Below are 140,592 nucleotides of genomic sequence, written 5' to 3'. Positions count from 1 at the left end.
TTGAAAATAGAAGCAAACAGACAGAGTTTTATTTCCAGCATCACAGGTTCTGCAGTTATTTCGAGACATGATGTGATGTCAATGAAGGGTGTGATGCTCCACATGCAGATGTGGAGTCATGTGACTAACGTTGGGCTTCTAACCACCAAACAAGGCCGAATGTGACAAGTCAGCACAAAGACAGGGGCAAAGGTGCAGCTGCACCAGCTGGAGGTTAATAAAACATGAGAGATGGTAATGGACCTGAGGAGGTCCAGCGCCTTCCTCCCAGTTCTGAGTTTGCACGTGACCCGAGGAGTCTGGCTCTAAAACAGTAACATTGTGCCCCGATGGGGGAAAGAGTCCGGATGAATTCAAAGACGATCAGACCTGAAATATAAATAAACTGCGTCAATGTGACAGCGTGAGCTAAAAACAGACTCCAAACACTCTGAAGATAAAACTGAAACCCGTCGATTGTTCCCAAAATAAAACACAGTATTCAAAGCCACTGTTCGCTTATTTGCAACGCCTCACAACCCGCCATTGGACGGACACACAGAACGACGAGGCAGCTGTGTGATCCGGACCCGTCCAACGCCAGGCTGATCTCAGTGGAAACTGACTAACTGCTTCGGGTTCAGGTTCTGCTGCTTCTCACAGGATGGAACTGGATCTGGTCACACAAATCAGCTGATCATAAGATGACGTTCTCCCCACATTATAGCTGTGAAGCCATTTGTGACAGGACGCATCCTTCTGCTTCGCAGGTTCCTTTGGGCTGGAAGTCCAGTATCAACAAAAACCAGCTGTTACGCTGCAGCGAATCCATCACTGTTTGTTCCGGCCTCGGGGAGTTCACACCCATCGCCCTCTCGCCGCTATTTACATCTCCATCTTCCCTCGTCGGCCTCGTTGTCGCTGGGAGGAAGCTCACGTTGTCTCACAGCGTCTCTGATGCATTTTTTTGTTCATTTTGCATAATCCACGTTTCAGGGTTTATTTTTACCTCACACACGTGACAGAAACGATGTTTGTGTGTGTTTAAATATCACATGACTGTGGTAAATGTTTCAGAGGAGAGACAGGAGGATACAGAGGAAGCACAGGACAGGAAAAAGCTGAAGGATGGCAATAAAAGAATGAAAGAACGGTGAAAGAAAGACGAGATGAACCAAACCAGAGAGGAAAGAAGATAAGGAAGAAGGACGAATAGAAGAAACACAACGAGAAGCGAGGAGGAATGACAGGAAGGAGGAGGCTGCACTCAGACGCTGAGAGGAAATAATTGATGAGAGAAAAGTTTCTCCTCCTTCACTTTGCACTCGCTCTCGTTCTATCTGCTTATCGCTCGGTCAGACAGAGCAGCTGCAGCAATTAGGGTCAGAAGAGAAGGAAAGAAGGAAGAGAGAGCCGCAAGGAAAGGAAAGCAGGCGTGAAGCATCCTCATCTAAACAAAGGCATGCATGAGAAACAAGAGACAGACGTGAAGCTCAAACACAGAAGCAAGGAGAGAAGTGGTCTGTCTGACCGCGTTATGATGTCATGACAATGCTCTGATGTCACAAAGTGGTAAAAGTTAAGATCATCAATGATGTCATACTGTACGAAGACATTAATCCAGAACAGGATTTTGACGACTGGTCTGACTTTCGGAATCGTTGGACCAGGTTCAGTCGATGGAAGCTTGTAGATCTCAGATCTCAGCATTAACACAAACCCATAAACTCTGGCTGGTAGTCTCAGCTGGGACGGAGGCTCCACAGCCTCCAGCTATTTATATCGGAGCAGGACGTTCCCTGTGGAGACGCTTCCGAACAGGAGAAGCTTCTTGAGTCACTCTGCAGGACTGAGCTGAACCCAGGACAGAACAAAACGTTTCGTTGACTCGATCTGTCCTTTAAACCGGGTCAGTGTCTGATGGTTCTTTGTCTAATATGACTGGTTGCTGTGATGTGGTGGATGTGGTGAGTTAACCAGGACCAATGGCTGCTGGTTAATAGTTTGGCCTGGTCGCTCAGTAGGCACAGGATTGACCCGGGAAGCAGAATGTGGCACTGACTACTAGCTCCCTGGGCACCAAACGCAGAGGTTCATTTCCCCAATGTGGGATCAATGAGGTTCAATAATTATTATTGGTTTCTGTTTCAGACCCAAGTCACATCAAAGCTGCTGATTTCACACCACCTCTGACCTTCAGCGTTGGCTGCAGGCGCCGCTCACATCCTACGGTGCTGTAATGTCTCATTAGCATACTGATATTCATTAGCACGTTGCGTAACGGCGGCTGAGCTAAATGTCGTTACACACTGTGACCTGTTATATAAGTCACCTCTGGAGCCTTTTCATAGAACCTTTCAGAAAGTTCAGTCCTGACGATACAGGTGATGAAGAGAGAGGAAAGGTCACATTATGGTGCTTTACCGAAGGCAAAGATCAGAGTGAGGAGCAGAGAGATCAGCTGAACCCGAGCTGAAGCACCAGCACCGCCTCATCCACATCAACAGGCTTCTACAAGTAGGGGCGCCGCTGGCAATTATGGGCCCTGTGCGGTCGGGTTCTACGCTTTATTAATAGTGCTGACCGGAACCTTCTACACTTCCTGGATGGTGGAGTTGGTCAGAGTGTGAAGTTGGTCCTATAAAAGTTGTGGGTTCAAAGCTAGTTATGAGGTAAAATTCTTATTTGTTTTGACAATAACGTATCAGTATAAGTCAAAATCACAGTAATTTTATTTTAATAATGAAAAACATGAGAGTGCGTGAGAGCTCCGTACTTGGATCTTGAAAAGGGGTTGGAGTGAGCGCTCTTACCGCTCTCGTCAAATATCACATCTTGGACGTCTTTTCCCGTTTGTAAACGAGCTTCAGCGGTGAGAAGGAAAAACGGCAGCAGCTCACGTTCTACAGGGTGAAATAAGCATTTCATTGTGTAGCAGCACATAGTGCACGCGCTGCCGGTAGAGTCTCAGCTATGAAGGTAGCGCTAACATTATACTGCAAGGAAGAATAAACAATGAAAGTTACTGTGGCCCTTTTCTGCTTCGGTAAACTTTTCTTTTCGGTTCTGATGGACAGGTTTATGCTTCGTTGACGATCTGACCGTCTGACTCAGTAGAGTCTATAGGATCCAGACGGAACCATCCATTAAATGGGAGATGCAGAAATAAGCTGTAATTTAGTCGTATTTGCAATTCTTTCGTAGATAAATCCTTGAAATCTCACATATTACTGATAATAATGTTTTCATTAATGAAGCTGGGCGGCACGGTGGGTAGCACGGGTAGCACTGTCGCCTCACAGCAAGAAGGTTCTGGGTTCGATTCCCGGAGGCGGCCCTGGTGCCTTTCTGTGTGGAGTTTGCACGTTCTCCCCGTGTTTGCGTGGGTTCTCTCCGGGTTCTCCGGCTTCCTCCCACAGTCCAAAGACGTGCGTTAGGTTGATTGGCTTCTCTCCATTGCCCGTAGGTGTGAGTGTGTGAGTGAATGGTTGTCTGTCTATGTGTTGCCCTGCGATGGACTGGCGACCTGTCCAGGGTGGACCCTGCCTCTCGCCCGCAGCCAGCTGGGATAGGCTCCAGTACCCCCGTGACCCCGCACTAGGGAGTAAGCGGTTAAGAAAATGGATGGATTAATAAAGCTGGTCTCTGTGGCCCCCCCCACCAAGGCCCCGCTGCCTACAAGCTAAGTCACCACACACAGCTCAGGGCACCGGTTCAGTGCGTTGCCTGAGGGCACGTTGGCAGTAAAACAAATCTGCAGCTTATTTATGTCTTTAATGGATGTGACTGCGGCTGCCTTCACGCAGCCTCTGGCCTCATTATTCAGAACCACTGCTCTGGAGTCCCTATGGGACCACGTTCATCCCTCTTTACGTCCCCACACTCTCATTCAACACGGACAGAAAGTCAACATCTCTGAAGTCAAACAAAAAGCTTGTTCGGTCAAGGAGCCACCGACCGTCACGGTGCAGACGGGTCCACTGGGCTGACGGTACCAGGCTCCACAGCAGCTGGGCCAACCTGGTCTGAGGGTTGACTCGCTTTGACTCGCTGCTTTGTTGAGACTCCTAATAATAATATGTAGCAGGTCTCAGCATCTCACGTGGCACCACCGGCCATAAAACATCTCACTGAAACAGTCCCAGATTTCGTAAGCAGCGTTTAAGGGTCTTTAAGAGTCTTCAGACAGGAATGAAAGCGATGAGGTGAGGCTCTTCACAGCATCAGACCCGCTCTGCTTCTTTTGTATCGGCTCCCCTTTTAATACGCCTGCCATCTGGCACTCAGGACACTGAACTGTGTCTGACAGGCTCCGCCTGGGTCGCCCTGTTCTGCTCATCCCACCACAGAGCTGTGTTGCTTCCTGCAGGATGAACCTCAGCTCCTCATCTGAGGACTGTAGGAGGAAGTCTGTCAGAACCGAGCCACAGTCTTACTTCTGTCTGAGTCGTCTCTTGTCAGGTTTTCTGACCACATGGCCTCCAGCACATTTGCCCTCTACACATCAGAAGGTTCGATTCTGTCCGAGCACATTCTACTGTATGTTTCTGCTGCATCCGAACGTGTTGATCTGAATCACCTAAAGGTCGGATCTACTGACATGAAGGAAATGAAGGGTCGTGTTTTCCTCTGAGTGAGCTCCAGCAGGTTGTTCACTCACATATATTGCCTCTGAAGGAGCTGCAGCAGGTTTATGATTCCACCTCCACTTTATTTGCACAGTGATGAAACACAGGAGCAAAGCAATAAATGCAGCGTGATGAAAAACAAGACAATGAAACAAAGAAACAAATGAGCAGCTTAAAGGTGGAGGGATTCTGTATCATCCTGGACCCGAACACACCGTCCAAAAAAACTACTGGGCTGCTGTTCAAAAGAAATCAACCAAAGCCAAACAAACCCACATGAACAATGTGACGTTCTGCTGATCCACTGGTCCGAACCTGCAACGTCCTCAGCACATAATAAAATGGACTGCGACCAGTCCAGTCACACGTCTGTCCATGTACAGGAGGAAGCCTCCTCTGCAGAACAAGCCGGCGTCTCAATAATTCATGGCTTTTAAAAAAGGCTACTCAAAGCTGCATTATCACATGATGCAACTCTGAATTCAACAGCATCAAATCCACCCCACAATAAAGTCTATGTGGTGAAAACTGATCCACTCAACCAAAGTTCTAAACAGCAGCTTCTGAGATAAAAGAAAACCCATCAAATTCCCTGAAAAGTCCAGATATCTTTAGACTGATCATTCTGTTATTCCCCACAGTTACAGCTTCAGATGAGGCCAGAACAAACAGAGGGCACTGCTAAGTAGAAGCAGCGAGAGGCGGCGGTAAAAGCCTGGGTTGGGCTGAAGAATCCATTTACAGCCCGGCCTCTTCCTGATAACTAATGGACGGGTAGACGGAAATGCTGAACAACAGAAGGATGAGGATGTGGTGAAACTCACCGGGAGGCGTGAAGGCTCCAGTCCTGAGTGGACCGGGATATTGAGAAACCTGCCGACTGCCAGCTTCAAGCACCAGGACCCGATGCTCTGCACGTAGCAAAAACACAAGCAGGTCCAGAGCCCAGATGGTGCTTTTCCTTCACGTGGGACCAAGTGAAGTGAACAAAAACTAAGCTTCCACTTTCCCATTCACCCCCTTTGAACTGACATGTGGTTCATTCACAGACAGGCACACGTAGGAGCTGGATTCACTTCTGATGCTTCTGCAAGTCAGAAAATCAACACCAAGCTCACACAGACACACTCAGACCCACATCCACACGGCAGCAGGGAGCGAGTGGGCGGCAGCAGGGTGAAGACAACAACCGTGGCCGGGAAGCAGCGAGTAGGAAGCAGAGCGGGCGCACGCTAACAATAACACTCATACATACATGGTGATTACTACAAAGAACGCGCTTGTGTTGCCGTGGTGATGCCAACAGCTGCAGTGTCAGATATCACAGCACGAACCCGATGGCAACTCACCCCAGCGTTGTCATGGTGACGATGGTGTACCAGAAGGAGGCCGGGATGGAGGTGAAGGTGGAGCCCTTGGTGCCCTTCTCGGCGTAGAACATGACCGTTGCGAAGATGATGATGGCCATGGTGAGGGAGAAGAGCAGGAAGCCCAGCTCGGAGGCGCAGCTCTTCAGCGTGTAGCCCAAAATCCTCAAACCCTGCGAGTGACGTGAAAACTTGAAGATCCGGAAGACGCGGAACACCCGCAGGGTGACGAAGGCCCCGCTCACGTCCTCGTTCTCGGGCATCACCAGGCCGATGTAGTACGGCATGATGGCCACCACGTCGATCACGGACATCACTGAGCGCATGAACTTGCAGCGACTGGGCGCCGCGAACAGACGCATCAGGTACTCGAAGGTGAAGATGAGCACGCAGGCAGTGTCCATGCAGAAGAAGGCCAGCTGGTACTTCTCCCCACAGGGAAGGTCTTTGACCCGGCCTTTGGGCGGGCGGCACGGCACCGTCTCCACCACGTTGGCGATGACGGAGACGGCGATGAAGAAGCCGGTGACGTAGTAGAAGACCAGCGCCATGGTGGAGGTGTGGGGGTTCTCGAAGGCCCGCCACAGGCGCTCCCTGGAGGTGCTGTGAGGAGGCAGGGGGGCGTCCGTGGCCTCGTTGGCCTCCGTGTCCTCCGCCAGCCGCTCCTGGTTCTCTTTTTTCCGGTCGCGGTATTCCTTCAAGAAGAGAACGGCAAGTTAGCGACAGCTGCAACGCTAGCTCCCAGCGCTGCTACGACGCTCAGTCGGCCCGCCTCAGCTGCTCTTGAACGCAAAACTGAAAAAGGTCTGTGAAATTACTAGAGCGGTAAGAACAAACGTGTGTGGTGGGAAACTGCGGAGGACGTGTTATACAAGCTAAACGGAAAAAGAAATCAAAGAACGAATTTCTCACAGTGAATCAACATTGGTGAGTGAGATCGTTGCCAAATCTGAGCTAATTAGGAAGGATCTCTAGGATGAGTCAGTGGACAGGACAGTTATGAAGACGCCTCAGAGGACTGACGTGGTACAAAGAGCTGCTCGGAAGCTAATAATCGCTTTATGACCCAGACAGGAAGAGAACAGCAGCACGAACACCAGCCAGCATCAGGGAGACAGCAGGGGTTAAAGGTCAAAGAGTGCATGTGCAGCGCGTACAGCAGGTATTAGTACACACTTTAGTACTGGGCTTGAGTGGTTCCAGTGATGAAATGAAGCCTCGGAGCTTTACCTCCATGCAGCAGTCGCCGATGATCTCTGGCACGATGCCGTAGAAGGCCAGCTCCTCGTCGAAGGCCTGGATGCACTCGTGTCTGGGGTAGTGCAGCTTCCCGGTGCGGTAAAAGTTCAGAATGTGCCGGAACATTTCAGGGTCTCTGTCAAAGAAATATTCCTGTGTGTCTTCATTGTAGAAGAACTCCTTCTCTGAAGAGCCCAGCAGCGTGTCAGGGTACCGGTCCAGCGTGTTCTTCCACGTCTGCAAAGAGAAGGTTCCACACAGGTTCACATCGACCTTCCCTGACCTCCACTTCCACTAAGTCTTTTACAAAGCGTCCGGATTAAAAGATAATCCAGCAGCACAAAGTTACGCTTTAAGCAGCTTTTTAGGGAGAATCAGGGTCATGAGCAGGTCATCGGTGCTGAACTACACACCTTCCAGGAACGACGCTCACAACACTTGCGTTCAGGTTGGGTTTTAGGTTGTTGGACGAGACCCTGCGCTTGTGTTGATTGTGTTGATCAACAGGACACACGTGACCTGCACTTCTGACGGCAGCAGAGAGAAGCTAGAGCTAAAGGGGACGGGAGCAACAGAACCCGGTTTGGGACCTGACTACTAGTGGGTCCGGCCAGGTTCAAACGGGAACAGGAAGTGCGTTAAAAGTAAAGTGAACGTGGTCAGGTCGCCCTTGAAACGAGAACATGTGAGCACAAATAAATGCAGTTTCATCAGATCCTCGTCCTGCGGTGGAGAACAGCCTTAAAGCAGAACCTAGAGTCACCAAGCGCTGGAGCGCCACTAACTCGCAGTAACACAAAGCAAAGCTGTTTAACGGTTCACATTAAAAGCCGGCGTCCTCGTTTCTGTTTTACTGAACCTCAAGCTGCTGCGTTTACTTTAATAAATCAGGACACACAAAAAGTGTGTGGTTTTCTGCCACTACAGCAAAGTCTCCAATCCTGTTTTTATTTGTCCATTGTGTTGTTATTTCAGCTTGATTAAATGTACATTTACAGCGGTGCAGAGCTGGAGCAACGTAAATTATTAAATTAGCAGGGGCTGTGTTTGGCTTTTCCCACGCTGTTGGGTCTACTTTCATTCAGAGAGGCACTGAGACCCCGTCAGAACCAGCATGTAACCGCCGCCCCAGCAGGTCCAGTGTCTGCTGCCGCAGCGGTTCTGGACCTGCTGGGGAGCCTGTTGGAACGCGACCTCCCGTGACCCCTGTCTGTAGCAGGTTAACGTGTGGGGCTCACGCCCGTCGGAGGCACCCACCTGGAAGCGCACGCCGCTGACGTTGACGTACAGGATCTCGTCTGATCGGGACGAGTTGTCCACCGGAGGTTTGGGCATGGTCTTCTTGGCCAGCGGCAGCCAGCCCACCGCCGCCGCCCGGGCGAACGGCAGCCACGTCGCCACGCCAGCCGCCATGTTGGCTCAGAGTCACACAGAAGAAAGGGGTCGGAGGTCGGCGCCGCGGGGTCAGTGGGAGGTGGGGGAGGAAGGGGAGGCGGACGAGGCAGAGAGGTGTCAAGCCATGAAAAGGAGGCCGCGGGGGTCAGGTCCTACAGCTCAGCGGCCGCGGACGGGCCGCATCGCGCCTGCCTCGCTCCCAGCTCCCTCGGCCTCTCAACACTGATTTGTTGCAACACAGCAGCTTTTCAAATTCTTATTAAATTGCGATGACGGCCCCTGAAGTTGCCACATAGACAGAATCGCCAGTGTTGCTGTGGAGATTATGGATCTGCAGCCTCGCTCGTCCTCTCGTTCTCTTTCTGCTTCTGCTGTTTGTGTTTTTCATCCGAGTTGTGGCAGTGGTTCTAGCAGCGGTGGAGGCGTCAGCAGTCCTCACTCCATGTCCATGTACGGTCGTCCTGCCAGAACGCAAACACAGAGGAGAGACTATGAGACACAAACCAGGGGGAGGAAATGAAATTATGAAAGGAAAGAAGAGATGAAGACGCTGCTTCAGCAGAACAACCAGTAAAGAGAGAGAGAGAAACAAAGAAGAGGCCGCGCGGGTCGTGGTCGCGGATCCTGACCCACGTTACCGGTCCTGCTCAGATCACATGAACCAAGCGATTCTGGGCTGTGACGCTTCTATGGTCCGTGTTTGCTTCACCATCCGTCTGCCGTTTCAGTTCCGGCTGCATCACTGTCAAATACAAACCAAAGGCATGATGGGAAATATTTCCATGTGTCTTTGTCCAGTTGGTGAAGAAGCAGCCGGATGTATGTTGGAATAAGTGTGAGCTTCTGAGTTTGAAGTTTGCTTCAGTTCCTTTTCTTTTTTTTTTACATGAAAGCATTTCAAATTCTGACTTTTGTTCTTGGAGATTTTTCACGGATTATTAATTGTTGTTTTATTTCTGATCAATAAGTGGAGAAAGCAAAATGACAGCGGTTCTGCTCATCAGGCCTCAGAACCGACTGAAGTCACAACAGGTGGAGCTAAAGGAAGCATGTCCACATTCAGGACTGGATGTGGTCCAGTCACAGTGGACGGTGCCGAACCTTTACCAAACTAGTTCAGAAGCACAAGTCGACGGCAAAAGCGCTCTTCTGGGTTTAAGTCTGTTGACGTCCTGACCCCAATCGGCTGCAGAGGCCTTCGATGTCTGCTACAAACCCAGGAATCGGCAGCTTTCGTGTAGTTTATGTTTCCTGAGACCACGTTCATGCAGCGTCCGTCACGGCGCCACATGAACTAGCGACAGCATAATTGATGCTTCGCACAACGTGTGGATTAAAGTTTAAAAGAGATGAATATTGAATAAGAAGAGAAGAGTTTGTCTGAGGTGGGACCGCGCCGACACAAGCTGTGTGATTATTGATGAGCAGCAGCAAACACAACTTCATCACTAATTCATTCAGGATTATGTCAACCTCAGCACATTCATTCGCATTCTATTTTATTTAGTTTCATATTGACAAAGACATGGACCCGACTCCGTCGTCTTCTACTCTGTCTGTTCTTTCCATTTCTATCTGGACTTTCTTTCTTCACTCCGCTGTGACTTACTCTCTCTCCTCCGTCCCGTCCTGCTCGACTTCTCTCCTCTTATTCTATTCTCAGCTGTAGTCGTGTATCTGGAGCAGTTTTCATCCTACTTACCACAGGTCGAGGATGATGATGGTGATGAAGGTGAGAGAGAAGTGGAGGATGAAGAAGGCAAAAGCAGACTTTTCCAGGTGCTACAGCATTGAAGGAGGTGCAGAGTGTTTCATTGTCTTAGATCTGTCCTGCTCTGCTGCCGCGGCAACAGCCTCATCTCCTGTCATCCCTCCTCACTTGCTCTCTCACTTTCTGTAGCTCCACCTTCTACAATTCGCTTGCTCAACCCTCCCTCCTGTTTTCCTCTCTCTCTCTCTCTCTCTCTCTCTCTCTCTCTGTTCGCTGTCATTCCTCAACCTCCTCTGGTCTCTCCCTTCTTTGGCTCACTGGTGAGCTGATCAAGTATCATATTCACATAATGCAGCAGAGTGAGACATAGGAGAGAAAGGAGGCGTTGTAGCTGCCCTCTGTGTCTCTCTTTTTTTTTTTTTTTGTTCTGTCCAGCAGTTTAACAAGCAGCATATCTTACGCTGAATGCCATATTGTGATGGACCGCTTTGGTTTAACAAGAGGAGTATATCTAAAATATATATACTCTTCTTGATTCATGGTTTATTTAATGGTTTATTTAGCAAATCCCAAATACTGTATGTGTGATGTTGCTGTGTTGGTGGACAGGTTAAGTTTCTGCTTTAGGGTGTGTATGCAGGAGGGTGTGTGTTTGTGTGTGTGTGTGTGTGGGGGGGGGTAGGTTGATATTGGTAGTGATAAGTATCAGTAATACTTACAGTTGGATTTGGAAAGTGTCCCACTACAAGGTTAGTAAAGCTGTAGCTTAACATTATTCACCCAAAGGGTGAGGCAGGTTATGGTGCGTGAACAATGCCGCTTGTGGAAGCCAGGGTGATGTGAGGGGCTCGGCCACTACGCCCATCCAGCAAGCAGAGGAAGGAATCCCAGCAGCCAGGGAGCCCACACACCTTCAGTTCCAGGAGGCAGGTGTCACGACCCAAACCGCCCACACAGAGCCCCCCACAGACTGCAGCAGCCACAGAGACAGCACCGAGTGTGGGCCACCGGGGGTCAACGCTGTCCGCCCCATGAGAACCCCCCCAGAGTGGGACCCACCCCCAGTCCACCACCCAACACAAGCGGAGCGGGGCCGACCCACTGGCCCGACCATGTTCCCTGGCACCACAGCGGCCTGCAGCACAAGGCCAGCAATAGGTGGGGGTCAGCAGAAAAGAGACCACCCAGGCAGACGATCAACGTACCCCGGGCGGAAAACCGGACCCCCCACACTCCAACCGCACCACATGCACACACACACACACAAACACAGACGCATACACCCACCCACATGTACAACACACATCATCACATCACCAGGGTCCGCAGAGCCAGGTTCCCGACTGGCTCTGCTACCCATGCCACCGCCCCCCACAACCCCCAGCCAGGAAGAGACAGCCGAGACCCAGGGAGCGCAGTACTACTGCCCAGGCGCCACACGCAGCACAGCCAGAGCCGTCCTCACCCTTCTTTCACACTTACCCATTCTCTCGCTCATGCTCGCCCCGTGTACTGCTACACTCAAACCTACACACATACTCTGCGGTTGTGCATTGAGGGCCAACCTCCGCCCAGGGCCCAATGAAGGTTGTAGCCAGCTATGCAATATTCAATGTTTCCTATCAAGATATAATGATTATATATCTCCCTTCTGGATCTACAATGGTATCGTTATGCGTAAAGTTAATCTTTTTATTTATCAGGATGGCGACCCCTCTTTGTTTAGAATTGTAACCGGCTAAGTAAGCATGTGGGAACTCTGCTGATGCCAGAGTGTAATTTATAATTTTGGGAATATGAGTTTCCTGTAGTAAAACAATGTCTGCTTGTAGGGTTTTCAAATGTTTAAATATTTTAAATCGTTTCTCCTTCTTATTGATTCCACGTACATTCCAAGTGACAATCTTCAGTGGTGTCATATCTTACCTGACTGCTGTGGATCACTAGTCTTGTGTGTATGTAGTGTGACAGACTTTAGGTGTGTGGCTAACCTTAAGTACCTGTGTATTCTGAGTTGTGTGTTATCTATGTATGTGCACGTGTTTCCCCTGTGCAGTAGATGTTTGTGTGTGGCTGCTGGAGGGCTACATAGCTGGCTGACTACGTGGGAGAAGAACAGAGAAAAGAAGGATGTACACAGTGTGGAGTGAAAGTAGGTGAAGGAAAAAGAGTAAAGGGAAGGAAAATTAAAGTGAAAGGAAAGTGAGTGATTACGTATGGTGAGCGCTTTGCAAAGTGAGTGAGTGAGTGACATTAGAATGACAGTAAACATTTATATGAAACATCTGCGAGAGAACGAGTTTGAATACTGGATGTAAAGTTATAACACATAGTTGCATTGCATCTATTGTTTTTTTTAACAAACCTTATACATTAAACCATTGTTTTTACATACCACCTGCTAGTACAGCCACGGAGTTGCTTCCCGGTCCCGGTAGAGCTCTCCGTTGACGTACAGTTTGTCGACGATGACAGCCCTGCAGCCTTCTGCCATGAACCTCTTACGGATGGGGAACAGTCGGCGGCGGCGGTCGAGGATCTCCTTGGGGAACTGGTCGTTGACGCTGTAGTCGGTTCCCTTCAGCTGTCTGCCCCGGCTCTTAACCAGTTCCTTCTGCTTAAAGTCATGAAACTTGGCAACGATGGGTCGGGGGCGCTGGCCATCCGGTCGCCCTCGGTGTCTCTTAACGGGTGCAGTGAGTTGTTTGATGACGACACATCAGTAACAATCCCAGCATACACTTTGTGAGTCCTTTGGCACCAATAGCAATATAAAACTGTGACACTGTAACTTTAAACAAGAGTATCAAAATACAGATTACATTACATATAAAGCATAACAACAGTAACAAATGTAACAGAACTAAACAGGTGCCAAAGGTGCAAATGCTTTACGATAGCGCGGTAACAGTTGTTAATATAATGACCAGACAGCTGCTGCACAAACAGTATGACACCAAAACAAAACTTATGTAATGATAACTTTTTAATATTTGTCCATGAACATCTCCATGTGCATGATACTGACTTGACTCGACTTTACTGCCCTTAAGGGGGAACTCTTATATGCCAACGGTACAGACAAAACACACAGTAACAGTAATGATCATAACAGTCTGACAATGATAACGATGAAAAACAATAGGCAGCATCACAAACAAACACGATTCATCTGTGTCTATGGTTTAGTGTGGTGATAACGAGGGGCCCCTCAGAGCCTTGTATCTGCAGCCTGAGGGAAGTAGAGCTGGATGTTCATTGATTGAGTGTTTGGGATCCTGTTCTATTGATAGTGCAATGCGTTTAATAGCATTATTATTTAGTTCATCTAGGTTGTGTGTGGGGAGAAGATCCATTATTTTTGCTGCAATCCTGGTTACTTTTGTGAGTTTGTTCTGATTTTCACAGAGTAAGTTAAAAAAGCACTTTGAGCAATACATTAGAATTGGCTGAATAAGACTTTGACAGAGTAACAGTAGCAGATGGGGAGCTTAGGGATAATGTAGTCTTTGATGGCTGCTTTTCTCAATGTCAGTGACATGCTGATCAAACGTGTGTGTGATCTACTGTTACTCCTAAATATCTGTAATCCACACACAACCCTGTGCTGCTCTTGTATTGGTGGTAAGAGGAGGAGATGTAGTTGAGCTCATCCTGACCACTTGCTGCCTGTTGCTGAGGAAATTGTGTATGAGGTGAATCAGGCGGGTGGGAATATTGAGGCGATACAACTTCTTGATCATCAGGCGCCTCTGTAAGGAATTAAAGGCTGAACTGAAGTCCCCAAATTATATCCTGGCAGAATGTGCTGAAGGAGAAGATGCAGCAAGAAAGCTACAGCATCCTCTGTGCGTCTTCAAGCCCTGGAGGCAAATTGAAGGACATCCAGTGGTCAGTTGACAATTGTGTTCAACAGCAGGCATTTCATGATTATGGATGAGAGCAATGGGTCCATGGTGGTTCATGTCAGTGGGCTGTGGCATCTTGGGGACAGGGGTTATGGCAGCCATCTTCCTGATCGGGGGGGTGGTGGCAGTGAGGTAAGCTTCACAAAAAAGCGAGTGGAGAATAGGTGCCTTTTTAGTGCCTTCGCTGTGATGCCATCCGGACCAGGACTTTGCTTAGCCCACACCTGCTGAGCTGACGCCTGACGTCATCCATGGTGAAGGGGGGTCAGTCAGGGTCTGGTGGAGGGAGGGCCCTCAATAGTTTCTCCCAATCACTTGAGAAATCCACGTTGTCATAGCCAGTATAAAATGTATGGCGCTTCCTCACCAATAGTGCTGAATCTGTTAAGTCCAAAAGCCATGTGTGTTGGCTTTGGACTCACATCCCATTAATGTTCGTACTCTTGGATCTCATGTTCCAGTCTCTCCTTATATTGTAGTTTTGCCCTGAATACCATTTTTTACTCTTCTGTCTGCCAGTTTCAGTTTGATCCAATTCTTTTCCCTGTAAGCTTTGTGTTTTTCTCGAAATGATCCATGGTTTCGAATTTGGGAATGTCCTTATTGTTTTCACCGGCATGCACACACACACACACACACACACACACACACACACACACACACACACACACACACACACACACACACACACACACACACACACACACACACACAAATTACCAAATCACCCTGGAAGATGTCCCAATCAGTGCAGCCCAGGGATCCTTGGACGCAGGCGATGGCATCCTCCGAACACTGTTGGCTGCTGTGAGAGTGTGGACTATGTTGCTTCAGTTTTTGTCTGTACAGCGGAAGTAGAGAGATGACGTTATGGTAAGCGGCTAACAGTGATGAACAAACGGCACAAAATGCGTCCGTAATACTGCCATAAACACATGTCCAAAATGTTTCCCATCTAGTTGGGATTTCCAAATATTGTTGGAGTGATGGTAACACACAGTCCAGCTTGCAGTTGTTAAAATCCCCTAAAATAAACAATGGAGCACTAGGATACCTAGCTAGCATGTCGTTAGCATCCCTAGCTATCAGCTCAGCTGGAGTCAGCTGCTGGTGTTATACAGCAGCTAGGAGCAACGTAGACACAGCTGATCACAACAATAGGGAATTCACGCGGGAGATAGTAGGGCCGAAGGGACACCGTAAGATGATGATAAGATGATGATAAGATGATGGATGGCAGGGGAGGCTTAAATGAACCTTTCCTTATGCAGCTGCGAACTACAAACCGATGTAGTAGGAGCTCCTCGCGGCTGTAGGTAAGCGACTTGTTACCAGTAATAGACTGCACCGAGATCTGGAATCAACACCTGGAACTGATGACTGACTGTGGTGCTGCTCGAGCTAGAACCAGGGAGCTTGTTTCAGCACACAAAGATGATGGCAGTCAAAACATCAAATTGTGGTGCTGGTGGAGAGGGAGCAAGAGACAGAAGCTGATGCCCACTAGCCACAGGGTTGGTGGTTTAATTGCCAGCTCCTCAAGTCACTGCAGCAGTTTCCAGTAAACGTCAGAGGTTTGTATGGAAGGAAACTGTTTGTTGGGGATCGATCAGAGAGGAGACGCTGCCTCCCTGTGTAACCTCATTAATAATTGACTCTGGCCTGGTCAAGTGTGGGACGAGGTAGCAGGAGTGTGAAGGTTAGAAGAGCAAGGAGGAAGGAAACACTGTGAGATTCGTCTAGTTTATCACAACAAACAGCAGAACAAAGTTGATCTCATGTTCATTCAAAGCCACATCAGCAGCTCCACTGGTCCAGTACCAAGTTAAAAACTCATCTCGTCAGCAAACATTGCAGCTTCGCCCCCTGTTGATTCACCAGCTTCAATATCGTCTGGTCTGAAGTCTCCAGAGAGGAAATCTCATAAACTCTGAGTGTTGATGTACATAATGTAATGAAGGAATGTTATGAAGCTGCAGTGATGGTGCAAACATCACCTCTTACTGGATTATTTCCCTGTAACTGACTGATCTGACGTAGCTTCAGATGAGCCGATAATGAGCAGCGTCAACTCGGACAATTTCCTTGTCCAGCCCTGACAAGCTGATGGTTCTATCCACGGCTGGAGGAGTACAATGTCTCCTGCTGCTTAGGAGCAGTGACCTACAGTTTATCATTTACCGTTCATGCATCATAGATGAGACGCACACACAACACAACACTAATTCACAAAAAACCTCTGCACTTAAAAGCTAAACAGAGAATGGAACCGATACAAAATGTGACAGAGGAGGAAGACAAAGGATCCAAAAGGAGACGAGTCAGAGGAGGAGACGAGTCCAGGAGGAGAAGAGTCAGATGACAAGAGGAGCAGAGTCAGAGGAGGAGATGAGTCAGAGGACTAGAGGAGGAGAGTCAGAGGGGTCTGAGGATAGAGAAAGACGTGAGTGAGAGGACAAAAGGAGGAGCTGAGTCAGAGAGGGAGAGGACTCAGAGGATAGAGGAGATGAGTCAGAGAATAAAGGATGAAAGGAGGAGCAGAGTCAGAGGAGAAGAGTGAGAGGATACGGAAGGAGGCGAGTCAGAGAAGGAGACAAGTCAGAGGACGAAAGGAGATGACAAGTCAGAGGACAAGAGGAGGAGCCGTGTCAGAGGAGGAGACGAGTCAGAGGACAAGAGATAGAAGAGGAGGCGAGTCAGAGAATAGAGGATGAAAGGAGGAGCAGAGTCAGAGGAGACGAGTCAGAGAATAGAGGATGAGAGGAGGAGCAGCCTCTGGGACCCACTGAGCAGCACCAGCAACTAAGCCGAAAGCCATGACATGGTGCAACAAGCTGGTTGAGCGAGTTGAAAGTTGGATAAGGCTTCATGAAAACAACAGAAGTGACACAGCAGCAGAACCTGCAACAACAGACAGATGGAGGCTCACGGCGCCGTCACTGGATTGTTGGGTCCAAACGGTGCTGCAGGAAGCGTCCTCATGAAGCGGCTGTGGAAACTCTGGAACCTGATCCAGTCTTAGTGGGTCTGCCTCAGTTAATAAACAAAAGAGCTGTCAGCGAGGCTTCAGCATCTGCACAGGGCTCAACCAGAGCTGGACCGGCTCTCCGAAACCGAAGCCCGGCTCTGTTGTCAAACGTCTCTGTTGACGCAACCACTGGTCCACTTGTAGATCTGTTCATAAGGCGTTCAGGAACTGAGTTCTGTTTGGATCCATTGTCCGACTCGTTCAGTGGCCTCAGCCTGAAGTTAAGCTCAATGCTTTACTCCACAACCAATAAATGAGGGTGGGATCAGAGGAACTGAACTCCACCACCTAAAACCAGAACCAGTGAAGCAGTGACCACTGGCAGCAGTTTGTTGGTTGGTTTGTGATCCAGAGAAAAACAGCTTCTTTTCATCGTCCTGCTTTACGTAAAGTGACCCATGAACAGTGACCTGATATGTTCCAGTGAGAGTGAAATCAGACACTCAGCACATTTAGGTTCTGATGTGACACCATGAAGTAAAACAGCAGCGTTTGAGTGGTGGCGGCAAGAAATCAGTTCCGTCATCTGGGAGCTTGTTGCTGCTGCTTTATTCAGATCATCAAGATCAGAACAGGGTCGTGAGCCCATGTCTGGACTCAGCGGGTCCGCAGACTGTGCAGGACCAGGTCTGGTTCTGTGCAGAACCCTGCAGCTTGGCTCTCTGAACCCAAACCTGCAAACCAGCAGTTACACAAAGACAGGATGGGTCCAATTCATGTGAAGCTCAGGGCGAAGCGGGAGAAGCTTCTGAGGCTCGTTCCCATTTACTGTGAAGCTGCGATGTTCAGTTCACAGACCGGAGAACCAGAATAAGAACCACCTGCTGTGGTGCCGATGCTGCATCGTTTTGCCGCTCGGTCCAATACACCTGCGGCTGTTCCTTCTCAGTTACAGGCTCCTAAACTGCGTGTGCACGTGTGAGTGTATGTGTGCATGCGCGTGTGTATGTGTGTGTGCGTCTTTGTGTGTGCGTGTTGGCATGTACAGTCGTAGCACTTCAAAGCGACCACCTTTTTTACCGCAGTACGTGCGCGTCGCCAGCGCGCCACGGGTGCGTCCCCGACTAAGGATTCTTAATCCTGCAGCAATCTGAAAAAAATCAGGGTGCTAGTCTCGTTTTAACCACCAGGTGGCGCAAAGATGTGAGGTCCGACTGTTCATTTCTGTGTCTGCACATTAAGCACAAAAAACGATGTCATGGTATTGTATCATTAAATGTAGAGTAGTTCATTTTATATTATATTTAATTTTTTTTATAAATGTATTATTAAAAATATTATAGATTATTATGCGTCTTTGCTCGCTATAGTGCGCGCTAGTGTTTGTTGTCAATTGTCGAAGCTGCTGATGTTTTTACACAGTTTTCAGGCCAGCCGAGAGACACAGTCCCTCCTCCAGCCAATCCAATAGAATAATATAAGTATAATAACATAAAATAGGAATCTATATTTATTCATCAATCTGGGTTATAAATCTATTTTATATGTATATCTGTACTCGTCTTCTGGTTTGTTGATCATGAGGAAAAAATACAAAACAAACTGGATTCGTTTCGTTTCGTCCTCTCTTTATATGAGCGACAAACGGAATTCAAGTATTGTTGTTTTTTCGACACAAGGCACGAAATTGGATTTAAAGCTGATTTTTCGTTGTGAGAAAAAAGCAGAGAACGAAAAACTAAGTCGTCCTCTCGTTATAGCAGCGTTTAAGTTTAAACAAACTCTTAAAATTTACTCTGACGCAATGACCTATAGTTTGCTCTGACTCTGAATGAAAAGCCCGAATGACAGATGATGTGTCCAGGTAGAGCTTAACCAGAAATGTATGCATGTGATAATGCAGGCAACGAGAGAATCGGGGAAGTGGCGTCACCGTCTGAAGCAGACAGTGACGTGACGTTCCAACGATGGTGCTGAGGAGCCACTTATTCATAGGCAGATGACTTGGATCAAGTTGTCAATGCGTGCTAGTGTTTGTTGTCAAATGCTGATCTCGCTGCTGCCTTTATACAGTATGTCCTCGTGTGTAAGTACTGTGTCGGGTCTGTGTACGTTCTACCTTTGATTTCCCCCTCTAGAATAAATCAAGCCGTTTTCTAGGTAAATTATCCAGAAAATAAAATACAAAGAACACCCGCTTCCTTATTTCTCTTGATATAAGCGAAAAACGGAATTTAATCACAGCACCGTGTTAAAACCAAATAAACGAGCTGAAAACAGTGTTTTCAAAACTAGACCTGGAATTAGATTTAAAGCCGTTTCCCGTTTTCTCGTTTTGTGGAAAAAAAGATTTTATTCTGGGGGACAAATCAAACAGTTGGAACATACACGGACCGTTTTCCGTTTCTCGATTAAAAAGAAACAAACGGCATTTATTCAAAGCAGCGTGTTAAAAACGAAAAAACAAGCTGAAAAGATTTAAAGCCGCTTTCCGTTTTCTCATTTGGTTTCAACGATTTGGTGCAATTAAACAGTTAAAACACTAAGACATAGACAATGTGCCCTTTAAACGGAAGCTGCATTATTATACTTTACCGTAATGACATTTACCACAATATCTGCAGAAAAACAATGTTTTATTACACAGGCAACACAGTGGATTTGGAACTCGCTCCGCGCGAGTTACGGCGTCTGATGTTGATTCAGTTGCAAAGCAAACTTCAAACCCCATCCCCTACTACGTATTGGCACAGAGACATTAACATATTGTCTCCACTCAGTCAATAGGTGTAAAATACTTTAGCTCCGAGACAAAGAAAAAGCTCCATGGGAGATCGTGCGCGTGATCAGCTGCGCCTACAGCTGTGAGACGCCAAAACCTTTCACTTGACTTTTTAAAACGCTCTTCTTATGGTATTTCACACAGGTCTGGCAGACTACCACTGCTAACGTGTAGAGAATATCATATAATAAAAATAAATAAATTGTAATAAACTCTCTCTGTGGTGCCAGAACGCCAGGACTCAGCAGATCTCCGACTCATTGATGCAGCAAGTTGTTTGTTCTGCATATATTGATTCTGCATGAGTAATAAGGACTGTTTTACACTTATTTAGCCAAAGACAAAACTCAAAAGAGAGACACCCATCAAGTTTTAACAAATGTGCAATAAAAAATATAAACAGAAAACGCTTGAAAGCCTTTCCGTTTTATATTCCGTTTATTTCGTTATTACTCCTTTCACCTGTACCACATAAAGTCATTGCAGAGCTACAGCCGTGTTCCTAAAAAGTTAACCAGCTGTTTATTTCGTTATTCCCTCTTTCATGTCCGTCTGGTGAATGAAAGTGGGCGTGGCCATCCACGTCCCAGAGCGGTGACACTGGGGGAAGGGGAACGCGCATCAACACGCAGGACAAAGATCTGCGTTTCTCTGCTGCTACAGCCTCCGCTGCGTTGGGTTGTTAGTCTCCCTTTCACCTGTACCATATGAAATGTGTTCCTACGAAAGTGATCAGCCGCTTTCAGAATCAGAATCGTTTATTCCCCAGGTTTGAACAGGGAAAACATTATTTTTATTTACAAAAAAAAATAAAACGTGTGTGTGTACGTGTGTTTATGTGTGTATACGTGTACGTGCATGCGTACGTGTGCGTACGTGTCTGCGCGTGTGTGTGAGTGTGTGTATATGTGTTTGTGTGTACGTGTGTACGTGTGTGCGTATGTGTTTGTGTGTGTATCCGTGTGTGCGTCCGCGTGTGTGTGCGTGTGTGTGTGCGTCCGTGCGTGTGTGCGTGTGCATCCGTGTGTGTGTTTGCGTGCGTGCGTCCGTGTGTGCATCCGTGTGTGTGTGTACGTGCGTGCGTCCGTGTGTGTGTGTGTTTGCGTGTGCATCCATGTGTGTGTTTGCGTGCGTGCGTCCGTGTGTGCATCCGTGTGTGTGTGTGTACGTGCGTGCGTCCGTGTGTGTGTGTTTGAGTGTGCATCCGTGTGTGTGTTTGCGTGCGTGCGTCCGTGTGTGTACGTGTGTTTGCGCGCGTGCGTCCGTGTGTGTGTGCATCCGTGTGTGTGTGTGTACGTGCGTGCGTGTGTGTGTGTGTGTTTGCGTGTGCATCCGTGTGTGTGTTTGCGTGCGTGCGTCCGTGTGTGTGTGTGTGTGTGTGCGTATGTGTTTGTGTGTGTATCCGTGTGTGTGTGTGCGTGCGTCCGTGTGCGTGCATGCGTGTGCGCTTTGCCGCAGTGCCTCCCACTCTGAGGCTAAAAACAAACGCGGCGGCTCTCATTACACGCGGTCCGATCGATGCGAGGCCTCTGGGGCCCGCGCTCAGATACACCTTTAGGTTGTTACAGCAAATTAAAGCCAACGCCAAAGCAAAAGGAAAAAGCTCTCGGCACGCGAGCCTAAAGCAGTCATGTCTGATGATGATCGGGCCTGTTCTTTCTGGGAGTCCACAGCCATGCGGCGCTTCCTTCCGTGTGGAGGCTTTTGTTTCAGGGTGTTGTCGGACCCAAGACGACGGACTGACTGATGCTTTCATCACGCGCAGACACACACTCAGCTGATCTATATTTAGCGACTGCTGCAGGAAGAGTCGTGAATTTTTAACTCTGTAACTCGACTTCCACCTTCAGTCCCTCTGCTCCTCTGGCAGACGTGTTGGGGTCGCCGTGGTAACCCTCGGGGTTCCTGTGGCGAAGGGAAGCCTGTTACATGGCGGGTTCCTCAACCGGAGAGTCCAAGTTACTGTGAACCTCAGCTGCCGCAGTCTCTCACCACGTGAAGAATGTGAGGAGTGAATGGGAACCGCCCGCGGGTCGGTCGGGCCCACAGCTTCTACGGGACGAAACCCATCAAATCAACAGTCGTGGAGTCGTGAGCTCATCTCCTCCGGTTTCACAGCCGCCTCTTCTTTTTTCAACCATTCCTTCATCTCCTCTCGTTTCATCCTCCCTCCTCTAATCTTTCACTTCACCTTCTCGTCTCTGTCCGGACACTCCTCTGGGTCCCTCATCTCCTCTTTCCTTGGTCTCCGGTTCTTTACTTTCCCTCCTGCAGCCTTTTCACCGTCTCTCATTCCTTCTTTCTCTTGTTAGTTCCACATTTAAACACGTCAGAAATGTGAAACTAACAAATAAACTTTAGATCCAACACCTGTTTACGGCAGCTGTTACAGCACTTCTTGCAAATCTCTCACTAAATTAAGGACATAAGTTTTTATAATGTTTAAAATGGGCATCAAGTATCAGAAGGAAAAATGAGTTGACAATCTTTTTATTCAGTTGATTCAAGCTGAAGATGAAGTCTGACAAAGTAACAAAGTACATTAAACATCCGACATTTCCAACAGCCAAGGACCACGCGAAAGCCACAAGGAGGCACCAAGCAAACACCTGAGATCATTAACAGGACCAGACGTCCCCCTCTAGTACTGGACCTGTGTCCTACAAGCTCGTTTGGAAACAGTCTCCACGACAGGCAGACAGAGACCGACAGGAGGACATTCACTGTTCCCTCTGAGCTTCCCTTTCTAATTAAACAAACTCATTCTTTCCTTCTTTCCAATTAACCCCTGGCCCAGCCAATCAGGCGCTATCTCGTTAAGATGGACCCCACCAGCGCCGTGGGGTGGCCTCTCTAATCCGCCTGTCTCTGTGGGACAGGAAGTAGCAGACAGCTAATTAGTGCTGGGAGAGGCGCCGTCTCCTCGGCCCATACTTTACAGAGGCTGGGAACACTTTGCTTCTGTAAAATAAACTGTGACAGAGAGGATTATGGGAAGGATCAATAAGCCGAATGTTTGAAATCTCCTGCAGTGACTGGTGTTAAGTCTGTGCAGTAAGTATGAGTGCACCTTCAATAAAAGTGTTCAGCTGAGGCCACTGGAGCTTCCTCTGGACCCTGAGTCTGGATCCTAGTTCTCAGGTCAGGTTCTCAGAAGTACAGAAAACCTGAAACGCATCATCATTAGACAAGATCTTGTATTTTCAGTTACAACGATTAGCATCATGATCACAATCAGTTTCATAAATAGAGCAGTTGATTCTTCATACAGTAAGAAATCCCAGCACAGCATATTTACAGTTTAGGCAAAAAAGCTGCCCAGCATATAGCCCGACCCAAACTAACAGCAAACCCTTCACGTTTCTGTGAAGCTTGGCTGGTTGTTAGCGACCTCATGTCTGGTTTTGTTGGAAATCGTGGTACAGTTTGACTTGGCTACCAAACCATTCCAATAAAACTAGATCCCACAAATGGAGCTTCACTGAAACACACACAAAAAAACAAGCAGATTTACAGGCAACATAAAACAAAGTCCAATATATACTGTAGTCAGGTCATGGCGCAGGGTTTAATCCAAGACGTAGTCAGTGGCCATGTAACAACCTATGCAGTTGAAGGCATCGCAGACAGGAAGTTCAATGCAATGATGCTGAACATGAAAGACATGTCTTTTTATCTGACTATTTTCAGCCAAATTTGATCTCAATGATCCAAACAACAGAGGAAAGAAATATTATCCAAGAATTAGACATGATCCCATGAAAAAAATAAACTAATTAAGATCAAGGTTAAAGTTTAAAATGAAACAAACTGACAAAATAATGTAAGTCTTTTTACATCCAGTCAATACAGAGACAATAGTGACAGAACAGGTCTATTCCATGATGCTTCAGTATTATACAGGCAGGCACTGACTCCAGGAAATAGGCTAAGCCCAACACAGGCAAAACTTTACAGAACAGAGGTTTGTTTGTTTGTTAGTGTCTAGTCATTGAGTTTGAGTCATTGAGATCCACGAATTGCGGATCGGTTCGTCATTGCTTCGGTGACAATTTTCATTATCACAGATCTGCAAGGTATTTTTATTCTGTTTTCTGAAGAAGCATCATCATAACTAATTCCTTCCATTTTGATACTTTGAATGTGGACACAAATGACAACTCAGCTTGGAGTCTCCTCGCACTCTAGTTGTAGATGCAGTACTGTACATGCATTTATTATCTAACCGGTGGACATAGGTAGTAACCGGTTATTCAGTGGAATATAGAAAAATTGGAGTTCAATATCTGATGGTTCAGACAAACAGCCGAGTGACAACGCTGCTGATGAGACCACTTCCAAAAGTCAGAGGTTAAAAGTTGTCAGAGAAAGACAGTTCAGCACATAAACAGACCTTGACAGGTGGTCACTCTGGCAGACACAAAGCCCAGGAAATAGCCAGATCACAACAGAGTTACTGCACAAGAAACTGAAGGTCATGCTGTTTAATCTGTATATGAGGCGTGTTCCAGAGCTTAGTCAGAGACCACGCAAACAGAATGAAATGACACAGACTATGAAAACAAACATTTACAGTCACTTACAAGGTCTGTGTGTGTCCAGGTGATAGCCAGGACTAAGAGTGGTGCAGTTTAAATATAGTACATTCATAGCAACAAAGATGAGTCTTAGTTTCTCCTATTTTCTGTCCTAAGACGTGTTGTGTTCTGTCACCAAAAAAGCACAGGTGGACAGTTTCCAGCATTTAGAGACACGGTAGTGTCATTTCAACAGCTCCAGACAGTAGTCAGAGCCCACAGCAGGTCTCGTATCATGAATGTAGCAAGTGAGTGGGAGGGAGGGTTGGTTCCAGGCCTTATAGTCTGAGCCCAGCCCAGACATTCAAGTTGAGGTGAACAACAGTAGCGTGAAGGAAGGGAAGGACAGGTGGATTCAGTAGATGGTCTCATCCTGACCCAGGTTTACTGAGACGGACTAATTCCTGGGACAACGCCTCCAGGTCCTGTAAAGACAGACAGTGTCAGGACAGGAAAAAAATAAACAAAACACGTTTTCTTAAACTTCCAGGAGTAAAATCACTCGCGCTTTGTAGCATGGGTCTGAAACAGATCAGATCTGAATTCCGTAATGTCCCACAGACACTGAACTGGTCCCTTTAAAGCGTGCGCCTGCTACACGTGGGTCTGATGTGAAGTCAGTGGTTACCTTCTGAAGGTGCATGTTCTTCGTCAGCTGCTCTTCCAACATGTTCTGCAGCTTCTTGTTCATCTCTCGAAGATTCTCATCTCCTGGTTTGACCAAATCTCTGAGAACTGAACCCAGACCTCCCCTCTCTCCCTGAGATCCCACAGCTACAGCAGCTGACACGTCTAAGGACGAAGAGTAGACGCAAAAGTTACCAGGTTTAATTCGACACTCAAATATACTGCAAGACCAGACGTCGCCACTGACTCTTGGCGTAGTGGGTCTGCGTCGGCCGGTTTTACTACGGGGTTAATGAGGGGTTTAAAAACCTTTAGATCCGTGTGTGTGTGTGTGCGTGCGTGTGTGCGTGCGTGACCTCGGCGGCTGTCCATCACATATGTCTCTATGATGGCGCTCTTCCTGCAGATGTCCTCAGCCATTGACGAACAGCTCACCTCCAGATGCTTTACCTGGAGTATAAGCAACAGGTTCAGTCTGCTGTCAATCAAATCTCTGAATGCCTCCGTGTTCAACATCAAACTGTGATTCCATTAGCTACATCAGAAGACTGAAGCATAAACAGCATTTCTCTCCATCTCAAAGCTGACGCTTCCTCACCTTCTCCTCCAGCATCCACTTCTCCTGCTGAACCTCAGCCAGACGCTGGAACAGCTCCCCCACCTCGTCGTCGGACAGCTCGGCTGGACGCTGGGACTGAGGACTCCCGCCTCCCGACTGACGCACGGGACACACAGACACACCAGGTGGACGTGAGGTTGACAAATACGGCTACTGCTGTAACATTCGTGAGTGGGTCGTGGACATAAAGTGGAGGCCACATTTACATAGATCTAGATGTAAACTACATTTGGCAGTTTCTGGATCACAAGTGAAATTGCTTGACACTTTCTGCTCTTGGGTGATGATGGACAAATGAGCTGTCAGAGCTTCTGGACCCTCACTTCTATTTCTACAACTCTGTGGTAGTCTCAGTTATCCTCTATGCTACAAAAAAGACTGAACCAGCTCTGTCCTGAGATGTCCACTGGACTGTGTGAAGGATGTTGGCGAAGCTGACATCCATTATAGACTACGGCTTTTATTCACTGCATCAGACTGTGGAGACTCTGAGCAGCTCCTTCGGTGGACACCTTAGTGTAGGAAGGTCCAATACCCACCGCTGGTAGACTGGACCAGTCTACCACCACTGAACCCCAGGCTGTCGACCGGTACCGGTTCATGGGTGAATTGGTACTGGGTCGCGAAAGAAACTGTAACTCACATTATTTTAGTTTTTTAGTTATTATTATTATTATTATTATTCTGAACAATATTTGTTTTTTTGAAAATTACCGGAATCTCTCTCTCTCTCTCCCTCCCTCTTTCTTTGCTAAATCCGCCTACGACTTAGTCTTGACGCATGTTAAGACATTTGTCTCGGTCACGTGTCTTGCTTACAACCGCTACCTTCATAAACATGCTGCTCTGGCCGGTAACACGTAACACATTAACGCTAAATTAAAACCTCCTCAACCCCTTCGACATGCCTTCTGCTGAGGAAGCAGAGGCAGGGGACTCGGAGGTGGAGTGGAGTATGGAGTCCAAGACTCTTTGCTAAGGGCTGTTCGGTCTCAACAACTGGAGCAGGAGCTTGGTTCGCATTGCCAGCAATAAGTCAGACCTGTTCCTGGTGCATGTTGGACTTCGGCAGGGCTGCCCTTTGTCACCGGTTCTGTTCATTATTTTTATGGACAGAATTTCTAGGCGCAGCCAGGGGCCGGAGGGGGTCTGGTTTGGGGACCACAGGATAGCATCTCTGCTTTTTGCAGATGATGTTGTCCTGTTGGCTTCGTCAGGCCAGGACCTCCAGCGTGCGCTGGTGCGGTTTGCAGCTGAGTGTGAAGCGGCTGGGATGAGAATCAGTTCCTCCAAACCTGAGGCCATGGTTCTCGACCGGAAAAAGGTGGTTTGCTCTCTCCAGGTTGGAGGAGAGTTCCTGCCCCAAGTGGAGGAGTTTAAGTATCTTGGGGTCTTGTTCACGAGTGAGGGAAGGAAGGAGCGTGAGTTTGACAGACGGATCGGTGCGGCGGCTGCAGTAATGCGGTCGGTGTATCGGTCCGTCGTGGTGAAGAGGGAGCTGAGCCGAAAGGCAAAGCTCTCAATTTACCGGTCAATCTACGATCCTACCCTCACCTATGGTCATGAGCTTTGGGTCATGACCGAAAGGGCAAGGTCACGGATACAAGCGGCTGAAATGAGCTTCCTCCGCAGGGTGGCTGGGCGCTCCCTTAGAGATAAGGTGAGGAGCTCTGTCACCCGGGAGGAGCTCGGAGTAGAGTCGCTGCTCCTCCACATCGAGAGGAACCAGCTGAGGTGGCTCGGGCATCTGGTTCGGATGCCTCCTGGACGCCTCCCTGGGGAGGTGTTCCGGGCATGTCCCACCGGTAGGAGACCCCGAGGAAGACCTAGGACTCGCTGGAGAGACTACGTCTCTCGGCTGGCCTGGGAATGTCTTGGGGTCCCACCAGAAGAGCTGGAGGAAGTGCCCGGGAAGAGGGAAGTCTGGAACTCTCTGCTTAGACTGCTGCCCCCGCGACCCGGCCCCGGATAAGCGGATGAAAATGGATGGATGGATAAAAGCCTAAGCTAGCAAACAAGTGTTTGCGCAGCGTAAAAGACCCAGTGAGACAGAAGAAGAGCCATCGACTACAAATAAAGAGAAAGCTGCATTGAACAGACAATACCAGGATCCTACTGGAAGCATGGACTTATTACAACTAGGGAGGGGAGCGATACCTGCTGGTTGATACTTTGTAGTTGATACTTTAAGTACCTTAATAATATAAGGACGCTGTTAATAAAGCTGCATAGACAGAGGGTTCACGTTTATTATATTTAGAAAAGTACAATTTTTTTCAATTTTGTTTTGTTGTATATTTCCGCCATACCATAAAGACTAGACTCTGTGAAAATATTGTGTGACATTAAACCAATCTGTGGCGCAAAAAAGGTTGGGGAGGCCTAGACTGGATAACCCAACAGCACACAGCTTTGGATACTTTACGTGTTGTATGTATGAGTTGGAGGTCTGTTAGATGTCACTTTTAGTCCTACAGAAAAATCTTTTATACTTTTTCTATCTGTTTGTGCATCTAACTGTTTCTTTGCTGCTGCTCTGGCAACAGAATTTCCCCACTGTGGGATAAATTAAGTTCATCTTATCTTATTTACAGATTTCTATCAATAGAAACACACAGCATCAGGGAGGTAAGAATAGCAGCAGGAGAGCCTCAAAGCATCCTCAGTGTAACAGGCAGACTAGAGCATGATGGGAAATTACAGCATAGAGAGAGGAGCCTCCGACTTGAGTAATTCTACCTACCTTGCTCTGATTGGCTGGCGGTGCCTCCTTCATCATATCTTTATAGGAGAAGGAGGAGACTGACGAGGAGTCTCCAGCCTGCTGGGTCCGGCTGGGACTGTTGATCTCTGACAGAACCAGCTCCTCCAGACCTGAGGGACGGGAGACAAGCTTGTTATGGGGGTAACGTCAGGCTGAGCCGTGTGTTAGCGGTGCCAAGGTTTAATGGGTTGGACCATTCTAACACGCAGATCTGACAGTCCTTTCCTGTGCACAATCTAACCAAGTGATCAACGTTGAGGTTTTCAGTGGGTACATTGTTCACCGCATCCCGACTTGTGACCAACTTGGAATCATTTATGATGAGCATATCAGCTGCAAGTCTTAAAAATACAGAATCAATAAGTTTCAAAGTGCTACTACTGGACTTTTACTTCCGAAGCGTCGCTTTAAGGCAGGTGCTAGGCAGAGATAAGTGGGCTATTTAAAAATGTCTGATTCTCAGGTTTGAGCAGAAGCCTTTTAAACTTTCATAGGGGCTCATAGATTATACATGACGTAGGCCCGGCCCTGCCCTGGGGCAGAACACACAGGCCCAGAAGCCAGGAACCAACAGACATCAACCACGACCTCATGACGGGTGAAGCAGGCGTAGAGACCCCGGTCTGTGTGTGTGTGGCTGCAGACAGCAGTGAATCCACCTCAGCGCATGAATCAGAAAATCAGAGTCAAGCATCAAATATTGAGCAGAAGCATCCGGCCCGGCCAAAACCTCCTGACACAGGATTAGAACAGCGGCGATTATCGGGCTCATCGGTCACGTTACACTAACATCTCGACCACTTAGAGGGGAGAGAGAAAGGCGCACGCACACACACAGGCCAAGTGCTGCTGTTTCTCCTGACTGAAGCATTTAAACACCGTCCATTTAGGATATTTAGTCTGGGTTCTGCTCCATCAACAGTGGGTGAGTCTGACCCTGCTGGGATTTGTGAAGCCAGAAACGGCAACAAAACAGAATGACAACACTGGACAGTAGAACACAAAGCAACAGGAAGGTGAAGACGACAAACACCCACAAGAAGCAATCAAGTGCTTTTTGTGGACAGTGATTCTCCAGCTGGACTGGACTTTGTTTGGGATGTAGCCGGTACTACACCTGTACCTGTCCTGGTCCTGCTGTTGGTCAGGATCTCCTGGAGTCTCTCCTGCAGTTTGTCTGCTCGCTTCCTCTCAAGATGCAGCTGCCTCTTCAAATCCTTCAGCTGCACACATGCGCACACATTTCTCCATTTAAACTCTGTTTTTGGAGTATGGCTCGTCTGTGGGTGTCACCAGTAGACTCACCGCTGCACTGCCCTTCTTCTCCAGGATCCTCTGACCGTCCACCGTGTCCTTTACCTCCTACAGAGACAGAGCAGCCATAATGAGAAAGAAAAGAGCTTGATATGGACAGCATTGATGGGGATCCTTTATATAGTGGGACACAACTTCCCAACTGGATCAGTTTTCATTGAATGGGATGTTTTTAAATCAACTGGTGTCTAAAGGTTCATTTTCACATCTGCTGTGGCGCTAGCCGCTGGTCACACCTCTTTTCCCTCTAGCCTCTGGGGAACATTTGTGGATGGTGGGTACATGGTGATGCTGTACGTGTCTGGGTCTGTGACACTAAACCCACACAGTACCGGAGTAGGTACCTGCTTGAGTTTGGTGATGGCGGCGCTGCTGTCGTCCCTCTGTTTCTCCACCTCTACCAGCTGCTGCTTGACTTCCTCCATCTCCACCTGCTTCTCCTAAACAGAGACATTCAAAGTCAAGCAGGACATTTAGCAGCTGGAGAAACAACAAAGGCAGCAAAACTTTCCTTAGCCAGTGAGCAGAAGTTCAAAGAAACATTAGAAATAAGCTTCAGCTCCTCCCCCACTTATGCCCCTGCTCTGCTAATCCATCTGACCGAGGATTAGTTTAGAAAAAAACTGCATTTAATTCTTAGTTAATCTTTGGCTGTTAATTAATTTCACTGAAATGTACAATAAAGCGCTGACAGGCTGCATGTGCGCACACACACACACACACACACACACACACACACACACACACACACACACACACACACACACACACACACACACACACACACACACACACACACACACACACACACACACACACACACACACACACACACACGCGCGCTTATGCCCCGGGTCCGACTAACACCAGGACCTGAGACCTGCTGCTCAGGTTATTACACATGAAAGCCACACTGTGCAGAGTCATCCAACAGTGACATCAGGCTGCAACTGTCTGATCACCTCTACATGACATGAAGTCAGAGTCCGACTCATGGTTAATTAGGTTCTGCCAGTGCTGCTGGGCTATTGTCCAGATAAAACACACCCCAGTAAGCAGGGAAGTCAGCCTCTGAGGAAACATTTGTCCCTGAAGATTTTCAGAACATTAGCTGTAATCTGACTGGCTGAAAAGACTCCTTACTTCCACAGAACTGTCTGTCAGCTACGAGTCCCTGTACAGGCAGGCCAGAAACAGGCTGACAAAGGAGGTGAAGGCAGCCAAAAGCCACACCTTCAACCCCTCTCTGCAGCGTCTACAGTGCCCAACTGCTTCAGACAGTCCACCCTCGTGCCCCTCCCTAAGAAGGAAAGTCCTCCACCACCAGCCTGGACCCCCTGCAGTTCGCTTACAAGAAAAACAGGTGGGCTGATGATGCAGGAAACCTGGGACTGCTCCACATCCTGCAGCACCTGGATCTCCCTGGCACATACGCCAGGATCCTGTTGGTGGACTTCAGCTCACACTTTAACACCGTCACCCCTGGAATACTCCACCATGAACTGACCCAGCTCATCGTCCCTGATCCCACGTGCCAGTGGATCAGGAGCCTTCTGACCAACAGAAGGCAACAGGTGAGTCTGGGCAGCATCATCTGGCACCGGCACCATCAGCACCACAGCGATGTGTCCTCTCCTCACTGCTCTTATACCATCTATACCAACGCCTGCACCTCAGGGAACCCGTCTGTGAAACTCCTGAAGTATGCAGACCACATGACCGTCGTTGGGCTCCTCCAGGACGGTGATGAGTCTGGATGCAGACAGGAGGTGGAGCAGCAGGTCCAGTGGTGCAGTCAGAACCAGCTAGAGCTCAACAAGCTCAAGACTGTGGAGGTGGGTCTCCATCACTGTGTGGTTTGGTTCAGCCACCAAGCAGGACAGACACAGACTGCAGCGGGTGGTCCGGTCATCGGGACTGAGCTTCTGTATTGGGCCAGACTCAGAAAACGGGCAGCGAGCATCACTGCTGACCCCACACACCCTGCACAGAAACTGTTTAAGCTCCTCCCCTCTGGCAGGCATCACAGAGCCTGCCCACCAGAATCAGAGTCAGCTTCTTCCCCCAGGCTGTGTCTGAGCTGAACTCTACCGGATACATACAATAATGACTCTTCACAGACTAACACATAAACGTGCAATAACCACTGTTGAATGTGACACAGCGAGCTGCAGTTTATATTCTTTATTTGTTCATTTTTGTAAATAACTATAATTAAAAAGACGGAGTCAGACCACATATAATTCCTTGGTTGTGCTGTGCAAACCTGTCCATTAAAGCTGATTCTGAACCACACCAAACAAATCATAAGCCCGACCTGCAGGGCCAAGCTCCGCTCAGAAGGGCATGGAGTGGCCCTCATCCCAACAACACAGACCCAACAGAGCCACAGCAACTTCTTTAAGGAACCCCAAGGAACGGTTCCCTGCGAACAATGGTCAGACCTGCTGCACCGCTCAACGCTGTCTCTAAAGAAGAAGCCGTTGGTCACTGGGACAGTACCACCATTCATTGCTACCTGTGGACTCTCAGTCCAGAACATATAGTCATCAGCTGAGCTCAGTTCTCAAGGCTTATGTCCAGAGGTTCAATGAGCAAAAGAAGCAACAGAGCTACAGCAACTGAGAGTCAGTGTTCATGTGAACCTCCTCCACTGCTGTTAACATGTTACCATGGAGACGACTGCACTTTAATTAGAAACATACATTCAATTAGAGCTGGACCAGATTCAACAGGCACAATACGCCTACACACTGAATGTACAACAAACATCTTGTTCCGTGTCCTACCTCCAGCTGAAGCGTGTGTTCTCTCTTCAGCTGCTCCATGTTCTCCTGGTGTTCCACAGATTTCCTCTCTATGTTCTTCTGCTCACACACACACAGAGGTTTTGGTTGAGTTGACATGTCCACTGTTTGAGAGCAATGAAAATCGCACAGTGGAAACGGTTCACGAGTCGGATCCTTCTGCTACAGAATTTGGAAACAATACGGCCAGAACCAGCACACGGACCTCTGCCTCTTTGAGTTGTCTCTCAAACCAGCTTTTGGTTCCCTCCATGGACTGGACCTGAGCCTGCAGCTCCTCCAGCTTCTGCTGAAGACCCTCCAACTCCTTCGTACGAGCCTGAAACCCAGACATAAATGACTGTGAAAAACTTAAAGGGAGGATCGAACACCATAGGGTTCGTTGACTACTGTCCATTGTTGTCCTTCGGGTCAACCTTTACCTTTTCATCTCTAAGCTGCTGGCGGATCTCCTCCTCGGAGCGATTCTTATCTTCGTGGAGTCCCCGGAGCTCCTTCTCATATCGAGCCCTTACCCCCAGAACCTGAGAGGCAGCACAGGAAAAATGAGCATGTGTGAGCATAAAATGGACAGTGGACGAGAAACGCTAACAAGAGGAGGGAAAAGAAAAGGAAAGGAAACAACAGAGGTACAGTGGCAGAAGGAACGTCCAACACTCCTCCTTACAGGAAGGAATGAACTAAACTAAGGAAAACAATCAAAATCATCAGGGACTCAGGATGACAGAGGAAAGAATTTTCAGAAAAGCTGAACTCTTCATGGAGTCTATTAGTGTCTCACCTCCTTCTCATGCTGCAATTTCAGGTCTGACAGCGCCTCCTTGTGGTCAGACTTCTCCTGGGTCAGCTGCATGGCCATGTCGTCCAGCATGGCCTTCCTCTTCTCCGCCGTCTGCACAGACACACAGGTAAACGTGCTGCAGATGCTGCAGACCTTATCCTGACCTCTGCTCATCTAATCTGCCTTGAATCTGAATAGGTTAGGTAAACTGTACCTTCTTAGCCTCGTCCAGTTCTTTCAGTACTTTCTCCTTCTCTTGTTGTTCTTCTGTTAACTGCTCCAACAATTTCCGGTTAGAAAAACTTGACTCCTGTATTAGAGGATCGATGAAAAGACTGAACAGTAAAGTATGAATGGGGTGAACATACTGCATGTGCACGTTGCCAGAGTGACTACGTGGCCTACGTGATCTTGTCATCGCTACCTGTAGCTGGGAGTTAAGGTCGTCTCTCTGCGCCAACAGATTTTCCTGGTCAGTCCGTCTCTGTTGCAGCTCAGCCGCCAGCGTCTCCTGCTGCTCGCGCAACAGATTCATCTCCTGCGTCTTCACCGTTTGGATCTGAACCATTCATTATTTCAAAAAGAGTCATGCAGATGGTTAACGGGTTAACTGGAAGTGTAATTCCCATCAAACGACAGTGGAGCACAGCAGCGGAGAACCGGGTCAGAATCTCAGTGACACAGTGAAGGAAGACATTGTATGGGTTCTACTCTTTCTAAAGGTGTTAAGCTGTTAAGGAGTTGACCAGTATCAGGTTTCGGAGCCACTACATGTTCTGTCACTCGAACTCAGTAGTTAAAGGTTTGTTTTAGTGCAGTGGTTTAGGAGCACATACGTTGGTCCTGAGAGAACCGTTCACCTGTAGGTGACAGAGTCTTACTGAAGTTAGACTTGTACAGGAGCTGACCTGTACAGGAGATTCTAATTGTAAAATGCTGTTTGTGGTGTTCTGATCAGGATTCTTCTCCTACAGCAGATCGTGGGTTTAACAATGTAGTCATGTATGGTCCTACAAATTATTCAACAGTTCTTGACAAGGTTTTGATCTTTAGGATAATTCTGCATATATAAGATCCAGCTGCTCCTCAGGGGTTAAGGAGACAAATAATGACCAAAGGCTGGTCTGCAGCTGGGCTCCAGAGCAACGGTTCAGGGCTGGGCAACATGTGTTTGGGCTTTAATAGCTCTGGAGTGTTAGCGTTCTGGGGAACGATCCTCAGCTATATTACAAGCTGTCAGGGTGGGGTTGGGGTCCATGCTACCAATGTTTTCTGGGGTCATTACCTGTTCTAGAGCAGCTAGGTTTGTCCTCAGAGCATCATTCTCCTGCAAGATGTTGTCCACCTGCTCCTGACTGACTGCATTCTGATTGGCTACCTGTGGTACCAGCCATCGGAGAGAACCAGGAAGTAGAAAAGAGTAAAAGGAACTGGAAAGCAGTACTGATAGTAGCATGTAAAACTAAACAGAGCAAGGAGAACAGAAGGATAAAAGAGAGCAGCCACCAGGACATAATAAAGACGGATCTTTGTTATGGAACACGTCTTTGGTATGAAAACTGTTCTCAGACGTGATGAATTCCGACGGTCGCTCGCGTCTCCTCCGCCCTCTGACCAGACTACTGCAGTGGCTCCACCCGGCCTGGGGCTCATTTCCTCTCCGCCTGTTTCTATGGTCTGACTTCACTCAACAACCTTAAATCACAGTTTACCTTTACCTGTGTGTGTGTGTGCGTGTGTGTTTTACCTGGTCTTTCAGAGTTTGCAGGGCCATTTCATGCTCCTTCTCTTTGCTTTGCAGTTGTTCTGTCAGCTCTGCTGTTGTCTGAACCACAACACAAACACAGCTAATGTTGTAAGGTTAAAAAAATGACATGTTCTTTTAGTAAAGTGAAGGTGCTTGTGTCAATGAGCTCCGACCTGATTGGCTGCCAGGGCATCTGACTGCAGCTTCTGGATGCGAGTGTTCATGGCCTTCAGCTCTTCGTCTTTCCTTTGGTTGAGCTCATTGATCTTTGTTCTACAACACAATAAACAGTAATACTAGGTAATACCAGGTTTGACAACAGAAAGGTGGGTCCTTAAACAGCCGTACCAGAAGTGGAGAAGCAGAAGAATGCACCTTTACTGTCATTGGTGACATCTAAAATCTGCAGAAACTATAACCAAATAACAGTGGTAGTAGAGCACTGGACGTTCAGTTCTCACCTGCTGTCGTTGTACAGAATTTCCTTTTCCCCCTGCAGACGCTGAAAACTGCACAAGACAACAACACAGGAGCACAAGTATTCGATTGGCTGTAGCACAAACATTGTGATGTGACAGTGAATGTGTCTCACCTCTCCTGCTTCTTCTTTAACTTGTCCGATAGCTACAGGAGACACAGACAAGAAATCATGCCTACAAGGTAAAGACCTGCACCGAGACCAACGGTGTCTGAGATGGAGCTTACCTTGGTTATCTCCTCCTGCAGTTTGGCGATTTCAGCCTGTTTGGACGCCTGCAGACAGACATACAGTATGCAGAGTTACAGTTCGCTTTATTAGGGACACTGGCAGCGTGTACTGCGTAGACATCACAGATTCCTGTAGAACCTCACTGGGGCAGACACAGTCCAACAGGACTGTCCAGTTCCTGTACATGGTGACGTGGCTCCGGATGGAACATGACCTAATGAACTCACTACTGAATGTACATGTGTTGATTTTCTGAAGCAGCCTACGGACGCTTTAATGCGGCAGCAGCTGTCACTGAAACATGTGCATCTGTGTCTCAAAAATGACCTTCTTCCATTTTGCCATGTGTAAATGTACTAATATTAATGTAGGCATCAGGTGTCCTGAATACAAAAAGAATTTAAAAACTACACGTGATCTTTACATTGATGCCGTGAGACAGAGGCGCAGAATGTGAACGTCAAACTAAATTTCAATGTGAAAAGAAAGTGTTGCTGAACCCTGTCTACAGTAAACGCTTCGAGGTGGTGAGCAGAACGTGTGCTTTTACCTCCAGGTTGTGGATCTGCTCCCTCAGCAGCCTCTTCTCCTCCTGCTCAGTGTTCAGTGCCATCTCCAGCTCTGGTCCAAAGCAGTGAGTTATTGGACAGAGAGCAGCCGACCAGCCTAGCGCTGTCTGCTTAGCTACAATCTTCTCTACGCTCGTCTCTGACAGGCCTAAAGGGGGCGCCGCACACAGCAGGGCAGTCCGTTAGGCCAGACACACACTACAGCTCCTCACTCAACTTGACATCTTAAAGGATTCCTGTGACTGTGTCTCACTCAGCTGCATCCAGGGAATTTCCTGGTCAAGCTGCAAAGACTGTGAAGGCTTCAGGGTCTCAGTTTCTCGGTTTATTTGCTAATGAACCAGAGCTACCTCTGGCAGAGTAAGAAGTTGTTAGGGAGTAATAATAGAAATCCATCTGCTACACTCGACACTGACATCTACACCTCTGGAAGCTGAACATCAAAGGAGTCAGAGCCATAAAAGTGTTGATCGTCAGTCCATGCTTGAGACTTTACCTGCAGGTAAATCCAAATGACTGAAACTAGTCATTTTTAAAATCTGCTTTGCAACTTTGCCAGAAAATACCTGATGCAGAAGCCTCGGCCTGATCAACAGGGTGAAACTCTGATGTATCCTTTGAGCCTCACCGTCTGCTGGACTCGTAGTGTGTGTCTGCCCTGAGCCATCTAGCTGCTCTATGCTGAAATCAAGACGAGCTGTGGGTTCAAATCCTCAAACAAAGCCCACATGAAGTCAGAAAAACAAAACCATGTCAAAAAGCTATTTAACACTAAAATAAAAGCTTTTCCACATAGAGACCAGTGTTTTGAAATCTATTGTAATAAGCATCAAAAAGGGTCAGACTTGACATTAAGCAAAATACTGTACAGATGCAATCAATCAGTCTGATGCTTTTAGTTTAAATTTTAAACGAATAAATTAAAGGAATATCAAAAGCTACTCTTCTTGTCCTGGCGTTAAGAAACAAATCACTCAATTATTAAAGACAAAGTAAAATAACCGTTCGATTATGAGTTTTATTGTTTAAATAGGAAGCAAGCACACAGACCGAACACAACACTAGTGGTGGCTGATGATTTTGGTGTCAAACTAACTACTGGCCATTTTAGATCGTGAAAGGATTGTTAGTGAGAGAATGAGAAAACTTATGAAGTCTGAACACGATGCATTTACTCAGCAATTATCATGTTCTGTCAACATGCACATTATGGCTACAATTATTCTTAGCAATCTAAGTGTTAAATAGAGAATAGAACCAGATACATCCTTCACGTTTATATAGTAGCTGTATGAATAAGAATCTGCACAGATTCTTCTAATGATGTTAAGAATGATTCGACATGATTAAATCAAGCTGCTTGGAAGTGAAGGTTCAATTTTAGTGAAGTATAAAGAGAATGAAACAAAACCAGAAATTAAATCAGCTCTGATAAAGTTATCTGGGACAGAACATGAAGTCAAAACTCACCATGTGTCTGCCTCTCACTGGGTTCCAGCTGAGCGTCCGTCTGGAAAAATAGAGCAAAACAACAGAACTCAAGGACAACGGTTTGGTGAAGTGTCACACACACACTGGCTGCTTGAAGGTGATTAGAAACTAGGCTTAACCACTGGGATGACATTGTTTCGGGTACAACAGCTACAGTCCAACACTCACTACTAGGGCAACTCCCTATGCTCAAGGATCAGCTCCAGCCCCATGCATTGACCCATCACCAGAACCACTTCAGAGAACCCAGACAGGGGAGAACATGCAGACCCAGGCAGGCAGTGCTGACCACTACACATGCAGCTGTGTTCAGATGTGAGATGTGACCAACAGGCCCATTCATGTTCCGGGTCACCTGGCCCGTGCTCTCATTAGTTCCCTCGGCTGTTTGCTCCTGCTCACTTCCTGGGTCACCAGAACCGTTGTCGGCAGTGGCCGGTGCGGCCATTTCCGTGAACGCCACCTGTCTCTCCTGCAGCCCTGCAGGAGAATCACACCTCAGATCAGAGTCCACCACTGACTCTGGAACGTTATCGTCCAAAATTATGAAGACATCAAAAACGCCTAAGAATTCACCTGTGCATCAGAACTTTGCTGATTCACAACAGCAGTTTAGTCAGACATTTCCACGCATCACAACAGTAGACAGACAACAAAATAAGAAGCAGGCAAGAAAATCATACAATCATCTATGTTCTAGATTTCCATCTCTAACACACACACACACACACACACACGAAAGTGAGGACTTCCCTTTACATAATGCCTTCCCTAGCCCCTCACCCTGACCATCACAAATAAAAACTGTCTCGCACACACGCGCGTATTCACGCACACGCAAATTTTCACACACACGCGTACTCACGCACACACAAACACACACACACACGTACCTTTCAGTTTCTTCAGAAGCGTGGAGTTTTCAGCCTGGAGGCGGAGCAGCTCTCCATCTACAGGGCAGGAGGTTTGACTGGGGGTTTCTTCTGCTCCTTTCAGGGCCTTGTTCTCCTGTTCCAGCTGCTCAATTTGAGTACACAACTGGAAAGAAAACAACAGGCAATAAGGACCAAGGACCTGGAGGTGAACCCTTAGTTAACTATAATTGATAGACCCTTTCTAAGTAAACGGTGCCAGGTACCTTGGAGAGTTCAGCCATCAGTGTGCTGTTTTGGAGTCTGAAGTCTTCCTCCTGACTGTGCAGTTTTCCCTGAAGCATCTCATTCTCACTCAGCAACGCGTCCACCTCCTGCACAAAACCACCCACTCCACTCAACAGAAAGTTTGGAAACCAATCTACAGGCATAAACTGGAACCAAGAAATATTTAGACCATTTCATTTGCTGGTGTAACCGACACAGTAGCTGTTTCTTCCACTAGAACAGCTCCAGCAAAGACATTAAGGTTTTCACACATGTCTATGGTCGTATTTGGCTACAGAGAGTGGGAAAAGGTTAAAACTATGTGAACTACTTCTCCATGTGGAATTTAACCTACACCGTAAGGTAAACAAAGACTAAAGGAGACACAGTAAAAGTAAACCTGTGTTATCCAACTACTGAGGGAAAAACTCACCTGAGCTTTTTTACTTTTGTTTAGAGCCTGAAAAAGAAAAACGAAAACAAACTTTTAATGCCAAGTGTAAATGTCAGTCTCTCTCTCTCTCTCTCTGTACGCACTCTCTCTCTCTCTCTCTGTACGCACTCTCTCTCTCTCTCTCTGTACGCACTCTCTCTCTCTCTGACAACCTACTCTCTCTCCTCTGTACGCACTCTCTCCCTATCCTCTTCTGTTACGCACTCTCTCTCTCATCTCTGTAACGCATCTCTCTCTTCTCTTCTGTACGCATCCGTTCTCTCTCTCTAGTCGATCCTGTATACTCGGACGCCTCTCTCTTCTCTCTGTACGCAAACTCTCTCCTCTCTTGTGTACGCAACCTCTCTCTTCTCTCTTCTGTACGCACTGCTCCTACCCATCTCTCTTACGCCTCTCTAGTACGCACTCTCCTTCTCTCTCTAGTACGCCACTCCTCTCTATCTCTCTCTCCTGGTACGCACTCAATCTCTCTCTCTCTCTCTGTGCGTACGCAGCACCTCCTGCTCTCCTTCTCTCTGTACGCACTCTCTCTCTCTCTCTCGGTACGCAACTTCTTCTTCTCTCTCTCGTCACGCACTCTCTCTCTCTCTCTCTGTACGCACTCTCCTCGCTCTCTATGTACGCAATCTCCTCTCCTCTCTCTACTTGTACGCACTCTCTCTCTCTCTCTCTGTACCGCACCTCTCTCTACTCTCTCTCTGTACGCACACTCTCTCTCTCTCCTCGCTCTGTTACGCACCTACTCTCTCTCTCTCTCTCTCTGTACGCACTTTCCTCTCTCTCTCGGTACGCACTCCTTCCTCTCTCTGGTACGCACTCTGCTCTCTCTCTGTACGCACCTCACTCTCTCGTCTTTACGCACTCACTCTCTTCTCTCTGTACGCACTCACTCTCTCCTCTCTCTGTACGCACTCTCTCTCTCTCTCTCTCTCTCTGTGCTCCTCACGACCCACCTCCTCTGGCGCGCACTCTCTCTCTCTCTGTGCGTAAGCACTCTTTCTCGTCTCTCTCTCTCTGTAGTACGCCCTCTCTCTCTGTTGCGTTACGCACTCTCTCTCTCTGTACGCACTCTCTCTCTCTCTCTCGTACAGCACTCTCTCTCTCTCTCTGTACGCACTCTCTCTCTCTCTCGCATGTACGCACTCATCTCTCTCTCTCTCTGTAACGCTCTCTACTCTCTCTCTCTCTCGTTACGCACTCTCTCTCTCTCTCTGTGTACGCACTCTCTCTCTCTCTCTCTCTCTGTACCTCTCTCTGTGTACGCACTCTCTCTCTCTCTCTCTGTGTACGCACTCACTCTCTCTCTCTCTGTGTACGCACTCACTCTCTCTCTCTCTGTGTACGCACTCACTCTCTCTCTCTCTGTGTACCGCACAATCTCTCTCTCTGTACGCACATTCTCTCTCTCTCTGTGTACCGCAACTCTCTATCCTCACCTCTCTGCGTGTACGCAACTCTCTCTCTGTGTACGCATCTATCTCATGTGTACGCACTCTCTCTCTGTGTACGCACTTCTCTCTTCTCTGTTTGTACGCTCTCTCTCTCTCTGTGTACGCACTCTCTCTCGTCTCTGTCTGTACGCCTCTCTCTCTCTGTCGTACGCACTCTCCTCTCTCTTCTCTTGTACGCACTCTCTCTCTCTCTCTCTGTACGCTCTCTATCTCTCTTGTGCGTACGCACTCTCTCTCTCTCTGTGAGTAAGCATCTCTCTCGCTCTGTCCTCTCCTGTGCGTACGCACTCTCTCTCTCTCTCTCTATCGTCGTACATCTCTCTCTCCTCTCTCTGTGCGTAGCGACCTCTCCTCTATCTCTTGCCGAGCACTCTCTCTCTCTCTCTCTGTGCGTACGCACTCTCTCTCTCTCTCTCTGTGCGTACGCACTCTCTCTCTCTCTCTCTGTGCGTACGCACTCTCTCTCTCTCTCTCTCTGTGCGTACGCAACTCTCTCTCTCTCCTCTGTGCGTACGCCACACTCTATCTCTCTCTCTCTGTCGTACGCACCTCTCTGTCTCTCTCTCTCTCGTCTGTACGCTCTCTCTCTCTCTCTACTTCTTTGGGTGTACGCACTCTCTCTCTCTGCACTATCTCTTCTCTGTGTACGCACTCTCTCTCTCTCTCTTCTAGTGCGTACGACCTCTCTCTCTCTCTGTACGCATCCTCTGCCATCTGTACGCCCTACTCTCTCTCTCTCTCTGTACGCACTCTCTCTCTCTGTACGCACTCTCTCTCTCTGTGTACGCACTCTGTCTCTCTCTCTCTCTCTCTCTGTACGCACTCTCTCTCTCTCTCTCTCTGTACGCACTCTCTCTGTACGCACTCTCTCTCTGTACGCACTCTCTCTCTCTCTCTGTACGCACTCTCTCTCTCTCTCTCTCTCTCTGTACGCACTCTCTCTCTCTCTTCTCGTAACACTCTCTCTCGTACGCACTCTACTCTCTCTCTCTCTGTACGCACTCTCTCTCTACTCTCTCTCTCTGTACGCACTCTCTCTCTCTCTCTCTGTGTACGCACTCACTCTCTCTCTCTCTGTGTACGCACTCTCTCTCTGTGTACGCACTCTCTCTCTGTGTACGCACTCTCTCTCTGTGTACGCACTCTCTCTCTGTGTACGCTCCGCCTCTCTACGCACTCTCTCTCTGTGTACGCACTCTCTCTCTCTCTCTGTACGCACTCTCTCTCTTGTACGAACTTCTCTCTCCTCTCTGTGTACGCACCCACTCTTCTCTCTCTCTCTCCTCTCTCTGTACGCACTCTTACGCTCTCTCTCTCTCTCTGTTACGCCACTTCCTTCTCTCTCTCTCTGTACGCCACTCTCTTCTCTTGTACGCACTCTCTCTCGCTCTCTGTACGCACTCTCTCCCTCTCTCTCCTCCTGTACGCACTCTCTCTCTCTCTCTCTGTAGCACTCTCTCTTCTCGTACGCACTCTCTCTCTCTCTCTGTACCGTCATAATCTCTCTCTCTCTCTGTACGTGACGCACTCTCCTCTCTCTCTCTGTGTACGCACTCACTCTCTCTCTCTCTGTGTACGCACCTCTCTCTCATGGTACGCACTCTCTCTCTCTGTGTACGCATTCTCACTCTCTCTCGGTGTACGCCTCTCTCTCTTGTACGCACTCTTCTCTCTGGTACGCCACTCTCTCTCTCTGTACGCACTCTCTCTCTCTCTCTGTACGCACTCTCTCTCTCTGTACGCACTCTCTCTCTCTGTGTACGCACTCTCTCTCTCTGTGTACGCACTCTCTCTCTCTGTACGCACTCTCTCTCTCTGTACGCTCTCTCTCTCTCTCTGTACGCACTCTCTCTCTCTGTACGCACTCTCTCTCTCTGTGCGTACGCACTCTCTCTCTCTGTGCGTACGCACTCTCTCTCTCTCTCTGTACGCACTCTCTCTCTCTCTCTGTACGCACTCTCTCTCTCTCTGTACGCACTCTCTCTCTCTCTCTCTCTGTACGCACTCTCTCTCTCTCTCTGTGCGTACGCACTCTCTCTCTCTGTACGCACTCTCTCTCTCTCTCTGTACGCACTCTCTCTCTCTCTCTCTGTACGCACTCTCTCTCTCTCTCTCTGTACGCACTCTCTCTCTCTCTCTGTACGCTCTCTCTCTCTCTCTATGTACGCTCTCTCTCTCTCTCTATGTACGCACTCTCTCTCTCTCTGTGTACGCACTCTCTCTCTCTCTGTGTACGCACTCTCTCTGTGTACGCACTCTCTCTCTCTCTGTACGCACTCTCTCTCTCTCTGTACGCACTCTCTCTCTCTCTGTACGCACTCTCTCTCTCTGTACGCACTCTCTCTCTGTACGCACTCTCTCTCTGTACGCACTCTCTCTCTCTGTGCGTACGCACTCTCTCTCTCTCTCTCTGTACGCACTCTCTCTCTCTCTCTGTACGCACTCTCTCTCTCTCTCTCTGTACGCACTCTCTCTCTCTCTCTCTGTACGCACTCTCTCTCTCTCTCTCTGTACGCACTCTCTCTCTCTCTCTGTGCGTACGCACTCTCTCTCTCTCTCTGTACGCACTCTCTCTCTCTCTCTCTCTCTCTGTACGCACTCTCTCTCTCTCTCTGTGTACGCTAGTGATGGGTCCAGCAACACCGTTGCGTCGGCGCATGCGTCGAGCTCTTAGAGCGAAGCACTGTGTCGGTGCGCGTATCGCGTTGGGAAAGCACGTGACCGATACAGTTCCTGTATCAGTCACTGTCTGACGCGCCAGACTGTGTCTATGAGGAAGCGCACGTGTTGGGATGCATCCGCTGAAAGGAATCCATGAGCTTTGCCGTTCATCGTCATATTCATCTACAATTCATTTCATATCGGAAAATACGGTGTCTTTTTTGATTCAATTTTATAATAGCGTGAAAGTGTAATAATAAAATAATTAATTAGTTTTAAAAAGTTTTCACTTGATCTTTCTGAATTCAGATTAATTTCCCTTAGTTTACCAATCATATTATTTTATGCAGGTTAAATGTCGCATTTGTTTGACAGATCTTTCCTATTTCAACAAAACCACCTCAGTTCCTCCAAGTGCAATGAGGCTGTGAGTAGACTGCAGGCAGAACAGCAGCTGTCTACACCCACTTCAAGCATGTTATTCGGCATTATTTGTTATTTTGTTTGGAGATCTTGTACTAAAATGCCGGTTTGTTGTTTCTAGATAACCTAGATACAACCTAGTTGTATAAAAGGTATTAAACCTTACCATGTAAGGTGCCTTGCTATATAAATAAAACTGAATTGAAAAAATAAACAATCCTTCACTACTGCCGCCACACACACACACACACCATCAATAACAACTTTACCTTCTGTGCTTTGACAAAATCTCTTTCCAAAGCAACAATCTTCTGCCGGACGACGTTCAGCTCTGAAACACACATCATCATTAGAAATGTTGGCAATTCATGCACAAAATCCTTCACTACTATCAAGCACAATAGCAGAATACATCATTTCAAGCTTAGTTACTTCACTAAGAGATAGAGTATGTGTCATTGAGCACTGTGTAAAGGTTCTGTTGGACTGGGGAAACCACTGTCCTGCTCTCCACCAGTCACTCCATAAACGCCATCAGTTATCACTGTGTAGCAGGTTTATGAAACTGGGTCACAAAACAAGGTCTGGGTTTTACTGTTTGGTGCCTTTATGAAGACACTAAGCAACCAAATGTCTCTGTCCTTTAATAGAAACATTAGACACCACAGGTGTGTGTCCGTTATGACACTGCTCATCGTTTCACCCACACAGCATTAAAAGGTATGGAAATCATACAATTTGTTTGTTATTCCTGGTATTCCTTTCAGCACAAAAGTGAAAAGACCACACATCATCTAATCAAATTGCAGTATTTGAAGAAAAGTATCTGTTTCATCTGAAGAATATAAGATCATCTGTCAAATGAGCAACAAAAACATCAGACCAAACAATGACTAAAGCTGTAATTCATGCGAAACAAACTCAAAATCCCCTGAGACCCACCCAAAAAAGCTGGTTTCAGTTTGAATCAATTAAACTCTGTACGAACCAGAAGCTGTGAATAGATTCTACGTACACTGCACTTGTCTGTTTTGCTAAAGCATGATTCAGACAGATGTGGATAGGTGGAGGACTGTGACAGCATTCGAACATAGCAAACAACCAACAGGATCACGTAGATTAGGAAATGATCTGTCCCAATGTCACAGCAACACTAGCTACAGCTGAAGTCCTGAAGTGCTTTTGTCTCAGTGTTTGTCTTGGGATTTTGTAGACCACCTTCACAGACCCACTGTTACTTGTTTCAAGGCATTCAGTGTCATTTGTGTTACTTTCTAGACACACAAAGTCAAAGCACACTGCACCATTATCAGGTAATTAGTACAGAGATGTTTTACCAGCCATGTTCTTCCTGAGATCATCAGAGAGCTGATAGTTCTGAGTCCGCAGCTCCAACAGCTGAGCCTGTAACACACAACCAATAAGACTGACATACAGACGGAGCATTCATTTAATTGAACAAGACGGGCAGCAAAGGATACTTTAAAATAAGCAGTAACACAGACAATATGAGGGCCCAGTGATCCATGATGTCTGTGATGATCCATGTGGTAATTGGACTCTCTCTTAGCAGATCTACTGAACCATCTGTGAGTGAGACAGAGCTCACTGAACCAACACTGCCCGGCCTGCTACAACCATTCACACAGCTTACACAGAAATGTCCCTACAGCAGCAGCTCTGGTGCTAACTGTATATTTACACAGAGGACACTTTGGTCTGATACATAGTGTAGGTCAGAAACGTCCAATCCTGGTTCTCCCTGCCCAACTTGGTACTGATCACCTGGACCAGGTGTGTTCAACCAGTCAAAAGCTGAAAGGGGATAGGGTTGGACGGCCCAGGAAGGAGCTTCTGAAGCCGAACGCCGCTCACTGCTGCGTCCCCGAGACCAGGCCTGGCATTAATCCATTCTCCTGGACCGGCACCACTGCACAAATGTGGCCAATGGACCTGGCGTTTGAAACCTATAGTGCAATAACGATCAGCTGCTTTAGCACCACAGTCAGTTGTTCCCAATAAAGTGAAACGGTATCACCGGTAGCTTGCAGCGTGCTAACAGGTGTCATCTGAGCTAATCGGAGTTTAGTTCCTCCCATTTTGTGTATAAAGCCTTTGTTTAGGCGGTTGCGACAGAAAACACAGAGTGTGACAGCCTGACTCACACCCCGTGATCAGGGCGAGTGTCCCGTGGATGCTAGCGTGTTAGCTAGAGGCTAAATAGCATTAAGTAAATAAGCGGGGCAGAAAGACAGCTAAGAAAAGCTAGGCCGAACTTGTCTGGGTACCGGTCGGTCAATGAAAAACGGAATCAATTCGGTTTATCATCTGCGAGAAGTGGGTTGGGGCGGATGCCACCGCCCCGACACGATTAAATTAGTAACCGTTCCTACGTTGTGCTAAACACCGGTAACTGCTCCCTCCCTTTTACGGCTAACGGTTAGCATCGTTGGGCTACTGTCTGATGCAGTGATGCCGCACCTGCCTGACAGGTGCTCCTCTAGCTCTGACATCTCCTTGCGTTAGAATCCTGCGACCTCAAACAACAACAAAGTTTTTCTTACCTGCATCCGATGGAACTCTTCCTCTGACAGAGCCTGAGACATGGCCATGATTACCTGGGCTGTCTGCTAGCAAGCTAAGCTAGCGGAGGAAACGGAGCTGCTAACAGAGAGGGGCAAACAAATGAGCTTTCACTCTGATGCTACTTCAGCGGCTGGCAGAAAAGATGGGACCAACAGAGCTCTCACTCCGAGGCTGCTGGTGAGAAACAGCAGCGACATTTTCCACTGCGAATTCTGCCAGGTTTCATCGCCGTCCAGAATCAAATAAAACAAGCCCAAAGATAATTTTTTATCCCAAAGTTTCTGACTGCTGTCAAGTGAGCCGTTTTTTGTTCATCCGTCGTTCAGCCAACCGCGCTCCAAAAACGTCTTGCGCCCGTATTACGCGATTTACAGCAGAGCACAAAACACGCTCGTCGCTAATTTCTTTTCATAACGAGACGTCTGATCTGTTTAAAAATATGGAAAACTACGAAAGAAAATATTGCATATATGGAAAAACTGTAATACAGATCTGTGTACTTTTACTGTGTATTTTAGTATTTATTAGCTAAACTGCCATCTAATTCAAAAAAGCAGTATTTGGCTTTGATTACAGATCTGTATATTTTTATTGTACAATTTAGGATTTATTAGTTTATTAAAGATCTGTGTACTTTTATGTACTGTATATTTTGGGATTTAATATTGAATTCAATTCAATTCAATTTTATTTATATAACGCCAAATCACAACAAAGTTATCTCAAGGCACTTTACAAGGTTAGGTTTAAGACCTTACACAACTAAACCCAACAAATTCCACATACAGCAAGCATTTAATTTGACAGCAACAGTGGAGAGGAAAAACGTCCTCTCTAACGAGGAAGAAACCTCCAGCAGAACCAGGCTGAATGTGGACGGCCATCTGCCTCGACCGGTTGGGGTGAGAGGAGAGAGAGAGAGAAAAGCACAGCAACAACAACAACAAGCAACAACAGAGTACAGGCAGGACGGTTGGACCAGGGACTGGACACAGGCAGAATAGTTGGATCCACAGCTGCCCATCACAGACACCAAACTTTGAGTCCAATGACACCTGTAGGTGAGGACAGAGAGAGAGAGAGAGAGAGAGAGAGGGGGAGAGAAGCACATATACTGGAGAGAAAGAGACAAGGTTAGTTAAACATGGGACAATGATGGGAGGTCAAACAAAAGAGGGAGAAGGAAACAGAGGAGCTCAGTGTATAAAAGTCCCCCAGCAGTCTATGTCTATTGCAGCTTAACTAAGAGATGGTTCCTGTGACTAACAATCATTGCCAGTGACCTGAACCATCTCTAACTATAAGCTTCTGAGAGTGTGTCAACCTATCGAATCTGAACTGGGAGCTGGTTCCAGAGGAGAGGAGCTTAGTAGCTAAAAGCTCTGCCTCCCGTTCTACATTTAGACTCTAGGAACCACAAGTAGCCCAACGCTCTGAGAATGAAGCGTTCTGCTGGGAGCATAAGAAACTATGAGGTCTTTAAGATAAGAAGGAGCTTTATCATTGAGTACTTTGTAGGTGAGTAGGAGAATTTTAAATTCTATCCTACATTTTACAGGCAGCCAGTGCAGAGAAGCTAATGTAGGAGAAATGTGATCTCTCTTTCTAAGTCGTGTCAGAACTCTGGATGCAGCATTTTGAATAAGCTGTAGGCTTTTTTTCGAGTGGAGCTGCGGTAACAAACAGCAGCAGCAGATCAGTAGGAGCATTAATGTCATCATTCTTCCTGCTTGCATTTGCCAGTGAGGGAGGAGCAGGGAAACATTTCCCACAATGCACTGCTGTCAGAAAACAATAGTTCTTCTTGAGTTAGCGTTTTGCAGCAATTTACGGATCTTGTCGCAGTGTAACGATGGCTGATTGACAATAGAAAGAGTCTGCTCATCCTGATAATTACACCTCCATCTTTCTGTCCCTCCCAGACTGGCCTTTGTCCCTGGACCTGATCTTTGAGCCTGCACTGCTTTCAGACTTTTGGCTTCATTGATGCTTCGTAAAACTTTGGCATTGACAGTTGATGTAAAACTTCCCAGACAGTGAAGTAACAAGTTGTTATCCTGAGCTTTGATGTCATTCAGCATTTCTTCCCTCTACTTGCTTGTTTTTTTATCCAACTGTCAACCAGTTATTATGTGCTGGTGAATGATTAACTACAGGCAGAACTGAAACACAGAGACAAAGGTGACAACAGAAGTAAGACTGAGCTGCGGGACGGTCAAGGAAAAGCAGAGAGAGAGAGAGAGAGAGAGAGAGAGAGCGAGCAGGCGGTTCATTTCAATTTGAGCGTGGTGTGGTCACACTACAGCCACAGCTCAGCGCGTCAGTCAGACGAGCTTGGCTCAGGTGATGTTATCTGATGCGACATGGAGCCGCTGTCCTCTCTGCTGTCCAGCCTGCAGAACCAGGACCCAGGGAAACTGGAGCAGGAGTACAACGTGAGTGTCTGCGTGATTAATCCAGGCTCCGGGACACCAGCTTTAGTACATTTCCAGCTTATTAGGTTTGGGGGCTAAATGTAGACCGTGGTCAATGCAGTTGGTTCCATTTTACACTAAGAGCTCTTCCTGGGGACAGATTTCCACCGGTGGACATGGGGAGCTAATGAGTAATCCTGGGGTCAGAGTCGAAGCACACACACTCAACAGACAGACGGCTGCAGGTGCTGGTGCCAGACCTCACCCTGAGTTTGTCGACCTGTTGGATTGTTTGCTTCTCTTTCCAGGAAAATGTTCTGGTGACCTGGAGTGTGTTTTGATGTCTCTCACTATTCAAACGAGCTGCAGCCAGTAAGCAAATGAAGCCTCATCAGTTGAGCCCAGTCGGAAAAACACCTTACACTTTGCTGAGCTGGAAAAGCAGCCGTACTAATATGAGTCACAACAAATAATAACACAAAGACCATCTGAATTGAGCTGTGGCGCTGGTGTCGTTTGCGTTTTTGTATGATTGAGCCTCAGGAGGGACATGCAAACCACAGTAAAATACTCTACTGTGTCTGAAAGAGAGCTGGAACAAAGACGTGCAGGAAGTTCATCAGCTTGATGGATGAGACCTGACGTCACACTCAAGAAAACGTTTTATAAAGCAGCAGGAAGCCGCGAGCTTCGACCTCACCTGCTGTCCAGCTATTAAAACATTAACCACTGTGTATAGAGCAGCCCTGAGCTGAGCAGGTTCCACAGACCAGGCTCTAACTGAAACTTTCAGTTAGAAACATCAGATGTGTGACAGGAAGCAGATTCGTTAATAGTGTGAATGCACACGACGATCAGGTCACAGCAGAAGCCAGCGCTGCGACGCGGACACGATAACCATCTGATGAGTCACGGCTCACGTGTTGCTGAATGACAGCTGCAGTCATTTCCACCACTGTATTTGCTGCGTGAGGCCAATTCGGCGCAGAATTCCTGCCTCCATCAACGCTCAGCAGGTGGAGCCTCCACAGCAGCACCGTTGTCCTTTCAGGAGACAACAGAACGGAGCGTCAGTAAAAGCAAACGTTTCCAGCCACAGCTCGTCAGCAGATCAAGGCTCCTCTGTCTGAAGCGCAGCAGGACCTACTGTACCTCAACACAGCCTGGCCTCCATCACGTCCACTCAGTGAACCTGGAACTAGCTCAACTCAGCAGCTGCTTGACTTCAGTCAAACACTCTGTGTTGAGGTGAGTTTGCACTTCCTGCTTCGGTTTCAGCCCGCAGAGAAGCTTCCCCATTGCTGTTCCTGAAACGACTCATCCAGTGAAAGACCTGAAACTGGAACACGAAGCTGACTCCCTCTTTATGACCACGAAGGTTCTAGTGCGTCCGCTTTGTCCCTCAGCACCAACAGATCCGAGCTGCTACTGATGCAGGTGTTTTTAATCTTATTGTATGTTTAAAAGTCATTGGAACATGAAAAGTAGAAGAAAAGTGAGGATCCTGCGAGGGCCCCTGCGAGGGCCCCTGCGAGGCCCCCTGTGAGGCCCCCTGTGAGGGCCAGTGTGAGGGCCAGTGTGAGGGCCCCTGCGAGGGCCAGTGTGAGGGCCCTGTGAGGGCCAGTGTGAGGGCCGGTGTGAGGGCTCCTGTGAGGGCCAGTGTGAGGGCCAGTGTGAGGGCCCCTGCGAGGGCCAGTGTGAGGGCCGGTGTGAGGGCTCCTGTGAGGGCCAGTGTGAGGGCCCCTGCGAGGGCCAGTGTGAGGGCCGGTGTGAGGGCTCCTGTGAGGGCCCCTGCGAGGGCCCCTGCGAGGGCCAGTGTGAGGGCCCCTGCGAGGGCCCCTGTGAGGGCCCCTGCGAGGGCCAGTGTGAGGGCCCCTGCGAGGGCCCCTGCGAGGCCCCCTGTGAGGGCCAGTGTGAGGGCCCCTGCGAGGGCCAGTGTGAGGGCCCCTGCGAGGGCCAGTGTGAGGGCCCTGTGAGGGCCAGTGTGAGGGCCGGTGTGAGGGCTCCTGTGAGGGCCAGTGTGAGGGCCAGTGTGAGGGCCCCTGCGAGGGCCAGTGTGAGGGCCGGTGTGAGGGCTCCTGTGAGGGCCAGTGTGAGGGCCCCTGCGAGGGCCAGTGTGAGGGCCGGTGTGAGGGCTCCTGTGAGGGCCCCTGCGAGGGCCCCTGCGAGGGCCAGTGTGAGGGCCCCTGCGAGGGCCCCTGTGAGGGCCCCTGCGAGGGCCAGTGTGAGGGCCCCTGCGAGGGCCCCTGCGAGGCCCCCTGTGAGGGCCAGTGTGAGGGCCCCTGCGAGGGCCAGTGTGAGGGCCGGTGTGAGGGCTCCTATGAGGTTCCTGTGAGGTTCCTGTGAGGGCCCCTGCGAGGGCCCCTGCGAGGGCCCCTGTCGCTGCATCTCATCTGACACTGTGCCTTTTAATTCGACAGATGGTGCGTTCCCAGACACTGGCGTTAAAGAAGGATCTGGGTCTGACGACTGAGGCCGGAGCGCTGAAGGAAAACATCAGGAAGAACAGATACAGAGACATCCTGCCGTGTAGGAGTCCAGCTCTTTGGAAGCTGATGTTTAGTTCAACTGGCCTCTTACTGTATGATGCTTCCTCGTCTCAGGTGAAATGGTTCCTCACCTGTGTCCCCATGTGTTCATAGATGACCAGTCTCGGGTTCTGCTGTCGCTGCCGACCACGGACACGGATGCGGATTACATCAACGCCAGCTTGGTCAAGGTGACATTGCATGAGTCAGTGATTTCGCACTGAACCAAGAGAAGCTGATTTAGGAGGTGTTGGAAGAACTTTACCCCAGGTCTCCTCCTCAGCTGTGGTTGTAACAGCAACATATGTCCTGCAGGGGGCGTCAGCAGGCAACGGCTACATCGCCTCCCAGGGGCCCCTCAGCTCCACCGTCATCGACTTCTGGAGGATGATCTGGCAGTATGACGTCAAGGTCCAGCACCAATATGCGTCCTCCTCACAGTTTGGAACCAGACAGCTCTTCGGTCGGTCTAATGTGTGACTCTGCTTTTCAGGTAATAGTCATGGCCTGCAGAGAGATGGAGCTGGGAAAGGTAAACGCACGCACGCACACACGCACACACACAGAGCATCTGCACTGATTCATGTTGATGCTGTGGTTCTGCAGAGGAAGTGTGAATGTTACTGGGCTCCGCTGGACCAGTCGACTGCGTTTGGACCCTTCACAGTCCAGAATGTAAGCGTCCCCACCAGCCACAAAGAAAGCTAGGTGTTCCTAATAAACTGGCCACTGCTGTAGGTCTCAGACTTTATTTGTTGTTACTGTGTGTTGGCAGCAGGAGGAAACACAACCTAATGACCATGTGGTGGTCAGACGTCTGACAGTCACCTTCCAGCAGGTGAGAGCTCCACATTTGGGGGGGGGGATAGTATGTTACATAATAGAAAATAATGGAGAAGCAGGTGCAAAACTTGAACTTTAAAACTCTTCATCTACCTGCTCCTCATCATCATCATCTTCCTCCTCTTCCCACAGACCAGCCGTACTGTGATTCAGTACCAGTTCCTGTCGTGGCCGGATCATGACGTTCCCTATGAGGCCACAGGGGTCGTGGACCTGCTGGACAGAGCCAGAACCAGCCAAGGCGAACACACATCACCTATGCTGATCCACTGCAGGTACACACACACACACACACACACACACACGCACAGAAGCAGATCTGGTCAGATGGTGGATAACGTGCACAAGGCTGTGACACACATATGGCAGCGTGTCCCTCACACGCCCACGCAGCGAAGCAGGAGGCCGTGAATATGCAGCAGGTAACACCAGCTGAGGCTGCATCTGCTCTGTGTTGCAGTGCAGGCTGTGGGAGAACCGGAGTCATCTGCGCTCTGGACTACATCCACAGCCTGCTGGTTACCAAGGTAACGCCTGGCAGCGACCACATCGTCAGTCTAACCCGTTGAATCAGCACGGGTTCACTGTGTTTAGCATCAGTGACTGATCAGCAGCCCGCTGGGTCCAGTCTAAGGAGCTCTGATGTGTGTGTCCTGCAGCAGATCACGTCAGACTTCAGCATCATGAGCATTGTTCTGGGGCTCAGGAGACAGAGGCCGTCTGCAGTCCAGACCAAAGTAGGTGAAGGACCTAACCACACGCTGATCCGGTTCCTGAACCTGTTATACCAACAGATGTCAACACTGGTTCTGGTCCATTTATGAATCGATCATGTTATAAAGGAGCTAAAGCTAACTTCCACACACAGAGACGGTCTGCTGGTTCGGACCCGATCGCATCATTTACCACTGGCCGGTTCCGGTCCTGTCCCTGCCCCGCCCACCGCGCGGATCACATAGACCGGATCCAGTTCTTTCCCGTTGACACGTTACAAACGTCCAGTTTGCTCTTCTGTTCAGGACCAGTACCGGTTCATCTTCACAGCCGCCGCCTGCATGTTGGAGCGAGCTCTGCAACGGGCCGAACCTCAGCTCTACTGCAACGTGTCTGAGGTAAAACACTGAACGTGACGTAAAGCGACTGAACGAGCGAAGCGGAGGAAGCAGCTGCAGAAAGAGGAAACTCGACCCGCTTCCTGCATGTGAACATGTAAAACGGTCACTTCTCTCACACAACCGCTGAACGCCTCGCACTTACAGGTAGGTCCGGACCGCCAGAACCTCGTGGCGTCCAGGTCGTGATGACTCGTCAATGGTTCTGTAAAAAGGGAAACTCGACGTTTGGTACCGTTCTTACTGTGAGAAAGATTAACTTGTGTGTTGAGGACAGTGGGTGACGTCATCGATCCTGGGACGTGAAGCAGCTTCTTGTTATCAGCTCAGGCGGTTCCTGGTTATTACAGGGCTGATGCGCTTCGGTTCTGATTATGCCGAACATCTGCACCAAATGCTTCTAGGACCTTTTAGCTCAGCTTCAACGTCCAAAACAGATGCTGATGCTTTAGTTTTACTCTGTCAAGAAGCAGTTTCATTTCTGCTTTTTAATTACCATAAAATCGTGGCTCTGCAAAGTAACTCCACACTGGCCACGCCCCCAACGCCCCGCCCACCCGACAGCAGGTGTCGGTGGCCACGTAGCTGCTGGACTTTCCTCTGCAGCCATCTTCTGGGTTGTGACTCTGTGCTCTTTGACTCTGCTTCTAGTTCAGCCTCTAGATGTGTCTGTGTCTGTGTCTGTCACTGGTCCTCGGCCTTTTGTGACCACTTGTCAGACTGGAAATGGCCAGAAAGCAGTGACGTCACTGCAGGGACACGTTGAACAAGCGTGTGTGACTGGTGGACCGTTAGTGACTGTTCTGCTCTTTTCATTTATTCATTTTATATTATAGTATAGTTAGTATAGTGTGTGTGTGTGTGTGTGTCTATATATATATATATATATATATATATATATATATATATATATATATATATATATATATATATATATATATATACACACACTCTATTCTCACCCTCCGCGGGTGGTCTCATCCACTTTCCAAGCCCGGGTCCTCTACCAGAGGCCAGGGAGCTTGAGGGTTCTGCGCAGTATCCTTGCTGTTCCTAGGACTGCACTTTTCTGGACTGAGATTTCGGATGTTTTTCCAGGGATCTGTCGTAGCCACTCCTCCAGTTTGGGGGTCACAGCCCCTAGTGCTCCGATCACCACAGGCACCACTGTGGCCTTCACCTTCCAAGCCTTCTCCAGTTCTTCTCTGAGCCCTTGGTATTTCTCTAGTTTCTCATGTTCCTTTTTCCTGATGTTGCCATCGCTTGGTATTGCCACATCCACCACTACGGCTTTCCTCTGCTCTTTGTCCACCACCACAATGTCTGGTTGGTTCGCCATTACCATTCTGTCTGTCTGTATCTGGAAGTCCCACAGGATCTTGGCTCGCTCGTTCTCTACCCCCTTGGGAGGTGTTTCCCACTTTGATCTTGGGGTTTCCAGTCCATACTCTGCGCAGATGTTCCTGTATACTATGCCAGCCACTTGGTTATGGCGTTCCATGTATGCTTTGCCTGCCAGCATCTTACATCCTGCAGTTATGTGCTGGACCGTCTCAGGGGCCTCTTTGCACAGTCTACACCTTGGGTCTTGTCTGGTGTGGTAGATCTGGGCCTCTATGGCTCTGGTGCTCAGGGCCTGCTCCTGTGCAGCCAGGATGAGTGCCTCTGTGCTGTCCTTCAGCCCGGCCCTTTCAAGCCATTGGTAGGATTTGTTGAGATCAGCCACTTCAGTTATGTTCCGGTGGTACATCCCGTGCAAGGGCTTGTCCTCCCATGATGGTCCCTCTTCCAGCATCTCATCCTCTGTTCTCCACTGCCTGAGACATTCACTCAGCACGTCATCTGTCGGGGCCTTATCCTTGATGTACTTATGGATCTTGGATGTTTCATCCTGGATAGTGGCTCTCACGCTCACTAGTCCTCGGCCTCCTTCCTTGCGGCTAGCGTACAGTCTCAGGGTGCTGGATTTGGGGTGGAACCCTCCATGCATGGTGAGAAGCTTTCGTGTCTTAACATCTGTGGTCTGTATCTCTTCCTTTGGCCACCTTATTATTCCTGCAGGGTATCTGATCACTGGCAGAGCGTAGCTGTTTATTGCCCGGGATTTGTTCTTGCCATTGAGCTGGCTTCTTAGGACTTGCCTTACTCGTTGGAGGTATTTGGCTGTTGCCGCATTCCTTGTTGCCTGTTCAAGGTTGCCGTTCGCCTGTGGTATTCCAAGGTACTTGTAATTGTCCTCAATGTCTGCTATTGTTCCTTCTGGGAGTGAGACCCCTTCTGTGTGGATTACCTTGCCCCTCTTTGTCACCATCCTCCCACATTTCTCGAGTCCGAATGACATCCTGATGTCCGAGCTGTAGATCCTGGTGGTGTGGATCAGCGAGTCGATGTCTCGCTCACTCTTGGCGTACAGCTTGATGTCATCCATGTAGAGGAGGTGACTTATGGTGGCCCCGTTCCGGAGTCGGTATCCATAGCCAGTCTTGTTTATTATTTGGCTGAGGGGGTTCAGACCTATGCAAAACAGCAGTGGGGACAGTGCATCTCCTTGGTATATGCCACATTTGATGGATACTTGGGCAAGTGGCTTCCCATTGGCTTCAAGGGTGGTTCTCCACAACCTCATCGAGTTTGCAATGAAGGCCCTTAGAGTTCTGTTGATGTTGTACAGCTCCAAGCATTCAGTGATCCATGTGTGTGGCATTGAGTCATAGGCTTTCTTGTAGTCGATCCAGGCTGTGCACAGGTTGGTGTGTCGCATTCTGCAGTCTTGGGCGACTGTTCTGTCTACCAGGAGTTGGTGTTTGGCTCCTCTGGTATCCTTACCAATGCCCTTCTGTGCTTAGCTCATGTATTGACCCATGTGCCCACTTATCTTAGCTGCGATGATGCCTGACATGAGCTTCCATGTTGTGGAGAGACAGGTTATTGGCCGGTAGTTGGATGGGACTGTACCCTTTGAGGGATCCTTCATTATCAGGATCGTTCGCCCTTCGGTTAGCCATTCAGGGTAAGTCCCATCCCTTAGCAGCTGGTTCATTTGTGCTGCCAGGCGCTCATGGATTGCAGTGAGCTTCTTTAGCCAGTAGGCGTGGATCATGTCAGGGCCAGGTGCTGTCCAGTTTTTCATACCTGAGACTCTATGTTGGATGTCTGCCACTGTGATAGTCACTGGATTCTGTTCAGGGAGGTTGCTGTGGTTATCCCTCAGATCCACCAGCCACTGTGCATCACTGTTGTGTGATGCCTCCCTTTCCCATATACCCTTCCAGTACTGTTCAGTTTCCAGCCTTGGTGGGTCTGCTCTGTTGTTATTACCCTGCCATTGAGAGTACACTTTCGCAGGTTGTGTTGCGAACAGCCGGTTTATTCGTCTGGCTTCGTTATCTCTGGTGTATCTCTTTAGGCGGCTGGCCAAGGCTTGTAGCCTTTGCTTGGCAGTTTCGAGTGCTTCAGGTATGGTCATCTGGCTGTACCTCTTGGGCATCGGTCTTTTCATTGCACCTCTCTGGGCCTCTGTCATTTGGCTCACTTCCCTCCGAGCTGCCTTGATTTTTGCCTCCAACCTTCGTTTCCATGGTGGGTATTGTTTCTCATGGCTTATAGCCAAGCACCTCTAGGATCACTGATGCTGAAGCGTATATCAGCTCATTGGTTTCTGTGATTGTTGTGGTAGGGATCGCTCTCAATGCTGCATTCATATCTTCCATGAGACTTTCTGATGGTACTTCACTTAGCCGTTGTAGTGGGGTTCGGGGTTGCCTGTTCAATCTCGCCATGATCTTATCTTTCAGGTCAGTCGCTACCTCGCTCAGCGTATCTGTGCTTATTGGGGCTTCGTACCCAATTTCCGGTTGGGGAGATGGTGAGACCTCCCCTCTGACCTGGCGTCCTGGCTCCCCCTTGCCGTAGCATTTGTGTTGTATCTCGTCAATCTCAAGTCGTGATAGCAGTTGCCGTTTGTGGATGTTGGAACACTGAGGTACTAGTTGCTTCGCCGTCAGCCTTGAATGTGGGTTTCTCCGTTCCCATTCACCGCACATTCTTTGCATGTAGCCCCTCTGACTAGGGTTACTTGAGTAGTAGCATTCCAACAGAGCCTTGTTCTCGCATCTCAGCCATTTCTTTCTTGTTCCAGTAGCCCACTTCTCGCCAAGGTGCTCTGGTTCCCCAACACCTGACGCAGACCTTGTTAGACCGGGCGACGTCTGAGCCGGTATCTCATGTGGTTCATTGTCTCATGATATGAGGTAGGCGGTAGCTTGAAGGGTCTTGTCCAAGGACCCACACTGGATGCTTATTCGCCCTAACGTGGATTCGACGTATACAAGTCCTGCGACTTTACCGATTGAGCCATATGATGGTTTACAGCAAGATGAGGTTACTTAATTTTCCTTTCTATTGTTTCTATTTCTATGTTTTTATCTGCATATGGAACTTACTCTGAAACAAACTAAACTGTGCTTTCCACCAGCTGAAGAAACAAGAGAAGAAAAAAAACAACAAATTTGCTTCCTCCACACAGAGGTATCATCTGTGTCTGTCTGTCTGTCTGTCTGTCTGTCTGTCTGTCTGTCTGTCTGTCTGTCTGTCTGTCTGTCTGTCTGTCTCTTTCACCCACACCCCCACCCCAAGCTGTGAAATTACACTTTCTCACCCTCATGTCTTGTTCCTCCGACCCTCCATTCCCATATGTTACCATGGAAACATCAGAAGGGCTAAAGAGAAAAAGAGAAGACAAGAGAAGGGCAAACAAGTATTAAAAAAATAATAAACAAATAAAGAAATAACAGTAAAAAAGGAATGAGAGGAAGTGAGGAAGAAATCGTAAGAGGTGAGATCAGGAGGTGAACCATAAGCGGGAAGACATGAGTGTCAGTAAAAGAAGGATGAACAAGAACATGGGAAACGAGAGAAGATAAGAGGGAACCAAGAGGAAGAGTGAGCATCTATCTGTCTCAACAGATCCTCGGAGCAGACTGACATGAACGACACATACGCTGTGGTCAACAAGCCCAAACACCCTCAGCCTCCTGCGGACTCGGCCCACTCAGTGGCGCTGCCCAGACAGAGCAGGTACAGAACACAGGGAGCAGCACCGAGGTCATCGGGTTCTCTCTCTCAGACCGAGCTTCTTGTTCTCCTCAGGTCGCTGCCCTCGACCCACCACTACGATAACGACTGTGTGGGACCACCGGCGGCTCCAATCTACAGCACCGTCAAACCCAGAACCGGAAGGCACGACACCGCGGCCCTGTCTGATCGCAGCTCGGTACCAGACCACACAGACTATGAGCTGCTGTCAGGTAAGACACATGATGGAGGCATTTGACAGAACGGTTCTCCACAGAGATAAATGGACTCTGTGTTGCAGCTGAGCATCGCCTGTCAACAGATGACGACTATGAAGACGTGTCCAACAGCAGCACCGGCATAGGTCAGTGTCCAGCAGCTCTGTCCTCAGCGACCGACTGGGCCCACCATTTCACCTCTCTTCTGTTTTCCAGGCTTTAACTGTCGTATTCAGAAACCCAGAGGACCCAGAGATCCTCCGGCAGAGTGGAGCCGACTGGAGAGATGAACTGGTTTCACTGGGCGCTACCGGTTCACGTCAGACAATCAGTGTGTGGTCTCGTCTAAGAGCAGATCTGTCTGTTTAATAAATGTTTACACTCACATCAGCATGTGAACGTTTGATAATGTGTCAAGGATCAGCATCTGCCACGTGATTCAGAACCTGGCTCCACCCTTCACAGGCAGCAGTCAGAACCCAACACAGCAGAACTGAGGAAGCAGCGCTAATGTCTCAACACAAACAAACTGCTCACTAGTCAATGTGTAGGATGTTTCAGACTGAGTCACAGATGTAGTGACCAGCAGGAGGCAGCAGAGAAGCAGCCATGATGATGATGAGGATGAAGTCATGCAGAAGGTGGGACACACCCTTCATATACAATATAATCATGTGACTTACTTTTACACCTCTGTAAAAAGACTCAAACGTCCAGGCTCTTTGTACTGTAGTTCTGGGTCCGTTCATAATCTGCAGTCTCTGACCTCCTGATTTTCAGACCGGGTCTGAACCACACACACTTAACACATCTGGCAAAGCTGCACTTAGTGGGTTTTGACCATCAGGGCCAGTCCTGTGATTACAGCAAAGCATCATGGGTACTCACTCACTGAAACACGTGAACTTAGTGTGCTGGACTGTGCAGCAGAGTAGGACCCACAGAAACAACGGCTGTTACTATAGTAACGGGTGAACAATCCCAATAATTTAGGGTCTGTTACTAAGTGAAGTTACTAAGTGAAGTGGAGCGTGCCGTTTAGACGCGTTCAGACTCAGTGATGAGTGGCGCCTCCTGGTGGTCGGAGCACAGCAAGTCCTGGTGTTGGCTCCAAAGAAATTAAACGGGCCACAAGTGAAAGGAGCACAAGTTCAGAGTTTGTCTTTGCATGTTTGATGCAAACTCGTGTCTCTGTTGTGTCTGTTCCTCATGCTGGACATTGTTCCATGAGGAAGTTTTTTCCTTTAACTTCTTGCACAATGGACTATACTGTACGGACTGATAGGATAGGATTTGACTTTATTTATCCCACGATGGGGAAATTCTTTAGTCGGCAGCAGCCAAACACAACAGACAAAACATGACAAGAACAATAACAGACAGTATTAACTTTCCATAAACTAGGTAATTGAATTCAAGTGAGAAGTTGAGGAATATTGTGTTAGAAGAAGTAAAGGTACACACAATGAAAGTGTGAGATTTTGCACATGTTCTGGTAGATGCATAACAGTAAAACAAGAACACCATGTACTTCACTGCCCTCTGTGGCAATTGTAAGGACTACATTACCCATCATCCTCAGGTCTCAGCTTTCCCACCGTCCTAGTTCCCCTGATCTCGCCTACCATGTAATAGATAGTAGAGGACGATTATTCTTGGTGTCTGGTGTGAAATGACAGCACACAGAGTTGACCCAGACGCAGGAGTTGACTCCTAAGCTTAATCAGGTCTAATTTATACGTGTGGGTCTGTGCAGTGACACCACCCTAACAAAACCTAATCAGTCTGGTTTGAACCGGTGTCTCAACTTCTCTCCAACACGTCTCCACTCAAACCCACATAGTTTATCAGAGCGTTACATCAGCACACTGTATTTATGTAATATGAGAATGCGACCCAAAAAATCCCACTGAGCAGCACCAGGACACAGTACAGACTGGGCAGCCCTCTGTTTGAACCGGCAGAGGGGAGGACAGGGTTAGACATTAAACGTGCCCAAGACAGTGGTTCTGACAAAACGTGAGGAGCAGGTGTGACACCAGGACCAAGGTGAGCCAGAACCGGACCGGGGCAATCACTAAGTCCACAAAGAGCTTGAGAACAAAACTATAACCATTATTATTATGAGTAGGAGCCAGAGACCCGGTATCAGAATCACTCAGTTGCTGTTTTAAACATGACTCTGCCCTCACTGCTTTGCAAAGCTAAGATTTGTCCTAAGATGCACTCGCCATTACATTGTTTTAACGCTTTTAACATTTCATATTGTCTTCACCACATGTTTTCCTTCATCTGTAAACATATGATAAAACAAGGTGAAAATTCAAAGTTGACAGATGGAGAGAGAAAAAGAGGGGCAATGTGAGAACGTGAGGAAAGGATGGTTAGAAAGAAGCGAAAACACAATGATAACGAAGATATAGAAAGAGAGTGATGTTAGCTAAAAAGAGGGAGAGGGAGGGAGGTGATGAAGCGAGAGATGGGGTCTGATAGAGTGACGAGGAAGAGAGAAAGCGAGGGAGGGATAAACGAGAGAGCCGTCCTGACACTGAGCCTTGTTGCCAGGCAACTGCTCAGCTCCTCTTTGAAGTTTTCCCTCATTGTTTTTTTTACAATCAGGTCAAAGGCAGCAAGGCAGGCTCAGCAGTAACCATGGCAACCACCTCAGCACCACGCCTGGCAGCTGTCCTGTTCACGAATCTGCCAGGGTACCCATGAGCAGAAGGTTTAGCTCTGAGCTCAGTCTCCCGGGCGTTGGTCCAGTCCGGGCCGGTACGGTTGAGGGAGTTTAGCCAGTGGAAGTAGACAAATACTGTCATAATCAGAATAAAAGTTGTGATGATGAGGTCTGAATCACGTCAAGCTGCACTGGCTCCGCTGTTCCCAGGTCTGCTCACGTCCACCCAGTTCTCACAGGTTGATCATGTTCTTGAGCTCATAAGCCTGTTTTTACTTCCTGTCCTTGTTCTTCTCAAGGTTCAGCGTTCTGTTGACTGTTCTGAATCGAGCTGAAACCAAAACCTGTCCCAATGGATGAGAACTGGCCACAGAGCAGAGCTGCTGAGACCAGACAGAGGCGAGCTGTTAGAAGAGCAGGCACCATTTGGACCTTTTAGGGGATTAAAGTGTTCAGAGCAGCCAGTGGAACTGTGACTGTCTGTGGTTCTGCTTTAGTGTGTTTGGGTTTTGGCGAATAAAACTCACAAACAGACATGTGGTCTGCATCACACAAAGAGAAGCCGAAAAAACAATAAATGAAGACTGGCCCAGATGTGTTGTAGTACATGTCGAAGGTAGCAGTAGAAACTCAAGGCTCCAGAGTCCACTTGGTTCCTCTCGTCCAGAATCTCAAATGGTTCCACAGGCACAAATCCAACTTACAACATACAAACATGATGTGTTCAGACCCATCAAAGAGTTAAACAGAGAACCTTACTGAGTCCATCCTCTCACATTCTGATTCATTTACTTCACTGGGCTTGATTCAGTTCCTCTTCTTGAAATCAAGAGGAAACTAAACACGGGGATAAAGCAGAAGGAAATGAAAAAGGTCAAAACGAGGAGCTGAAGGAGGAAGAGACAGAAGACTATGGTACGTTTGAGAGGAGAAACCTCATCAGATCAGTAAATGAGAGAAAACGTACTCATCAGAGCTGCTCTTACTTCATCTGATCTGACTTCGCTGTACGAGCACTTTAAAGAAAAGACACTTAAAAGAAAGGGGAGTGGAAGAGGGCGAAGATAAAAGAGGGCAGAGCCGACCCTCGAGTGGCTTCAATTAAGAAAATTACAGAGAGCAGCGCAGAAAGAGAGAGAGAGAGAAAGAGAGAGAGAGAAACCAGAACTGTTCAGCCCAGAGCTGATTACAGGGCAAAGCTCAGACCCAAACCTGAACCTGGACCAGCCCGAAGGCGGTTGGCAGCTATTTCAGGCCCCGTCCGCTGTTTGGGAGTGCGGTGCTCATTGGCACCACTCGGTTCGCTTTGCTTCAAATTCATGTAAATGCAATCACATTTGACATAAAGTGATGGTCAAAGGTCAGTGAGAAGTCAGAATATAGAGATATTAATCCACGGTCTCTGGGCTGCGGGGTGGATCTGCCAGGTTCTGTGGTGTAACCCTGTAAAGTGCATTGAGCTCAGAAATAGGGGAAAGTTTTTAGGTTTATCACCTGACAGGCACATTAATACAGGCTAATGCTGGCTGTTCACGTCGTCATGGTAACAAATGGACATTAGGATTGTTTCCTCACGCCCACTCTGCCTAAGTACGTTCTTCTTCTTGTTCTGTAATTAATAATTCTTTTGATTCTTTTGATTGTTGAGCATAAAAAACTGCTTCACTGTGTTCGTTTAGTCCATTACAGTCTTAGAAAGTAATAAAGTAACCACTTTTTTAATTAAATGAAAATAGTAGTTGTTGTACGTAGTTAGTTACTGTTGTGTTGGAGCGGAACGTCGAATGAAATCAATCTTCGTTTGTTAACTCGTCGTTCAAAAGCGACATTTATTATTTCATTTATTGCATTTACAAACAAACCTATAACTTTACCGTCTTCTCACTGCTCCGCCTCCTTCAGCCTGCACTTGAACGCATCTCCCCCCCCCCCCCCCCCCCCCCCCCCCCACTTTCTTAGCATCTCTCTCCACATCTGGCTCTGGGAGGAGACGAGAGGCGAAGTGAGGAGCTGGACCGAACCACGGGAGATTGATTGGAGCTTGAGCAGCTCTTCGTCTGCTCGGAACTATCGTTTGGTCCGTTTCACAACAGCACCGCATTTACAGTTGGCTCAAACGAAGCTGTTCCATCGCGGCCCAAGCCGTTAACGAGACGATCAGCCGACCTGTAGCCGGTCACGTGAACCTTCCTACCGTGCCCCCCACTCGGAGAGGAGTGGTACAGCCCAGCCGGGGGCTGGCTGTGGCAGGGGCAGACCGAGCCGAGCCGAGCCGAGCCCAGCCGAGGCAGGCTGTGTGAATGAGGAGACGCGCTGCGTGGCGCCGATCTGAGCCCACTTCGGATTCATACGAACCTTCATCGCGTTGTTTATTGAGTCCCGCTCTGGGAGGTTCTATGACCAAAACTGGACTGGAGGAGAAGAAGAAGAAGAGAAGAAGAAGGCGGCCGCAGCGCGTGGGACTGTGGATTTGAACAAGTGATTGGACTTTTCTGCGCCCTGCGTCCAGGTAGGTGCGTGGGGCGGGGCGGGGCGGGAGCTGTGGCCGCCGGTGGCGGTTTTGGGTTTACGTATGTGGACGTTTGGGGGAAAACGCCTCGAGCCGCTGCATCATCGCTCGTCCCCGCGTTTGTCTGCGTGGAAGCGTCTCCCCGCTGTTTTCCTGGGGCGAGGACGGCGCTGCGGGCCTGGGGGTCTCACCCCGGCTCCCTGCTCGTACCCGCGGGTGCGTTGCAGGCGTGCACGGCCTCGGCGCGCGCGCCAGGCGCCGCTTCGCATCTTTTTCCCTGTAACGTTCGATGTGTTTTAGGTGCGTTTGTCCGCGAACGTGTTTTTCGGCGTGTAGCGGTGGGGGAGGTGGAGGAGGGGCGGGGGGGCTCTGAAGGCAGCGGGGCTCCAGACGCTGATCCATTAAGAAGAACAAAGAGAGGGAGGCAGAATCGCTGCTCCAGCAGCCGCCAGCACCGAGTTCAGACGAACGTTTCCCCGAATCCGTCCGTCCGTCCGTCGGTCCGTCCGTCGGTCCGTCCGTCGGTCCGCCAGAGAGCAGCTGCCATGCCTCCATGAGCTGCTGGTTCTGCTCCGAACGGACTGATTCGTTTCGCAGTGGTCGATGGAAGTGATCGTGTCCAGCCAGAGCCGGCTGAAGGTTATCTCTCAGTATCACTCGATTGATAATCGATCAGGACCGTCAGTGATGTCACAATTTAAACGATAAACATTCAAATCAGATGTTTTGACCAAACACTCACGAGCTGATGCTGCCTGTGAAGGTGATCAGTGATTAACTGATTCACAGCGGCTCTATAATCAATCACAGGATCCATCACCGATGTGATGGTGACATCAGGAATTTCATCGATCACATGGATCGGTGAATAATGGAGGAGACTAGCGGATGTTTAGTTTACTCTGTCTACAGAGATACAGGAGCGTCATGTTATCAATAGTCTATTGATCCGTTTTGAAATTTGGATCATTTTCAGCTTCTCTGGCTTTGGTGAAGACGTGACATTTAGAGTTGTCAAACAGAGCTGGTTCTGTTTGAGAACGGGTCGATGCTGAATGCAATGCTTCTTATCAGTCCAGGTTCTCATTAGGTAGGTTTTATGTACCACCGTTCTAAAATAAGCTTATTATTTATATGCTTAAGGTCTATTTGACACAGATTTCTAAAGAGCTAGATTAACATGGTAGAGATTCCACACAGGAAGACGGAACTGCCCTTAAAAACCGAACCCGCCCAGCACAAACACCAGCCTGACACCAATCATGAATGACTTCTTCTCAGTGCTGCTGATTGGGTCAAGAAATTAATAATTTTGCCCCTGAACGCCTTTCTTATAGTTTTTAGGAGGTTTTGGTTTTGTCTGACCCAACAATCCAGAACCCTACCTGAACCAGAACATGGTTTCTCCTGTGAGCTGTGGGTGGATGCAGGTTCCATGTCTGAAGTCGTAGTAAACACTATGCTGGATCAGGCCTCTTGTAGATAGGACGTAAAAGTGTTAGACGAGTTAGATCCACAGGTCAACTCCTCATCAGGTTCTGATTTACTTGAAAATAAAATTGAATTGAATTGAATTGAGATCCAAATGATTCTTACTCTGCTTGTCCCTTCACATCTCAGTGTCAGCTTCTTTTCCTGTTACCAACAGGTAACTGGAGCTTTATTTTGAAGTTCCAACATGTTTCCACTCTGAGCTTCACTTCCTGTGTAAAGATTAATCACATCATGTTTTTGTGTGTGTGAGACTTACTCTTATCTCTGCTGAAGTCCCAGAGGGAATTAAACCTTTGACCCTTCAGGACGTGAGCCACACGCATCACTTTTTGTCTATATATGGTGGTTACCGTGTTGCTGTGGTGGTTATCTAGGATCTTACCAGGTTACTGTGGTGGTATGTTGAACCTCCCAACACTAGGTGGCAGTGTAGTAAGTGGTGGAACTAATTGTAGCATTTAATTAATGTTTCCATGTGGCAGGAGAAAGCTCTCACTGTGACCAGGACAATGTGTGAGAATGCAAAATGCTAAACAAACAGATCTTTGATTCTGGTTCTGATTGTAAGTCAGTGGTTCCTGTTCGCATGTAGAATCACACAGCGGTCTCCAGAATCTCCTAGTTACTGTGGAAACCATCACTGCTGCTCATTATGGATTACTGATTAGAGTAATCGGTGTGTTTTTCAACTGGTTCGCTTTACTTCTCCCTCAAACACTCTGGGTGGTTTTTCGGAACATAATTAAATTCAAATATAAACACACAAACGCTGAGTCAGGAGTCAGGATCACTGAGTCATCAGAAGGAGCTGAGCCTGCAGCGCTTCTCCGCGACAATCACAGCTGTCATTAACTCATTTAACTGGTTCTGATGTCGGCTGCACGTCATGAACAGAACCAGTGACCGCTACAGTGCATTCAACAAAGCTTAACACCCCAGAGTGCGAGTTGAGCCCAGCTCAGCCAGGGCTCTGTTCTACAAAGTGATATTTAATGATCACCATCGATCGGGTTAAGCTTGATTTATGCTGTGATTATTAATTCTTTGTGATTAATAATTCTTTGTGATTATTAACCCCCCCCCCCCCCCCCCACACACACACACACACATGGCAGGAAACAATCGGCAGACACTGGCTTCCTCTGTGGACACCTCCTGACCTCCAGCAGCTGCATCTGTGTGTGTCTGCTGCTCAGGGGCTGAGGTCACGCACATACGTGTGTGTGTTTCTGCTTCATGGTGTGTTTACTCATACTGGTCTAAGCCTTACTACTGGTCTACTGATCGCCTTGTTGGAGGCTGAGCAGTGAGATGCTACGTCTCTCTGTGCTCACAACACTTCTTCAGCTTCGCTGCTGTTCATCAATGCAGCAGCTCCACAGGCAGCTTCAGGTCCGGTACTGGACACGTCTCCCGGTGAAGCGAGTGGCCTCCATCGCACCGACACCTTTAGGAGGCGATGTGAGACCAGCTGTGTGCTGAAGCTTTGACTGCGCAGGGTCTGTCGGAGGCAGACGGGACCTGGTTTCCATGTTCATGTGCAGTGAGATCACCAGGCCCTTTCATCCCCTGTGAACATTACCAGAAATGCAAAGAGATAACCTCACATTATCTCACCTTCAGGTTGGACTGACTGTCTAATCTGCAGATTGATCTCCAGGGGCTGGTTCTGATCCAACATGGTGCTGTCTGCCTCGGAACAGCTGCCTGTCCAGCTCATGCTGCTATTTTTGCTGTTTCCACAGTGTGGTTTGAAGACAGAGGCTGCAGCAGCTAAAAGCATTTTTCTTCTCTCTTTAAGGGGACACTTAAAGCGCCGACTGCTCTCGTGGAAACTGCATTAGTTGCTAAGTTACCGTCGTTAATTGAGAACATTTTCAAATCAGAAAATCAGTGAGTGAAGCTGCCAAATTCTGAGTGGCTGCAGAGACACTGATGGCTACAGACAGAGGCCGGGCTCTGTGGCCCAGCAGCCCCCTCCATCCAGTCCGGTCTCAGACACACGAGCCAGGTCTTAAACTTAAACTCTTCACCGTACCTCTGTGCTACGTGTACACTGTACTAGACCTAGTAAACAACCTGAACCCGCCTAGTTCCATGCACCGCCCTATGGTGCTGTCACACACGGATCCAGGCCCATTTGTGTTAATGTGGTTGTCTGTGTGCGTTTATCTGGGACGTTTGTTAAGCAGTCTTTGTAAAAAACTGTTTGTGTTAAAACAGCTGCTTTAAAGGGAAACTTCACCATTAAAAAGCAACTTGTGTCCAATATTTATAATATTGAACATTTTATCACTCAAAATGTGCAAAAGTGTTGTCCACTGATGTCCAGAGAAAAGAAGTGGCAGTAGTGGCAAATAAAACCAGGAAGCAGTAGTTGTAGTTTGTGAGCCCACAGAAAGTCACCAGGGCACTTGAGAATGGCGTGTTTTACCTCATCTTCAACTGCCCTGGTGACTTTATGAAGAGGTGATCATTTCTCTCCATAGAAATTATGGAGGAATCTGATTGTCCCTTCATTCTTAAATACTACTCGACATGATTTGGTCAACCCCCACTCAAAGTTGATGAAGTTATTCCTTAAATGAAGCTGCGTGAGTTTGAAACACAAGACTCCACTGTTGTTTCCTAAGAATAAAGTTTGTGTGGACTTTCCACCTCAGAAGTGAGTGCAGCAGTGATGTATAAAGAGGTCAGAGGTCACCAAATGCAGCTGATGAATGGGCTCCTTGTCATTACTGTACGCGTAGTGGGTTTGTTTTGGATTCCTCAGCATGAAACATCAGGCGACGAGCTTCTTCTGCTTTTATAATAATAATAATACTAATAATGAGAGACTCAGTTTGTACCAAGGAGGTCCCCACACCATCACCAGCCTCCAACCAGGCTATGCATCCCTGCGTGGCCCAAGAGGGGCACAAATAACAACAAACAAAACAACTGCACAATCAGCTTGATCCAAAAACTGAAACTGGACTGAAACAATTCCAACAACCATGTCCTGTCTGGGCCCAGAGGCTCGTTTCCTACCATGTGTCCCAACAAGGCGCCGCTCTAACCACACTGGGTCAGACCTGTTTGGTCGATCAGAGGCTCTGGTTCCTATCAGCTTAGGCATTAAGCACAAACCCATCAATGAGCTGCGCCACCAACAGTGTTTGTCTGTAATGAAAACTCGTTTGACAGACGCTGGTGGTTGATGCTGTGTGTGGTCCGTGACCCTGTGGCCTAATAGACGGACGTGTTTATACACTCCGAGCTAATGGACCAGTTCTTACAGCAGAGTAACCCCTGGCAAACCAACGCGTTCACTGACTACAGGAAGCTCAGCTCCGCGCCGGTCCGGTCCAGTCCAGTCCGGCCTGTGGAGCCGGACGGTATCCCCTTCACGCGGGGCAGTGCACTGGGTCACAGCACGTCTACTTTCGCTGCTGATCCACTCAATCATTGAAGTTAAGTAGTTGCCGTTGTCCTTTCAGGGCGGATTTAGTGAAGTGTGAGGTTTGCAACCCCAGAGACACCAGCTCTGATTTAGCTCCATAAACACACTGCTGATTCAACAGTTAGCCTGTTAGCCGCTAGCAGCGGTCTAATCACAGAGGCAGATGCAGTTCACCTCGTTTGTGTAATTACAGGAAGTGACACAATGACCAAACTGAATTTAATCAGTGAATGAGTCGCTTCTGTTTTACTGAAACCCCTTTACTGACGACAACATGTTTTACCTACGTAGTCTGAGTTAATGTGATGAGAGAGGATGAAGGTCCAGAAAATCTAACTGTTCAGTTGTTTAGTTTTAGCAGGGATCCGTTAAAAGTTAACCCTTTAGCGTCCTGTGTCTCAGAACTGTGTGTCCTCCCAAGAAGTAAAAGTACCACTTCAGCTGTTTGCATACTGAGTACATGTTAGCAAAGCATTTGTAGCCCCTCCCCCTCCCTCACCCACGCTCACCCCCTCGATCAGAGGCTCCGATTAACACACAACAAAGACGCATTGTGCTGCTCTTTTCGGGGGCTCATCTCATTCGAAGGTTTTGAAGTGAACATGAAAAAGGAGCAGTGAGGTCAGCCACATCCCTACAGGACCAAGTGTCCACGCTCTGCACCTCAGCAGGGTGATGGATGGACCAGTGAAATCCCAGTCCAGTCAGAGAAACTGGATCCGTGTCCTCTGCCTGCCCAGCTGTCTCCCCACACGGTCCCTCTGCTCCATCTGTCGACCTCTCGTCCCCGACTCCCCCTCAGCTCGGCAGGCTAATTAACTAATGTGCTGATCTTTCACTGGCTCTTTGTATTGCTGTGTGTTTCAGTGTGTGTGTGTGTCACAGGGTTAATTGTCAGACTGGGTGAACTGTCCCTGGTTCTGCTGCCGGAGGAACTTTATTATCCTTCCATTCAGAGACCGGTGCCGGGTCCATGTTTCCCCTCCTCTGCTGCCTCATTAAAAACCTCTGAGCCGAACTGACCCATGTTTTTGTGATGATAAAAAAGATGATGATGATGATGATGATGATGATGATGATGCGTGTGTTTACACCTTGATTCCAGATCAGATAATAGATCATTTGTGCTGTAGCCTTGTTTTCTCAGGCCTTAATCTTTAGGTAAAACAACCACTTGAGCTGAGGGTTCAGTTCCCACAGGGTCACTCACACTCAAACATATGCATCAGTCATTTTAATGTAAAACCCAGTCAGTGATGCTGCGTCCTCCATTTTGTCTCCATCACAACTCCACTGCAGATTAATATCCATTTGAGCGTCCCTCTCGTGCCAATGTCTCTCTATGTGGGAACCTACAGAAGCAAAGGTCTGGACCATGTGAGCCTGAGGTCCCATCTACAGAAGAAGCGTTCGTGTGGTTGTGTTGCTTGTTCACCAGCCCAGTTTGCTGTGTCCCCCAGCTGAAGATCACTGCTTTGTTCTGGACCGTGCGCATGGACCAGAACCATGAAGTTGCCTGCTTCTGTTTTCACGCTCTCAGGAATTCTGCCGTCTTCCCGCTGTGGGCTGCAGCAGGTCCAAAGCTCAGCTGGGTCCACATGAACACGTAGTTACTGCTGCATGTGGTCTTTGGGTTGGTACTGGCCCGTTTCTCTGAGGTGTCACATCTTCACACATGGTTGAAGCGCGCCTTTTTCTTAATTCGGTATTTTGTGATATAGCACAGATTCTGGACTGTCCTGCTGTTTCGGACCTTATAGTCTTAGTCTGTGTCTCTGTGTCTACAGTCATGGCTCATTGAAGACGACTCCTCCTCAGACCTGCAGGCACCTCTTCTCTCCCTCTCCCTCTCCTGCTCTACCCCTCCGTTCAGTCCTTCACCTCCTCCTCTCTCTGTCCACGATGGTCCCATCCTTTTCTTTCCTTCTTCTCTCCTTCCTCTTCCTTCACCTCCCCTCACCCATTCTTTCTGCCCCGGCTTTTCCTCCCCCTTCGTCTGCGGCCTTGGGCAGGTCGTTTTACCGAGCATTCGACACCTCCCTCACCCACCTAACCATCCACCGGAGGACAGGAGAGGTGTTCGTCGGAGCCATCAACAGGATCCTAAAGCTGTCGGCCAATCTGACGGAGCTGAGGAGTCACCAGACCGGACCCGTGGAGGACAACGCCAAATGTTACCCCCCTCCCAGCGTTAGGGCCTGTGCTCACCGGTACTCGACCACTACACATGTCTGTGTGTCTGCGCCTGTCTCACCTGTCTGTCTGCTCTGTACCTGTGTGACACAAATTATCTGTCTGACATCTCATCTGTGTGTCTGCTCTCAGACTGGAGATGTCGGACAACGTGAATAAGCTCTTACTGGTGGACTACACTGGGAACAGACTGGTGGCCTGTGGCTCGATCTGGCAGGGCATCTGTCAGTTCCTCAGGCTGGAGGACCTCTTCAAACTCGGGGAGCCACATCACCGCAAGGAGCACTACCTGTCTGGAGCCAGAGAGGCCGATGGGATGGCAGGTAACCAATGCTAACGGCTAAGCATGGCTAAGCTTCATCCCTGCTATCCACGAATGCAAGTTTAGCCTAGCGTAGCACAAAGTCAGTAACTCTTATTGTGTCCTGTCTCCATAACAGGCTAACATTAGCAGGTAACCAAAGCGTGCATACATTCTAAAGCTGCTAGCAGATCGGGCGCTAGCTTGTACTGCTCGCTAATTACAACTGCACTTCGCTTTGTCTGTTGTTTGCCTAGCTATCAAGGCTAATCTCAGTACCGGAGGTGCTGCTGTCCCTTCTTTTCCCCATTGTCTTGCTTCCTTGTGGACTCTCTGATGGAGGCGTTTGCTGCCTTTGTCTTTGCCATATTGTTATAGTCACATGAGTACAAGTCATTTTTTGCTCTGTGTATAATTGTAATTTCCAGCCCATTGCCTGTCATTCAACAGGGTTTGTGCATCTCACTTCAATGTCGACAGGCTGAAAAAGCAGTTTGTCAAAATATTTAATAGGTTTGATTCAAAATCAACTGCCAGAGTTTTTATTCTGTACAAGGCTGAATGAATACTGTCAAAAAAAATGACAGGTGATTGACAGTCAGGAATAGTTGCATAGCTCACACAGCTGATTCACTACACTGGGATGGAGTCTGTGATCAGAATCGAATGATTAGGAATTCTGAAATCATCACAAACACAAGTAATAGGATGTGATGAGCCTCTGGATGTAGAGGCCAGACCAGCAGCCATACCAATGCCCTGATCTGCAGCCGAGTCAAACCGAGACGCCTTTAAGCACCACATACAGTATTTAGCCCCCATTCAGTCCCCTGTGAACACCTGTTCCATCTGCTCTCCTGCAGGGGTGGTTGTCGGTGAGGACGACTGGACAGCCGACCCGAAGAGGAAGAAGCCTGTGAAGGGTGGCAGCCGCCTCTTTATCGGTGCCGCCATCGACGGGAAGTCTGAGTATTTCCCCACCCTGTCCAGCAGGAAGCTGGTGGCGGACGAGGAGAGCGTCAACATGTTCTCACTGGTGTATCAGGACGAGTTTGTCTCCTCGCAGATCAAGATCCCATCAGACACGCTGTCCTTGTACCCGGCCTTTGACATCTACTACGTCTACGGCTTCTCCAGCCGCACCTACGTCTACTTCCTGACGCTGCAGCTGGACACGCAGCTGACGCAGATGGACGCCGGTGGAGAGAAGTTCTTCACCTCGAAGATTGTCAGGATGTGCTCCAACGACACAGAGTTCTACTCCTACGTGGAGTTTCCTCTGGGCTGCACCAAAGACGGCGTGGAGTACCGACTGGTGCAGGCCGCCTACAAGCAGAAGCCAGGACGGCGGCTGGCGCAGGCTCTGGGCCTGAACGAGGATGACGACGTCCTGTTTGTCGTCTTCTCACAGGTGATGCACCTGTTTATTACTGTTGTGTTTTTCTGCCACTTATTATTATCTTTTATTAGGTTTGTCTGTCTTTTGAAGAAAAGAGAAGAAATCTTTTATCTGTCATATGTGACACTTACAATGCCACAGTGAAATCAATCTTCTGCATTTAACCCATTCTCTGGGGGGCAGTGGGCTGCCATGCTAGGTGCCCCGGGAGCTAGTGAGAAGTGTCTTACTCAACGACACACTCTGGTGGGCTTGAATCAAGGACCTTTTGCTTCCCAATCTAGTGCTCTATCAGCCATTTGGCCTTTTTCTTTTCTGTATCTACATGTTTCTCTATAGTTTGATGTCATCAACAGTCATGACATACCAGGTTGTGTTTTGATGTTGCTTTGCTCTGGGGTTCCTTCAACCCTGTGTGGGATATGAACCTGTGATGTGTTTTCATGTCTCAGGGTCAGAAGAATCGCTCCAACCCGCCCAGAGAGACAGTGCTTTGTCTCTTCACTCTCCACGACATCAACCTAGCCATGAGGGAAAGGATCCGCTCCTGTTACCGTGGAGAGGGACGTCTGTCGTTACCGTGGTTACTGAACAAAGAGCTGCCTTGCATCCACACGGTGAGTTCCAGCACAAGCATTATGTAGAAGCACACGCCATGTCTGAGGGTCTGGACTCAACAGTGAGACGTTAGAGACGTTAAACTCAGGCCTGAGGTCTGGGGTGGTGTTGAAACCATGGCTCTGTATACTTATTGGAGTTTGCTGAATATTAGCATATTAGCAAAGAGCAAACATTTTGGATCCAGCAGGTGATGTGTGAGTTGAGAGAGATTATTCTGGATTTGTTAGTCTGTTTCCTTCCAGCCCTGTGGGTTCTGTCAATCATTGCACGCACTTTTCACCATTTAATCACAATTTTGATTTGATCTTGGATCTCAGAGCATGGAAAGGTTCTGCTACTGTTTACTACTGTAACACAACAAAACAAAAGGCAAGACCAAGAAGACCTAGAGAAAGGGGCCGCTCGCTTTCTCTCGCTGTCGCTCTATCTATCTCTGCAGTGAGGTTATTTCAGGTTGGGGGTAGATGATGTTCCTATTCATGGTAGTAATGTCCTGCAGTGGTAACCCTGGCAACCGAGCAGAGAGGCCCGCCAGGAGGTTCTGGGCCGCGATTGGATTTGAGAAGGGGGTGGTTGGTGAAGGCGAGGAAGGTTAGGAGGTCAGGAAGGATGTTGGAGCTGCCCCCCAGCCAGCAATCAGGCAGCCTGCTAACTAACACACACTGATGGAAGAGAGAGAATATGAGACGATGGCCCATGTTATGTCTGGGGTGTGTGCGTGCGTGCGTGCGTGCGTGCGTGCGTGCGTGCGTGCGTGCGTGCGTGCGTGCGTGCGTGCGTGCGCTTTTGCCTTGTTCTGTCCATGAAGTGTGTAAACAATGTGTGTCACTCTGGCCCATGTTGTACCTTCAAGACGGACGACACCCAACCAGGCAAACGGACCCTGTCTGATTGGGTCTAGTCGTTTCAGCTCCAGTGCTGTGAACCCAGGATTCCCCTAAAACACTCTAATACATCCATCGAGCCTAGCGTCAGAGTGGAGACCCAAGAGGCACATTTAAGTGCAGTGTGTGCGATCTGCATGGAAGCCTTAACACTAATGACAGGGTTCTAACCTTTGAGCGTGGACCCTGTAATAACCAGCTCCTCCCTGTTCACAGCACAGTAACAATTCACACTGAACAAACACGTTAAACAGTGTAATTAACAAAATTAAATAATAGATATGACAAAACGCACAGCTTACAACAACACTTAGAGCCGAACAGGGCCACAGTGAGATCAAGTGGGCCAGAGCCGGGTCGAATGGGCCGGACCGAGCCAGGCTTTGCGGTGCCATCGCGCTTCTCCCGTTTAACCCTTTTCCTCCTCCACAGCCGAAGCAGATTGGAGATGATTTCTGCGGGCTTGTGCTGAACCAGCCGCTCGGAGGCCTGAGGGTGATCGAGGGGAACCCGTTGTATGAGGACCGGACTGAGGGCATGGGCGCCGTGGCTGCGTACACCTATGGAGAACACACAGTGGTGTTTGTGGGGACCCGCAGTGGACAGTTGAAGAAGGTAGGAAGGAAGGATGGATGGATGGATGAGAGAGCTGCAGAATCTGGTCTGCTTCTTTTAATTGTTCAGTGGGAAGGAACAGACAATGAGCACCAGCAGCTGTGACATGTGTTGGGTTCTGGTTCTTGGTGGCATTGTGTTTCCTGTGGTTCCCCCTGAAATGAGTCGTAATTATTAATAAACAATGGAATGTTTACATTGTTTATTAATAATTACATTGCTGTGTACAGCTCTAAGAAATAAATGCTGCTCTGCTAGAACCGCTGTGCTGTTTCTGTTCAGAACCAGGACCAAGCACCTGTGTGACTCTGAGAAATCACAGTCTGAAAAGAATGAACCAGTGAAGTGTGCTCGCTGCACCTACCCAGTGCCGGGTACAGGAGCGTTTGCTCATGCAGGCAGACAGGCAACAGCTTCCTGATACCAATGCATTGTCAGAATCTGATGAGATCCTTCGTCGGCATATCTCTGCTTGCTCCGATTGAGCTGCTGCTCTGCTTTTATCATCTGGAAACAAACTGAACGCTGTTTTGATTTCATAACACAGTAAACCCAGAGACGGGACCGGCTCTGAGCGCTCAGACAGACAGTCCGGGATCTTGTTTTTTCGCTGAGACAGTCTGAGTCGGACCTCTGAGCCTAGAGCTTGAACCTCCATAGAAGAGTTTGTTGAGCAGGTCTTAGTTAGTGGGGTTAATATTTCCCGGTTAACGATTTGGTTGGCCTCAGTTTGGGCCTTGTTTGTGGGTGAGCAGTGTAGCAGTTCGTAACATTTGAAAGGTTGTCGTTTGTGTTGCACAGAAGGAAACAGCTTTTTAATTGAATAAATGCAGCCATCTACTCATCAGACTCATTCAGATTTAAAGATGCTTTTAAAAGCCTCTCTTTACCACCTTTGACTACACAGTCATTTGTAGCATTTTCATTGGCTGGGAGGTAAAATGGGTGCAGATTGCCTCTCGGCTGTCTCCCCTCCCACACAGCTGCTGCTTTAATATTCATTCACAAGAGGAGAAGATGCTGTGAAAGCTGACCTCGGAGAGAGACGGCTGGCGAGAGGGAGGAACAGCCGGAGGTTCGGCCCATGGAGCAAACAGATTGGTGCAAATCGCTGTCTTTTGATTGATATTGGGCTCTGAGTTGGACGGGGACGCTTGGTCCATCTCAGCTTTCGTCCCACGGTCTCCACCAGCTAAGCCAAAGACTTGGACTAGCAATGTAAAATGCATGGGTTCTGCTCAGATCCTCATTTAGTAACAAACGATTGTTTTCCATGTCATCTGTTATACATAGGTTTTCGTGTCATTGTTCCTAATTAAGATAGACACCATCAGTTAATTAGATGATTATCAAATTGTTGCCTTTAACCTGGACTGGTCCTGTAAATAGCTTTCACTGTGTGTTTGTGATTTAGCTGAAAAATTTCTGCTGTGACGTGGTCTCACATTCTAATTCATTAATTAAATTCAATTAAAGAGAAGAGGCCAAGCACATGATTTGGGGCTGGACAGAGACCGTGTCTATGCTCGGGACAACTCGTGTGTATGTGTGTGTGTGATGACGCTTGGAGTTACTGTTACACTGTTAACCCGAGTACTTTGCTTGAGGAACTAGATTCACGAATGCTGTGCTAATGCTAACAGTTAGCATCACAGAGCAATCCCTGCTGTGGAGCAGAGGCACCAAACCCTGTGGTGCCTGATGCTTTCTCCACAGACACATTTGGACTGAACTGTAGCATTCAAATGCTGACATGATTCACAGGGAAGTGATTATTATGTTAGAGTGGATCTGTTCGCCACTGGACTCATCGTCACTCCGGAAAACCCTGAGCCTTGAAGGGGCAGTTGGTGTGACGTTATCACATATAAGACTTCACCGTCATGAAAGCATCATTTCACCTCAGTATCACATTATTCCAATTGCTACAGCATTGACCTGGGATGCAGAATGTTACCGGTTCGATCCCTGTCTCTGTCGCCAGGTGTGTCTTTGTCCTTAAGGGATGTATGTATTAGTAGTGGTACTAATAGCAAAAGCAGCATTAGCTCATTGTACTAATATTGCAGCTGCACTAGTAGCTGTAGGAGAAGCAGTAGTAGTCTTTGTCACCATGGCAACAGTTAATTATTACAGTTATTTCCCTTTTATCAGTAGTGTTGCTGTAGCAGCTGATCTCAGCGATCAGAGTGTGTGTAGTTTTGAGTCTCTGTGGTGCTAACACGCACCCAGCTCACACTGGCTAAGGGTTGGTCCTGTCCAGCCCAGTCTCTACTTTGATCAGAACCGTCCGTGAACATCTTCCTTAGTGTGTTCGTCTTAGTTTGACACCATTGCCCAGCTGCTGCTCAGTGTCCTGGCAGATCAGATCCGATCCTGGATGCTGGTTCCAGGACGACTCTCGTGGGAAGCAAAGCGATTCCACCTTCATTAGGTGTTCATCAGTTGACGTCCACGCCACCAGGGGGAAACCTGGCTTTCTCTTGGTTTTGTGTCTTTGTTTGTTGTTTTTTTGTGTGTGTGTGTGTGCGTGTGTGTGTGTGCGTGCGTGCGTGTAATTATTAAAACCATTGATTGTTAGTTCAGTCTACTGGTTGTGCATTTGGCTCTGCAGCCTTTCCTCTCCCGCTTCTAGTCTCAGTTTGCACCAGTCTAACAGAGGAAGCCTCATCGTCTCCTGTGTCAAATTTTGTTTCTTTCTCCAAAGTGGCAGCACTGAAGAACTTACTCCTCCTCTTCCTCGTTTCCATTAGCACAAAGTGAATTAGCAGAGATGAGTCAGCCAATCAGCTGTGGCATTCAGAGGGAACAGAGCCATTATTGGCTAATGAGACGACAGGGAATTAAAGCTTTTATTCAAATAACAGTAATGTCTGTTTGTAACCAAGCGGCCTGCACCTGCTTCTCTTCCTCCAAACACCAGCTTCTGCTTTTCCGTTTTCTGGCAGTGACAGAGGAAATGAATCCTCTGATTCTAGAAATAATCATTATTACAAGAAGCTGCACCTGCAGACCAACCACAGTGTCGGTTCCACTTCTTCCTACCGTGACAGGGTTGATGATTAGCATTTGTTCGCGGCTGCACCTGTGGGTCTCACCTGGGGAAAGAACATTTAACTCTTTGTTGCTTTTATCTTTGTCCACAAGAAGCAGCTGTGAGTCAGAGCTGGTCATTCAGGTTTAAGGTGAGAGAGTCATAACCCATGAAAATGAGCTGTTGGGATCAGTCTAACACCTGACCTCAGCCTGTGTCTCACCTCTGTGTATGCACCACAGCTGGTAAAAAGATGTATTAATATGTAATACTTTAAATATCTGTACACACATACGACCAGTGGACACACTCGACTAAGACAGTAAGCAGCAGTATTTATGGCCGGGTATTAATTGAGGATGATTGGTGTTTGATTGGACGAGGAAGCTCCACACCTGGGCTCAGCGCTCGCTCACACACACACACACACACACACACACACACACACACACACACACACACACACACACACACACACACACACACACACACACACACACACACACACACCCCTCTCCTGATAAGGACCAGCTGGTGTTTTATTTTGATCGGCTGTAAATTAGATTAGAGACGATTGGTGCCCCCCCCCCCTTTCTTCACTGGGTAGTAGCCGGCAGCCAATCTCATGCTCCTCAGGTCTCAGGTGGGTTTTGTTGCTCACGGCAGCGGTGGTGAGCTCTGCATCTGAGCATGTGCAGCTGCAGCCACCGTCTTTCCTCCTGCAAATAAACAGCAGACGGAAGATAAATAAACAGAGAGCGTTTAGTCCGGCTGAAAAATGTTAATTATGGCACGTGTTTATCCTGGTTTGGACTAAATGGGACCCAGACCACCTCGGAGTCAGAAACGTATCAAAGAGTGTGATCAAAACAAAAGCCACTGATCCACTGAATGTAAGATAAAAACATGGAGCTTTTGCAGCATTTACTCTGGTGGACGTCTGGCTGAATGTTAAAATGTCCAATTTCATCCCTGCAAAGAAGCTGAGAACTGGCAGAAGTAAAGACGTTGGTCTCTCAGGGGATTACACAACTGGAATATTGGCCAGATAATAAAATAAACACTGTTTGCAGAAGCTCCACCTTTACATGTCACAGAAGCCACAAAGGTGTGGTTCAGTATGTTATTATTATAGCATGTGCCGACGGAGCGAGTGACTGAGTGGTGATAAGCAGGTGAGAAGTCAGCTGCCACAGCTGTAGTGACGCCAGTGAGTCAGGGCAGGAGCTGTCGACTGGCAGTTTTTCCAGATGTGTCCTCATTAGCTTTCAGACGCTTCTGCAGATGCAGGTCAATCATTGTGAGAGCTGTTTCTTTAGGCCAGAGCCCTTCAGCTGCTGCTTCTACAGCAGGAGAAGGTGTTGGTGGGAGGTTGGAAACAGCAGCTGGTGTTTGTGTCTCTCTCTGTCTGTCGGCTGGTTTCTGCAAAGCATTTGGTGAAAACGTGCTGGAGCAATGCAGCCATATGCTAAAAACGGCCTTGTAGTCTAACACATGGGGGAAATGTATGTCTGCGAGTCTGTTTTAGCGTCGACACACAGGAATCCTGCAGCAGACGCTTCGCTCCTACATTGTTTCATCAGCTCAGTGGGGAATCTGAGATTACTGTGAAAATAGAAGAAGTCAGAATTATTTCTGTGGATCCGACAGATGGACACATGCGAACAGCAACAAACAAGAAGCAGCGATGGCAGCAGGGAGAAGGGAAGCTCCTCAGGAGAGCATGAATATGGGCGCCTGAAGCTCCCCAGGTCACGAAGCCTTTCTGTATGTGATGTACTGGTGGTTTACACGACACTGATCTCCATGTGTCAGCATCCTCATTTACTATTTATCTGCTTTGTTTATGTACTTGTCTATGGAGCCAAGTTGGGATCAGATGTCTTGAAAGCAAAATAAAACGATTTGAAACTGACAGCTAAAAGTGTATGCAAAAAAATTCAATTCATATATATTTTCAGCTTCAGTTTTTATGTTTTTGAATATCTAGTTATAATTTTTCGCTCTCAAAGCTTTTTTCAGTTACAATTCTTTTTCTGTTCACATTCCGCTCTCTTTTTGTCCAGGTTCAACTCCTTTTTTTTCAGGTTTAGGTTTTTTGGGCCTACATGGTATGGGGGGGGGGGGGATTAACACAGAGAACCTATCAAAACATCTTTTTTCGGAAAATTATTATTGCAAGTTTTAAACTACCTACTTAAGTGTTTGCTTCTAACAAAATGGGCTTCAAAGACAAGAAAATACCCTTTTAAAAGGGTATTTTCTTCTAAAGACAATCTTTAAATTTCCCATCACTATAAAAACTGTTAGCAAAACCAATAATTCTTCAGCTTAGTGTAGTACTTTCGTTCAACCACAAATGTAAGTGAATGCAGCATTAGATACGCTCAATGGAAACTGTAGTAAAACGTATTTTGCGCATCTTGTTGTAGTTTTCATCTGTCAAATCCACATGTCAAAGAACCTGATACTAATAACTAATGAGAGGGCAGGGACAGCTCCTGTACTGAATATCTGCTCAGCTGTGATGCTCCACAGCACCGCGCTGACCCCCGGGGCGGAGTCCAGCGTCAGAGAGCTTCTGTCAGGCTGTGGCCGGCTCCATACGTGTCCACAGTAATGAGCGTGTGCTGTGTAAAGTTCAGGTCCGGATCCAGGCAGGTGTAGCAGCACATAGACCCGCCTTGTCTCCAGTGAAGCCTCTGGTTAATGAATCAAATTGGAACCCGTGTTCACTGGTTGCATTTTTTAGTTATTGTGATGAGGGTAAGTAATTAAATGTGACTAGCTTTACTTCAGGAACCCTGGTTATTCAGGCTAGTCATCTCTAAATCTGCCTAAATTCTTCTAGATTTAAAGACTTTAAGGAAGTCGCTATCGCTGCTGCAATGCATTCGGGGTAATAGCATCACAGTTGAACTGATGGTGGATAGAGGCTGATGGGACTGAAGGAATACAACAGGTGGGTTAGCGTTAGCATCCACGTGCTAAGGCTGAGCCCAGGTGTGTGTCTGTGCGTGTCTGTGAGAATTGAGTCGCAGTCGCCAATAAATACTACCACACACACAGTTTACCACGGCTGTGTGTGTCACTGGAACTCACCTTGGGAAATGACTTCATCTCTGTCCCCCTCATTCACCGTGTTTTAGAGCCAAATCCATAACGAGGCCACAGGCCTGACGTCATCGTAGTAAACCCATGTGTCTGCATCGAATGGTTTGTCCTTCTTCTGCTGCTCTTTTCTAGCTCATACAACACATTGTGTGGTGAGCCACACCCAGGCTAAATGTGAGCACCCTCTGAAAGCACCCTGTGGAGACGTCTTTCGTGTTGAGGTTCTTGGTCATTTGTTCATTGCTTCGATTTTGGTGCATCATTGAGTGTTAAATATTAATATTGACGCTGCGACCACATGATCTAACAACCAAGAACTATCACCGCTAACAAGCAGCCGCCTTCATATGTTCAGCAAACATTAGCCCCACAGGTGGTATCTGGGTCCAACAGCGCTAGGGAATTGTGGCACCACTCAAACCAGAAATAAGTGCTCTGCGTTTATTTGAGACAAATGTCCATGGGGGTTGAGGTCAGCTCATGAAACACGTCATTAAAGGATCCATCCACAGGAGTCATGGTGACTCTAGTTCATGAAGAGCAGCACATCGGTGGATTTTTACTTTTACAGTGCGAAGCAGCAGCGTCAGGCTGTTTGTGTCAGCAGCAGAACTGCAGAATAATTCAGACCTTTAGGTCATGAAGATGAATAAAAGCTGGAATCAGAAAATGTGATCATCAAATTTATCAGTACCATCAGCTCAAACGGAGCTCTGCAGGGTAGGAAGGATGGAAGGAAAGGAAATGGAAAGGAAAGGAAAGGAAAGGAAAGGAAAGGAAAGGAAAAGGCAGAGGAGTGGAGGAGGACTTATCTTGGAGGGAGAAGAAAGAAGGATCGGAGGACTGGCAGAAAAAGGAAGGAGGAAGATGAGGATAGGAGGAGGGAGGAGTGGGAGAAATGTAGAGAAAGTGTTTGAAGTTGCAGAGTTGAGCTTAATCCATAGAGCACCTGAAAGTGGGTCACATTACCAGCAAACACAGAGGGTGTGGGGGGGGGGCAGTACAAGGAAGCGACAAACAACTGAGGAAACAAGGGTACATACAAGTAAAGAAAGTAGGAAAAAGGGAAGGAGACAAAAGAGGGAACAGATTAGGTGGTGTGTGGTGCATGCATGCATGCGTGTCAGACCGCTCTTTGTTTCCATCACTGGGACTATTGAGAAGCTTCCTGTTCCCAGGATTGTGTGTGTGATGGTGGTGATAAGGCTCAGTGTTCGTCAGTAAACAGACCTTGTGTTATCGTGGTAGATGGTAGCTAGCAAGTAGAGCATCGACCCAGGAAGCACTACGTCCCCAGTTCCGCCTCTGGCTTCGCTTCTTCTAGCTCGCTGGGTGCTGCATCCCCCTGTCCCCCCTCTGGGCAGATGCAGAGACCTTTTGTTGTCATGTATGTGTGTGTAATAACTATTAAGTACTTTTACTTACCTTTCTCTCCCACTGTACTCTTGGTGTACTTATGTTGTACTTGCTGAACTTACAGGGTACTTATGCTGTACTCACGGTGTATTCTCGTACTTATGCTCAAGGGGTACTCTCGTACTTATGCTGTACTCATGGGGTACTCTCGTACTTATGCCGTACTCACTGGGTACTCTCGTACTTATGCTGTACTCACGGTGTATTCTCGCTGTACTCATGGTGTACTCTCGTTGTACCTATGCTGTACTCACGGTGTACTCTTGTTATACCTATGCTGTACTCACGGGGTACACTCATTGTACCTTTGCTGTACTCGCGATCTACTCTCATTGTACTTATGCTGTACTCACGATGTACTCTCATTGTACTTATGCTATACTCACAGTGTACTCTCGTACTTATGCTGTACTCACGGGGTACTCTCATTGTACTTATGCCGTACTCATGGGGTACTCTCATTGTACTTATGCCGTACTCACAAGGTATTCTTGTTGTACTTATGCTGTACTCACGAGGTACTGTCGTACTTGTGCTGTACTCACGGGGTACTCTTGTTGTAGTTATGCTGTACTCACGAAGTACTGTCGTTGTACTTATGCTGTACTTACAGGGTACTGTTGTTGTACTTATGCCGTACTCACACTGTACTCTCGTACTTATGCTGTACTCACAGCGTACTCTTGTTGTACTTATGCTGTACTCACGGGGTACTCTCATTGTACTTATGCTGTACTCACGGGGTACTCTCGTACTTATGCTGTACTCACGGGGTACTCTCATTGTACTTATGCTGTACTCACGGGGTACTCTCGTACTTATGCTGTACTCACGGGGTACTCTTGTTGTACTTATGCTGTACTCAACGGGGTACGGTCGTTGTACTTATGCTGTACTCACGGGGTACTCTCATTGTACATATGCTGTACTCTTGGGGTACTCTAGTTCTTATGCCGTACTCACGGTTTACTCTAGTACTTATGCCGTACTCACGGTTTACTCTCGTACTTATGCCGTACTCACTGGGTACTCTCGTACTTATGCGGTACTCACGGTGTATTCTCGTTATACCTATGCTGTACTCACGGTGTACTCATTGTACTTATGCTGTACTCACAGGGTACACTCATTGTACCTTGCTGTACTCGCGATTTACTCTCGTTGTACTTATGCTGTACTCACGGGGTACTCTTGTTGTACTTATGCTGTACTCACGGGGTACTCTTGTTGTACTTATGCTGTACTCACGGTGTACTCTCGTTGTACTTATGCTGTACTCACGGGGTACTCTCATTGTACTCACTGTGTACTCTCGTACTTATGCTGTACTCACTGTGTTGTACTGTGCTCACGCTGTACTCCGAGCATTGACTGAACCCGATTGGCTCCTGGATCTCCTGACGTCTCCTCTCAGAGCCTCACTCTATCAGTCTGTGCCGTAAACAGCGGGTCCCTGGTGTCGGCCACTGAAACGGACCCTCTGCTGAATTTGCCTTGGCCCGGTAACTCAGTGGGTGGCGCGTCGGTCTGGGAAGAAGAAGGTGGCCAGTTCAAACCCAGTTGACCCCACTATGTGTGTCCTTGAGCAAGACACTTTACACAGTGGGGACCCACTGCCCCCCAGTGAGAGTATAGGTCAAAAGCAGAGAACACAATTTCTCTTAAGGATCTTATCTTATCTAGTGTCATACCTTAGATGAACCCCTTGGAACACATGTTACTGGGTGGTAGAACAGAGATCACTGGACAGAGACTCATTAAACGTGTCCGAGTGGAAACATTGTCTTGTCCCTTTGTTTCTCCCCTCAGCCCTGCTTCTCCTCCCCCTCTCTCCTCGCTAACTGCTGCCCTACATATTGAAGGATAGATATCGTTGCATCACCACAGGCTACACAAAAAAATCAAACACACACTGGAGGGAACCAACCTGCACACACACACACACACACACACACACACACACACACACACACACACACACACACACACACACACACACACACAGAGGTGGATTAATTATTATTCGGTTGCCAAGGAGATGATGGAAGAACGAGCAAATCTGTCAGCTCCCCAAAGAGACTAAGGACTCTTCACAGATCATCCTCTTTCTCTCTGCTGGTTTCTGCCTCGTTCTACTGCTCAGTCTGGGAGGGGCTGAGAGCATAAGTGAGTCTACTCCATATTATCTGTCATATCATATCTAATTGTTGCCATGGTGATGATAATCTGGTCTAAAATGAGGAAGTCTTTGTGGCCTTTAAGGATTTTGTCATTCGTCCTGGTAGAGTGTGAGGTTAATATGTTTCATTCTAACTAATAAATATATGTTGGTACTTTATTAATACCTGTACCTGACGCTGTATTTTATAAACTGTAACAGGTTGAGAAACGTAAAGCAGGAGGAGTTGTTTCTTTCTCTCTTGACATAGAAGAAGAAGTGTTAAGTCAACAGATTGATGATGGAAACTTTGTGATGAATAAATGAAGAGTGAAGAAAAGTTAACGCAGCACTTAGAGCAGAAAAGACCAGAGTTAAAGACGAGTTGAGGTGACAGAATTACAGAGCCAAGCAGAGATTTAAACGATTTAAGAGTGCTGTCAATCCTGCACGTTCCCACACAAGGTTCTGAATCAAGTGAATCAAGCTGAGTAAAAAATAATACACAATATGCTACTCAACGAACGAATGACTAGAATTGAAATCGTGATGACTCATACACCTCTGCTCCACAGCAGATGTTCAGATTATAATTTGTGTGAGTATTAGTTTCTTCTGATGCCTCGTTGGATTTTCCTGTAAAGCTGTAACAGGAAGGTTGAACTCAACTACCAAAATAAGAGTCTCAGAAATGAGAAGCATGCGTTCTGTCATTTAGCTGGTAAATGAATAAAGGCGCAGAACATGCCTTCGCCTAATCTGTCACTTTTAGTTGCAGTGTGGGGTTAAAGCCGTCCGTTGGTGGTCTTGTGTGTGTGCTGGGGGATGGGGAAGAACTAATGAGCTTAACTGCCTCCCCCTGCCGGTTTCACCCTTCACTGCCCTTCCTCCTCCCCCTCTTCCTCCCTCAGGGTCTGATGCCTGGCTGAACAATGTGTAGTGTCTGTCTGAAGGAGCTAAATGGATGGGATGTCCTTCTTCTTCGTCTGCTTTATTTATTTTATCCAGTTTTCTTTGTGTCTTCTTGATGCTGTCGTCATGACAACATAGATAGGTGATGGCCATGCTGAGAATACCAAATACCGTCTAACACACAGTTGTTCTGTTGGTGGCGCTTATGAACCAGACGCCACTAAACGTGCAGATTGAAATCACTTCTCGTGTCTTGGTGGTAAACAAGCAGAGTTTATTTATTTTGTTTTTCAGCTGAGACATTGAGCCTCCTTGCAGCAAAGGAGCTCCACACGCTCATCTTGTCTATTGTCAGGCTCTTCTATCAAAGAGAAACTTGAGGAAAACATCATTTTCAAATTTGTTCACATTAGTGTGAACACGGTTTGCAGGAGAGGAGCAGCAGCAGCTGCTGAAACCCAAGTGCCAGACAGGCCGGGTGCTGCAGGGAAAGTGCAGGCTGGTGTTGAGTTTCAGAAGTCGAATGTGTAATGAATGAAGGAGAGACGCAGACAGATTGAATGAGAAGTGAATGAGTGTGTTAACAGAAACTAATGTGTCTGACGGAACAAAACCTGCCCCAGAAAAACACCAAGAAGGAAGCAAAGCACTCCAAACTTTAAAACTCTCTAAAAGGATTCAATAAAAAGGAGTCAATGAATCAGATAGAAGTTCATAGCTTCTGACTTCAAACTGAAGATTTTTTAGTAGAGAAAAGAAAATGACAATATTTCCAGTGCCCTTTTGTGTCACAAACATAAACACTATTAAACATTCTCTGAGTCTACTAGAGGAACAAGCAGTGAGAGCTGACTCAGCAACTTTCTCTCTGACTTCAGTCTGTAAAACAGGCTAAAAAGCTCCTGGTTGTGGTCACACGTCGTCAACTGGTCACAGACTCCTAGTCGCTGCAGTGCGTTTGTTGAGCTGTGTTGGGATCATCAGTAATGAAGTCACGTCACATTTAGCAGCTACAACACACCCCAGTCGGAGGAACACGAGCAGCTGCGGCATTGGGTTTCCACTCACAGCTGAGCAGAGCCAACAGTAAACCAGTGATTGGTTCATTAAGACGAGCAGATCGTTTCCTGTTTGAGCTCCACGCGCCGACGGATGTAAACTCTCTGTCAGCTCAGACCTGCGTCCACTAACCCTCAGATGTGACACAGTTCAGCTAGGACCCATCCAGTTCCAGTTCCCTTTAAATAGACAAAGATCTGCTACAGACATGTAGAGAACAAAATGTTTGTAACTGGAAATTATTTATTAACTTATTTTTGTTGGATTGTTTTCCTGCATCAGTCTTGGGTTTGTTGAGCAAATTGTCACACTCACTGAATTGATAATGAACAAAGTGAAATATACACAAACCTGAAGTGCTTTAATCCCGAAGTACATGACATCTGACTCCAACTTTGATTGTAAAACTACTGATTTAACCAGAGAAGAAGAACTTCACAGAATTTGCTGATTTGATTGATTTACCTGCAGTCAAACCAAACCTTGGTACAGGTGGACTTTGACACCCCTGGCCTAGAGGAATGGCCTTAGAGGGAATAAGGAAGGAAGGAAGGTAGGTACTGTAGGTAGGTAGGTAGTAGTGTACGAGGGGCAGAAGGTAGAATGGATAGAAGGTAGGAAAGAAGGAGGGACTGAAAGTAGCAAAGAAGGATGGACGAAGAAACACAAGGTAGGAAAGAGGAGGAGATGAGGACAGAAAGAAGGAAAGATAGACAGAAGGAGGGCTGGGGGATAATGAAGGGGCATGAAGGGAGAGAAAAAGAGACAAAAGAAGGACATGATGAGCAGCAGAGAAAGGACATAAAGCAGCAGAGCGAAGAAGACAAGGTTAAAGAATTTTAGGAGGGAGGGAAGGAGAGAAAAAGTAGGGGTGCTCTGAATGAGCTAATTAGCCGCCTGCCCGTTAAGCTCGTTAAGCAGCTGAGCTTAATCAGAACTGATGAGCTGCGCCCACACTTTCTGTGGCTCTGAGGACGATCGTCAATGGCCCCTCCCTCCACCAGAATCGGAACCAGATCAAAATGTCCTCGTAACAGTATTATTCTAGAGACCGTCACACACACACAGGCCTCAGTTGCACAATCCTGTTTCATGGAGACTGGAGCTGCAGCAGAATGAGGGAGGAGACGCTAAGTAGGACACTGCAGCAGACATGACGATGCTGCTAGGCTAGGCTAGGCTAGGCTAGGCTAGGCTAGCCGTGTGGGGCCCTGGTCCTGGAGCCACTGAATCTGCCTTGATTCGATGAAAGTGTCAGGTTCTGTACAGACTCAGTTGCTGTTATATTATATTTTTTAAATCTTGGCTTTGTCTCATTAAACACTTCCTCTGATCCCACCTTGTTTCCTTCCTTATCCCTTTCTTTTCTGCTTCCTTCGTCTCCTCCCTTCAGTCTGTCCTTCCTCTCTGTTCTGCATCTACTCTTCCTGTGTGGTGTTTTTCTGGGTCACACTCGGATGGGGGAGGAGGGAGGGATGGAGGTTTAGGGAGATTTGGGGGAATCTTATTTTAGCCGCTCCACATTTAATGTCTGCTCGTCTCCTCATCAGCCCTGTGCTGTATTTATTGCTGCAGATACATGATCGTCACCACTATCACCATCAGCAGAAGCAGCAGCTCTCTAGCTAAATCAGAACCCACTTCTCTCATGCATCTAAAATGGCGTCTGCTTCTGTGCTAATTAAAAAGCATCCAGCGCTTCTGGCGTAAAGAGAGACTTGTCTCCAGCTGCTGGTTAGAGCATTTTCCCGCGCAAAATGATGACTCTGATCTGTAACGTTCAGGTCATGCAGATGTTAGGCAGCTTGTTGATGGGATTTACAAATTTTCTATTTCAAAAAGTCATTTAAAGTAGGAGGTTGGACCATGGAACGGACTAGCACCAGTTCAGAGACAGACACAGAGACAGACACGAAGGTCATCTCAGGACTCAACAATGAAGCACCAGCAGAACCAGGCTCGGGCTGGGCGGCCATCTGCCTCACGGGCCGGGCTGTGCCCCTCAGCAGCCATTGCTGTGAAGCCTCATGTCTCAGCAACATCTCTTAGTCCTAAAGAGGAAGACCGTTTGATCCCAACAGCGCTCAAACCTTTCATCCATATAAATTCCTGTATTTCATCTTGACCAAGTACTTACTGTTATGACTTGTCCCTTGCAGCGTTGTCAGATGTTGATGATTCTCTTCCAACTCGTCGGCTGCAGCCTAACGACCCGTTCTGTTCATATTCTTTCAGATCCGTGTGGATGGGATCCCGCCGCCGGCCCACAACGCTCTTCTGTATGAAACGGTGGCGGTGGTGGAAGGGAAGCCGATACTACGGGACATGGTTTTCAGTCCAGATCAGCAGTACATCTACCTCCTGAGTGACAAGCAGGTAACCTATCAAGTCAAGTATAAATCTCCAGACGTTCTAGCTGGCCGAGATCATTTAACCTCACATAGAAGCTATAAATGGTGAGCAGTGAGCATGAACACGCTCACTGTGGTGGAGCCTGTGTAGGCAGACACGTGTTTGGTTCTGATGCGTTAGCTCTGGTTCACACCAAAAGAATGATTTTGTCTGAATATTCAGAGAATGTTCCAAAGTTTAGAACTCTGAAGGTTTCTTTCTTGTTTTTAAGATGCTTTATGTGGTTAATGAAGATCATGGACTAGTACAAATGTGACACTGGATGATTTTCTCATTTTAATTCTCAGATAAAAAACGTTAAACAAATAGATTTTTGATTCTGTTGCTGTGGAGGTTCCTATAAAAACCATCTCACCAGACTCATGAATGAGTTCATGTATGAATGTCTGAGACAGACGGAGACAGAGTGCTTAGTGTTTTTACTGCACTGACTTCTGGGTAAAACACAAACACACACTCTGACTAAGTGCCTGCAAAAGCAAGACAAATGTGTTTCACAAAGGCCTCAGGCTGAGATAGTGTAAAACCACCAGGATGCAGAGATAACACACATAAATAACGTTGACTTGATTCTTTCATTACCTCCATGCAAACAAAAATCAATACTAAATCTGTGAAACATATTTATCTACAGGATAAATAAATGAAGCACCACTTTCTCTGCCTCTGGTACTTCTCTCCATTTTTCTCAGATGTTGTTAGTTATAGTCTGATGTGTGAAGGTAAAACTAACTTTTACGACACATATGAAGATTGTGTCAGACCTTAATCTTAAACATTTTTATCAGCTGCTAAAGTTAAGCATCAACCAGCATAACCGTCATTCTTCTCACAAAGGCGTTTCATGGCATGTTCTAGGTGACCAGACTTCCGGTGGAAAGCTGTGAGCAATACAGCAGCTGCTCCGACTGCCTGGGATCCGGGGACCCTCACTGCGGGTGGTGCGTCCTCTTTAACAAGTAAGACTTTCATTACAGATGATTTCAACCAAACAGCCTCAGTAGACCCATGAAATCTGAACCAGAGTTTAATTTGATAGGTTGGCTGTGTAGTTACCACGGTTACACTAGACACCATCTGTTGTGTCATAGGCAGTACATCACTGATGTGTCAACATGTGGGGGCAGTTAGAGCAGCACAGTAATGAACATGTTACAGGGTGACTTAAATTCAGCTCTTCACCAACTGCTGGAGACGACAGAGAAGGAAGGAGCAAGTAGGAGGGAAACTAAGGAAGTGTGTGTGTGTATGGGGGGGGTCCCATGAGGCATCATTAGTGTTTCTATAAATGCTTCACAGCTTCACACACTCTGCTGGCATCAGTCATCAGGATTCTTTGATGTTCAGGCAGGTGGAGGAAGTTCCCCTTTAGATTAGCACCAATTAGCTTCGCCTTCAAAGTAAAAGCCCTTGTTTACCAGTTGATGTTTTGGCAACTTACTGCATAAACAATAAGATTTTTCTTTCATTTGTGGAGATAAAACAAACTTGTTCGAGCTCCTACTGCGCCAGAATTTAGTAAACTGCATATGTTTGGGTTTGGAATGAGGCCAAGCAAAAATAGTTCAAATCAACCAGAAGCTGAAATTGTGACATAAATGACGAAATAAATTAATGTCAAAATACAAAAAACATAAATTATAGAATAAACTCAAAACAACAAAGTTAACAAAAAACAGACAAAAATGTTCAAAAGTAAAACATTGTAATTTGTTAATTCGCATTTAAATGGTTCAGCAGTTTGAGCAGCTGTGACCTTTGACCCCTCCAGGTGTTCCAGACAGGAAGCATGCAACCGCTGGGACGAGCCTCAACATTTCAACACGCGCCTGGATCAGTGTGTTGACATCACAGTGACCCCGAGCAACATGTCGGTGACGTCGCCGGCGACGCAGGTAAACGGAGAGCAAAGCTTCGAAGCCGGTTGGACTCGAGCCCGGTGTGACCTTCTGTTGCCTCCTTGTTGTGCAGCTGACCATCCGTGTTCAGAACGTGCCGGCTCTGTCCGGGGGCGTCGCCTGCGTGTTTGAGGAGCTGAGTGAGACGCCTGGGGAGGTAGTGGCTAAGAGTCAGGTGAAGTGCATGTCGCCGTCCCTAAAGGACCTGCCGGCCCACGCCCACGCCCACGCCTACGGTGAGACCCGCCAGCTCCTCCGGTTCGGTCCCCTTGGGTTTGTGCGTTTTCCTCTGGCTGAACTGACGGGTGCTGATGAACTGTTGTTTCAGGAGAGAAGCGTGTGGTTCATCTCAGTCTTCGCTCCATAGAGACTGGACATGAGTTCATCACCACAGACTTCATTTACTACAACTGCTCTGTGCTCAGCTCGTACGTCACACTGCTGCTCCACCATCCGTCGTTCCCTTGAAGGGATTCTTTGTCTCCACTGTGTCCTTGTTGGCCTTTCTGGGTTCAGCTTAAAGCCCGTCCCTCTGCCTCTGTCTGTCTCAGGTGTACGTCCTGTGTCAGCAGCATGTTCCCATGTCACTGGTGTAAATATCGTCACATCTGCACCAACAACCTGCAGGACTGCTCCTTCCAGGAGGGAAGGGTCAGCAGCATGGAGGTACGTGTCCGCAGTGAGGAGCATGGAGGTGGGGCTGCTCTCGCTGATATTACATGGTTCAGGCAAGCAAAGGTCAGAAACGTGCACATTTAAAATGCGCTGATGCATTCAAGGAAACATTTACCCTCAGAGAGACAGTGATAACGATCATGTAATCAGATTACAGCGGATTACAGCGGTCAGGGAGTAACTGATTACTGATTATTGTTGTGACTAATGAGCAGCTTGTTACCCTGTTAACACAAACGATGAACGGTGCATGAGACGGAGCCGTTGACGGGATTGGTGCCTGGTGCCATTACAGGGTGACGGTAACAGCCTCTGATTGGCTAATTGGCTAATGGAAAATGAATATCCACTTAATTGACATGAAAGCATCCAATCAAAGCAATTATTGTTAATCACCAGGCAATTAGGCTGCATGAAGAGACGAGAGCAGCTGAGGAGCGTGTTTCTATTAGCCCTGACTCTGTTCTTAAGTGCTGTAAGCGTGGAGCGATAGAGAAGAAAAAGCTACAGCTGGGAAACAAAAAATGGTTTAAGGCTATTTTAAGTGTGTTGACCAGGAAATGAAGAAATATTCTTAATGCGCGATGAATGACAGGCGTTAGCAGCTCATCCTACAGCTCTGGAGATGCTCCCATGTCAGCTTCTCTGAGGTTAACAGGCGTGAGACCTAAAGTCTGATGCTGAAATCCAATAGAGCATGAATCTGAACAATATTTCTTAACAACACAATGCAAATAACTGTTGGACAGCACCAGATCAGAGTTGATGATTGTGACTAATTGTGACTCTTTAGTTTAGAGCTTGATGACCTGATGCCTTTCTGGACCCCTCTCTCTGCAGGGCTGTCCTCAGATTCTTCCCACAGCTGACATCCTGGTTCCGGCTGGGATGGTTCGTCCCATCACGCTACGAGCCCGTAACCTCCCCCAGCCTCAGTCTGGTCAGAAGAACTATGAGTGCGTGTTCAACATCCAGGGCAAAGTGCAGCGTATCCCTGCGGTCCGCTTCAACTCATCCTGCATCCAGTGTCAGAACACCTCGGTGAGACTGCGATCCCAGCATGCACCACTCCGGCCCCGGGTGTCTATTCCTGTACAGTGCCTGTACTTGATACAACAGTAGCAGTAGTAGTATATTAGTATGATAGCAGCTGAATCTGCAGTGAGGTCTCCATTACAAATAAACCCAGAGGTGGCAGAACTGGAAGCTGGAGAACATCTGTAGGAGTGAAGAAGCAGTGGTCTCAGTCCTCGTGGAGCCAGCAGTCACAGCAGCAGAACAGATGCAGTAGTAGTAGTAGTAGTAGCGCTGTAGTACGAGAAGCGGAAGTAATAGCTGTGCTGCTGCTACAAGTTCCCACAGTTGTACTGTTCATGATCTGCACTCACCTCTTCACCTTGGCATGTCCTTCTCTGTGGTTGTCATAGTAACATGGGGGCATCTTGTCAAGTAATTAATTAATGTGACGTGTTTGTGTGTGTGACCCCCAGTGGTCAGAGGTCAGGCTTCAAACAGCAGCAATGTATGTGAGTGGGATTCAATTATCAGTACACACACACACACCAACAGCTCATTTCCTGTCACACACACACACACACAGATGGTCAGTGTGTGTCTGTGGTTAATTAAGTTACTGTCCCCAGTGGAAACTGGACATTTACTACCACACACAGGCACCATTCAGGCTCCAAAATGAAAGTCCAGTTGTTGGGATGAGCTCCAGATGAATGTGGAGTTTGCAGCGTTGTGTGCTCACACTGGGTCACTGTAACCTGAGATGAGAGAATTGTGCGACCGGATCAGGGTTCATGGTCATGTGTTGGTGCCTCACATCCAGCACCAGAACAACGCGGACAGTTCTGGATGCTCTGTCCGTTCTATTTTTAAAAGTGTGACCTTGATAATGATGATAGTAATAAAATGTGTCCACTGCCGCTGCTGTTGCCAGGCACCCCTGACCCCATGGGGACGAGGCCTTTCTGCTGGGCAGCGTTTCCATGGGGACAGCCGATCCACAGTCACTTTCCTCCAGCTTGATGGCATTAAGACCCAGCAGGAGGGAGGAAGCAGACTAAATGAGGAAGAGAGCAAGGAGAAATGAACACAAGCTTGAGTGTGTGGTTCCAGACTAAGATGTGACACATCTCAGATCAGACGACTCCACCACGTCGTTGTACGTCACAGAGCAGGCAGGCCAAGGCCGAGCTCTGGGTTCGCGTTCGGGTTCAGGCTCAGGTTTTTTGGAAGGTTTTCACTTTTCAAATGTGTTTTGAATAAAAAAAATAATTAATCCCAGAAGGAAACTGCTTTGCATACTTGCTATCGCAGATAGGAGGAAAATTAAAAATAGTAAAAAGACAGACATTCAATATAAATAGGTGTATCATATACATACCTATGTATACAAACATACTTGCATATACCACATATACACACATTTATATCAAGCTACTTAGTAGAGAATATACATGTACTGTACCTGAATACTACACAGACACAGGTGGACCCTTCCAGACAGAGGAGGAGTTGTACAGGCTGATGGTAGGAAGGTTCTCCGGTGGCTGTGGAGAACCTAATACTGATCAGCTGTCCAGCCACACACTGTAGGGGGTGGGCAGCATTATGGCAGTACAGCCAGAAGAAAAACAGAAAAAAACAACAGTAATAACTAATAACTGCTACATTATTAACAGTGCACTGAAAAACAATGACAAAATACCACTCGTAAACATTCTAGTAATAACAACAACAGATTTCTACATACAGCAGGAACAGGGCAAGAGAAGAAACACAGCCATGTGGATGACGGGGAACTGAGACACTGCGCGACGGATCTCTAATTAAATGGTGGTCTTAATTCCCCTCTGTGTGTGACTCTGCAGTACTGGTACGAAGGGGACGAAGCTGGTGATCTCCCCGTGGACTTCTCCGTCGTCTGGGACGGAGACTTCTTCATCGACAAGCCCGCGTCCATGAAAGGTAGAAGCCGTTCATGAGACACATTCTGCTCGTGGCCAGTTGACCGAGTCGTGTGCTTTGTGTGTTGTCAGCGTTGCTGTACAAGTGTGAGGCTCAGCGCTCCAGCTGTGGCCAGTGCCTCAAAGCACCGGCGGCCTTCGAGTGCGGCTGGTGCGCGGAAACCAGAAAGTGCCTTTTGCGCCAGCACTGCCCTTCACCCGAACAGAACTGGATGCACCACGGTCGACACAACCTGCGCTGCAGCCACCCACGAATCACCAGGGTAGGGAATCAACCCTGCAACCTGTGTGTGATGCTGATTCTATCTGGCGTGATGGTGACATCAGCACAAACTTTGAGGCAACCTGTAACAGTGTCTGGCCCCCACAGATCGATCCTCTGACTGGACCCCGTGAGGGCGGGACCCGGGTCAAGATTGAGGGGGAGAACCTGGGTCTGCAGGTGAAGGAAATCGCCCATGTCCAGGTAGCAGGTGTGCGCTGCAACCCAGTACCCTCGCAGTACATCAGCGCCGAGAGGTCAGTGTGTGTTGTGGTTCTGTCTATCGCTGGCTAGTGGTTGTTGGTGTTATGGGTTGTGGTTGTGTTACTCTGAGGTGTGCTGTGCTTCTGCAGGATTGTGTGTGACATGGCGGAGGCTCTCCTCCCTCACTCGCCCGGGGGGCCTGTGGAGCTGTGCATTGGTGTCTGCAGCGCAGAGTACCGGACCCTCTCCACTCAGACCTACTCCTTTGTGGTGAGTGTTCAGGTCCAGGGTCACAGCTCGGCTCCTTAAGTTAATATTTCAAGTCTTTCTCTTCCTCGTCCTTCTTCAGAGTCCCACTTTCAGTCGTGTACGTCCAGAGAAAGGTCCTGTTTCTGGGGGAACGAGGCTGACAGTAACGGGCCGACACCTGGACGCTGGCAGCGCCGTGACTGTCTACATTGACAAGGAGGAGTGTTTGTTCGTCAAGTCAGTGTAACCTGGTGACTAACACGTAAAAAACATGAGCAGCGAATGAAGGGTTAACATGGTTTCATCTCTGCTACACTCTAATCAGACGGACCAACCGGGAAATAATCTGCATCACACCCACCTCCCTGTCGGGTTCTGGTCCTGCCCCTGTCCGTCTGATGATTGACAGGGCGGAGGTGACGAACTCAGAGACCAAATACATCTACACCGAGGACCCGACCATCACCAGCATCGAGCCAAACTGGACCATCCTCAAGTAAATACTCCACAACTCCGTTCAGTGCCACTGGAGCAACCATGTGGTGTTGGTCTGTGACCTGTGTGTGTGTGTGTGTGTGTGTGTGTGTGTGTGTGTGTGTGTGTGTGTGTGTGTGTGTGTGTGTGTGTGTGTGTGTGTGTGTGTGTGTGTGTGTGCGTGTGTGTGTAGTGGCAGTACGATCATAACTGTAACAGGAACCAACCTGCTGACCATCCAGGAGCCCAAAGTTAGAGCCAAGTACGGAGGAGTAGAAACCAGTAACGTAAGAATGACAAAACACTGTACACACCTGCAATGGGTCAGAACCAGTGGTATCTGAGTGTCACCTGAAATTAAACTAATGAGCTGTTCTCTTCCTCAGTTCTGTTCTGTCATCAACGACAGCACCATGACATGTTTGGCTCCAGGTCTGGTCTACAGTAAGCCCACCCCGCCAGAGGGGGCGCTCCACCCCGACGAGTTCGGCTTCATCTTTGACCAGGTACCGGCACTGATCCCCGATGTGTGAGGACATCCTTTCTCCACAGCTGAATAATATGCACATTCTGGGCCGTCCAGGTCTCGTCTTTACTGGTCTTGAACTCCACTCCCTTCACACACTACCCCAACCCAACCTTTGACCCCCTGGGAAATTCTGGAATCCTGGAAGTCAAACCAGGGTCACCCATCATTCTCAAGGTGAGAGACGCCACAGAAAGTCCAGAAGAAGAGAAGCTCAGCGAGGCTGAAGGTGTGTTTTTGTGTTCAGGGTAAAAACCTGGTCCCTCCGACAACCGGCAACACCCGGCTGAACTACACAGTGCTGATCGGGGAGGCCCCCTGCCTGCTCACTGTATCAGAGAGCCAGCTGCTCTGTGATTCTCCAGATCTGACTGGAGAACAGCGAGTCCTGGTGAGTCTCGTCCTGTCCTGGTACCTGTCAGTGAGGTATAAGAAAAGCTTAAATTGTCCCGCAGTGAGGGAATTGCCTCTCACAACAGCACAACCAGCACGATACATATGAAAATACAGCAACCCAAGTAATTTAAGTTCTGTTGGCAAAGTACAGATGATCGGAGTGAGTAGTGTTTAGAGTCATTGGAAGTAATATTGCATGTTACATAAATGTTGCACAGGTACTGTATCAAAAACACTACACATCCCCAGAACATCCAGAGTGAGTCAGGAAGTGAAAGCGAGGAGGAAAAAGATGTAAACAGGAAAAGGTGACGCTGGATGCAGCCACAGGGAATCATGGGAAATATCACTGGTCAGAATACAAGCACAGAGTGAGGTCTTAATGATCGATGATGTACTGTAGACAGAAAACAACACAGCAGACAGAGTCATGTTAAAACACCAACACTTTTACCACATGAACAAATCTTTGGTGTCATTCATGCAGTAACGATTAGAAGCTGAGTTGAATAATGGAAACCTTCTCTAGTTTGTTTTGGCTCATGCAGAGAAAATAAAGTTACCGTTTGGCACAGCTACAACATCTTTCATCATTAGTGCCGTCTCAGCCTGACTTCATAGTATTTACAAATGTTCCTCCCTCACATCTGGCCTTTCCATAATATACAAAGTGTAACCGTTTGTATCCCAAAACCCTGGAGTCTGTTTGTAGACATCTGGCAGCTAAACTCTGGGAGGTTCTGACTAAAGGGTCCAAAGGTTTACGTTGAGTTTGTGCTGTTTCTCTGGACATTTATTCTTCAGCGTGTCTCCCTCCTGTGTAGATCCTGGTCGGAGGACTGGAGTACTCCCCAGGTATGCTTCATATCTACTCCGACAGTGCCCTGACACTTCCCGCCATCATCGGTATCGGGGCGGGCGGCGGCGTCCTGCTCATCGCCATCATCGCCGTGTTGATTGCCTACAAAAGGAAAACCCGCGACGCGGACAGGACTCTGAAACGGCTCCAGCTGCAGATGGACAACCTGGAGAGCCGGGTGGCGCTGGAGTGCAAGGAAGGTACGACCGCCTTCGACTGTAAACTGGTCGTGTTTCTCAGACTCAGGTTCCACAGCCTCCTTTTCAAACTAACCAATCAGAGCTGTGGCAGCAGGATCACATGCCGTTTAACCTGTTGACCAAATGTAAATTTTCATACATTATAAATGTAAATTACCAGTTCTCAGTCATATGCACATGTTGCAGGATTATTTCTCAGTTACTACTAAGTCAGAGTCAGAGTTAAAGCCCACGCTGCCACCTGGTCCTTCTCTCGGCAGCCTTTGCGGAGCTGCAGACAGACATCCAGGAACTCACCAACGACATGGATGGAGTGAAGATTCCCTTCTTGGAGTATCGGACTTACACCATGAGAGTCATGTTTCCAGGAATAGAAGAACACCCCGTCCTCAAAGAGCTCGATGTATGTACCACAACAGCACTTAGAAGCTCTGAGATCTTCTCCTAATGACTGTTGGTGAAGAAGCAGATCAGTCCCGAGCTGATAGATTTCCACCAAAATGCGAACTCTTTTGTTTTGAAGTTAAAGACTTTTAACAGGAATTATTTCTAATACCGATAAACGCATGTGTTTTTGTTTTAGTCTCCGGCCAACGTGGAGAAAGCTCTGCGCCTCTTCAGTCAGCTGCTCAACAACAAGATGTTCCTTCTTTCCTTCATCCACACCTTGGAGGCTCAGCGCTCGTTCTCCATGCGGGACCGAGGGAATGTGGCCTCGCTGCTGATGGCCGCGCTGCAGGTACCTGGTACCTGGCACCTGGCGACGCTCTTACAAGTCTGGGTCTGTGGCGTGACCAGTGTTTTAAATGTGTGTGTGTGTGTCTCAGGGCCGGATGGAGTACGCTACCGTGGTGCTGAAACAGCTGCTGGCCGACCTGATTGAGAAAAACCTGGAGAACCGGAATCATCCCAAACTTCTGCTGAGGAGGTTAGAGCCTTCCCAACCATTGTTTCTACTATTACGTCTGCAACAGAACCAATCAGACCTTTGACCTCTGTCTGTTCAGGACAGAGTCTGTAGCTGAGAAGATGCTGACAAATTGGTTTACATTCCTGCTGCACAGATTCCTGAAGGTAACTCTTCTTAATTGACCTTGTAAAGCCCCTCTGTGTCAGTCAGACTGTGACCAATCAGATCATGACTGCCCTTAATTTATTCATGAGAAAAGCAGAGGATTGGAGAAACGCTGCTGCTCCTCAAGATGGTTGAGTAGTAATGGTGTGTGTGTGTGTGTGTGTGTGTGTGTGTGTGTGTGTGTGTGTGTGTGTGTGTGTGTGTGTGTGTGTGTGTGTGTGTGTGTGTGTGTGTGTGTGTGCCTGTGTGTGTGTGTGTGTGTGTGTGCCTGTGTGTGTGTGTGTGTGTGTGTGTCAGGAGTGTGCCGGCGAACCTCTCTTCATGCTCTACTGTGCCATAAAGCAACAGATGGAAAAAGGGCCGATCGACGCCATCACAGGAGAAGCTCGTTACTCTCTGAGTGAAGACAAGCTCATCAGGCAGCAGATCGACTACAAGCAGCTGGTAACACACCCTTAGTTCCTGTCAGACCAGCCAGTGGTGGGTTAGAACTCATTGCACTGAACACAGCTTTGTGAACTGTTCGTCCTGGTTGACACACGCTCTCCCTTTAGTAACGTGAGTCCTTTCAACTGCTAACTTTTAGTGCTGGGGACTGATGACATCATGTTTCTAGGATTAATGAATGCAGTGTAGTTACAGACAGCACTGACTGTGTCCCTGTCTTCCACAGACTCTGATGTGCATCCCTCCGGAGGGTGAGGCTGGGACCGAGGTGCCAGTGAAGGTGTTGAACTGTGACACGGTGACGCAGGTCAAAGACAAACTGCTGGACGCTGTTTACAAAGGCATTCCATATTCCCAGCGCCCTCAGGCCGATGACATGGACCTCGGTAACCGTCTTCAGCAGAGACACAGCAAACATCCTGCTTCACTGTGCCATAGTATACACAGGACGATACACAGCTCGTGGCCTTCGTTGGTCCTTGGAACCAAACTGATTATTGATTTCCGCAACTGCAAATATCCTCCAGTTCTTCTGCCAGTTTCATGGTTGTGATGTTTTAATGTTATTCTCATTTTAACACTAAATTAATTAGAACAGTATCGTAAAGAGACTTGCATGACTTAGAGCTCAGACTTTTGGAGCTGGATGATGTGAATTGAATGCAGAACATAAAATCATTATTTTACTGTGACAGACGAATACTTCTTAGTTACAGCCACAGAAAACTGCACTCAGGGCAGGAAACAGAACTTCAACATGCAGACATCAAATCACTGATTACAGGGACTAGAAACAGAATACATGGGTATCAGACCAGCACGATGAGTTGACTACAGTAGAGGCGTAAAGACAAACTAACTAAGTACCTTGACTACAATGGACAACAATGGACTCTGTGGAGATTTGGGGCAGTTAACAGCTATTAGGCTGAGTAGAAACCAGGTAGTAGAGGTTCAGAAATCCTCAAACCTTTCAGCATGGAACCCAACGCCTCTACAGACTCAACACACAACTCAAGTCATGTGCTCTCCTCACCCACTGATCTGTATTTGCGTATCCAGAGTGGCGTCAGGGTCGATTGACCAGGATCATACTGCAGGACGAAGACGTGACCACTAAGATTGAGTGTGACTGGAAGAGGCTGAACACGCTGGCTCACTACCAGGTACCTAAACATTTAATGAGTCTGAAGCACACCTGACCTCCACCTAGAGGTTTCACTAAACTTTAGTCTAATGTAAAGGGTTAATCCTAACGAGGCTTTTAATTGCCTGAAACTCGGATGCTGTAGGTCAGGGGTGTCCAACCCTGGTCCTCCAGAGCCACTCCCCAGCTAATGCTGATGTCCTTGACCAGGTGTGTTTATCCAATCAGCAGCCAGGGTTGGACACTCCTGCTGTAAACAAAGACAAAGGTTAAAGGCTTAAATGCAGAACATTCCCTCGGGCTCTGACTAAGATCCTGATTGAGATAAGAAGGGTCTGAATGGACCATTAGTCAGGCGACTGATGGCTTGATGTGCTCCTAGGTAACAGACGGCTCCTTGGTGGCGCTGGTCCAGAAGCAGGTCTCTGCCTACAACATCGCCAACTCATTTACATTCACCAGATCACTGAGCAGATATGGTAAAGCACACACAGGCTGACATTACCCATAAATTCTTTACCCAGCAGACCACAACTCATCTCCCCTTCCCTCTATAGAGTCGTTGCTCCGAACCTCCAGCAGCCCTGACAGCCTGAGATCCAGAGCTCCGATGATCACCCCGGACCAGGAGACAGGTACTGCTGTAGAGCCCTGGTTACCAGCAACTAACCCTAACCCTGCTGGATATGCACCTCAGCAAGTGGAGGGCGTCAAAGGCGAAACAAAGGACTGCTTGGGGACTGTTTTTACGTCTCATCTGGAATGTGCTTAGACAAAGTCACAGCATCTGAAGCAGTGACAGCACGCAACTCTTCCTGCTCTGGCTGTGAGTGATGATTTTGTGTTTTCAGGAACTAAACTATGGCATCTGGTGAAGAATCACGAGCACAGTGACCAGAGAGAAGGAGACAGAGGCAGCAAGATGGTTTCTGAAATCTACCTGACCAGGCTGCTGGCAACCAAGGTAACAGCCTTGAAACGAACGCAGCAACACCACTCACCCTTCTTGCAGCTTTTCACACTTCAACATTGTAATGTCCTTTTAATTGTACTTTTACCTTGACAAATGCCGGTCCTCTCAGGGAACACTGCAGAAGTTTGTGGATGACCTGTTTGAGACGGTGTTCAGCACAGCCCACCGCGGCTCCGCGCTGCCATTGGCCATCAAATACATGTTTGACTTCCTGGACGAACAGGCTGACAAACGACAAATCAGCGACCCGGACGTCCGGCACACATGGAAGAGCAACTGGTGGGAAAAATCAGGAAAGAAGTAGAGATAAAACAAGGACGAAACAGATTTCCTCACTGTGCTTTGTGTGTGTGTGTGTGTGTGTGTGTGTGTGTGTGTGTGTGTGTGTGTGTGTGTGTGTGTGTGTGTGTGTGTGTGTGTGTGTGTGTGTGTGTGTGTGTGTGCACGCACACGTGCACGTACATGCAGCCTTCCTCTCAGGTTCTGGGTGAACGTCATAAAGAATCCTCAGTTTGTCTTCGACATCCACAAAAGCAGCATCACTGATGCTTGTCTGTCCGTCGTCGCTCAGACCTTTATGGACTCCTGCTCGACATCTGAGCACAGACTTGGCAAAGACTCACCATCTAACAAGCTGCTTTACGCAAAAGACATCCCCAACTACAAGAGCTGGGTGGAGAGGTAGCTAGCATGCTAACTAGGTTATGCAGGAGCAGGCTATAAGAAGGGAGGGGGAAGGGTAGCTAGCATGCTAACTATTCTGTTTGGTTTGAAGTTGTATCCACCTGAGCTTGTGTCCTGCAGGTACTACAGGGATATTGCAAAGATGCCAAGCATCAGTGATCAGGACATGGATGCCTACCTGGTGGAGCAGTCTCGTCTCCATGGCAATGAGTTCAACACACTCAGTGCACTGAGTGAACTGTATTTCTACATCAACAAGTACAAAGAAGAGGTGAGGGATGTGGGCTGGTTAAATAAAGGTCCCCACCACCCATGTAGTAAAGCATGATGAGTTCAGGATCATTTAATCATCATTTAATAGTGGCTACTTGTGTGTATTCTCAGTAAATGCTCTGTGTGTGTACTGTGTGCGGCAGATCCTGACGGCATTGGACCGAGACGGTTACTGCCGCAAACACAAACTGAGGCACAAACTGGAGCAAGCCATCAACCTGATGTCTGGCAGCAGCTGAGAGGAGGGGAAGACCAACGGGACTGATGGGCTGACGGACGGATGAATGGGATGAATGGAGCTCTGACGAAGACCTGAACAGAGTGTTTGGTTTCTTTGGAACTGTCTTGTTTGTCAGCTTTAAGTGTCTGTGTGTATCTGAGCTGACTGAGACAGCTTCAGCCCCTTTGCCAACAGTCCATCCGTAATTTGTTTGTCGACTGACAAGAGAATAACTAGATGACTGGGATCCCAACTACCTCCATTTGGTGGCTTCTGGGGCAGAAAATCCGTTTCCGAACCGATTTGGATACATTTACAACATGACTGACAAACCTTTGAAATGCATCTGTCGGTTTGGATCACGATTTATATTCAGTGCAGATGAGGGCAGGGATCAAGCCATGGGAAAGTCACTGTAGAAAGACATGGACACTGAACAGGCTGAACACTACACAAGGACCAAACATCATGATGTTGAGTTAAGACCAAAACACCAAGTCAAGACCTTGGTGTGGCCTGAAGATTTAAACTAAAGTCTGGTCTGCGACTTTTATCAAGTTTAGGAGTGAACAGGTGAAGACTTGTCACCAAAGCTGGAAGCCTGTGGCTACTTCGAGGCTGTGCTTTGTCACCTGGGCCTTTTCTGCAACGACTTGATTGACTCTATAAAGACCAGCTCAAGGTTTAGGTCTGATCAACCAACATTGTGTCGAGCTTTAACAAAGTAGAAGATGACTTCACCTTGGAATCACATCTAAGTCACAAAAGATTTGAAATCTCACCTTTGGAGATCAGGAAATAAGGACTGGACTTCAGCTTCATGTGTGACGTCTAAGCCTCGTCAGGAGCAGGTCTGAAACACCAAGTCAGTGTTTTCTATGGACAATCACTCTATACCACAGCACACTGAGCCCGATGCCTACCAAGCGACCAGTACCTGTGTCCATTTCCTACTTAATTTCCTTTCCTTCCCTCCTCGGCCGTCACCTAATCCGTTTCTTCATTTCATCTCTTGTTTCCTTTTCCACTTTTTGTATCTCCCCTGCTCTCTCATTGGTCAGTCATGCTGGCCTCTGGCCATCCTGTTGGCCTGGAAGACTCTTTAGTAACATACTGCCTGACCAATCAAGACTGTGGATTTTACTAAGTAACCTAAATCAGAATGAACTTTTTGAATACATTCCAGCACAGGCACACAGGCAAGGTCTGTACATAAGCAGGTTTACTCACATCTCTGGAAGCGAAGGACTTTCAGAACAGAATTGCTCTTTCAGGACCAGAACCACCTGGAGCAGTGGGTTCTGGATTCAGCACCAGTCTATAGACTTTAATGCTGGTTGGTGCAAATTGCTTTATTGGCCGACCTTGCACACACGCCACACGCAGCCATGATTCCACCGCCACGCTAACCGTGCCCAGGGGGAAATACTGTGCAGAGCTACAAGCCCAGTGCCATGTAAAGATCGGACCAGATCATGTCAGAGCTGGACCGGACTTGGACCAAAAACCCATCAGAAACAGCCCGGACTCAAGAACTCTTTATGACTTGTGGCCATAATTGTAAACAACAAAAGAATGATGATAATAATAATGATGAAATATAGAAAATAAAAAAGAAAACCAAACAAACGGGAAAAAATATTGAGATGTTAACCTGTAATAAGAACTTTGTGGATTTGACAGTTTGGATTTTATGGAGCTGTACTTGTTTAAAGCCGAACGTTTGAAGAAGGAGTGAGAGCCAGGAGACAGCGGGTCAGAACTCAACTCCATCCTCACACCTCACGCCGTCACAGGAGATGAACATCTCCGGCAGCACATCAAACTTTGCCAAACTGCATGTGTAACGGAGCGATGGTGTGCGTTGTGTGGGTGGAGGCTTCGTGCTGGGCTGTCGTGGGGAGCGTTGCATTGGATGCATGCTTTCACAGCTGCATCCTCGTCTCCACTCCCGCTCGACTGTGGTCCAACATTTTCACTTTGCGCTGGTCAATGCTGCCACTTTGGTTCCTCTCTGGTTGGTGCACAGCCTCTTCACAGAGCTGTGCTTTAAAACATCAGCAGCAGCAACTTTGAGGATTGACACTGGTTCAGGTCATTGGCAGTAATAACATCATTCACAGAATATGATTGGCATCGCCTCTTCGTTATCAATTCCTATTTCCAAGTAGTTCTATTGGATCAGGCCTCCATGTTGCTGCTTCCCACACTGAGGCCAGAGCAGCCAGTTTAGCACCAGTTGAGAACCTTGAGGTGTGAAAATGATCTGCCACAGTCACAGCGTCTCTGTTGGCTCTCTGTGATGCCATAAAACTACCAAGCACCTTTTTTATTTTTTGCTGTTGTTTCATAGTCATTTGAATCCTTGGGACAAAAGGACCCAAGTGAGGAGAAGGAGGGTCCTGATGTCAGCTGTATGTGTGTGAGCCTGCTGCTGCTGCTGCTGCTGCAGTGGAAATTCAACCGTTAAATCACTGATCATATCTAAAGTTCAATTAAAAACCTTTTTCTTCACAGTCACGCCATTTAAATCCGCCGATCTGTATCTTTTCAGATCTCTCATTGGATCTTTGCTCTCTGCTTGAAAAAGTAAAAAAACTGAGAAAGCCAGCTCGTCCTGGCGCTGCCAGTTGGATCAGAGCTGACCTTTTTCTGCTGGTGGGATGTGATGAGAGTTTAAATGAAGAGAGCATTTCTCTTTGCATACTGAGAGGGAGGAAGGGGGGCACGGGGTGAGTGAATCCTGGGGAAATGGACAGCACTTTGACGCATACTGGCCGGTGCAGGAGCCAAATCTGATGCTCAAATGCTGAGAATAAATACAGAGGAGGTTCCATCGTGGGAGAGGTGGAAGCAGGGTTGAATACTAGAGCAGGAGCAGGAGGGTAGTGAGTGGAGGAATACTGATGAGGGGGAAAAGACTGAGGCAACACCATCCATCAACCTGGCTGAGGAGGCAGAGGCTAGTTCTGATCCGGGATAGCTGCATTTCACTCACTTACTCATGCATGAAATTAAACACAACCGATGATAAACATGGAAAGTCACAGCTTGTATCTCTGAAAAGTGCCAGGATTAGGAGGGAGGAGACCCCGTCTAACTCCTGGAAAAGAAAACAACAGACTCTCTCATATTTCTCTCTCTCATATTTATTATTATCATTTTTAATTTATTTCTCTGAGGTTATTTATTGGGAGGATGTTCACATTTTTATAGCTTGTACAGAGTGAAAGAGAGCAGAAGTCAGGCATTTATTTATTCATGTTGCTGTGTTCACATCAGCTTCTTGTACCAAAGTGTAACAGGCTTTAAGTGAACTTCCTGTTTTTCCTTATATCCGTTGAGTGCGTGGAAGAATCGCTGGGCTCCACAAAGCTGAGGGGGATTCAGTGGATAAGATGTTTTCAGGTTCCTCCTGCTGTCATGGTTTATGTTTTTTAGAAATCCTCCAGTTGAAACCTCAGTAGCATCACAAACGTAATGACACATTCCGTACGAGCGTTTTACGTGATTTGGATTGAATCCTACAGAATCGGTTTCATACCAACTGGAGACACATGACGTCACTGCAGCGTAGCAGCAGCTGATCCCTGGAGCCGCGTCTTCCCAGGTGCTTCTCAGACTCCATCGCAGTCAGATGTCGCTGGTGAGAGGCACTGTTTGAAGCGAGGTCATTCTTTTAGGAGCTGGATCGTAAAGTTCATGAACACTGATTCCATATTAAATTTCATTTTATAAATCACAAACGGATGAACACGATCAGTGTCAATCTACAGCATAGACCCTGGCGTCAGATCATGTTGAGTTCTTCAGGTCTGAGCATTTCACCGGCTCAGCCTCGGTGCCGCTCTTCGTTCACTCTGCCTGGAAAAAGTTTCTCTTCAAATGCAGAAAACACACATTGCCTTGATGCAGCACTTTCCAGGATGTAGTCAGGGTGCATTTTTTGATACCATTTACATTACCTTGTCATTGTTTTTTTCATTTTTGCTAAGTTAAAATGTAACGATGATGATGATGAATCTTCTTCATGTAATAGCCTGTGTCAGTTTTGATACCATTGCCATTGCCTTCTGCTGAGTTTGTATATTTGTGTGACTTCACTAAAGTGTAATGGAAATGTTGAGCCCGAGTTTTATTGCGATGCAGTCATTTGTGTGTATTTAACACAGTAACATTGGCTCTCAGAGGTTCAGAGCTGCACGTTCTCCGCTGCGCGTTCTCCTGGCTTAGCCCAGTCTAAGAACAGGCAAACGAGTACATTTAACATTTACATTTACATTTAGACTTTTGCACATTTAACTAATTGTGAGAAAACATGTTGTATCATTTAATTAAATGTGAGAAAACTAGTTCTAGGTGCTCCTTTTACATTCGACACCCCATAGCTGTATGACACATGTAAGATGAGCAGAAGGGGGTGGAGTCTAACCACCTAGGAAGCTAGACTCCTCCCCCTACTGCTTCATCAACAAATAATTAATGTCTCGACTTCAAACTCATCAACTCCTTGATTGGGAAGGAAATGAAACCGACTTAAATAAATACACACTTTGTTAGAAACTAGTAAAACTAAATTAGTGAAACAGACAGAAGCTCAGGATGAGATAAAACCCTAAAACACTGAAGTGATTGCAGAAAAATCTTTGGATCAAATGAAAACTTGAAGCTGATGCCTTCACTGCACAACAGCCAAAGGGTACAGACTAATTATTGGAGAACAGTGAACAAGCCTCTGTAAAGATTATCAGGAGCAGCAACAAAAGAGCTGTTGGAAGGATCAGTAGCAGACTGACGTCTGCTTGGTTCTGTGGGTTCGTTGGTCATTGGAGGAAGGTGAAGGCCGCTGCTTTGCTGCTTGTTTTGCCTTTTGCGATGCTGGCTATATCTTGGAGCAGACTTGATGGCGGCGAGGTGCTGATTGTGCCGGTTTGGTCTAAACGCTGGTTCTGTCTGTACTTGCTGCTCCGTCAGCATCTACAGGTGACGTGCACCCAAGCACTCTCCCAAATGAACCGTTAATCATAACAGGAGGAAGTGATGAGTCAGGGCTTTCCCCATCTCACACACAGGCACAAATCTGTTGCTCTCTTCCCCCAGTCAGCGTCTTTTCTGTTTTCTGCTGATGTTTGTGAGCCCATATGTCTGGAGCAGTTTTATTCTGACAAATGATGATTAACCTAATAGGCCCCATGAGGATTTAAAGGCAAACTTAAAGGCTGAAGGAATATGACGGAGTCACTTGACTGGAATCAGTTAAGATGATTATTTAAAGGTTGCTTGTTAGGGCTGGTTATTAAAAATTAGAGCTGGTTACAGCTGGTTACTGCCTGATGATGTTTGTGTGTTTGTCTAAACACGCTGCAGTGACTGCAATGAGCTCTGACATCAGGATGGACAGTAGTTGGTCCCACACTTCACTTTCTTGATTAGAAAACACCACTGATCATAACTAAGGAATTAGGTGCTAAATGGGGATGAGGTTGGGACTCAGGTCTGGAAGAAGCTTCTTTGGATCTCAGACAGAAAAACAAAAACCAAGATACCTTAGGATTAAATGACAAATTTCAGAATTCACGTTTTCACTGAAAACACTTCAACAGACCAGTCATCCAGGGATTAGACTGAACCGAGGCACCTCTCCCTCTGAGCCCCAGCTAATGAGGCTGTCAGTGTTTGTTAGAGGGATGAAAATACCCACAATCCCTCAGGAGAAAATGAACCATCGCACTGCAGAGATTAGACTGAAAACAGAGCTGTGAGAAATGTCAATATTAATTAGAATTATCATTTAATGACTTTTACATACATTCTAATTTACATTTTCAGATTCTTATTTAGAAACAGACATGCCCCAGTGGAGCAGACTAAACTATGAAAGGGCATACTCTCCAGAGATTAGACCAAATCAAGGCCTGTTGTTCATTAATGATGATATTTAGGTCATAGAACAAACGGAATCCCTAGAGAAGAGAATACGGCAGCAGCTCTCCCTGTGAGTCCTTGAACTGTCTGAATGAACGTGTCTGTTCCCAGGTGATGTACACATCCCACTGGAGTTGTCCAGTCTCAGATGTCTGTAATGGAAAGTGGCAACACAAGCTCCACATGACGTCTGCTCTGAAGACACTGGACACTTTTCACCCAATGCTGTACTAATATGTGACTGAGTCACATACTCTGCTCTGATCTGCTCCTGATAAGTGCATGTCAGTCACACAGTGGCTTGAATCATACACACACTCGCTGTCCCACCACTGAAGCTCAAGCCAATTAGCTAATGGCTCGTTATGGTTGTGTCCATTAAAGCCACCATCAGTTAAGTAGAAACGACGAGGCCTCAGCTGCTTCCCGCTGAGCGCAGGAAGCAGTCACCATGGTGACCACATGGGTCCGAACAGTTCTGAGTCTGGCCTCAGTAACTACTCTGCTCCTTAAGATATGTTGCTCACAATCAGTTACATGTACCTAGTACTAGTAGTAGACGTAGTAGTGGTAATAGTATTAGTAGTAGTACTGTAGTTGTAGTACTCGTTGAAAAACTAGTTTATCAAGTTTTTTAGTGCAGTGTTTCTGTTGGTGCGATCTTTATTGAACTCACTCTTCGCTGCTTGTTTTGACCTTGGGTTCTTTTACTCTTAGTCTCCATCTTTTTCCCACAAGTGTATGTTATACGTAATGTAAGGTACGTGACATCAGGCTCCAGTGATGAGGATGAGGTCATTCAGCAGACATCAGTGATGTAGGCGGTCGCTGTAGCAACCGTCTGTGTGGCTCATCATTAATACATGTCATCATTTTCTCTCCGAGACTTTCTGGCCTTAACAGGTTTGCATCTAGAAAGAACCCAACTCATCACAACATGCAAGTGGCACATTTGAGCGTCTCTGGTGTCACTCCATCCACAACTTTTAACTAAAGCTTGTAGAGTCATAGGTGTCAGGATAAAGACAGATAATAATAAATGATCTTGGATGTGGCAGCTTCTGCTGCTTTGGATCAAAACCAGACTTCGCTCTAATTGTGTTTGCGGTAAATGGCTTCATCTTTATTCAGTTATAACAGATAGTAACACAGTTAAGTTCATCACAATCTGTTGGCCTTCTGTAGCATTTATTGGGTTGTTCCCTTTGATTCCTGATCAATCTTTGGACTGAAATCCCACCGAGGCTGGAACCCTCCTCAGGGTTCCGACGCTTAGCAACAGCCTCAGCTTCTGCATCATTTATGACTGGGTGACAGCCACTGTCATATTTAATAAATGAAGCCTGGCACTAAATCATCCCAAACACAACTTTGGTTTTTATTTCCTTTAATGTGAGTCTGGACTGTGATGTCAGCTCCTGGAGACTATAAATGAAGAAATAAAGCATTTTAATGTATCATGATTATGTCATGTTTTTCCCAGATTTGTGAATATTTCTCCAGTTGGTGAGTGTGTATTCAGGTGTTGGTGTGTTCAGGCTGTCAGTTTTGACCTTTCTAGTTCCTCAGCCGTGTTACTTCTTTTTCTTTGACAGTCATTGTGTCATGTATTATCTAGTGTAATTCATTGCTTTCCTTTTCTCTCATTTGCCTTAATGAAAGCAGTGTTAACAGGCAGAACCTTCCTCGTGCTGCGTCTAAAAGTCTGTACTCGTCTACTTGCGTTTGTTTATAACCACAGTTGTTAATCCTGAGGCTATGAACATCTTGAAAACTCAGATGACCTACGCTTTGTGATGAACCCAAATGCCTCCTTTTTCCACACACATGCTGTTGCTCTGCTCATGCAGAGGTCTAAACCCAAAGGCTGGGTCCAGACTGATGTATGTAACTGGGTTTGAGATAACTACTCTAGCTCACCCAGTCTCTGAGTTCGGCAGCAGCTTGTGTCGGATTTTCTACTGCTGGAATTCGTTTGCATATTCTGAAAAATCTCCTCCTTAATGTCAGGAGTTCTTCCTTGTCTCCTTCGTACGTTCCTCTCTCCTCCACTGTTCACTCCCAGCTTCATTCTCCCTCTTTTTTCCTCCTCGCCTTCTCTTCCTCTCTCACTGCAGCTCCATCCTTCTCCAGAGTCCATTCTTGCTTTCTTCCTCCTTGGCTGTATTTCCCTAATCGCTTTATCCCTGCACCATGACTCAAATACACGCACACACTCCAGCAGAAGGACACATTAGCCTCTGCATGAACCGCCTGAGCTCTGCCAGGATCAGGGCTGCACAGCGCTGATAACAACACACTCAGTCACGAGGCTTCAGTCGACTCAGGTTTAATGTTGTAGCTGATCAATGAGTCTCAAATATATTTCTGCTCAACAAATGACAGTTCAAAGACCGAATGCAACAGTGAGAGGGGTGAAGTCAGTGACAAGCGAAGGCAAGACCTGAAGATGTTGTGCTCCGTCCAGCAGATCCATGTCGTCAGGTGACACAAGGCCAGCTGCCTCCAATCATCTGCAGCTCAGCTAATGCTGATCAATGGGGGCGTTCTAACCACAGCATCGTTGGTGGTGAATATCAGGCAGCAGGTCGGACAGCCAGACAGAGTTTGACAAAGTCTAACTGTGCTGCTCACAGTCTGCAGTCGTCTGTATTTATTGGAAGTGTCCATGGAAGAACCAGGGGGACCAGAGACCGGGTCAGGGTCGGCCAGGGCTCGTTGATGCATGTGGTGGGAAGTGAGCGTGGTTCGATCTGTCTGTGGCCTCTTCCAGCAGGACGATGCTCTCTGCAGCACAACAACCAGTTTGAGGTGTTGACTCCAGATCTCAGTCCAGCATTTGAGGATCAGCTGGTCAATGGAGGCCTCACCTCACAGCTCCGGACTTATAGGATGCAGATTTAATGATTATGATCTGTGTGATTTAGATTACCATTTGAGTCTCAGACCTCTGATAATCATCATCATCATCATCATCATCAGTAATACTGAATTTACAATTTGGAAGCTTAGCATAATGACTAATTCATCCCTGCATCTTTCACTGCTTTTAAGAAATTACACTTTTGTCCCATTTTCTATTGGCAGCTCTACGAATGCTGTCAACCAATCAGGTGCGTTTCTAAGCAACTCTGCCCCTGCTCTGCCCAGCGACCAGAGCAACCTTTTAACTAGATTTAATCTGTGATTTAGGGAACAAAGAAACATAGAGAAAGAGGAGTGAAAGAAACACGGACACAGACAGATGAAAGGAGATGAAGATGAATCTGTCATCATCATGCTGTAACTGGACCCTTCTTCCAATGTGTCCTAGTTACAATCATTAGTTTAAAGGCATTGCAGTGCATTCTGGGTAATGGTGTCAAATTATTGAACAGATTTATTTTTCTGGCTTGTTGCTGATTTAGGATTGGAAAACACTACAACCAAGAATCAGTTTAGACGTTATAGTGTCAGCGAGTTTGACCAACAACTGTAGGTCACACATTTTTTAACACGTAAAATCAGAGAATGGTGGAAATTTGCCTCATGATCACAAATCAATGGACGACCGTGAGAACTGAAATAAAGCATTGCCATTACAAGTACTTTAAATATACCACATTATTATAATTTATGGTGGTTAGAGGTCCCACGCTGTTGTACAAGCTGTTTGTTTAAAAAACGATCAGAGGGAGACTTCTTCTCTTTGTTTTAGTCAAACAGAAGTAGTAATCATTTTCGCTGACAATATCTCCCTCTACTGGTCGCAGGTGGGAGCAGCCTACCAGATAAAATCTCTCCTGAAAACGGACTTTCAATATTCAAAATTCAAAAAACTTTATTGATCCCACATGAAAATTGCACGCTTAGGCTTTCACATAGTATGGAAGGGCAGATTGAAAATAGGTATTATCAGGACAGACATGTAATATATGTATACATACATACATACATACATACATACATACATACATACATACATACATACACACATACACACATACACACATACATACATACATACATACATACATACATACATACATACATACATACATACATACATACACACATACACACATACATACATACATACATACATACATACATACATACATACATACATACATACATACACACATACACACATACATACATACATACATACATACATACATACATACACACATACACACATACATGCATGCATGTATGCATAAATGTGTGAACACATACACACACATACATGCACACTTTCAAATCAAGCTATTTTGTATGCACTGTATGTAAATACAACTCCTATGGACTGCTGCAGACATCTGTGGAGCACCTAATACTGATGAATACCTATGGCTGAAGGTGCTCCTACTGCACACAGGGGTGGAGGTGTCGTCTATAGAGAGGAGTTGGACCAGCATCCTCCTCTCAGCTACAGCATGTAGGGGGTCCAGCTCCACCCCCAGAACAGAACCAGCCCTCCTGATCACTTTGTCCAGTCTGTTACTGTCTGCTACATTCATGCTGCTGTCCCACAAACCACAACCTAAAACACTGGACCCACAGACTCATAGAACATCCTCAGCATGGAGCTGCAGACGTTAAAGGACCTGAGCCTCCTCAGGAAGTACATCCTGCTCTGAGCCTTTTGTTCACAGCTGAAGAGTTCTTTTTCCAGTCCAGTTTATTGTCCACTTCTAGGTATTTGTACTCTTCATTTTTAGTAGTGAGAGCGGTGACAGCACTCCCAGATTTCCTAAAGTCAATCACCAGCTCCTAACCCAACAGGCACACAACCAACCTTCAGTGTTTACATGTGGTTGAAATAATGTCAGTTGTTTTTGTAATGTTATCGTTAACATTACAAAAACAACTGACATTATTTCAACCACATGTAAACACTGAAGCAACTTTTCGTAAAGTTGAAACAACATTTAATGCTAATGGTTGTAAAAATGTTAACAAAAAACTTACTTGAAATAAAAAAAGGTTAATGTTAAAATGACAGTCCACCCTCGTGCCCCTCCCTAAGAAGTCCCCCATCACCAGCCTGAACGACTACAGGCCTGTCGCCCTGTTTATGGTCATGAAGACGTTTGAGAGGCTGGTGCTGAGGCATCTGAAGGACCTCACAGACCCCCTGCTGGACCCCCTGCAGTTCGCTTACAGGAAAAACAGGTGGGCTGATGATGCAGTAAACCTGAGACTGCTCCACATCCTGCAGCACCTGGATCTCCCTGGCACATACGCCAGGATCATCGTCCCTGATCCCACGTGTCAGTGGATCAGGAGATCCTGATCAACAGAAGGCAGCAGGTGAGCAGGACAGACACAGACTGCAACGGGTGGTCCGGTCATCGGGACTGAGCTTTTGTACTGAAAAAACATTTAACATTTACATTTACATTTACATTTACATTTACATTTACATTTACATTTACATTTAATATTTAACATTTACATTTAACATTTACATTTAACATTAAACATTTACATTTAGACTTTTGCACATTTAACTAAATGTGAGAAAACATGTTGTGTCATTTAGTTAAATGTGAGAAAACTAGTTATAGGTGCTCCTTTTACATTCGGCACCCCATACGGCTCTGTTGTATATTGTCAATGATCATCATATATACATGCAATGATTTTTTTTCACATCTTTCATTTTGCATCACAACTTGGTCTCAAGTCTTTCTCTCTATTTTAAAAAAGGTCACTTCACTGTCGAATCAATCTGATAAAGTACTGGATAAGAAACCTGTGAGGTGGCATCACTGTGACATAATAAAGAAGCACAAGCTTTTTACTTTTGAAATTTTTATTAAATTTAGCATATTGAAACTTGTATGCTAAATGTGTGAGCAATCATGCATCACCACTGTTTTCTGCTCTTATTGTCAGGCATCAGAGCTCACTCAGACCAGCCACTCGAGCCTCAATCAGTGGGGACTGTATAGTTCCTGAGGTTAGAACATTCGTTCGGACAATCTAGTTACTCCTTTAAAGGACCTAGACTGTGAAACTTTCTCTCCACTGACCTTAAACAACAGACCGACATTAACATATTTAATAATAATAAATTCAGCAGACGTGCTAACACACTCAAGCGTTACATCTGGTTATCTAATGTATCATTGATTCTAATCAATCAATCAATCAATCAATCAATCAATCAATCAATCAATCAATCAATCAATCAATCAATCAATCAATCAATCAATCAATCAATCAATCAATAAACCCTGAATAGCATGAAAAGCGCCAATGTATAAAATGTCTTATTATTATTATTAGTGCGTATTTTATTTGTTTATAGTGCTGATCCAATCATGTTTGAGGACCGGGATGACGTGTATTAAACTCCGGAAGCAACAGTGTTTTTAAAGGAAGCAGAGCAAACGGGCCAATGAACCTGGTTTAGCAGAGACATTAAAGCTGTGTATCAGCGCCAGAACTGTTATTCTTTTATTCTCAGGAATTTCTGAGGTGAGTCCAATACTTTGGTTACTAAGTAAGGCTCGATTTAATTGCTGACTGCCGATGCTAGGTGTGCTACGTTGCAGTAATAAGCTAATACCAACACTTTACTATCTAGGTTTTAGCTACGCGTGTGTCGTGTATTCGATAGTATAGTACAGTACAGTACAGTATAGTACAGTACACTATAGTACAGTACTAAGGATTCGATAAAGTTTTTCCGGCTACGGGTAGTTACTGTTACTTAAGACATTCAGAACCAGTAAACCAATTTCCAGCAAGTAGACGTAGCCTGCAAGCTAGGTGGAGTCAAATCAGCTCGGGAACGGCAGCCACGTTACCGCAGATAGACTGGACCAAAACCGTCATCATAGCAGAGAACAGAACCCACTGGGTTCAGGCGGAGCTCCTGGTTCTGGACCAGCACGGAGGTTTTAGATCCTCGCGTGGCAGCGTTTGATCATTGTCTTTGTGTTGTCATGTTTCATATTATGTAACCGATTGACTTTGGCTTTAGGACTATAACAAAACAAGATCCTTGAGGATCTCTCGCCATAATCAACCACACGTTATATAATCCAAATCCACATTCTGGGAAATATTAATAGAATTTGAAGTGAATAGTGATTAATGAGCCCATTTACCAACAGAAGAGTAATGTATAGTAAAGTATTAATGAGTGTTTTACACTGGTTGGTTGGAGCTGTGCCACAGACTAACTTCTCTTTGCGTCCTGCTCAGGAGGCAGGATGAGTCTGCAGTGGACAGCAGTGGCCACCTTCCTGTATGTCGAGGTCTTTCTTGTTCTGCTGCTCTGCATCCCCTTCATCTCACCCAAGAGGTCAGAACATGGCTCACCTGTACCGCACATCCCTTTGCTTCTAATGAACGGCGGGTAACCGTGAGAATGACAGCAGCAACATGTATAATAAAACTTTAGCTAGTGATTAGATGTAATTAGACAATAGTAATTACATTTGGTGTGTGTCTAGATGTGTTAGCATTCTTATTTTTATTCTCATTATTCCTTGTACCTCCATCTGTGACAGCGATCAAAGTGTGCAAAATAATTTCCCTCTGGGATTAATAACGTTTTTTGAATCTTGAATGTGTAGCTTAGTCATTAACTTTATTAAGTCAAAAAAATAGTAGGAAATTGTTAAAAGCAAGTCCAAACACCAGACTTCTTTTTTTGAATTGGGTCTAGGATATAAGGGGTGGTAGGGCGTCAACAACTGAAGTGATGCTCAGAAACGTGGAATTGAACCCAATATTTAGCACTTCTCACTTGTAAGGGAAGTTTCAGTTGAATGATTGGTTATGGTAAGCGACTTAGAAAGGCTTGACAACATCAGCGTAGATGGTTAAAAGCTGTTTAGCTACAAGACTGTCCTATACTGTAGAAAACATTGAAGGATCCAGAAAGGTCCATGATTGTTTAGTGACCTCAAGCTGTAATCAGATTAGTAAACCAGATGACAACTCCTGTCTGCAGAGTTAATCAGAGATTCCAATTTACAGAGACCAGAGGCTTTACTGATAAATGAGCTGATGTCAGCCTGTTTTATTGGTATTTACTCAGTGTCCACCGTCTGTTGAGGAACCGAGACGCTGTGTCGTCTTCAGTGTGTGTGTAATCCCAGTAAATCCAGTTCTGCCGGTTGATTTACAAACCTGAGTTAACACCTTGTTTAGAATTTTCAAGACACACGTGATGGTTCATCATGTGAGTGTAGCGCTTCTACTTGCTAAATGACTTCAAGAACATGGATTTGAAGTCTTTGTGGGGGGGGTTCTTCATATTTAAGAGCATTTCTGGGTATATCCTGTGTTTTTGTTTTTTTTTTTTTTATTTCCAAATGGTTTCAAATAAAATTTGTGCTTCTTTTACAGACATAACCTGTTTGAGGTGCATTCTTGCCACAAGAAAGTAATAAATATTGTATTAATATAATAATTTGTGCAATAACAATCAAAAAGTATCACTATGACTTAATGTGGATTTACTAAGCGTCACATAGTCACTCACATACAAATTCACTCAGCTCTTGGAGCCAGAGATCTTCCTGGAGAATGTCAATCAGAGGTTCCGCTTGCGTTCACACATGTATCCTTCTTGTTCTGTTTGAACACAAGGTGGAGCCAGAGCCTCAGGTTTGCTGACTGCTCTGGGTTTCGTGGCTACTTTCTCCTGATGCTTCTGCTTCTGATCCTGCAGGTGGAACAACCTCTTCAAGTCTCGCATTGTTCAGGTCATCGCTTACTATGGTAACACATCCTTCATGGTGGCCATCGCCATCTTGGTCTTCTTGCTCATTGGTATGTGTTTTAAGTAGAAACTTAGTTTTCAGTTTCAGGATATTTATGGTGAACAGTGAACAGTTTTATCTGTTCACCAGCAACCAGATTAAAACTGCTGTCTCTTCTGTTTATTAAAATGAAGGTATTTTAATATAGAATGTTTCCGTTACACCTGATTCAGAGTGATGGTGCTGTTTGTGTCTTCTCATAGATGCCTTTCGTGAGGTGAGGAAGTACAGTGTGACGGAGAAGGTGGATCTGACAAACAACCCAACAGCCATCGAACACATCCACATGAAGCTGTTCAGAGCCCAGAGGAACGAGTACATTGCTGGCTTCGCTCTGCTGCTCTGTTTGTAAGACACGACTCCTCTTGGTCTTTTGGTGTCTGATGAAATGGATTTGCTGTGGTCGTACCTGCCTTCAGCCAGACAGTTGGGTCGAGTGCAAATATAAATACTGTGTTGCATAACCAGTTACTTCGCTATTTGTGCCCCTGGCACACAGCGACAGCATAAAGGTTTTTTTGCTAGGAGCATGGAAGGAATAAGCAGCTCTCGTCTCATTTGACTACACTGTAAATCCTCCAGAGCTTGAAGATGTGAGCATCGTGGTTCCTGATTGGCTGACCGCTCAGACGCGTTCATAGTTTTTACATGCTGCAGACTTCCTGAAGGAGAGAGAGTCTGTGATGTCACTGATCATCAAGCAAGGGCCTCAGCTAAAGGTCCAGTAACTTCAAGCCTAGGTCCTTTACACAGCGAAGGTCCTAGTGGGCCTGTCTATGATTGATGGTTCCGGCCTCAGCTCACTGTCTCTGCGTTGTGTACGGTTTACAGCAGCTGCTCTGACTCGGTTTGCCACTTAGTGCTGCAGCTGAGACTTACTACAGAACGGAGTGTTCACTTCTACAAGTAGCCCAGGTTTTAGGAAAGGGTTGGATCAGAAGCTACTCTGTGTCCAATGTGGAAGTATGAGTGGAATGAGCGGCTTAACGTCTCCGTCAGGAGATTTATATTTTTATAGCCTGGTGCCAAGATGCTGGCCAACCTTCATGTTTATTCTGGGTTAGTTTTTTTTTTCACGTACATCTGCAGCACATGTGAGCCTGCTCTGTGCTGACCTACATTTTGATCCACACACAGGGAGATCAGGCACCTGGTCAAAATTAGGTCATGCTGCTGTAGAACAGACAGTTTGTTCTGGTTCTGGAGTGTTTCTCTACTTTGTGTTACGTCTTTGGACCGTGTAGAAAAATTGTGTGTGTGTGTGTGTGTGTGTGTGTGTGTGTGTGTGTGTGTGTGTGTGTGTGTGTGTGTGTGTGTGTGTGTGTGTGTGTGTGTGTGTGTGTGTGTGTGTGTGTGTGTGTGTGTGTGTGTGTGTGTGTGTGTGTGTGTGTGTGTGTGTGTGTGTGTGTGTGTGTGTGTGTGTGTGTGTGTGTGTGTGTGTGTGTGTGTGTGTGTGTGTGTTTCAGCAGTAGAAGTTGGATGGATGTCGTTCTGACAAGTCTGTGTAGGCTTTGATTCTAGCTCCAGTAACTGAACCTGTACATGTTTCAGCCTCTAACCATGTGGACAAAGCATCAGGTTGTAGTAGCTGCAGGCGCCTTTAAAGAATCTGCAGTGACTGAGTCGTCTAAACCTCCGACCACCACCTCAAATGTTCTTACGGTTTACTTGCTACTCGTGGTCTTCATGAAGTGACAGACCCTGACCTTTTGACTTCTAAGAACTGGGGCAGTGATCCTGTATATTCTGAGGTCCAGTGTGACTCTCATTACACCACACACACACACACACACACACACACGTCAGGGGTGGCTGTGTGTTACTACGTGTGAGTGACTATATTGGGGGGGTGAGTGTGTTACTGCTCATGCAGCAGGAGTGCTGCTTATACTACTGCTGGACACATCTGGACGAGTACTGCTTGTAGAGCAGCTTGTCCAGATGTTAAAGATTTGTCACTACAATCTCTCACACTAGGAGGGGCCACAACCATGACAACATGCACTGGTGTGTCAGTGAGGTAAAAGGGGAAGCTTTAGTAGTTTTAGTACTCTACTTTAGTAGTTTCTCTCTGCAGCAGCTTCTCACATGTGATCCGTATGTGACATGTGATGAGTAGCTGCTCACACCTGTTTCTCTCTGTGGAGGCGGAGGCTTCATCCTTCTCTGGTTTTTAGGTTCAACAAATTAAAGAAACATCAGAAGTGCTGAAAGTTACCATGGCTGTGTCTGCTGCAGGTTGCTGCGTCGTCTGGCCACCCTTCTATCCCAGCAGGCCTCACTTCTGGCCTCAAACGAAGCCTTCAAGAGGCAGGCAGAGGGAGCCAGCGCTGCTGCCAAGAAGTACATGGAGGACAACGAGCTGCTGCAGGAGGTGACGCACACAGCAAGACCCGACATGTCTGTATGAAGCACGTGTTCCTCCTTAAACAGTTACATTCACAACCAGCTCCTGCTTCTGGTTACTAACACTGAGGAAGTGAATGCTCCGTAAATATATCTTCCTGGAAATCGGTACTCTGCATATCACACGTCCTGTGTGCTCTGAACAGCACGAGATCTTACTAGTTGTGACCAGTAGGAGGCAAAATGAACAGAGGGCTGTAAACGCAGCAGGAGAGGGTGGATTCAGCTACACTCTGGTAATGTGAGCTCACGGCTAAAAGGAGAGGCTCCATGTGACTCTTACCGATTTATGATGCTTGTTCACTTTAGATCATGCAATATTTAGTTGGTCGTTTCTGAATTTCTCTGAACTTGAAGCTAATTTATTAACGGAGCTCACTCGTTTCTTCCGCTCAGTTTCAGCAACTGTCTTGTGTGCTCCCTGCTGCAGATTAATTTTATAAGGGCTGCATCACACTGGTTTCTGAAGCAGAGAGCAGGTTCCGTCCAGTCAGCAATTGGTAGACTCTTGACTTACTGACACTGCGTCACATTCATGGGCTTTTTGTATTTATCTTTCTGTTCACTAATGACCTCGGTTCACGCAGGCGTTGCCTCCTCCACAGACACCCCCCCCTCGCGCACCCACACACACACACATCCCTTCCTTCCATCATGTGAATTTGTTTCCACCACGTATGAATGTGTTCATGTGCAGTAATGTCAGCACTGAGAATTTAGCTGCTGGTATTAAAACTGACCGGACTCGCGGCACCAACAGCTGTAAGTTTAGCCGTTCAGCTGCCGTGAATCAAACCACACAACCATCTGACAATAAGGATTTGTGCTGACTCAGCTTTCTCAATAACTTTCCTGTCCCAGTGGCGTCCAAGCTCATGACACTCTGTAACTCGATGCGTTTGAGCAGAGGCAGCTGCTCCGTAGCTTTAATGCCTCTCTCCATGGGGCGGCTTTATGTCTGTAACTGCTTATTGTGCTGGACGGCTGCTTTGATAGTTTGGGAAGTTGAAGCATTTTCAGGTAGCGTGACTGGGTAAAGTGTGACTCTCCTCAGGTACGCCTGGGTTCATGCTGGGCTGTCACACCTAGACACATCTCCTGTGTCTTGTACCTGGTTTGTCCCTCAGCTCCACCAATCGCTCCTGCTGAAGCCTCTACGCCCACAGTGAGGCTGTTTGTGGTGCCTTCAGGGTAGCGTTGGTTCTGATGGGAAACCATGTGTGTGGATCCGCCCTGTAACTGATGCACATGCCTGTGCAGTGAGGGTGCACCTGCTCCTGGGACCTTACGTAACAGCAGCTCTTGTGTTAACCAAAGATTTCAGCTGCTACAGATCCGTCTCTGTGTTAGGAGCCGTTGACTGTGGTTGTTTGTAGTTCAGAACCTGCAGGTGCTGTCGTTGTGAAGCCTTCTGTCATCCCACCTGTTTGTTTAAGCTCGAGCTTCTCATGGAGCAGGGTTTCATAGCTGGTCCTCAGTTAAAGGTCAGCAGCTGTTTGAGTCTGTCACACTCTAAGCAGCTAAGTGCTGGTAACTTTAGCCTCATTCTGTGAAGCAACAAAGTTCTGAAGGAAAGTTTCCTTTAGTCTTCTAATCTTTAGTATTTGAATTTACCTGACCGTGTTAGTTGATCGTTCTGCACCAGGAAGCTATTCTTCTGATCTTAAGATCATGTCTTATGCAGTTTCTTCCGGTAGAGATGCTGTTGTGATTGAGTTCAAATGTGTTTGGAGATTTGCCCAGTGGGTTGGTTTTTACATTGTGAAGTGATGGAAGCAGCTTTATTATACAAGTCAGTCTTCGTCTTTCAAAGCAGCTGATCATCAGCTGCTGGAGAGCAGCGCCACTATTTCTGTAGTAGCAGTTGTACTGACGGACAAGTTCCTGTTTCACACACACCTGGTTACCTACCATCAGCAGGAATGTACTGGTCGCTATAAAGCACATTGACAGATGGTGAAACTCCGGAAGTTAAAGCATGGGGATGTTCTCCTCAGATCAGTGACTCTCCATGGCACATGGCCAACACATTGGTTTGATGCAGCTTTGACACCTTCTCTTCTTTAAACAGAGACTCCGTGATGCTGGCATTGAAGCACCTGAGGGTGGAAAGACGCGCCCTGGACCTCAGGAGGAAAACAAGACGCTGAAAGCTGAGGTGAAGACTCTGAGGGAGGAGGTGGAGACGACCAAGAAAGGTGATGCCACTTTACCGTAACCGTGAGTCTTCACTGCTTGAAGCTGGTGATGGGTTAAATACTGTAGAGGAGTACTAAGGTATCGACATGTCTGGTCCATGTTGGCAGCACTGCAGAAGGCAGACAGTGATGTCAGTGCTATGAAGAAACAGGCTGAGAGCCTGACCCGAGAGTATGACCGGCTGCTGGATGAGCACAGCAAGCTGCAGGTAAGAGTCCAGACACTTTGAATATGAGCTCAGATCCCACACAGTTTGTAGTAACAGACGGACTCCTGGATGAATGTATGTCTGGCATTATAAGTTCCTGTTGGCATCTCTGAACTGTTCCCTGTTGACATGTAGCCATAGTTTGGCCAGAGGGAAGGTGAAGCTGAGGACGCGCTGGATGAATATCATGACATGTGTATCGTATCGACAGACCTTTTGAAGCCACATGTCCTGTGTTTTTACTTCCCTGTTGTGTCTGCAGGCGAGCAGCGACAAGAAGTCGGACTAAGAAGGAAGAAGCAGCTTCATTCTTGCTCAGACTTCACAGCTTGTCTCACCTCAGCAGCGCCATGTCACGTTCCTTTGGGTCAGCTGACCTGCTTTGACATAATAGAAAGGGTCCAACTTCTGTCACGGCGTTTTTTTTTTTTTATTTTTTTTTTTTTAACTATTCTCACCTTTGACCTCTGTATAAATACATTTTCGGTTTCTTTGCAGTGAAGGGTCTAGTTTGAAAAAGAGGTCTGTCCTGTCTGATCTAAATCAAATTTCTGTGGCCTTTGCTTTAATAAATAGACCAAATGAAACCTGAACAGCTATTGAGATTTGTTTAACTTCTTTAAAGTCTTGTACTTAATGAATGTTTAAAGCTGCATCATTCAGAACCAGCCAGACAAAGGCTGGCGAACGTTGGTCTCTGCGGCACATGTTCACACCTGTAAATGGATGATGGGAGGTTTAACAGGATGCCTGCAGGTCTTCCAATGATCACAAGCCACTTTTGTTAAAAGTTGACCTGCACTAAACCCTTTATTGTGTGTTGGTTGATCTATTGTTGCTGTTTTGTCCCATTTTCTCCACATTCTCTGAATCTTATTACTTAAGTTCCTTTTTGGCTTATTCATCGTCCAACTCTCTAACTTCAGTCAACCTGCCCTGTGGTGTTTAGGTCAAACTTTCAGAGACGGTTTCCCACGGTTCTACAGCCGTGGGAAACCGTTGTCGCTCCAATTTGCATTTGTTGAGGACAGAAGCGAACAGATTTAAACCATGCTATTGTAAACTCATTAAAGGCTTGTTTCTGAGTATGTGATTTAATTTTTGAAATTCGGATGGCGCAAACATCAATGTATCCATCAATAAACAAACCTCTGAAGTCACTTCATCTACACCTCAGTTTAGTTTTTTGTGTGTCTTATCAGACCTAGTCCTTTTGGGCCAACTGAGGCAGCTGTTGCTCTAAACTTTTATTGGCATCAGAAGCCATCTCACCAGACAAAAGCGCTGACATCAGCACATCTCAGGCCCGACGTGGTTCTAAAGCCACCAGAGTCTATAGAACTGGAGCTGTTGATTTCAGTGGTTGACTGGTGTTCGCTGTCAAGCAGGACTTGGTTGTCTCCACCTTTACTAATTTCCCTTGGTTTATGTAACAGCAGGTCCCAAAGAATCGTCCAGGGCACTAAACCTAGAAACCAAAACATGAACGTGTCCGACCCAGTGACCACAGACACAGCAGCTGTTTGTCATGACGAGTTTAGTCATTGGTGAATGATCACAGTGAACATACAACATAGAAATGGTGATTGTCTAATCTACATTTATGAATGGAAGTAGACGACTGACATCAGTAGCTTTGGGCTGGAAACGACTGAAACCAGGTGAGCTCTGTTCCTAAAAAAAATGACTGAGCCATAGACTGTTTGTTTGATGATCATGTTATTCTAAGATATTCAACCTGGTTCGCTTGGGTCTTAGTTAACTTTACGTTAGGTAACTTGTGTGTTAAGGCCTGAGGGGCGCTTGGTTTCCAGCCTAAACAAGACCGAGGACCCCTGAAGGTCCACAGCTTCAGTCAGACCTGGGATCAGCTTCCCCAACAACTGGATATTATATTAGATCATCTTAATTTTGGGGGGAAGCACCAGTTAATCATCTTTGTAGTAAGTTTGTCATATCACAAGAAGCTGAAACAAAAAACTTCAGTTGGATGTAAACAAAAAGTGACATCAAGTTTCCATCAGATGACATTACCGTAAAAGCAGCTCAGTGTTTCTATGGAGACATGAACACGCTGCTCAGTCTGTCAGTTTCAGCTTAGAGACTCTCATGACTTGTTTCTGTGTTTGGCAGTAAGACATTAAATGAAACATGAATTCTGGAGGTGTGGCATTCTTCAGTCCTCCTGCTCTATATTTGTTCTGATTAGCTGCTGAATCGTTTCCACCCTCTCAACACATACAAACAGTAATAACACAATGTTGCTTTTGAAATAAGAGTAAAACATTTATCATGGCCCTGCTTCAGTTACTGTTGTTGCTGGAGTAAAGTTGCTGGCACTTCGTCACGGCTGTAACCTTCCAATACGTCACATCTAATGTCACTAGTTAGTTACTGGCACAGGGTTTCACAAGTCAATACCAAGATTAGTGTTAATCATCAGAGCCTGCTTCGATTCATCTAAGCTAGCGTATCACCAGGCGTCGGCGCTAGAACAAGCCAGAACTACTGCATCTGCACACATTCCATTCAGATTTATGCATCAGTAAAGTAAATGGGATTGTTGTGTGAGATGTGGAAGCCAGGATGAAGCTCTGGTTCAGTCTTGGTGCTGAAAACTTTCTAATCAAACTTTTGTGGCTAGAGGTGAGATCAGAACCAGGCCAGATTGGGACCAGTGGAGCCTTTGGTTTCATTCTGCTACTCACATTGAATTGAGCCGACTAAAGGAGGCAGCGTAGAATCACACCTGTGTTCCTCAGCACTCGTTAACATGTGGGTTAATATAGTTCAAGGTCTCCCACATGATGCTGTTACTTTGTTAATCCTGTTGATGCTTTTGACACAAGGGGGGCCAGTTTGTTAAAGAAACTAAAAATAGAAGAAACTCAGAAAGAACTAGTTTGGCTTCTGTCGGTTGGTGGCAGCGTGCCGGCGGTGAAAGGGGCTCTGGTCTGCAGGGTTTGGCACTCGATTCGTCCCGTGAGACCGAGAACAAAGACCTATGACCTGGTTCTCACATGGGCCTAAACTTCCTAAGAAGCAGGTCACATCATGGACGTAAAGGGTAAAGGTTGGACCCAGTGGTTTCAGTAAAACTAACAGGCTTCTGACCTTCCTGTTTCTGTCGTCTGTTACTCTGTTTAAAAGACATACAGGATCTTTGAGCCAACATTTGAACCCTACAGTGGATCATGAAGTCATCAAGCTGCAGCATCTCCAGCTTAGTTCAGGCTGACGACCAGGTGGAGGAAGTATGGTTGTTAAACTGGGTCCACTGGGTCCTCCCTCAACCCTCTGATCTGACCAGGCTGCTCAGGGGTCAGTACTGGTGGCTCATAATTCACTAACGCTGGAGCGTAGATTTAACCCATTGGATAAAGTGCTGGAAGACATCACTGGTTAAACTCAGTCCTGCTGTCAAAGTCTCCCTCAAGCTTTTTGTTCAACACCAACGTAAAGGACGGACAAACAGCTGGACACATCTCCTTGACTTCCCACGTGTCCAGATGCCTGAAGCAATGGAAAATTGGGCTCCAATGACTTAACACTTGACACGACGCATCATTGGAAACAAATGTGTCACAGCTGCCTGAAACAGTGACTTTGAGTCGGATGCATATGTTTGACAGCAGGACTGAAAATCTAATAAGCTCCGCTAACATTCTGGGAGTCAGTCTCATTAAAACACACACAGACACACAGACACACACACACACTTAGACTTTGAGCTCAGAGTGAGTCAGAGGATAAAAGTTGTTGTGTTTCCACATCTGTCTAAAGTGCAGTAAACCATTGTTGAGGTGGAGGATGGCAGCCTCAGTCCAGCAGCCTGACCACATGCTGCACTTTCTCCAGGTTCTATCAAGGGATAAAACATTCCATGTGTAAGTAGGGACCAGTTAGTGAAGGGTTCTGGGATCTGACGCTTAGACAAAGGATGAATTTGGAGTCAATGCACTTCCATTGCTCCGCATGTTGGAGACGCTGAGACCAAGCCATCAATGGAGCAGGACCGGTCAGTCGGGTCCAAACCCAGGCCCAGAACCTGCTGGTGGTTGAGCTGGATGGATGACGCCGGAGCGGTGACGGGTGCAGCGCAGCTACATGACGCTTTCAAAGATGATGACCTTGTTGTCGTCGGTTCCGGGCGACAGTGAGGTCAGAGACTTGACGTCAGGGGCCATGTACTCCAGGTGATGAGCCCCCCAAACCGGGCTGGTGAGGTGGGCCCAGCGCTGCAACACACAGCAGGTCAGGTGAAGAAGTGGAGGACGGCTGCTTCTCAGCTAAAGCAGTGAAAGCTGCCACCACATGGACCATCACACAGAAGCCAGTGTTCGGTAACTAAAGGGCCGACTGGACCTGGAGCTGCATGTCCGGTCCCATGGTTGATGGTAGATTGGATTTGTTCATTCCTTCAAATAGATTCTAAAGGTTAAACGCTGGAGCTCTCACCTCTCTGAAGGTTCCCTTGGCGCTGAAGAGCTTGTAGAGCAGGCTGACGGGGATGCAGAGCATGGAGGACAAGGCCAGACACCAGCCGATCACCTCGCCCCACCACGGGTACACGTACACGTTGTTGTAGCTCAGCGGCTTGTAGTTGACCAGGTGGAACAGGAAGATGCCCTGAGCAGAAGACGTGTGTTATTGGGACCCTTTGCCTGTTGTCAGGATCACCTTCAGGCCGCTGTCTCACCAAGCACACGCACGGCGTGATGAAGGACCAGCACCACTTCATCCAGGGGAAGGGCCGGTAGCCGATCATCCGGGCGACGTCATCCATGAAGCGATCGGCACCTGCGGCCGAGCGTCACAACATCAGCCGGGCCGCACCAGGCGGCGGCTCATTGTTCGCTATGTGGCGTTGGCTTGTGTAAAACATGAAGCAGCTTAAACTATTGCTGCATCAATAGTACAAAACAGCTGTGCCTGAAAATAAACACGAGTCTGATTCTAAGTTGTATGTTTTTTTTACCACATATATATTACCATATATTATATTTTTACCATATTTATATTGTGTCGTCTTTTTTACCACATATTTGACACGGCTCTGAGTATGTACAAGCATGTGATGTGTGATGGACATACCATAGACCCAGGCCACTACTATGCATTCCCAGAACGCTTGCCACAACAGAGTCATTCCACTGGCTGAATAGTAGTCAAACAACTGGAAGACGTACATCCCACCCTGCAGAGTGATAGAGAGCTCAGAATATCAGTGTTTGTGTTGTTTTAACAATACATTACTCAATATTAGGAGAATTACTCATCCACATGTTGGTCTTAGTTATTTGACATCATGCATTAGACTTAGCTGTTGTGAGTTCATAACAATCTTAATTGTAACTGACCCTTGTCACCATGGAGAGGTCAATAATGAAGCACAGCAAACAGCAAATGGCCACAGAAATCTCCCTTTTGTAGCGATGCTGGTACTTTCCAGGAAAAAGGTCTAAAATTCCAGTAACAAATCCTTCCACTCCTACAAACTGGAACCACAGAAAAGAGGCGAACCACAAAGAATGAGTCAACAAAAAAGCAAAGACGCTACATAAGGAAAGACTACTGCAACTGATGGAAGGTCATTAGTGTCACCTGACTGTCGAGTCCCAGCAGCAGCAGCATGAAGAAGAAGAGCGCTGCCCAAAGAGGAGCCACCGGCATCATGCTGACTGCCTTAGGGTACGCGATGAAGGCCAGACCAGGACCTGGGGGACCAGAGGCACAACACAGTTCACACAAGCACTGCTAATACATGTACCACAGTTTCTGCTTCTGTTAATCCTTCAATGTTTAAATGTTCTAAACCTTCTTTCTAGTCCTTCTAGTTGCAGCCAAGCTCATCTCGTGTCTGTGTTTAATCTTTTCTAGTTATTACCAATGTTGCCTATTTTTTAAATGTCAGTCCACGAGTCTCAACCACTGGAAGGAACGAGAGCATGTTCCAGTCAGATCGGCTGGAGTCCAGTCAGAAGCCGCTGCTTTTACATGTGCGACATCGTTTTTGCCATTCAGCAGATTTACTGCATCCGTCAGTCACTGCTAATGCAGCGCTTCTGAGCCACAGGATCACTGCCTTCTGTGGAGTCGCTAAATATACCAGCACGTCGTGACGTGGTGTCACGCGCTGCGGGCTATTAATACATGTACAGTCGGCTGAAGCCTGTACACGGACCACTACACCACACGTGGCACCGAGTGTCTGGCTTTATCCAAATCCTCCCTTGACTCTCACTGCTGCGTCCTGGACTGAACCTGATCTAGCAAGTGTGACTTATTAGTGTGACTTATTACAGTGTGTGTGCGTTACCTGACTCAGCGACCTGCGAGATGTCGACTCCCTGCTCAGCAGCCATGAAGCCCAGGATGGAGAAGACCACGAACCCAGCAAAGAAACTGGTTCCACTGTTAATCAGAGCCAAGACGAAGGCGTCTCTGCAGGACAGACATGAATCCACATGAACCTCCTCACTACTGAACTGTTCTCTCTTTTCATTTGGCTCCGTTTTTTAACATATGGAAACGTTTGGCCACAGGACGAACAGGATGCACAGCAGACAGCTCGTTGGAGCCTCTGACTCTGCAACTGTCCAGTTGCTGTTGAATGTCTTAGTCCAGCGACAGTGTGGTTTTGTAAGTGAACTGCAGCGTGTTGTGTTTCAGACCCAAGCTGCTATGATGCTCATTAATCAAAGGGTCAGTTTTACATTAAACCTTATCTCCTGACTGTCAGGGTCGTACTTGTAGCAGTCGTTGTTGAAACGGTTGTAGCTGCCCAGTGCTGTCAGAGCTCCCAGTCCAATGGCGTAGGAGAAGAAGATCTGTGTGCCGGCATCTATCCACACCTGCAGAGAGGTCAAAGGTTAAACCCAGCCAGGAAGGCCTGACTGACCATAACCAGAGACAGACACACACACACACACACACACACACACACACACACCTGAGCCTCTTCCAGTTTGGACCAGTCGGGCTTGATGTAGTACATGATGCCGTCGTACGCTCCGGGCAGCGTGACCCCTCGGACCAGCAGGATGATGAGCACCACGTAGGGGAAGGTGGCTGTGAAGTACACAATCTGAAAAACAGGAGGATGCTGGCGTCTAAACGGCGTCATGATGGTTTCAGCTGAAGCTGCTCAAATTTCTTACTGTAAAAGTTTCTTGTAGCTTTTTGGAGAATGAGGGTAAAACTAATTGTAAACCTGACTGTCCTGACGCTAGAATTTGTTTACTAAAGTAAAAGTGTGGATGTCAAAACAGATGCACATGTTTAAAGTCAGAATCCAGAAGGAACCTGCTCAGAGGCTCTGTTTTGAGCCTCTGCTGTTGCTCAACCACAGAATCCATCTCTGTTGGGACTGAAAGCCGTGAGAACCCAAAGTAGGCGGTGAATCCCAGAGAAAAAACTGAACAGCACCAGCAGTTAGAGGATGTGGGTCGGCGCTGAGCTGGGCTGTGTCTGTGTCTGTCAAAGGCAATTTCTTTTTCTCTGCAGTCTGAGCAGAACCAACTTTAGAGTCTGTCTTACTCTCGATAGGAACCAGTAGTTCTGGAAAAGTACCAAAGACTGGAAGAGGAGCCAGAGAGGATGTGGAAGGTGACGGTCCCAGCGGTGTCGGGTAGGGAGTTCTGGAGGAGGGTTGCTGTGCACATGTTCAGACCCAACAACACAAACAGCTCAACACCGGACTGGGACAGGTGTTTGCGTACACATGTGGTCCGGTCCAGTAGAGCTTAGTCCAGTTCAGTCCAGTCCAGTCCACGTCTACTTCCCTTACAGCCCCCCCCCCCCTTCCTGTGGTGTAGTCATAGCAACACCGTCAGGTGACAGCAATGTGTAGCGTTAGGAGCCATGAATCACGGTCACATGAGGATTCGGTGCCACGACTTCGTCTCAAGCTTGCGGAGAGACAGTCGCTCACTGGATCGTCATCATCATCATCATCACCACTGGTCAAATCTCAAGTACGCATCTGTCTGCTTCCCCTGCTTCCTCCACTTTTAGTTTAACACAAGCTAACTTACAGGCGCTACCACGATTGACAGGTGCATGTTTGTATTCCATGCGTTACATGCATTTCATGCAACACGGTCCTTTACCTTCCCCGTGGACTTGACTCCCTTCCAGACGCAGAAGTAAACCAGAACCCAGACAGCCATGAGACACAACATGAGCTCCCAGTTAATGGGTCCAGCCTCGTCCAGGCCCGACGAGATGTTCAGCACCTTGTTCCTGCAGAGGCAGAGGAGGACATCAGCTGACTACGCTCGCTGCTTCCAGCGTTTAGGCATCTACCATTAAAGGAACTGTGGGAGAACATTGATGTGGACAAAAGCTGCTGCAGCAGGAAACATTAAACCACAGAAGAAGTGGCTTCAGACACCAAGAGCCAGAATGTGCAAACGAGCGATGAGCCAGTGAAGCTGACGTGGTTAATTATTATAATTATTGAGTCTTTACCGCCTGTCGTGTCAATCAGTCAATCAATCAATCAAGAGATCAAGAGATTGAACAGTAAAACGCTAACGAACTTTGCTGCTCGTTCGCAGCTCAGACTCAGAAAGTACACGGTCATCTGACACACTGTCTACAATTATTGACCCAGTCCAACATGGCCAGAACCAGAACTCACTCCCAGAACTCGATGATCGGTGAGCGTGCGTCTGCCAGCTCTGCGCAGGTCCTGTTGCCACTCACGGTGACGTTGGCGAAGCTGCCGTTGTTGCAGATGTGGTGATGGAAGGTGTCGATGCAGTTGGGCGTGTTCCATTCATTGTCACAGCTGGACCAGGGGAGGGTGGAGCTAAAGGACTTGATCAGGTAATAAAAGCCCCAGGCCAACACCATGATGTAGTAGGTGTTACAGAAGAACACGATCACCATGGAGGCGTAACCCAAACCTGAGAAAGAGACCTAAGCGTGAGCGTTAGACAGTGAGGCATGATGGGAGCGGTGTCCACGTCACACATTCCCAGGAACACGATCAAACAGATAGAAGTAATCAAAGCTTTGCTGATATGACACGTCAGCCTTCTGTTCATGACCTCTGACCCCTGGCTGCTGTGGTTTACAACATGTGCCTGTGAGTCAGCTACGAGTCCTTGACAACATGTGATGATTCACATCATGATGAGGGGGTCAGAAGTGTAAAAGTCCATTTATGAGTTTATGGCTGATGCACCTGAACATGTCACACGGTTTATCCACGACATGAAGGTCACAGCTTCCTGTGTAGGTTTAATGAATAGCAACTGTCAACACACAGACAGTGTTTAGGGGCCACATGTGCAACATCTGGATCAGCATCTGCTTCTGCAGTGAGCACGGTTACACCTGGGCTGAAGGGAGTACTGCTTGGAGCGATGAATCCTCAATGATGGTGGATGTGGGTCCGTCTCACCATAAACACCTGAGTCAGCAGCTGAAGCTTAAAGGTTAGAGGACGGCTTGTGTTGTAAACTGATCCAGTCACGCGGCCTCAGATCAAAGAGATAAGACAGAGAGTGTGTGTGTGTGTGTGTGTGTGTGCGCGAGAGAGAGTTTTGCTGGTTTGCAGACGTGTCCGCAGGCACGTACGCGATCACTGGTTGTCACTTCCACATTATCCACTAGAAGAACCTCAGAGCGTGAATCTAGTCTGTCTGGAGTTACCGCAACGACCAATGATTTGATATTGATGATACGTGTGCCTGCTGTCTGAATGCATGTATGTATCTGGATTTTAGTGTGTCCTGGTGCTCAGTGTTTTTAAAGTTTCTGTTTCACCTTTAAACAGTGGAGCGATGTTCCACACGTTGATGCTGCCGGCCTTCATGAACTGGCCCAGAGCAATCTCCAGGAAGAAGATGGGGATTCCACCGGCAAAGACGATCAGCAGGTACGGGATCAGGAAGACACCTGCAGGACGACACAGACACACAAGGAGCAGCAGCCTTTACTCTGAGAGCTCGGTTCTACGGGTTTCACATTAAATGAAAGTGAGAAACTCTCTATAAATGTAAACTGATTCTAGAGACCCAGAACCATCATCAGAGCCTGAACAATGAATACATGTTTTCCACTCTGACAGAAATGAACAGGCTCTGTAATTGGGGGTCCACACAGACCCAACAAGGAGGAACTGGGTCAGAGTTCTACTGGGATCTGGTATGAATGAAATCCAAGCGGATGATGCTGGGGGGGGGGGGGGGGGGGGGGGGGGGGGCTGGTGCTGTTCCAATGGTTACACAACTGATACTACAGGACAGAGAAGACTCAGCGTGTTCTCCCTCTGACAAGGAGCTGGTTCTGTGCCATCCTACAAAGCCCGACTGGGCTGAAGAGGTTTAAAGAAACTACCGAACATCACTATTCCAAGAACCAAGCGCACGCACGCACGCACGCACGCACGCACGCACCTGCCGTTAGAACCTAAGCCACTAAACTGAGGTAAGTCACTGGGCCACGTTCTGAGCGGCTGCCAACAGGGCTAATGGTCCAGCATCATCATCCTCATTAGCAGCTTCATCACTCTCACATCACACCCACTCTGCTGCAGCTTCCACCTCAGTGGCTACGCTGAAGAACCTACTCTGTGTTTGCTCTGCTGGACACATTTCATCTACTGACATTTTACTGATTTGACTGTAATCCAGAGTTTAGCTTCTCCACATCCCTGAATAGAATGTGATTTTGAGCTCAGTGTTCACTGGGCTGAGCCTGGTTCTGAACCACATTACGTGGCATGACAGCGTAAGTCTGCTACCCCTACACCTCACATCTATGATCAATGAATTCAGCATCAGAGACAGGTCAACATAGAGGGTTTAAGCCAAACACAGGAATTAAGGATAGAGGAACCAAGGATGAGGAGAGAAGGAGCAGAGGTGAGGAAACGAACCAAGGACAGAGAAACCATGACATAGGAACCAAGGACGGAGGAGTGAAGGAGCAGAGGGAATGAGCAGTGAGGTCTGTCAACAGGATTAGCAGCTTATAGTCCACCTAATCTCTGGCCCACGTGGCGGTGGCTCCAGGACTCGCTGACATAACACTTCACTGACACCAACGGAACCAACAAACTGGAAGGTGTGAAACACAAAGTGAATCTGTGATGAAACTGGATCCGTCCTGCAACCTTTGACCTTGAACCTAAAAATAGCTCAGCCTGACCTCTAACCACAGCTCTGATCTTGGACCGCCGTTCATGACCGAAGGGTTCGTCACCATGACAACAAGCAGCAGAGCTGCTGTAAAGTGTCTTGCTCAAGGACTCACCTGACATATGCAATATCTCACACTTTCTCTGTGTGTACCTTTACTGTCATATATTTACTGAAAGGTGTGCAAAATCTCATATTTCCCACCATTCATCCGTATTTTTCATTTTTTGGCATGGATTATGCACATGCAAACACAGTGTTCCTCAACTCTTATGTTAATGCTGTTTGTTATTGTTCTTGTCCTGTTTTGTCTGTTGTTTTTGGCTGCTGCCAACTAAAGCATTTCCCCATTGTGGGATAAATACAGTCATATCCTATCCTATCGATGCCAGGGGCAGGAATCCTTCTGCTTCCCAGACTGATGCTCTACCTACTGAGCTACCAGTGCACTGACTGTGGGAACACAGAGCCACACTATATATAGGTCAGCTCTGCTCGCGGACATTCCTGCTCGCTCACATACAGTTGACCCGTTCCAGCACCAGGACCCGTGTGCCCAGGCTTGCTACCAGGCCCGTGGAGGGACTCTCTCACCTCTACTTTACCACCTTTTTACTCGTAAATTACGGTTTGTATGAAAACAGACAGAACCAGCAACACGCAACTCAGCACAAAGGTTGAGTGTAAAATTATGTTAGAACTGACAGTGTAAAACAGCCTCAATCAAAAGTTCAGGGTTCTGGGTTCAGGAATACTCGAGGCCCAGGACCATCAGAACCTGGAGTGGAACCAGCAGCTGGTTCGTATCCAGAGGGTGAATCAGTAGGCTGAGATACAAATGCATGTGACAAATGAGTGAAGACAAATATGGTCAGAGCTGAGTGCGAGTCATGCGATGACTTCCTGTTGTGAAACGTGCCCTGAAGCACGAGCGCAATCTAGTTAATCAAACGGGCTCAGAATCAGGCTGTCATAGTCGGAACACAGGATTGTGTGTGTGTTTATCTCACCTCCTCCGTTTTTATAGCACAGGTAGGGGAACCTCCACACGTTGCCGAGTCCGACAGCGAAACCCACGCAGGACATGATGAAGTCCATCTGCCGGGTCCACGTTTCCCGCTCCTGATATCCAGGCACCGCTCCTGTGACAATGCTGCCCTTTTTGTCTGGACCGGCGCCGGCCCCACCAGACCCTGCTGGAGCCAACGGGACCAGGCTGCCGTTCATGGCCGCCGAGGGGTAAGAAGTAGTGCCGTTGAGGAGTAGTGGGCCCTTCCTCTCCTCCAGAAGGAGCAGGGAGCAGGAGGCCGGGAGCGCCTGCTTCTCCATCAGTCAGTCCAAAGTAGATAGGAACCAGTAGGAGACCAGTTAGGATCCCACCAAGAACCAATTTGGACCTACTTAAGAACTTCACAGTAGTTCAAACCACAGTGGAACCAGATGGGATTCCTCTCAATCCAGTGGGAGACCAGTACGCACTGGTTGCAGTTTTCCCACCTTTCTAATTCGACAGTTTGTGTCTTTGAATGCGGAGTTTGTCCCCAGTTAGGACAGTGCAGAGGATGCAGAGGTCGAGCCTGCTCACATCCACCGATCTGTTTCTTGTCTTTGTTTTAATCCTCAAGCTTTCTCAGTGAGGCCCGAACCATCAGAACCCTATACAATGATAGATGAGCTGGACCATCAGCAGGTCCAGTTCTGTCTTAGGTCCTGCTTCTGTCTTTTCTTGTCCCCGGTGATAATAATAACCAGGATATTTGGTTTCATTCAAGGATCCAGTTCAATCAGGATCGTTAAGATTAAGATTTACCGCAGGGGATGAAATATCTAATAGAAATATCTTAAATATATCTTTTTTTACAAAAAAAGTAAGAATAGTAAGAAATATTGATATATATAATCAATATAACAAAAATGAACAAGGGAAAACACCGGTACCAGACCGCGACCATCAAAAACAATCCACGAAGCACTTGAATGTGAGTCTGAAGAATCGCATGGGAACAGAGTCACGAAGGAGACGGCGGCCTGCTGGAAGACGGAGCGGGCGGTCCGGCGGACGGATCGGGAAGGGTCCGCTCAGTCCCGGCGGGCTGAGGGAGGGTGGTTCGGTCTGTGCACGAAGGTTCGCGGCTCCATTCGCGAAGGAGGAGAACCGGAGCAGGAACGAGGAGAACTCGGCTCAGCGAAGACGGATTTCACGCGCTCTGCCGCTCGGTCCGGCCCAACAGCGGCTCTAAAAGGAGCATCGGCCGCTCAGTTGACGTCACCTAGGGGGGCGGTCCCTTTGACCCCTCCCCTTTCTCAGTTTTCAGCATTACAAATCACCAGAGCTGCACTAAATAATGATTATATTGTATATATTATATTGTATATATATATTATATTGTATGTATATATTGTGTGTAAGTGTTTGTGTGTGTGTGTGTGTGTGTGTGTGTGTGTGTGTGTGTGTGTGTGTGTGTGTGTGTGTGTGTGTGTGTGTGTGTCTGGCATAGTATACAGGAACATCTGCGCGGAGTATGGACTGGAAACCCCAAGGTCAAAGTGGGAAACACCTCCCAAGGTGGTAGAGAACGAGCGAGCCAAGATCCTGTGGGACTTCCAGATCCAGACTGACAGAATGGTAATGGCGAACCAACCAGACATTGTGGTGGTGGATAAAGAGCAGAGGAAAGCCGTAGTGGTGGATGTGGCAATACCAAGCGATGGCAACATCAGGAAAAAGGAACATGAGAAACTAGAGAAATACCAAGGGCTCAGAGAAGAACTGGAGAAGGCTTGGAAGGTGAAGGCCACAGTGGTGCCTGTGGTGATCGGAGCACTAGGGGCTGTGACCCCCAAACTGGAGGAGTGGCTACGACAGATCCCTGGAAAAACATCCGAAATCTCAGTCCAGAAAAGTGCAGTCCTAGGAACAGCAAGGATACTGCGCAGAACCCTCAAGCTCCCTGGCCTCTGGTAGAGGACCCGGGCTTGGAAAGTGGATGAGACCACCCGCGGAGGGTGAGAATAGAGTGTGTATATATATAAAACCTTTAATGTGTGTGTGTATGTATAAATATATATATATATATGTATATATACACACACACATTCCCTTTCTGCTCTACACCTTTATCAGACATATATATATATATATATATATATATATATATATATATATATATATATATATATATATATATATATATATATATATATATATATATATATATATATATATATATATAATTTATACGTGAATATGATAAAGGTGTAGAGCAGAAAGGGAATGTGTTTGGTGTTTATTAACCGTAGAGTGACTAAATCTTGGTGTGTGAGCATCTTGAGATTAGAATGGTTACTGACTAACATCAGGATAACCTTTGACCCCACTGTAAACTACTGTACCTGAGAATGGTGAATGTATGTTGTTCCCTGTGAACATTTGTCGCCTCCCGGTGGCTCAACAGCCAAACTACAGCGCAGCGTCATTATTCACCACGTTTATGTCTCTGTCATGTCCTGCAGACATGTGCTGAATTCTCCATCCGGGACAGTGATGGTCAGCTCTGTTTGTCTCTCCTCTGAACACAGAGGAGAATAAAAAGGTGGTCTTGGTGGCCTGGCCAGGGGTAGAGCGTCGGCCTGGGAAGCAGTGTTGCCAGGTCCAGTCCTGTGTGGGTGCTGCTATGTGCGGCAGCACACTGCTCCCCTATGGGTGGATCCATAAAGTATGTGTCTTATCTTATGTTAACCCAATGACAGCGACCCAGAAAGACGAGGGGACAAGACCTGAATCCTGACCACATGTTCATACGTCCTGACACTCCGTTCTGAAGTGTCCAACACTCGGAATATCAGCAAGTCGCATTGCTGTCACTCTGCTCGGCCTGGTCTGAGCCCAGCTGTGGTTACGGTGAATGGAGAAAACGACAGAGGACGCATCGTTTCTTCATTAGAAACCTTTAATGTCCAAGCAAAAAACAGCAAATAGGTTTAAATAAAAGGATAAAACAGTTCTGGAGGCAACCTTCAAAATAAAAGCTTTAAGGCCCTTTCAGTCTTATAAAATATGTAAAACACAAATATTCAGACTGTTTTCTCTCAAGCACAACCTATGACCTTTATTCTTAAAGGTAAATGCCATAAAAAACATTGACATTAAATAATTCATAAACAAAATAAAGTTTGTTTAAAGACAAAAGTATGAGTGTGAATAAACCATATAATAATTATTATTTAGCGTGAACATATTTACTGTCTGATTTAAATATATATATATATATATATATATATATATATATATATATATATATATATATATATATATATATATATATATATATATATATATATATATATATATATATATATATATATATACTTCAGGATTTGTCTGGTATCAGTAGCTACAACACGGTACCAGCTAATACTGCAGGACTGTAATAATGATGCGCTACGTGGTAGTAAATCTACAGACCAGATGGGGCCTCTCTTTCGTCAGCATCCTTTCTCTTTACCTGTTCCACACCTGGGCAAGACAAGAAGACAAGAAAGAAGCAGAGTTAGTTAGCTTGGCTCCACTTTATTACATTTCTCATGAGTCACGTGCTTCATCTTTATCAAAACAGGAAGCTTTGCAGTGCTGAGCTCATTTACTAAGTACCGTACTTGACTTACATCTTGAAGCCTTTTGTTCTGAAAGTCTCCTTCAGCTTTTTGTTGTGTTGCAGGTTTGATGTAAAACACACACAAACTTATGACGACATATTTGAGTCTGTAGTACAAATGAACAGTAACGATGTCAAAGAAACACGTGATTAGTGTCTAGTTAGCACCACATCCCAACGTCTGGTTACCACAAATGCACAAATGAACACTAGGAAGGTGCAGTTGACTGGACATAACACAGGCCTTGTGAGCCCAAATGGGCTCTGACAGGCCCTGGTGGGCTCCAGTGGGCCCTTGTGGGCTCTATCGGGTTCTGGTGGGTTGTGACGAGCCCTGGGGAGCTCTAGTGGGCTCTGGTGGGCTCAGACAGGCCCTGGCAGGCTATGATTGGTTGTGGCGGGTCCTGGTGGGCTCTGGTGGGTTCTGACAGACCCTAGTGGGCTCTAATAGGCCCTGGTGGGCTATGATTGGTTCCGGCGGGCCACAGTTTAGCTCTAGTGAGCCCTAGTGGGCTTTAGCGGGCCCTGTTGTGCTCTAGCAGTCTCTGGTGGATTCTGACAGGCCCTAGTGGGTTCTAAAGGCCCCTGGTGGTCTCTGACTGGCTCTGGTGGGTTCTGTATGGCTCTAGCGAGCTCTAGTGAGCTCTGGCAGGCTTTGAGGCATTAGTGGCAGTATCACCACATACCACATCGATGGACACCAAAGGCCCAGGACTGGGACAACATCCCTTCAGAAACTGGTCTCCTCAGCTCCCAGTTATCAAAGTAAAGAACTGTGTGTCATATGGAGCGGAACTACGTAGGCTGTGGAGGCAGAAAGCTGAACGCAATGCTATGTTTTCGATGAGGACAAGCCACAAACATTAGTGGAGTTCCGGCCCCACAGGTCAGAGAAACCAGCACTGTATTAGACAGGTCAGTGTTCTGACGAATCAGTTCTGATGTTAACAGATGCTGGGCACTTGTTATGTTGAGGAAAACAATGTTAGTCTGTCACTAATGACAATTAAGTCCTTGTGTCCACATTAACACACATTAGTTCATATTTGTGGCAAAGTCCAAGCTTTGATGAGAGAAAGACGTCTTTGAGCTCCAGAAGCAGTTGGATGTAAGGTTTCACTATATGAATTAAGACACACTTCAAAGCCTTTAATTCCATGAGCTCCTTTATATAAAACCTTACCAAAAGAAATACGTACAGGTCACAAATCAACATTCAATGTGCAAACCGATCAGTGATGAAACCTGTTTTCATGAAAACCTAACTTCCCAACAGGAAGAGGAAGCTTAAAAAAAACTTAAAAACTCCTGAAGGATCCAAGAACCCCGGTGGGAACTGCACCTTTGAACCGGAAATTGAACCTTTTGTTCATCTATAATTTGTACAGTCTTAACACAAACTAATCTGGAAGAACAAATCAGTTTTCAGTACATCAAAAGCTGTGAAAGACAAAATATATAAATTATAAGTAAACAAAGTCTTCAGCCACAAGCACACCGTTAATTTGTAATTTTCCTTGTAAAATCGGTGGATTCTAAAAAACTGTGGGTAAAAGATGTAAAACTTGTGGTTAAGAGTTTATTCTCCTCTTGGTGATGAGACCATTAAATAGTGCAAATAAATGAGACACAAATATTTTTAAAGGGGGTGAACTGTTCATTTGAGTGATAATAAATAGGTCACATGTCACATTCTGAGGTTTTATCTTTTGTTACTTTTGAATCATAAACTGATGCTCCTCTTCCTCCTTCACCATCACCAGAAACAAACCTAAAAAAACCAAACCTTTGGTTCCCACCTTCAATAAAAGCCAAGTCTAATAAGTAAAATGCTAAAACATGAGTCAGATGAGCAGAAAGATGTAAGTTGTGGTTTATTTTTAGTCTCCATGCGATTGTAAAAAAATGATTGGACAAACGCTGTGAGGTTCAGCGCCTGCACCAGCACATCTCCCATCAGACGAAAGAGGCCTCTGGAGGCAGCTTCACAGAACAGCCAGACTTTCCTGGTCTCGTGATCTCCATAAATCCTGCATTTAGTTAAATCTCAACGTAGATTCAGGTTTAGTTTAGTTTCGATGTCAGTTGTGAACCAATGAGCCATTTGCAGTGGTTCTGGAGCTAAAAGCGGATCTAACTAGACTTGGAACCCAACACTAAAACTTTCTTCCCAAAGTGAAACAGCAACATAAACAGGAAGAAGCAGCTCAGCTGACAAACCTGGCTTCGTCCAACCGGTCGACTCGGACCAACCCAACAGAAAACTCTGATGAGTCACTAAATGGTTCCCCCTCAGCTCCAGCTGCTGTGAGTTCAGACAACGACCTCACTCTTGTTCTGTCCATGACCTTGAACTGGTTGCAAACACCAACACAACCTTATGGCTTCTTTACAAATGAGAGAAGGCACCGAACAAACAGTCCAACGCTGAGCTACAAAACCTTCACTGGGCAGAATCCTTCAGAGTTTGAGCCATTGACACGGTTTGTTATTCGCGCTGATTGGGTTTGGCCCTCACTCTACAATGAACGTCAGGGTTCTGATGTGTTTAAAATCTGCTGTAATGCTGCCGCATGCAGACAGCCTGAATGTGGAGGACGCATGTGAGCAGCCA

At 47.1% G+C, this 140,592-nt stretch overlaps 8 protein-coding genes across 25 annotated transcripts in view; 3 read left to right on the top strand and 5 right to left on the bottom strand.

The window, feature by feature from the left end:
• Positions 1-10,492, bottom strand: part of kcnd1 (potassium voltage-gated channel, Shal-related subfamily, member 1) — a 22,409-nt gene extending 11,917 nt beyond the window's left edge. Inside the window, exons 1-5 of one of the 5 annotated variants that reach the window (XM_029156091.3) lie at positions 10,311-10,492; positions 9,177-9,350; positions 8,471-9,069; positions 7,205-7,450; positions 5,957-6,669 (exon numbers count right to left, since the gene is read on the bottom strand). In XM_029156091.3, the coding sequence (XP_029011924.1) occupies positions 5,957-6,669; positions 7,205-7,450; positions 8,471-8,626 (1,115 nt within the window). In that variant the 5' untranslated portion in view covers positions 8,627-9,069; positions 9,177-9,350; positions 10,311-10,492. Of the gene's footprint in view, positions 1-5,956; positions 6,670-7,204; positions 7,451-8,470; positions 9,351-10,310 lie in introns of all 5 variants that reach the window. The other 4 variants (XM_029156092.3, XM_029156090.3, XM_029156093.3 and 1 more) reach the window with 4 other exon arrangements.
• An 11,959-nt stretch (positions 10,493-22,451) lies between these two features.
• Positions 22,452-52,055, bottom strand: gripap1 (GRIP1 associated protein 1). 10 transcript variants are annotated; one of them, XM_055510449.1, is made up of 31 exons: positions 51,904-52,055; positions 51,731-51,819; positions 45,448-45,514; positions 44,380-44,441; positions 39,555-39,581; positions 39,121-39,228; positions 38,876-39,020; positions 38,338-38,462; positions 37,962-38,001; positions 37,120-37,203; positions 36,473-36,639; positions 35,919-35,966; positions 35,806-35,837; positions 35,675-35,722; positions 35,387-35,486; positions 35,214-35,291; positions 34,752-34,844; positions 33,891-34,025; positions 33,681-33,776; positions 33,467-33,577; positions 33,108-33,209; positions 32,891-33,004; positions 32,668-32,745; positions 30,223-30,318; positions 29,870-29,926; positions 29,682-29,787; positions 28,544-28,674; positions 25,780-25,896; positions 25,538-25,631; positions 25,183-25,346; positions 22,452-24,979 (listed from the first exon to the last, which is right to left on the bottom strand). In XM_055510449.1, the coding sequence occupies exons 2-31, from the start codon at positions 51,740-51,742 to the stop codon at positions 24,923-24,925; spliced, it is 2,694 nt and encodes an 897-aa protein (XP_055366424.1). In that variant the 5' UTR covers positions 51,743-51,819; positions 51,904-52,055; the 3' UTR covers positions 22,452-24,922. The 10 variants fall into 10 exon arrangements, with proteins under 10 accessions (XP_055366424.1, XP_055366420.1, XP_055366421.1 ...); XM_055510445.1 differs by lacking the exon at positions 51,904-52,055 and having other exon boundaries at positions 29,688-29,787; positions 51,731-51,757; XM_055510446.1 differs by lacking the exon at positions 51,904-52,055 and having other exon boundaries at positions 37,120-37,188; positions 51,731-51,757.
• On the top strand, positions 46,737-59,274 carry ptpn18 (protein tyrosine phosphatase non-receptor type 18). Of its 4 annotated transcripts, none has more exons than XM_055510484.1 (16): positions 46,737-46,873; positions 51,531-51,639; positions 51,753-51,829; positions 51,954-52,049; positions 52,132-52,170; positions 52,245-52,313; positions 52,417-52,476; positions 52,614-52,756; positions 52,942-53,008; positions 53,141-53,218; positions 53,501-53,593; positions 58,068-58,120; positions 58,559-58,669; positions 58,742-58,899; positions 58,968-59,030; positions 59,101-59,274. In XM_055510484.1, exons 1-16 carry the CDS (start codon positions 46,796-46,798, stop codon positions 59,172-59,174), a joined length of 1,368 nt encoding a protein of 455 aa, XP_055366459.1. In that variant the 5' UTR covers positions 46,737-46,795; the 3' UTR covers positions 59,175-59,274. The 4 variants fall into 4 exon arrangements, with proteins under 4 accessions (XP_055366459.1, XP_055366458.1, XP_055366457.1 ...); XM_055510483.1 differs by having other exon boundaries at positions 52,414-52,476; positions 53,144-53,218; XM_055510482.1 differs by having other exon boundaries at positions 52,414-52,476.
• Positions 49,131-51,537, bottom strand: LOC114859115 (tetra-peptide repeat homeobox protein 1-like). The gene is made up of 2 exons (XM_029157019.2): positions 50,263-51,537; positions 49,131-50,154 (listed from the first exon to the last, which is right to left on the bottom strand). The coding sequence occupies exon 1, from the start codon at positions 51,496-51,498 to the stop codon at positions 50,578-50,580; it is 921 nt and encodes a 306-aa protein (XP_029012852.1). The 5' UTR covers positions 51,499-51,537; the 3' UTR covers positions 49,131-50,154; positions 50,263-50,577.
• Positions 59,275-63,565: 4,291 nt separating the features above from the next.
• plxna3 (plexin A3) lies at positions 63,566-106,790 on the top strand. Of its 2 annotated transcripts, none has more exons than XM_029155593.3 (38): positions 63,566-64,070; positions 70,794-71,216; positions 71,332-71,522; positions 72,364-72,911; positions 73,352-73,516; positions 74,837-75,019; positions 88,948-89,088; positions 89,983-90,083; positions 90,896-91,019; positions 91,096-91,258; positions 91,351-91,450; positions 91,574-91,688; positions 92,538-92,738; positions 94,580-94,676; positions 94,748-94,938; positions 95,046-95,194; positions 95,291-95,411; positions 95,491-95,627; positions 95,716-95,886; positions 96,058-96,151; positions 96,251-96,370; positions 96,448-96,567; positions 96,638-96,781; positions 97,611-97,845; positions 98,106-98,248; positions 98,429-98,584; positions 98,673-98,773; positions 98,853-98,919; positions 99,218-99,364; positions 99,594-99,753; positions 100,430-100,533; positions 100,897-100,993; positions 101,072-101,149; positions 101,366-101,478; positions 101,597-101,766; positions 101,956-102,168; positions 102,292-102,442; positions 102,588-106,790. In XM_029155593.3, the coding sequence occupies exons 2-38, from the start codon at positions 70,909-70,911 to the stop codon at positions 102,681-102,683; spliced, it is 5,715 nt and encodes a 1,904-aa protein (XP_029011426.1). In that variant the 5' UTR covers positions 63,566-64,070; positions 70,794-70,908; the 3' UTR covers positions 102,684-106,790. The 2 variants fall into 2 exon arrangements, with proteins under 2 accessions (XP_029011426.1, XP_055366393.1); XM_055510418.1 differs by having other exon boundaries at positions 63,566-64,074.
• An 8,110-nt stretch (positions 106,791-114,900) lies between these two features.
• bcap31 (B cell receptor associated protein 31) lies at positions 114,901-123,335 on the top strand. The gene is made up of 8 exons (XM_029157641.3): positions 114,901-115,057; positions 115,790-115,889; positions 117,267-117,367; positions 117,561-117,705; positions 119,596-119,731; positions 121,835-121,961; positions 122,070-122,170; positions 122,433-123,335. The coding sequence occupies exons 2-8, from the start codon at positions 115,798-115,800 to the stop codon at positions 122,457-122,459; spliced, it is 729 nt and encodes a 242-aa protein (XP_029013474.1). The 5' UTR covers positions 114,901-115,057; positions 115,790-115,797; the 3' UTR covers positions 122,460-123,335.
• A 355-nt stretch (positions 123,336-123,690) lies between these two features.
• Positions 123,691-135,536, bottom strand: slc6a8 (solute carrier family 6 member 8). The gene is made up of 13 exons (XM_029157636.3): positions 134,334-135,536; positions 131,948-132,079; positions 130,815-131,082; positions 130,282-130,414; positions 129,123-129,257; positions 128,921-129,024; positions 128,490-128,614; positions 127,775-127,887; positions 127,531-127,668; positions 127,265-127,367; positions 126,870-126,970; positions 126,629-126,799; positions 123,691-126,408 (listed from the first exon to the last, which is right to left on the bottom strand). The coding sequence occupies exons 1-13, from the start codon at positions 134,650-134,652 to the stop codon at positions 126,274-126,276; spliced, it is 1,977 nt and encodes a 658-aa protein (XP_029013469.1). The 5' UTR covers positions 134,653-135,536; the 3' UTR covers positions 123,691-126,273.
• A 3,590-nt stretch (positions 135,537-139,126) lies between these two features.
• The window catches only part of LOC114858648 (UDP-galactose translocator-like), a 4,487-nt gene continuing 3,021 nt past the window's right edge, over positions 139,127-140,592 (bottom strand). Inside the window, exon 5 of the mRNA XM_055510260.1 lies at positions 139,127-140,592. This exon is cut by the window's right edge and continues 179 nt beyond it. The gene's annotated coding sequence lies outside the window, so the exon portion shown is untranslated.

The sequence above is a fragment of the Betta splendens genome, chromosome 7, assembly GCF_900634795.4.
Source record: "Betta splendens chromosome 7, fBetSpl5.4, whole genome shotgun sequence".
NCBI classification, from domain to species: Eukaryota; Metazoa; Chordata; class Actinopteri; order Anabantiformes; family Osphronemidae; genus Betta; species Betta splendens.
Note: the sequence above shows the minus strand (reverse complement) of the source record. Positions and strands in the feature narration are given on the sequence as shown.

Excerpts from the sequence above, each read along its gene's own strand:
- gripap1 (XM_041071513.2), bottom strand. The coding sequence starts at position 46,722 with ATGGCCATGTCTCAGGCTCTGTCAGAGGAAGAGTTCCATCGGATGCAG. Across the intron at positions 35,723-35,805 it reads TTAAAGAAGAAGCAGGAGAG|TTTTCAGCGTCTGCAGGGGG; the intron begins GTGAGACACATT and ends TGTCTTGTGCAG. Across the intron at positions 25,347-25,537 it reads TGTGATGGACAGCCGCCGAG|ACGTGTCAGCTGCTGTAGCT; the intron begins GTCACGCACGCA and ends CTTCGTCCTTAG.
- ptpn18 (XM_055510482.1), top strand. The coding sequence starts at position 46,796 with ATGAGCTTTCACTCTGATGCTACTTCAGCGGCTGGCAGAAAAGATGGG. Across the intron at positions 46,874-51,530 it reads CTCTCACTCCGAGGCTGCTG|ATGGTGCGTTCCCAGACACT; the intron begins GTGAGAAACAGC and ends TTAATTCGACAG. Across the intron at positions 58,670-58,741 it reads GCGCTGCCCAGACAGAGCAG|GTCGCTGCCCTCGACCCACC; the intron begins GTACAGAACACA and ends TGTTCTCCTCAG.
- LOC114859115 (XM_029157019.2), bottom strand. The coding sequence starts at position 51,498 with ATGCAGCGACAGGGGCCCTCGCAGGGGCCCTCGCAGGGGCCCTCACAG.
- plxna3 (XM_029155593.3), top strand. The coding sequence starts at position 70,909 with ATGGTCCCATCCTTTTCTTTCCTTCTTCTCTCCTTCCTCTTCCTTCAC. Across the intron at positions 71,217-71,331 it reads GTTAGGGCCTGTGCTCACCG|ACTGGAGATGTCGGACAACG; the intron begins GTACTCGACCAC and ends GTCTGCTCTCAG. Across the intron at positions 96,782-97,610 it reads CTGGAGAACAGCGAGTCCTG|ATCCTGGTCGGAGGACTGGA; the intron begins GTGAGTCTCGTC and ends CCTCCTGTGTAG.
- bcap31 (XM_029157641.3), top strand. The coding sequence starts at position 115,798 with ATGAGTCTGCAGTGGACAGCAGTGGCCACCTTCCTGTATGTCGAGGTC. Across the intron at positions 115,890-117,266 it reads CCCTTCATCTCACCCAAGAG|GTGGAACAACCTCTTCAAGT; the intron begins GTCAGAACATGG and ends CTGATCCTGCAG. Across the intron at positions 117,368-117,560 it reads CTTGGTCTTCTTGCTCATTG|ATGCCTTTCGTGAGGTGAGG; the intron begins GTATGTGTTTTA and ends GTCTTCTCATAG.
- slc6a8 (XM_029157636.3), bottom strand. The coding sequence starts at position 134,652 with ATGGAGAAGCAGGCGCTCCCGGCCTCCTGCTCCCTGCTCCTTCTGGAG. Across the intron at positions 129,025-129,122 it reads CCAAACTGGAAGAGGCTCAG|GTGTGGATAGATGCCGGCAC; the intron begins GTGTGTGTGTGT and ends ACCTCTCTGCAG. Across the intron at positions 126,800-126,869 it reads TCACGCCGTGCGTGTGCTTG|GGCATCTTCCTGTTCCACCT; the intron begins GTGAGACAGCGG and ends TCTTCTGCTCAG.